The sequence below is a fragment of the Argiope bruennichi genome, chromosome 1 (genome assembly GCF_947563725.1).
Source record: "Argiope bruennichi chromosome 1, qqArgBrue1.1, whole genome shotgun sequence".
NCBI lineage: Eukaryota > Metazoa > Arthropoda > Arachnida > Araneae > Araneidae > Argiope > Argiope bruennichi.
Window position 1 is genome coordinate 12705508 of NC_079151.1, and position 144179 is coordinate 12849686.

General features: G+C 30.8%; 3 protein-coding genes across 4 annotated transcripts; 2 read left to right on the forward strand and 1 right to left on the reverse strand.

Annotated features, from left to right (window-relative positions):
• The first annotated feature begins 27418 nt into the window (after positions 1 to 27418).
• LOC129979788 (proton-coupled folate transporter-like) lies at positions 27419 to 39655 on the forward strand. The gene is made up of 6 exons (XM_056090744.1): positions 27419 to 27534; positions 33841 to 34895; positions 37826 to 38065; positions 38531 to 38614; positions 38704 to 38860; positions 39424 to 39655. The coding sequence occupies exons 2-6, from the start codon at positions 33914 to 33916 to the stop codon at positions 39500 to 39502; spliced, it is 1542 nt and encodes a 513-aa protein (XP_055946719.1). The 5' UTR covers positions 27419 to 27534; positions 33841 to 33913; the 3' UTR covers positions 39503 to 39655.
• A 6808-nt stretch (positions 39656 to 46463) lies between these two features.
• Positions 46464 to 68398, reverse strand: LOC129976193 (glucose-6-phosphate exchanger SLC37A4-like). Of its 2 annotated transcripts, XM_056089644.1 has the most exons (9): positions 68179 to 68397; positions 61025 to 61257; positions 59871 to 60006; positions 58323 to 58433; positions 57008 to 57166; positions 54139 to 54245; positions 49248 to 49352; positions 48025 to 48163; positions 46464 to 46721 (listed from the first exon to the last, which is right to left on the reverse strand). In XM_056089644.1, the coding sequence occupies exons 1-9, from the start codon at positions 68294 to 68296 to the stop codon at positions 46558 to 46560; spliced, it is 1272 nt and encodes a 423-aa protein (XP_055945619.1). In that variant the 5' UTR covers positions 68297 to 68397; the 3' UTR covers positions 46464 to 46557. The 2 variants fall into 2 exon arrangements, 1 of the variants encoding a protein (XP_055945619.1); XR_008785100.1 differs by lacking the exon at positions 46464 to 46721 and having other exon boundaries at positions 48139 to 48163; positions 54134 to 54245; positions 68179 to 68398.
• Positions 68399 to 81038: 12640 nt separating this feature from the next.
• Positions 81039 to 89262, forward strand: LOC129967496 (uncharacterized). The gene is made up of 2 exons (XM_056081889.1): positions 81039 to 82392; positions 87770 to 89262. Exons 1-2 carry the CDS (start codon positions 81958 to 81960, stop codon positions 88124 to 88126), a joined length of 792 nt encoding a protein of 263 aa, XP_055937864.1. The 5' UTR covers positions 81039 to 81957; the 3' UTR covers positions 88127 to 89262.
• Positions 89263 to 144179: the final 54917 nt, after the last annotated feature.

A 144179-nucleotide genomic window follows, 5' to 3' on the forward strand; every position in this document is an offset into this window, starting at 1 on the left:
ATATAATTCTAAGATGCTTGAAAATTAAAATTGAATTGAATTTTCCCTCTTGTTTTGATAAGACGTATTTCATCAAAATGGGTCGACATAATAAAAATACTGAAATAACTGCCAAAGAAAATTGGTATTGATAGGATTCATTTAGTCAAGTCAATCAACTTTGATGAAATTATTTATCACAAAAAAGCTACCCTAATATTTTAAATTATACTTGAATAATAATGACAGAACGTTGCGAGTGATTAGCTGTATTTGAAAAGTGGAGAGATTCATTGGCGATGCACCTGTAGTTCAGAAATTTCGATCTGTAAACTAAAATATTTATACTTTTTTTCATTCCGATTGGATCTTCTGATGAATGATTCTTCGGCATTTTCTTTAATTTCTAGTTTTCGATCATTTCGATTTTAATCAAAGCTTCTCAATTTACATCCATCTTTTGCGTTTTATCTTTCTCCAAATAAATAATGCTGTCTCAGAATTTTCACAAAGCAAGGATGTAAAAAAACAAAATGTGTGATCAGTTGCCAAATAACTATTAACTAATTCGGTCTGATTTTTTTTGTTCGTATAAGCGTTTTATTATACACAGATAAACGTTACATAAAAAAGACGCAGTAATTGAATCACCTTGAATATCTGGAAGTTTAATTGGGCGGGAAATGTGTCACGTAACGTATAATTTGAATCACATTTAGCGCAGTATTTAAACAATGCTATTGATTTCAATCATTTGCATAACAATAAAGACTTTCAGTTCATGGTTTTTCAACTTTAGTTTCAAAGAAGGAAGAAGAAGAACTAAAAGCAATTAGACATTTGCTTGGAACTATGTCGGTCAAATAAAAGGGTTTTAATATTCGTTTAAGTTTGGTGTATTTTCGTTACAAGTTTGGTGAATTTTATAAAAAAAGGGTAAATTTATATAAAAAAAAGTTTTTATATTCATTTAAATTTGGTGTATTTTCGTTACAAGTTTGGTGTATTTTAGTAAAAAATGCCATTAAAATTTTGAACAAAAATAAATAAGTGGGCATATATTACCCAAGACGTAACTACATGCAAAAAGTGGTTACCTTCTGTTTACTATGATATTTTGAAACCTAATCAGATGCCGAGGATAAAACCTAAGTAACATCTCTTCTCCAAATTTCTGAACCACGTCATTCGCAGCACGTCTGGTGCAAGACTTCAAATTTTACGTGCACCAGGAAAGCAGATTTTCGCCCAAGTGGGTCTTGAGCTTGGAGCCCTTCGGTCTTGAAGTCGGTAAATCATTATTAGCTTCCACGGCCCATACATTTATATGCAAGAGAAATTTTATTCCTTTAATTGAAGTTTTTAACCGATTTGGTTCACTTCCAAAGACTTTTAATCCTGATGAAAAAAATCCTATACTATAATTGATAACTTGAGCTCGATGCATTTTTACATTTTCATATACGAAGTATACAAAGAGAAAGTATTGTATTCGTCAAAAATTTAGAAATTGAAATTTTGATCTCCACATTTTAAACGATCCAGTGACTGAAAACACACATTTTTGGATTTATCTCTGTATCTATCTGTGAATACAATGACTCAAAAATGATTTGACGTAGAACGATGATATGTGGTCTTTATATCAAATTTGTAGATTCTTATAAAATTTTGAAAGAAAATCCATTCAGAGGAAATTCATCTTTTTGCCTTTTTAATAATACATGAACACTATAGTTATAAACTGCAAAGAATTAGATAAATACAATTTAGTGCACAGTGTGGGCCTCTAATGTATAGATCCCGTTTCAAATTTTGAACCAAATCTGATAAGAGGTTAGCCACCTGTCGGCTTGCCTTCTTTTTCTCATGCATGAAAACTAGATAATTGAAAGGCGCAATGACTTAAAATAAACAAAAATTTGGTACCTGATTTTGTTTCTGAAATTGTAGTTTTGTGTTAAATTTTAGTTTCATTCTGGTTGGAAAATATATATTTAAATTGTATGTTTGATTTTTTATTCTTTAAGGCAAAGCACATAATTCTGAAAACACAAAGCAGAATGTTCGTAGCATTATGGCTACATAGTTCATGGTTTTATCCTATGTCTAAAATGTTATGTGGGGGGGGGATAACATATTTATTGGAGAGTAGGCGAGAAAGTAATCGGGAGACCACACCGGCTGCTTTAATTACCGTTTAATGTACACGCGAAATAAAAGATAGCAAATAAGAGTGAATGAACTTGAAAAGTTTTAACAGTTTATTCGAAAATTATTTTAATCATATTTCTAGAGATTAAAATAAAAGTCTTAGAATCGTGGGATGCAAAAAATAATAAAAGGTTATAAATACGTAAGGAATATTATTTGAAATCAAAAACTACTGACGATCAAGTATTCGTTATATAAAAATACAGTATAAGTGCGACTTCTCAAAAAGTTTACTGAAAACTTTTTTTTGTATGCAACTCAAGCTTTCGCGACTTCAATTTTGAGTTTTGATTTTTTAAAATTATTCTCTTTTTTAGCATAAAGATAAAAACATTTTTTAAAAACCATTTTATCTGTGTTAAAAAGGATAAATGCTTTTTTTATGAGCGTTTTTACATTTATTACACTGATATCATCTCATTTACATTCTGTCGTTTTCCCTTTGCCATCTTCTGTTAACCATTTTGGTTAAAGAATAGGAGAACATTGAGACAAGCAAAAATTCTGCAAAAAATGGAGTTCTTATTTCGGTATTTGCTTTCTAAATTAAATCCTAATATAAATAATAAACGTATAACACAGAATTGTAGTTTTCTAAATAAGTTATGTACTTAAAAATTCTGAGGAGTCTGAATCTTTAGATTATTTTCATACAAAATGGTTTACTCGTCTTTGAAATCTGCCATACGCCTTAATTTTCATGATTATTGTATATAACTTATAAAGAAAACTTTGGTTATTCATTAAAATAACTTCTTATATCTATGCTTGGATTATGCGCGTTCTAAATTTGAACTTCAGTTTTAGGTGAATTAAATTATAGCTTAGATAAAATCAAAATTTTAGTATGCGTGCATAAAAAATTATATCTTAGGGAGCCAGATTTGTTATAAATGCATTTTATGTCATAACATTTAAAATTAAATAGAAAATATCGAATGATAGAAGAATTAAATTTCTTTTAATACTTTAACTTAATACCTTTCAAAAAATCTATTATGATTACATTTCTATGTATATCTAAAAAATTTCAAAAATTTACAAAAGAAAGTCAATAGAGCACACCACACTATTAAAAGAAAATAAAAGTAACCGTTTTTGGGAAGAACATGTACTTCTTTTTAGTAAATACGAACTTAATTTTTTTAAATAAATTATATTTCAATTTAAACTGCTTACATACAATGAGGAAAAGTAGAACATCACTGCTCAGCAACGTGGAACATTGCCACAATTTGACCAAATTTTCGAATTTCCGATTACAGCAAAAGTTTTTGGACTATACCAGAGAATATCAGCATGGGGGGGGGGATCTAATGGACCATCCCATATGGAAGAGACCACCTTACAGTTGCTCACCTCAATCATTTAAAACATCCCGCTTTAAATAAAAGCATCATCCAAATGATTAGGCAACACAGTAGTTATTAATAGCGCTGTTATTTAGCAGACTTCTATTGATTTCAGTTTTTTGTTATCTGTCCTCTTTAGTGAACGAAAGGCGACCAGCGTCTCTCTTCCACTCTTTGTCTCCAGCCAAAGTAAATCATTTGTATCGAACACCAATGAGTCCGGTTAGTTGGGTTTTGTTTTGGATTTTATTTTTTCTTCAAAGGGCACATTGATCGTCAAATTTGCTTTGATAGTGCATATTCAAATCGTCTCCTTCTGTTCAATTGTTTTAAGCGAACCATTTTTTAACTACTATCTCATTTGGTTGCCAATTATGTCATCGGGCTTTGTAGATTTTCTTTTTAGAAGAAAGAATTGAGTCGTGATTCTATCATTTGTTTCTGTTCTGAAGAATATGCTGTTTTGCTATATAGAAAACTGTTTTTGCACAATTTTGTATTTAAAAAAATAGTAATAATAACTTTTCGGTAATGCCAGTTTTATGTCCATACAATTTTTTTTCTCTAATTTTGATAAAGTTTTCAAAAATTTTTCGAATGCATTTTTAACAATTCTTTTTTGACTATCTTGCTTATTGTGTTTATACACAATATTGTGTCCATTTGTGTTTGCACGTTATCGTTCCCGACTGTTAGAAATATATTTTAAAAACTTATTTAGACTACATTTTATGAATAAGGCAAATCAACACAAGAAACACTGCATAATACGATATTTCGAGTTATGGGTTCGAATATCCTTTAATTTTTTTTCTTTCTTAAAATTCTTGCGAAGTTACCTGGAATTACGTAGAAAATCATTTGAATAATTTTATGTTAATGGCTAATCAGCGAAAAGGCTCTTCCTATATCTGTATGTGTACACAAGACGAAGATTTTTACATCAAGCTTTGCAATACAATGAATACAGTCATATTTGCATTTGAATTCCTTCTATCTGTCAAAAAACGCCCCGAAATTAAGCTAATAATTTATATATTAACCACAGAATGAGTTTCATTCATTCAGTTTGGCGTGTTTTTGAGTTATTGCGATCACGAATCTCTGGAAAATAAGCAGAGAGACTCTTTGACTTACGTTGACATATTTACACTCAGTCAAGCAAACTCACACTCAGGTCGAAAATGTTGCACACATTTATAATGCTACTTAATTTCACTTGTCTAGCTCGTCACGTTTTTTAGTTCTTGTATTCAAATTCACGGGGATGGACATTTAGACATCCTATAGACAATTTTTGTAAGAAATTTAATGGAAGTCAACCGTTTCGGTGCAACTATAATGCATTAGTTTAGTGTTGCTGATACTCGTTGGCTCATTGCATTTTTCAGTTATAATTTTTATAGACAGGAAGATAAGGATATGTCCAAAAATGTGTCTTTCGGACTTGGAATCATTTAAAATGCGTAAATTAATCCAACTCGAGAGACGAAATCTTTGGACTATTATAAAAATATTTGGATAATAATAAAACTTTAATTTTGTACGCAAGAAAATAAAAATATTACATGTCAGTATTAAGAGATTTGAAGAAATTCAATTGATTTAAAGTAATCTTAATTAGTTAGATCTTCGTCTTGACTTTATGGGTTGAATAAAATTTTCATGCAACAACTTTAATAGCTGCACAATAGTTTCATTGCCACACGCATTCTGTTTCTCATTTGTCTAAAATAAGCGTAATCATTAATCTGTAAGTTATTATCTCAGTGTAATAAATATTCTTAGATCGTAAGATCAGTAATTCGATGGCCACCGTGTACAAAGACTATTCAATTCAGAAATGAGAGGCTATTGCAGATTCATGAACTGAAGATCAAAGGTTGATTTCTTCCCTAGAACAGTGGCGACGGCTAGGAATAAACTATGAAGGGGGGGGGGATGTCAAAAGGCTTTTTTTTTTCACGTAGATAAGATTAATTAAATACTTTTATAGTTAAGTATCTTAATTTAAGTCAGTATACTGTTCAGTGTTTAATGTTGGTGTAAATATTACGTCCAAGGCAATAACAAGAAAGCTCTTTGTGTTAGGCCAGGCAATTTAAAACATAGAAAAGGAACATACTTAAATGGATGATGCAAAATATCAGCGAGAACAGTCTTCCTAAAATTTTTTTCCCACATTCTCTAATGAATGTGAATTTGTGTAAGCGTTTTCTTTTCCAACCGATGGAAACTAAAGTTTGAAATTGTAGTTACAAAATCACATACCATATTTGATATATCTAAATCATTGCATTTTTGAATTATCTCGTTTACATGCTTCTGAAGATTCAGACCGACAGACGGTCAACCTCTGGTTGGATTTGGCTGAAAATTTGGTAAGTAATTATAGCATATATGTTAAATCTGTGTACCGAATTTTATCCATTTAGCTGTCTTTGTTTTGTAGTTATTGCGTTAATTGATACCCAAACAGCCAGATATAAAGTCTTTCTCTGAATAGATTTTGACCAAATTTGATAGAAATTTACAAATCTGGTGTAAGCTCCATTTACCAAATTCCATCCGTCTAGCTTTAAATGTTTTTGTCACATAGAGGCTGGCTATTATTTGTATCTATTTTTCGGACTCATTGAGATTTAAAACCTGGAGATTCGTCAAAATCTACCAATGGAATGTGACTTTGCTTAAATACGCTTAGGTCTGCCAGTTTTTGAATAATGCTAGTGAACGTAGACTACTGATAGAATGAACAATCTCTGATTCATATTACTCTCGTTTGCGATATATTAAACCCTTACAGATTTGAAAAGAAATTAAAAATCTTTTTATGTCAGCACTGAATATTTTTTTAAATATCAAAATTGTTCTCACATAAGGATTTTTAGAATATCTGTATAATTATTGCTCGTTCTTTAGAAAATTGTAATTACAAAAAATGAAAAAGAAAAAAAATAACAGCGTCGCATTTTCAAGTTAGTATCTGATATCAGATTAATTTATTAAATCTGATCATTATTCCAATCACTTTTTCTGAAATTTTCCAGATTAAAGTCGTTTTCATCTTTCGTTCACCATTACCAATATTACATCTTCTAAAATTAGCTTTTATGATTTTTAAAGAAAGAATTTAACCACAGAAATAAATTTTGAGTCTAATAAACAACAACTGTTTCTTTTTCGATGGCATAGAAAATCGATTGCGGAATTATAAAAAAAATTGTCATTATATTCGAATAAGACTTCGAATTATAAATAACTCATTGATCAGTAAATTCCACTGTTTCGGATACTTCATGTAAGAACATTGAAAAAGCGTAAAAATTGATGAATTTTTTTAAGAAAATTAACAAATATTTGTTTGAAATTAAAACATCGGCAATTTTTTTTCATATCACATAATTTTGATTCTTGTTGTAATTTTTTTCCAAAAAAATATTTGACTTGTTAAATTAGCGATTAAGTATATAACGAAAATTAATTTGTATGTGCAAAATGTATCTACTTCGCTTCCTATGTTATAATGATGAATTTCAGACTCTTTAGGTCATTAGATCCAAAATTTGGAGCAATTATACTTGTCTGGGGATAAAAACAACATGCCAAATATCAGCCAAGAAATTCTTATATCTATGAGTTAATTTGTTCACAAGTAGACAAATGAACAATTAAGCAAATTTTCTGCAGATGGATTTCCTCCGAAATTTCATAAAAACAACTGCAATTTTGATGTAAGGAAAATTACAATGCGCTTTAGAGTTACGAGTCAGTTAGACAGAAATTCATAAATCTGAGAATGAAAATTCTTCTAAATCACAAGATCAAATTTTAGAATGCATAGAGCAAATATTAAAAAAAAAAAATTTTTTTTTAATACTATTGTATACTTAATATGGTTTGAAAAACTTTTTTATTGATGAATAAGTGTTTTTAATGTAATAGCAAATAGGAAACATCAGCTGTATATCTGTATCTTAGCGAAATTAAATTCGACAAAAAAAAAAGAGTTCTAAAAGCAATGTTAAGTATTTTACGCCCAAGTTGTGACAGAAAACTAGATAAAAGAGATATTAAGAGCCTGCATTCATAAATAGATTAAAAACATTCTCATTTTCTCATTTAAAAAATATTTTTAGTTCATGTTATTATTTAGTGTTCATCTTATAATTCGATATTCAAAATAAAAAAATAGAATTTTGTAATCAGTTTTTTTGTTAATTCACCATCAAATGACGGTAATTTTAAAAGTGTAAAATTAATTAAAACAATCGATTAATTGATGCCTAAGCTCTGACGATGATAAAACAGTATGCTGTCATTTAGAACATGCAAGTATACAACATTTGAAAACTCAAACTCGTCCAAAAGTGAATAAAAATTGATGAATTTACAAACTTGAAATTCATCAAATTAATTAAGCGTGTAAAAATTTGTTACTAAAGTACTAAAAAAATTCCCATGATACAGGATTGCAGGTTTCAAATAAGCCAACCTCTTACGTACAATGATATGATTCTCAGTTGATAGCGCATAGCTACTCTGCTATTGACAGATGAAAGATGGTTTTTCGGAAAAGTCATTTTAATAATTTTATAAAGTGAAGCAAAATATAAAAAAAATGTGTACCCTTAAAAGTAGTGTTTTGGTATCTTAGCTTTATGCCTCATCTCTTCACTTTTGTTTGATTCTTTCTATTGAGTTTAGATACTTATTCATTTTCTATTGTTGAATAAAGTTGATAGGCGTAGATGTGTTTTAAAATGTATTATTATAACTACGATTTCTGAAGTGTAAACAGGATGTCTGGGTAAAGAGGAAAAGAAATAAAGAATTTGTTGACCTGGAAAGGTGCTTTTTTCCTTAGCTATTTCTTTTCTATATTTAAAAAGTCTCTTTCGTTTAAAATATGTCTATGTCTGCCTTTTCTGAAAAAAATGTCGCTTATTTTATCATTGTCATCGTAAAATATCCTTTTTCTTTAAATGACACTGTGAAATAATTAAAGTAATAATATTGAATGTGCCTTTTGGAAATTCAGTTTTAAACTTCTTTATTACAAAAGTTAACATACAGTTCATCCAATAGTTCTCGAATTGTTGCAATATCAGCCTGATCTGCCGATATTAAAAGTGAGCCCAAGAACAAAGCACTTTACATGCGCCCCCCCCCCATCCTCCTCAAAATTGTAGCCTGTCTATAAGATCGGCTCTTGCAAAGGCGTTAGAAAACTACGGAGCACCTAATTTTTCTCAATGTATAAATATAGTTTCTAATATATTTAATTTTGTACTTGGTATTTATCAAGAATCTTATAGCATTCCTTTAAGGATTTTCAATGTTTAATTGAAAGTAGCAACAAATTTCATGCCTATATTTGTAAAGAAAAACTTTCGAATATAACTTATGATGCGCAGACGCAGTAATAAAGCGTGTTCTGTCTGCTCCACAGCTTGTGGAAACAACAAGGCAATACAACAAATCCTTTCCTCTCAGAGACTGTAGAAAAGTTGCTCTTTCTTTAACTTTTAAAGCTTTTTCTTATATCATTATTAATTACATTATTATAGTAGCATTATTAATTACATTTCAGAGTGCCTGAAATTTGAATATATATAATAAATGAAGGATAATATATAAAAATTAAATATCCATTGTTTGTTTGAACCTTACACAATTCCACATTCTTTAGTGGAATCGAACAAAATTTGTTTCCTCTTATTTCTTAACACCTAAAGTATTTCAGTTTTAGAAAATTTTTACATCCCCTAAAGAAAGTAAATTAGGAATAAAGTAATTTCTCATTTTTCGTCATACTTTCATAACATATTGCACAAAAATAATTTTTACATGATCTTACAATTTAAACAAATTATCCTCCCAGTGACGTAAATTTATTTTCTATAGGACTATTTTTCTTTTGTTTAAAGACTAATTAATCACTTTTCCAATATGAATTTAAACGCAATTTATAAAAATTATGTTTTAGTTGAAATATTAAGTTTGCATACATGAATGTAATGAACAGTGAGACAAAAGTGTCGTTTATCCAAAATCTTTAGCATTATTAATTATTATTCTGTTTAGGATTAAGAATTCTAAAACATTAAAAGAAGTTGAATATAAGAATTCGAAATCTCCACAATGTAAATTGTTCTTTATTTTTTGATTACATATACAATAAATAAACGTGCATATAACCGCGGGTGTAGCATTTAGTTATTGATAAGTAAAAATTTGAAAAAAAAATTATTTTTGTAAAAAAGTACGAAAGTGACATCTCTACATGGTATTTATTTCACGCTTATACTTTCAAGATTATTCGTTGTTGTTACTGTAAATGTTCAGCCATAATGGAATAAACCTTTATGAATAAGAATAAAAAACGCAAGAAAAATTAAAATACATTGAAAATTAATAATTACTGAGTTACTATTTTTACTTTCCAATGTACGAAGCATAAAAAAAATTTTAGTAATCATCAAAAAATCTGAACTTAGTTTTACCGAAACTGCAAGTCTTGATCTTCCCTGAGATCGAAAAACACATTTTTGAAAAATGTTTGTCAGTCTGCCCATCTGTGTATCTGTCTGTAATTTCAGAGACATGTAAATGCAATGACTTAAATATATCAAATCTGGTATATGATTTTGTGACTACAATTGTAATACTGTACCAAATTTTGGTTTCAACGAGTTGGGAAAAAAAAAAAAAAACGCATTTAAAACACTATTTTATCAGATATTATGCGAGAAAATTTTAGGGAGACTACCCCCTGCTTGTTTTTGATAATACTTGTCCCCATGGAGTGAAACATCCTGTTGCCAATTTTAATGGCGAATAATTCAAAATTAATTAGAAAGGGCACAATTTAAATTATGCCATAATTTAAAGGCTCCATTTAACCCTTTGCACTTGGATGGTGCCTCTCCGTCACCAATTAAGACGGTGATAATTTTATTTATTTTTCAATTTTGATTGTTAAAAAGGTCTACTGAATGATAAAAAGACGTAGATTCATTTTTTTCAGGGAAATTCAACTTTAAACAAATATGCATATATTTATTTTTTGGAACAATAAACGTGCTCTTGTATTAAGTGAATAATTATTTTTCCGAAGGCAAAGGGTTAAATTATGCCAGGCATCACTGCGCAATGCAAGACAGTTAACAGCATCTCCAAACTGCAATGGACGAACCGTCATAGACTGTACAGACGAAGTTCAGAGTGAAGTTTTGTTGTTTAGCTGAAAGTAAATTCTCTCTCTTCTCTTGCTGACCGATATTTCGGACATCATTCCCCGCCTGCCTGTGTAGACTCTGTTACCCGAATGACTATAAATAAAGCGCAGCGAATGCATTCTCCTTGAGCGGACTTTGTAAAATGAGTGAAAAAAGAAGTGCATTCGTGCTTTCTGTTGCGAAATTCCCGAGTGCAGTAGCAAAACCGGGTCTGCGGTCATATAGACTTCAAAAATTCGGATCAGACTTCTAGGAGGGGACGTTTGCCCTCTTTCTGCGTCTCTTTTCCTCTTTGGAGGTGGAAATGGATCGTCTGCCGCTTGCCGAAGGGGATTCACATCCATTATTTATCGCTTCTTCTTCTTCTTTTTTTTTTTTAATTTAGTAATTGCACAAAAGAACGTTTAACCATTTTTCTGATCACAATCTATTTTTGGTCCTCTTTTAGTGGTTATAATTGGTGAAGAATATCAATAAAACATTTTTTTGATACGTAAGCAATTTTGATCGGAGAAAGTACCAGATCAGAATCATTCCATTGATTCGTGATTTTTGTTTCTATTTTGGATCACAAATAATGACAGATGTGGTACATTTTTTTTTAATTTAAGGAAGATATTTCAGTGCTTTTCCTCATTCGCTGATATTATTGTTCAATAGAATATGACGTTCAAATTCGTAAAAACACAAGAAAATAAAAGGAAATTGAAATACTGATTTTACATTTTCAGATTATTGCATCATTGTTTTCGATGCAATCCTTTTAGATTCCAGGAATTTTAATGAATGGGTCATTCAAAGCTACAATACAAACGCAATGGATTCAAAAATTCTAATTAAATAAAACTATGTCTGCAAAACAGTATGAAAGTAAACTACAATTTACAAAGCAAAAAGGACAATAAAGATTAACTTTTAATATTTAATAGCTTTTATAAAATAACACACGCTATTTATGAAGAAAGTAAATAATTTTAGTAAATATACAGCATACAGTTCTTTGAATATAAAATCTGACTAATGAAAAAAAATGATACAATAAAATTTGTTTACAACCATACTGCAGGTTCCTTAAAAATATTGCTATGAACAGTTATTATATGCATTCGATCATTTGAGCATCCAATATTTATGTGCGTATGCATGCATTTGTATATTAATTTTTATGGTTATTCATTCATTCTACAAATATTAGCTGATGTAAAGTTTTATTTTAAAATATTTAAATACTTTAAATTTTTTTTTTTAAATTTAAATAAAAATTTTCTAGCAATAAGTGTGTGCATAAAGAGGCGCAAAAAATTTGAAAGTTATCCATTCCCCAAAAGAATGTCATTCATTGTTTGCTTTAAAATGGTTGCCAGAAAAGATGAGAGCTTTCTTGCTCTTTCAGAAATCATTATCCACAAAAGCGATTTCATCATGGTGCTATCTTTAGGTAACATTGTTAACAACGTCATTTATGGCTCCTTTAAATATTTTCATCTTCTATCTATATTTTGTTTTACCACGGTGTCTTCAATCGTGTTTCTTTTCTTTCCTTCTATTCTTTTTATTAAGTTACTATCATCATTTGGGGAATCCTATCTTTTTTACTTTCTCGAAGTATAAAAAAGGCAATGCAATTTTCAAAAAATTTGAACTCGTGATTTTTATGAAACTCCACGTTTTAGACTTCCCTAAATTCGAAAAACACATTTTTGATATTATGTTTGTCCGCTTGTATGTGACAAAGATAATTCAAAAATGCTTTCAGCTAGATGGATGATATTTGATGCACCAAATTTTTTTTATTTCTATCAGATTCTAAGAGAAATTCTTTCAGAGGAAGTCTGTCCGGCTGTTCGACAATAAATTAGCACGATAATTAATTACAAAGAAATATTGATGGTAAAATCGGGTATACAAATTTAATTTTATACTATAGTGTAGCGGATTGGTATGAACGAGGATAGAGCCTGGGATCTTACGGTTCGCAGCCGAGTAACAAAACCACAATACAAAAGCAATTGCTCGGGTAGCGTAGCTGTTAACTGGCTTATAAGCTTTCACCACAATAGATACTCCTTAAATTTTGTCTTTGTCTGACTTGATTGCATCAACCATTATGTAACGATTTTTACATCTCTTTTGTAGGGAACGGTTTTTATAAGGAAAAATCATCGCTTCAAATTTCCTTTAAATTCATTTTGGAAAATGAACTAAAATTAAAGAACAAATTGCAAGAAAAAAAATCTGATGAAGAAAAGTTAATTTTCCCCTAATGTTAAGGTGGCATTGATAAAGATCCAAAAGTTATAGAGAAACCGCTTTAACATTAATTTGAATTTTTTGCCTAGCTAAAACAGCTTTTTTTTAAAAATTATCTATGAGCCAGATTAAAATGTCGGGCTAAACAATTCTTAACCATAAAATAACGCTTAGGAACAAATCGTTTGACTTAAGAATTGACAAATGTGTAAAATTTGCCAATTCTAGGTCAAGCGATTTTCTGTTAAGAGTACTTTAAATGATTTCTACTCAATTTTTTTTTTAAATTTTGCTTATTTTTTCTTAAGAAAAATTGTTCTGTCGACTATGATAAAAAGCAACTCACTCATTCAGATGTGACAAAAAAAATTGAACAAACGAAATAAGAATGACATTTCAATCACAAATTGTGTCGAAATGGATTTTAAAAAAGTAGATTTGTACCTATTGTATCATCTGCCTGTCGAACTAAATTAAAATCAGGTACAAGAGTGACATCTTATTCTCTTCGGAAACGCATTGAGGCGTGAACAAAATAAGGCATTTACAATTCATTTCCACGACATCGATCAAAAAGAAAAGAAAAAAAAAAGATACAAGAGCAATTATTTGTTGGTGTTAGTAAATTTAATAGGTCGATCCTCTTGACATACAACAGAAGATCGGAAGCTTCTGGAATCTAATACTGACAATAATTGGACTCTTGAGACTTGGGAGTCCATTGAAAGTGACCAATCAGAGCTGAGCTCCTATTTAGATGAAGACTCATTCAAGGATGCGTGAATAGTGACTTGTGCATATTTCAAGATTTTCGGTTTTGAAAATAAGTTCATTCATTTTGAAAAAAATTAATATGTTTTCTTTACCTTTTTTTTCGATAGAAACATTTAAGATTAATAGATAAAACAATTAATAATAAACAAAATTAATTTATCTGGCAACAATAGTGAAATAACATTTGATAGTAACATAGTAATTATTTGAACAGACAGTTTTTAATATAACATATCTTTTAAATAGATTAAAAAGTATAAAATAATTTCCCGCACAGATTTATAACTCTGTAGATTACTAACCCCATAAAATTTGTCCTTGTTATAAATTTTAACAGTTTTTAAAATTCATAATCACAAATTTAGGGCAATCAATAATGTTATAAATCTGTATGGGGCTAGAAGAAATTATTTTATACATTTTAGTCAGTTTAAAAAAAGTGATATATAATTTTTTTACTTAAATAACTATTTCCTGCTTTTTAGTTTCAGTGTGAGAAACTTTGCCGATGATTTTAAGCTAACTTCCCAATGAGCTACACCCAATGACAAAATGTGTGCCGAACAGGCAAGAAAGTCAGATAATATTGAATTATTATCTAGTTTCAAGCTTCATTTAAAGTTTCAAGTATCTGGTTCATTGTATAGTGAATTTAAAAGCTATTGTAAAATTTGTATTGAGACAAACAGACAGACAGACAAGGAAGCGAATTAAAAAAATGTTTTCAAAAATTGATTTAATAAACATAAACACTACAATGACTTGTCATGGCGCCACCATCAGTAGTGAAAGTGTTGGTTAGTTTAAAATCGATTGCTAATATTTAATTGGCAGACAAAGAAATAGAGATAAAAAAACCGAGGTAATAAAAGGGTGTTAATAAAAACTAATTGGATTTCATTAAGCCAGATATTCTAAATAAGAATATCTGGCCTAATTAATTATATACTTTATTCTGTATAAAATCAAATAAGATCTGCTGCAATAATTAAATGGGTACTTTTGATGAAAATTACTACATTTCAGTAAAAAATAATAAAACACAAACATAATAAAACAGAGATTATTAAGCAAAATCCCTGTTATTTTCCTTATAACAATCTGGCAAAACTTTTCGTTCGATGCTTAATAGCCAATTTAGATGTTCTCAGGAAACTCTACATAAAGTGAGGTCCCTCTTAAAATTACTTTATATTAAATTTATATACTATACTGTCATGCATGTCGATTTATGAAACCTTCGAGTGTCGAAGTATATTAAAAAACAGAGCATCGGCTTCATTCGAATCTTTCGCAAGTCATCCCTAGTGAAGTAAACGCAATTAACCACCTTATTTTTTTAAATCAAACATTGGCTATGAAACAATTGTGCCACTCGCTAATATTAACTGTTCGCTATTTATACCTTCACGCTGTTATTTTATTTTTCGTAATGCAGTAAATAAATGGATTCTTGTACACAGAAATCTACTGCTAACCAAGACATAATTTCAGATGTAAATAAAAATTATTAAAATAGAGTTTTCATGTTGAATTGTGCTTTCTTTTCGATAATCTAAAGGAAATTTCAGCGGTTTTCGATACCAAACTACGGATAATCGGAAATTTGTAATAAGAGATAAGATTTTCTTTCATTTTCTATCACACCATTTTCTCAAAATGTGTATTTGGAAGATGGTTCCCTACTGTGTAACTGCCACAATCGCACGTGAGAATTCTGACTGATTGCATTTGCACTTCGCAATCAATTAGAATGCTACTTAAAAAAGAAGGGAAAAAAGATTCATTCGTAAGACTCGGTGTTTTTTCTGGAATGTAAGGCGGATGCCGTGTAGGGCGGGAGTTAAATATATGCCAATGGACTCCAGAGAAAGCATCGGCGACCTCAGCAGCACCGAGTGATCCAGTTAGGTAGTTTTTGTCCTGTGCATCTCTTAATTCACCTGCATCCTCAGCACGTGCTGGAGGAACAAGTTGGAAGACCTGCTTTTTTTCGTCTCCCGCGCATCCACCTATTTTGTTGCAAGATCCCTTTTGTCTCAACAAATGCGATACAAACTTCGACAAAGACACTGCTGGCTTGTTATCTGTTTTCTTTGTTAAGTTGCGCCATTCGGAGAGGTGTAGCTCTAATTGTTGTCTAAATGAGCCATCCAGACATACAATGGGTTGCGAAGTTTTTGAGAATATCTTTGTTTCTCAAGGGTAATAGTTTCATTGACGCAATACACAATGAATTTTCAAACATATTGTTATGAGTTAAGATAGCTGCAAAAATAATCCAAATATGGTCTAAAATAAATTAAGTAGGAAAAATAACAAAAAATTTTTTTAAAAAAAATTCTAATTATGAGGAATACTTAGTAGAGATTATGGAGAATCCCCCCTCAATTTCCTCGCATCATAGCACAATTATAAAGCAACATAATAATGACATACGCTGGATAAAAACACAAAAATTAAATTTTTAATAGAGAGCAAATATTTTTTTAAAAATTAATTCTAGGGAGAATTTAGGAAAGATTAGGGAGAATTTTCTCCTTCATTTTCTCGCATCGGAACACAATAATAACAAAATATAATGCATAACATAAAGCACAATAATAACATAACACAAGTAAATTGAATATGAATTTTCAACCTCTTTCCTATGACTAACTTCGCTCAAAATTTGAAAAATAACTTCGATCTAAATGTCAAACATCGAACAAAATTTATTGAGTTAGTCGTGTTTTTCAGTTACCACATTCACAGACGGACGAATAGACAAACCGACACTCAGTCCTCTTTCATGCATTTTATCCAAAATTTTATGCCATGATACCAGATTATGCTGTTGTTACTTATATTACTTGCCATAGACAAGAAGTCTGACGAAGGCAGGAATTTAAGCCGAATTTGCGCAGTAGCATCTGAGGGTAAAGATCCCTGAGTACCTGAGAGCAGAAGTCTAACTCTTAGCTTGTATGAAGATAACACTCATCAGGGGGGCTCAACTCCTCACAGGGAGGAGGTGTTCAACTCTATTTTACAGGAGGGCTCTTTTACACACCTCACAGATAGAACACAGGGTAAAGAACAGCCCTGCCCGAACCAGGACGGCGAAGATGCGCTACCCGAAGGCTAGGACTCCGGCATATACCAGATTATAAATATTATGAGCCACATTTAATTCATCTAGCTATTAGTGTTTTTCAGTTATCAATATCATATACAGTCAGATATCGCAGATAAATGCCTCAGGTGGATTCCGTCTAAATTTTAATGAGGATTTACAGTTTTAATTGAAGAAGCAAATGCCAAATTTCGTTTTCCTAGTGTGTTGAGTTTTTGAATGATCGCGATTTTCAGACTGACAGACATAATCCCGTAATTGAACCTCAGGTAGGTGTGAAATTTAAAGGTTAGTAAAAACGTTGAGATTCACGACGTTAATAGGACGACAAGGTATAAGATGGCAAAATTCATGAAATTTCAAAAGCAATTTTAATCGCCAGTTTTTGCCAGTTTTTTTTAGGCGGTTTATCTTATATACAAGATCCGAGTCCTATTATGTAAGTTACTTTTGTTTCTGTATTGTAGACGTAAAGGTGCTTTCATTTCACTATATTCGCTCAGTAATATTTAAATTCTGCTTTCATTAATTACTTTTATACATTTTAATTCTTAGTCAATAAAAATATCATTGTTTACTTAGTGCATGTTAAATGTTGATATTTAGTAAATTCGAAATAAAAAAATAAATTTCAATTCTATTTTTCTCTTCTCATTCTTATTTATAAAAATGGATGCCATTGCGAAAGTATTCAAAAATGTGAAAGCCTAAAATAATATATATAATATTTAGTGATGTTATTACATAAAAAGTCAAAATATGGTTTCAATGTGTTATTATTTGTCATTCATTATCCTACATTTATTTATTTATTTTCCAATTCTACTCTCGAAAATAAAAAAGAAACGCTTAAAAATTTTAAAGCTCTTCATCCAATACCTCCCGAACTACATTTCGTCGGATTGGTTTAAAAGCTACTTAAGACGAAAAATGGAAAATTTCAAAAAAACACTAATAATTGCCTAACATGTACACTGAAAGCACTCATTAAGGATTTTAAATGTCCACTAGAACAACTCATTCGATGAATTTAAGAGGATTTTAAAACAGTACTTCTCGGGGGTTTTTTCTCTTAAAATTCAAGTAAATCGCATTTTTAAAAAAAATTTGGCCTTAGTTTCAAAACCTAATCCACGATTTTCTTTTGTTACGTCCTATCTTCACAAATCGAGAAACATTACAGCGGTTGCATCTTGTTTGCAAATTAATCTTTAGCATTCCACAATCTAGACATTGGGTTGCATGCACATTTTTGGTTCAAAATATATATAGTTAAACCTATTTATTCAGATAATATAGGTAGGCTTTTGCTGGAATCGAAATAACTCATTCTGATTGCTGATCAAAGGAGCTGTGCCGTCTTTTAAGGAATTTAATCTGCGAATGCGACTAGAAAAGCATTATACACATATAATTAGTTTTTAGAATACAAAGGAACTTTAAAGTGTCTCTAATGACATTAATGGTACGTGATTATATTTCCTTTATTCTCATATAACGGGAAATTTGAACTGAAGATTAAATGAGAGGATAGGAATTGTGATTAACGAAATTAATTTCAGTTCTCAGTTAAATTTCGATCCTGAGAAAGAATATATTAATACTGTCTTCGTGTATGAGTTCATCATAGGTCCCATGTTTCAATCCTTCCGATTCTTGTATTTCACAGTATTTTAAATTTGCTGAACACGATTCAATAACTTTGCATAAAAAGCAAAAAAATGAATACATTTCGCTAAAGTGAGGACGCAACAACAAAAATAAATGCGTCAAAGTGATGCACCGTAATAAGTGCCGATAGCTTTAAAGCAGTAAGTACTTTTAGAAGTGTTCTTTAAGAAGTTTTTTTCTTTCGAAATTTTTCGTGACCGTTTAAAGTTTTATGGTGAATTGCATTTGAATACTGATTTATTAAAATATGTGAAAATGGAATAAATAAGTTAATGAATATACATTTTCATTGAAAAATGTCTGAGTGTGGCAGTTCCACAAAGCATATGCGCATTCGCCTCAGTGCATTACTGAGAAGGTCAAAATAATTTATATTCTAAATCTCGGCTTGCCTACGGTGTCCGATCATTTCATTCTTATGAAATTGTTTATGTACAAAAACAACGAGAAAAGAAATATAAGATGTTGTGATTCTGAGTTTTATATTAAGGTAGGAAAAAAACGTTAGTTGAAAAAACAATCAAAAGCATATAAAAAGTATCAAACCATTTAGATGCATTAGATAGTTGAAATTATAAAATTCATTGTAACGACAACAATATACAGCCGATATCTACTCACAGACGACTCCAATCAAAATAAATGTGAAAAGTCGGATTCTTAATCATCTGGTTTTGCAATAAAAGGTAGCCAATTTTTCAGATTCAATTTGATTATGGTTGTATTTTAGTCGGTATTGGAATCGATAACATTCATTCGAATTCGTCAATAGTTCGAGTTTTTACCCTTTTCTTACTCCAATTTGCATAATGTTAACACATTTGTATCATTCGAGTTTATTTATTTTAAAGCCGAAACTAAATATCGTGAAAACTTGTTAAATTTCTGAACTGTAAGCTTACGTCCATTCTTTAAGGTAATAAATGAGAAAAGCTGAGGTTCTTAATTCTCTAGGATTTATACGCAATGTGTTCAATAAAAAATAAAAATTCTTAGTAAAGAAAAAACTTTAAATTCAGTTTTTTTTCTTCTTTTCATCTTCAACCTTGAAATATCCATATTGGTTCTAAAAGGGTCTGAAACTTTGGCACAGTAAGAAGAGATTGTCACTGTAAAGAACCCTTTTTATATTTCAACTGCTGGGATGTATGTTCCGATGTTTAAATCCTATCGTTCTTTAAAGGAAGGAAATCCAAAAGTTGATGTGAATTTCAAACGGAAATTTAAAATTCACATTTATAAGCTTAAGTGATTCAATTGACAGAAATAAAGCAACCAAGGGAAGGAATTTTGTCAGAAAATAAAAAAAATGGGAAGACTTTTAACTTTATGTTCATATTATCAGGAAATGAATTATACCGAAAGATTTGATTTAATGGCGAAAGTACCTTGCAAAGAGAAGAATTTGCATAGCAAATGGTCCAATCTTGGTCAGAAATATCAAAATATTTATCCTTTCTCCTGCTTTTAAATTCATGGCTTTCTATTAAGAAAATAGTTTCTTTTTACCGTAAACCCATATTCCAGTTGCACCAAAGAAAACGATTTCGGAGAGGTGAGTGGGTTTTCCTCGTAGAATTGGATGAGCACAATGAAAAATATTTATGGATGAATAAAATGGGAAAACGCTCAAATAAGTTTGAATGTGTCATTTTTTACGAATACTTAATAGGATTTCTGTTTTACAATGGCTTTATTCTAACATGTTCCCTCCTTCTAACATTTTTTCATAAAGGATTTGTTAAGAATCATTTACGAAAGTTAATACTTTATTTCAGTTGATGTAAAATCACAAAATCCATCTAAATATTAATAGGGTAAATGGGGTTTTTTTTTTTTTAAAACTGAAATAATAGAGAATTTTTCAAGTTAAACCAACGAATAAATACATCAAAGAAAAAAAAAGGGAGTGAATTTCCGCTCACAGTTTATGGGTTTAACTAAGAGGAAATGCAATATTGCGTTTAATTTGCTAAAAACATTCTTCAAAATGATCCTCGGCACTGAAAAAAATATTGACGTATAAAGCACCCGAAGACAATCGAAACAATGAAGTGAAGATAACGGAGATCAAATGTATTTTAATTTAACATCAGTTCACGCACTTGAAACTCAGATGTAAGCACTTCTGTTTTTCATATAATATAATAAAACATGCATTCGCTGAAGAGGCAGGTATTGAGTTCATTGATGATTTATATCCTCTTATTCTTCATAATTTCAATTAAAAAAATTATTTTTAGAATAAAAAGCGAAAGTTTATTTCTTATTTTTTTTCTCTATGTTCATTATGTTTTGTAATTTAATATAAGAGATGGCATTATGTATTATCCCTCCCTCTTTTTTTTAAAGAATTTTTCTTCAGTCTTTCTGTAACTTGATATTTTCCTTGGAAACACTACTTCAAATCAGATTGAATACAGTGCATTCACTTGACATCACAGTCATATGATATCCGCATATTTTTTTTGCCCTGAAAAGCTATGCTGCATCTTTTCTTACATTGCAAAAGGAAGTATAGAGGTAAGTACCAAAGTCAAATCGGCAAGGCACCCTTGATGAACATTACTTGATAATTGATTCACTCTTTCAAAAATCATATTTTTTCTAGTAAAAGCTCCCGGCCTACAAAAGAAATAAGCGAAAGTATTATAATTTCTTAAGCTAAACAAAATACAATTATTTTTTATGACACAAATTTTTTTTTATCAAGAAATGAATATTAAAAATAGTTATATTTTACTGACTTCAAATAATTTGTTTCATCACTGCTGTATCAAAATTTTAAAAAAAGAAAGGAAAATAAAAACCCTTCACAGTTTCATTACATCTTTGATGGTTTAAAAGTTCAAACGTGTCCAAATAAAAATTTTGCCTCGGTAGTCTGTAGATACTTTAAAATGCAATGTATTTCATTATTATTCTGCGAAACGACAGAACAAAATATGAAAAACATCTGTCTGCTGATAAAATTTGTCGATGATAAAGGTTTTATCATAAATTTAGCATCACAAGAAAACTCACTAAAGGGTTTGAATTTTATGAAGTGATTTCTGGTATTTTATTCTCCATTTTATGGCTCTTCAGAACATTCATCGCAGAAAGAAATGCATCAGTGGATAGATGCATGTCTGCATTTTTATGCGTCCCTGCACAAAAAGTTCTTCGTAGCCTTTTTGTATCAGAGGCACTACCACGAAATGATTGTCACATTCGAAAACTCTTCATCGAAAGTGAAATTCGAGGAACAATGGCTGAATGACCTCTGGCGGTGAGCGGTCCTTTCTGTCGGATAACTGTGAAATTGTCCCCAGAAAGATTCCAATGGCACCTGCATCCTTGTAACTGTTTCTCCACATCACAATTCATTTCTATTCGCTAACATTTCAGCGCACGTCCCGATTGTTGGCGCTGATTTATGGAGAAGAAAAAAGGAAGATGTATATTTTTGTTCCCGGAACTTTGTTTATGAGTGAGATAAAGCGCATAACCTATTTTTGACTTTTACTTTAGAAAGATATGTTGAAAAAATGCATTAAGGGATACATAAAAAGCTATATTTTCTCATTATTTCAGATGGGTTCCCTACAGAGCTCGAATATCTCAACTCTTTTGGCGTGCTTAATTTTTTTTTTTTTTTTGTTTTTATAATCAAGTGTGATTTAAAAAGTAGAAGAAAAAAGTGAAAATGGAATGAGAAGAAAAAGATTTATTTCCTTTATTGTACTTTCTTACCTTCAAAATGATTACCTTAAATTAGAAATCTTTTGAATGACAGAAATTTTGAAATAGAATTATTAAGAAATAGGGGGAAATCCTTGCACTCGATAAATTTAACTGTTGTGAAAAAAAAAAAGATTCGCCGAATAAATTACAGATTTATGTTTAAATATATTCTATACCATTTGCATCCGATTCAGCTAGAACAATTTCCTTATATTGGATGAATTTTTAGACTAGCAAGTGGTAAACATTTGAAAACAAAAGTTCATACTTGAATGAATTGATTAAATACATAAATTTTTAAAAAAATATCCGAAGCCAAAAATGTTGAAAACAAATAATTTTATAATTTATTTTTCTATAATAATAAATACTCACGTAATATAGTAACAAATAAAAAGATGTAATTAATAAGAATAACAACAACAATATTTTATCTGAGGACAACAAAATCGATCTTTTTTTTATCAACAATATTCTAAATTTTTCTGTATATGCAAAGCACAAGGCGATATCTTTCTTCCTGATGAATTAATTTTAATAATGAATTTTTTAAATAATAATGCAGCATGGAATCATCAATCAAGGCTTTAAATATGGATAGAATTTTTTTTAACTCGGTAAATAAAAGTGCCCCATATGGCAGTGGCGGTTCGTCAGCCCAGAAAAAAAAATTAAATGTGATTTTTTTAACTGGCAAATATTTGCTTCGAAATAGCCCAAAATTTTCAATTATGATTATCTGAAGTGTAGTATAGAAAATTATTAATGTGTCTTTACTCGATGAGTGATTTCTAACAAAAGAAGACAAATTCTATATTTAAGAAGATGAGTTTTCGCCTGGATAATGTGAGAATTAAATAACACTAATGTAAATGGGCGAAGAAAGAGAAATCGAAAGAGCTAGGCACACTTTGGATATAAAGCGAAAGTAAAACAGATGAAAACATCCCACCCAACACGAATGACCATACGAGTAGAGCAGGTATCACCGAATTCAGCGACAAGAAACTGATTATCCGGTGTGCTAATCTTTTTTTTTTTTTTTTTTTTTTTAGAGTTATTGAATGAGCAGCCCCAACTTGTTATTCCCTTCTAATTCCTTCATATTCTCCCTTTCTTGTTTTATTCCATTTTCGTCATTCATAGAGTTCTCCAATGTAGAGAAATAAGAAAATCGAACTTTAAAAAACTTTGGAAAAAAGAGCTTTTAAAATGATATAAGGTTACACTCAAGTTCTGCATAGAAAACGATCCATCACTGCCTTTAGATAAAGTTAAGAGCTTCATAAAAAATGGATTACAAAGATGTGCAATAATGTCTTTTTATGCTTTCTACTGTAAATAAGTCCTATGCCTTAATTATTTATTACATATTTGTGTCAAATTTGGATCAAATCGTCCAAAGGATTCGCCTATTTATGCGCACTCATAAGCCATAAGCAATGTCGGACCATTTGATAATTGATAAACAACTTTATCTATAAACATTAATAAATTCCTAAACAATACGTCAGGAATTGGCTGTTATCAATTGGTTGATGAATAAATGTTTTCAAGTGCATCGTCCTAGATCAAATTATCAATACCGCGAAATCGATTTTTTCCCCCTTCCAATTAGAGCTTTTTTAACAGAGGTTGAATCGAGCGACATTGAAACGCGTTTAGAATATTGTGGATTTTTTCCCCTTCCTTTATACAAAGTTTCTAAGGATGGTTGAATTATTTATTGAGGTAATGTTGTTATGCAATTATGTTAATTTCGTAGTTTTTATAGCAGTCTTTTTTTCGAAATAAAATTCCTTCCGGTTTACCATAGGCTCTATTTCTAATTCATTGACCACTAGCAGTTTATTCAAGCAACATATTGCAATGAATATTCCAAATGAACTTAAAAAGCATTAATACCGTGCGATATAAGAAGAGCGTACATTTATAGACTTTGTATACTATACATTTTTTTAAAAATAAAGAACAATTTCTGACATCGTTTTTTTATCAGTTCCAAGAAGTTGAATTTTTTAAAATCATTTTTAATAACTGTTGTCGCATTAATTGTTTCATTTCATGTACACCTCCTGCACTTCTTTCCCCAAAAAGTCTATTAAATATGATAAATTGCATGGAATAAATATCCAAGGGGGAAAAAATTTTTTTCTCTACAATAAAGAAAAATTGTTGTCATTGATGTTGCTTATCATATGTCATTGCTTGCTGAAAAATGCTTATCATTGCTACTTTTCAAGTCAATTTTATCTTTAAAAAATTACTATTTTTCACTATTGAATTTTTAATTTCTACTCTACAAAATACACAGAAAGTATTGCAATCGTCGAAAAAATTCGAATTCGAGGTTTTAACGAATCTACACGTTTCTGACTTCCCTGTGCTCGAAAAACACATTTCTGGAAAATACCGATCTGTCTGTGGCAAAAATAACTCAAAAACTCGTTCAGCTAAATGGATGAAATCTGGTCTTTATACCAAATGGGTAGATTTCTATCAAATTGTGAGAAAAATTTATTCATAAAAGTTCTACTCATCCGGCTGTTCAAATGTGAAGTAACACGATAACTTAAAAAGGAAGAGAGCAGGGTGGATGTAATTTGGTGCACAGATTTATCATCTGTACCAGGGATGGCGAACCAATGGCACGCTACACAATATTTTGGGCACGCCACCTATCAAAACGGTTTGCATGTGACTTTATTTGATAAACTGAACTTTTCCCAATTCGATTGGTTGGAAATTGAAGAATCTGAAATGCTATTGATTGATTTCCAGTCTAGTTCAATATAGATTCAAAAATTTATTGAAACAAGGAAAAAGTTGGAATTTATTGAAACAGAAAGATTAACAAGGAAAATAAGTAAAAATGCCAGGAGCGAAATTTTGGAAACATGGAATTCGATTCCAGACATATTTATGTAGTATGAGCCCCTATGCTACTCCCTCTACCTCGCCGGCAGATGGCAGTAGTGTTCCAACTAGAAGTATAGGTGAGGCAAACGGCAGAAGCGAGACACAGGGTGCGAGAGTGTGTGAGCTTCGAAGTTGAAGGATAACAGCCATGCTATGTTCGCCTGAACTGCAACCAACCCTATACTTTTGTTCTTTTGCTTAATGTTCGTGTAGTCCTGTGTTCGTTTATTAAAATATGGAAAAGACAAACGTGCAGTCTTCTTTCGATTGAGGACACGATCCTACATTTAACTGTTTGAAGAAACTGGCTCTTGCTATTTTAACCATATTTGCTTCTACCTGTACCTGCGAGTCATTATTTTTAGAGATAATTAACATTAAAGACTCGCTTAGAAACCGTTTGGCAGATGACTCCCAATTTAGCATGCATTCTGATAAAAGTAACATCTTACTCTCCTAATATAAGTTGTCATCTCATCTGCAACAACAGAAGTCACACTTATGTTACTTTAATTTGAATTACGCGTATAACTAAAACATCTACTACTATATAGTGCAAAATGTGATTTTTCGTAGTAAATAAAAAGTTTTGAGTTGTTAGTATTTAGTTTCATTATCTTTTCAATAATCACAAGTCAAAATTTTTTGATGGCACGTTTATACTTCATAAACAAAAAATGGTACTTTGATCCATAAAGGTTCGCAACCCCTGATCTATATTGTGAGAAAAATCCAACTAGGCCAAATTTATATCGACCAAGCTTAATCCAACAAGGTGTTAAACGTCTGTCGGTCTGTACTTTCAGGGTAAATAAATGCGATAGCTCAAAAATGCAGTAACTTAAAAATATAAATTTTGATATGTGATTTTGTGATTGCAATGTTAGTTCCATGTGAAGTTTCGGTCGGTTGAGGAAAGCGTGTGTGAAACACAAATTCGCCTTTATTAGAGTATGCGAGACAGTTTTGAAAAGACTATTTCGGCAAATTTCATGGCAATCCTTGCTGAAACTCCTTTCACGAATTAATTTGCGAATTTGGTCTTACTCCTAATTCTTTACACATAGCCAAATTCGCCATTAATTAATGTCGTCCAGTTACAACTCAGTTTTGCCTTCATACATAACGAACACACTGACGATATTAATAGAGGTGAAGTGCTGCAACGAATAATAAGTTCGTTTCTTTCAAGCAAGTGACACTGATTGTTTATGAATCTCCGCTCCGTTTTCGCCTCTAGACTACGATAAAAAAATGAGATTGTATTCCTCTTCTGCTTTTATGTCCGTCTGCATACAGAGATAAAAGTATAAATGATAAAGTGGCAACGATAATCGCTGCTTTAATTGCATATGTATCATAAAATACTTTTTTAATGCGCCATTCTGCTTCTAAAACACGCATTTTATTAACCATAACGCATGTAAGAGAATGCGAATTCTTTTAAAAAGAAACGCGAAACTACGTGTCTGTGGGAAGCAAGTAGGCTGAATAAAAATCAGCTATTAGCCTACTTGCCTAATAAATAAATTTGAAAAAAAAAACGACTTTTGTGATTTATAAAATTTTTAATAATACTAATAATTTGTCAAATGTTATTAATCAGCTCATTATTTAATTATTGTCACTTAATCTTTATAATATTTATAGATACCAAGAGCATCAAATATATTTGTGTGCAAACATGGATCACAATCATCAATCATAATAGTGATGCAGTGACTAAAAAGTGCTAAAATGTGCAAGGTCCCTAAAATCTTTATTTTCGACCCCTAATAAAATTTTGTTTTGAAATTATGAGAGAAATATTTCGCCTTTGTCACTGATACTTGAATTCTTAGTATCCCTCTTGTCCATAAAGTTATATCACTGAAAAAGTCTATCTACCGCCGATTCTTGTATCATTTCAACAAAGGTTGTGATTTTCATTTTAAAGTGTTTGCAATTTTTTAAATTTCCCTTACTCCTTAAAACTGTATGATTGTATCTAGTAAATAATACTATAATAGAACATTTAATAAAGTATTATAGATTTACATATAATTACTAATTACTTTAAAAAAGCAAACAAACAAAAAGTAAATAATTTACAATAAGCGAATCCTTAAAAATCCACCTCTAGTAGAAAGCGGAAGCTGTCATTCCTGACCATGTGATTAGTTACCATGGTAACCAACCAGATAGAGCCCGCGAATGAGGTAGAACGGGAATTCCCCGTTTGAAGTAATGGAGGAATTCGTAGACGCAGAAACGAAGATAACAAAAGTGGCGAAGATCAATGTGCATCATTTCAGTATGTACATAGTGCTTTTTCTATTTTCTATTTTAAGATTCCGAAATATATAAGATTAGTTTTTAGAATTTTGAGTGTACCGTAGTGATAGAATCTCCCGTATTTGAAACTCTTAACGTTATAAATTTATATCTACACTTTATGGAATTTAAAAAATTAATAAATCTTTATTATTTATTTAGAGTATGAATCTAGAAGAGCATGAAGTTCATAAAAACCAATGAAGTATTTTTTAAAATTAATTGTTAAAAATTCGTATTTAGATATTAATTACTTTAGAATCAACTGTAATTATCGCTTAAAAGCGTTTTATTTCAAATTGCTTATTTTCAATGGTAATCAAATTAGTTATATATTTTATGTAAGTTTTTACCGCATTTTCACTAAATCAAACAAATCGTGTTTATGTAAACTGATGGCATGCCGGATTATAAAAAAACTGGCCATGGCTGAAAATAAAACGCGGTTTTTATTCTGTAAACTGATTCTTGAATGCAGGAAGATGTATTAAATATTGTTATTGTCGACTGTGGGTCGACAAATACTTTCTCTTTTAAGCGCAGCTTTATACGAAACGTAACGCATATTGTCATATAAAATGGAAATTTTGCGATCAATAAATGCTGCTTTTATGACAAAAAAAGTCTGATACGTCCTTTCTATGTCATTCCACCCATTTTAATAATTTTAAAACAAATCTTATTTTTTATTTATGCCTCTCAATCTCATACTGTAAACTTTCCTCTGTTTGTTTTATTATCGGTTCTATTAAATTATCTTGGAAATCGATTTTTTTTCCAATGCATTATATTCATTGGTCATAATAGCCAGAGAGTTCCTTGATTTGTCGACAATCTGTAATAGGAGTAACTTCAGTTTCGTTAATCGCCTGCATTTTTCGCCATTAGGCATCTGTAAGCATTTAACGCAGTCAGTAGATTCTGAAAATTTGATTGTACCATATTATTGCATATCAGTTTATAAGAATTCATTGCAAGTACTCATTTTTCTTAATTCATTTTAAGAAGTAGTGATCTGAAGAATCTAAAAATTACCATTTCATTACCAAATTCAGATTACAGGAATAATGTTCTTTAAATTTTTGAGCAGCTTCCATAATTTCAAAGTTGATTCTTTTTGGAAAATGAACCGAAAATCTATGTATTGAATTAATTTTACTATACACTTGAAAACGACATAAAAGATCTGGGCATTGCACATCCAACATATGTTGTTGGATACTTAGTTTTTCTTTTCCTTTGAATATAACGCCTTCCGTACTATGAAATGATTTTTCTTTTTCCTTATACATCAACTTTGTCGCTGTATTGGAAATCAGCTGTTTCATTTGTCACCACCTCATAATTGACAATCATTTCTAGTATTCTAAATACATCAACCTCAATTTTTGCTACTTTTCACTAAATCATGGATCTTCCCACTAGAAACAGAAAAGAAATATATTCTTTACCATCATATCGAGCACTTTTAGGCACTGATAAAGATTAAATCATGAAACAAAATAAAGTTAATGCTTTTTCATAAAGATCCATGAGAGGAACAATATAGAAATATTGAAACTAAAAGTATTGCTTTAAAATTTGACTAATCTGCTTACACGGTTATGGAAGGCTCTACAGTTTTCAACTCAAAAAAGATTAAAAATAGAATAGAATGTTTAAAACTGATTACCCTTATAATTACCAGAAGAAAGCTAATAAAAAGCGTCAATTTGTTTTAATTTTAATAATTAAAAATTTATATATATTTATAAATATAGCAAATGGAAAACATTTCAAAAATTCAAATTTAAGACAAGCTAACAATTTGAGCTAACACTTGAACAATTTTAAGTAATATAATAGAAAAGCATAACATTTCATGCCAGTTTAAGGTTGCTATTGACATATTAGGAATCTGTTCTGCTCTAATTATGAAACTGATGACGAACTTTCCTAGAATAATCGTTTTAAATAATTTATTGGAATTTAATTTATTAGAAAGACAAAGAGTTAATGTATATTAAATACGTGATAAATGGATAAATATTTCACAATTTCTTTCAAAATCTCAGTCATTGTTCTAATGACCGTGAGTAAAATCCTGTAACTACTGACAATTAAAATTGTTATAATAAATAAGAAATCATCTCATTTTTTTATATGAAACTGCTTCAAAAACCAACTAACTATCTAAAACTAAGTCTTTATTTATTATTATTAAGTTCATGACATTCAAAAAGAATAAATGCTCTATTTTTATTTCATCATGAGCATTTTTCAATAACATATTTACTAAGCCTTTTTGGAAATAGCTGGAAAAATCAGGTTTTTATATATAAATAAATTATTAAAAAAACCAAACATAAAATCATAATTTATTTTGTGAAAAGTTAATTGCTTTTAGGATTATAAATAAGAATTTTGTTCGTCTCTTTTAAAGCACGTTTAGTTTTAGCTGTACATGTTCCCTCATTTTTCAGCGCCTCTTACTGTTCAGCTTGAAAAAAAAAATCGTCTTATCCCTATCTTCAACAGTTCTTAACAGTAAGGACATTTTTCCAATAGGAGTTAAAGGATAGAATGATATAAAGATAATGTCACAGACATGAATATTTGAGGGATTAGCCTACTTTTAATCCCCTTTTCACAGATGTGGAAGTCTCATGAAATTACCTTTCCAGCTGGATGGTTGGGATAGGATGGGATGTATGTTTCTATTTAAAGATGCAATTTTTATGAAGCATTCGGTTTTCTTTAAAATATTCAATGCTGATCAGAACTAAAAATTTCGAATCCATTAAAAAGAGTTCAAACCTTTTTTCAAAGAGTGAAGTGTTTCTAATAAATTATGTGCTAGTTCTTTAATTTTTCTGAAACAATTTATGATTTGAATTTTTCTAATAAATTATGTGCTGGTATTTCAATTTGCAGAAACAATTAATGATTTGAATACCGTAATTATTAACATGTTTTATTTGTAATTTATGTTTTCATAAACATTATTACACTAAATGCTTTTTGTAATATTTCTTTTGATATTTCCAATATCCTAAGAATAATAAGTCTGGAGATTTCTTGTTTATGCTTTTTTAGAAATTTCATATTGGGAGAATTCAAATAATTATATATTCCTTGTTTACAATGAATTATTTTCGAAAAAAAAATCACATTTTTTCATTTAAAAATATCAAATGAATGAGAAAATGAGTAGATGGCAAACATCAAAGTTAAAATTATCAGTTACTCTTTGAAGTGTTAGTCATTATGTTACGTCAGGTTTTTTTAAAAATTAATATGCATAGAAAATTATCAAATAATTCAAAAATGGAAACATTTTATGAAAAAATGTTTCCATTTTTAAACAAAAAATAAACATTTATGATAACCGAGAAAAATTTCTTTTTTATTTTTTGAAAGTTTTATTTTTTTCGTCTCCACATTTCATTAAATGCCCGAAAACTGACTATAAATATCTACAAAATAATGTCATTTTTCACCCCTTGACTTATGGTCGGGGAGCTGGGGAATTACTGCCACAGATTTCTCTCGTTGAAATTAGGAAAAAGTATGACATAGTCATGTAAAAGAACCTTTTTTAGTCATAAGCGATCATGAGATCGCTAAGGATTGTTGAGTTATGAGTCAGTCAGCGAACAGAAACAAATTGGACTTCGCTGATCTGCAAGCAAATTACATAATAGAATAATTTAATCAATTTGAATCAATTAATTAAATTATTAAATTTAATTGATTTCCCAAAGGATTTGAAATAAAGAAATCTAAAGAAAAATATTCTGAAATTTGAACTAGGGATTGCAATACCAGACCAAAATTTCAATACCGGTATTCGGTATTTTTTAAAACTTAATACTGGGATACCGGTTATAATACCGGTATTAGAAATTTTAGAAAATGAAAGAAAACACAGGTGCTTCTTTATTTTATTTGGCAGTTTTTTTAGAGAGTGTAAATATCACAAAAAATAATTTGTAACTTATAAATTATAACAGTATATAATCACAAAAAAGTAAAGGAACATCTTATTTATTTAAATCACAAAAAAAAAGTGTAAATATCACTATTCAGTATGTGGTACTATTACAAATTTTTGAAATGTGATCTTAAAAAAAACATAATGCATCATTTGTACTGTCATTAAGTCTCAAAAATAATTTTGTATAAAAATTACCAGCTGTCGAAAACGCTCTTTCAGCATCTACGCAAGCTGGTGGTACTGTTAGCAATGGGCGATATATTTTTTTCAAGTATTTACCTCTAAATACCTCATCTTCAAATAAATCGATTTCTCACCGGATGGTTTTGGATATAACTGATTTCTGTATTGTATTTTGGTTTGTTGAAATTTTTTTTTATTCATCGCTAATTCTAATGTTTGTTCAAGAGACAATTCCCTTTCTCTATGGACAGTAGTGACATCATAATCTTCGATAATTGAACCGAATTCTTCTGAATGTGAATAGGTTTGTGGGTAAAAAATTTTAAGAAAATTTACTCTAAATTTTATCAGATTTGAACTGGTTATTTTCTTTTCTTTTTCATTTTTAAAATCATTATAATTATGTAAGTACCATAAGACATTTTCTATTTCGGTATGCCTTTCTTCTGTGCGATTTTTCAGTGTAATATATAATTCTTTAGATAGTGATGTGTGCTGTTCTTTCAGTGACTGCAGCATGAAATTTATTGTTGCATTAGCGGTTAATAAATTAGAATCTCTCCGACATAAGGCCTCAATAGTCAGTTTTCTTGGAAGTAGAGCTGATATAGTTCTGGATATTAAGTCGAATTCACTATCTGAAAAAAATAATTTACAGGTTTAAGTCGATTATTGCTTTTTGTATTGGATTTCTTAGTTTCAAAAATTGTTCCATCATTAGGAGTAAACTGTTCCAACGTGTTTTAGAATCTAATATTAACATATATTCTGTTTTATTTTCGGTTAGTATATATTTTAGTAATATATCCATTTTTATAGGGGAACGTTTAAATAACAATTTTTCGAACTTTATAAATTATAGGAAGCAATTCTTGATATATTAATATTTCATCCTCATTAGCAATATCTTCTTCAACAATTACATTGTCATTATCTTCATTTTCAATATCACTCTTACTCTCTTCAAAGTTGGAATCTGAAGTTTCTATATCCACAGTATTTGGATTCTTCTGTTCTTTATTTTTTTGGTATAATACATCTATTACTCCTAATTGAATTTCATGTGCATAGCGCAACTGCTGATTTGCACCAATCAACTTTCCAACTTTTTTCATAATTCCATCAGTCGTTATGGATACAATATTTTCTTTCAGGAATAATCCATGTTTCGCTAAATTATATTTAAGCAATTAATTAAGCCATTAATTAGCTAATTAATTTTGCCCGTTAGGGAGACATAAAAACAAAAATGTATTCTATTTTGCTATGTTCGCGATCCCTGAACATATAGTGGAGACCATTTTAAAAATTTCTAGTAAATACCGAAAAACCGGTATTGAAACTTGTGAATACCGGTATTGCAATCCCTAATTTGAACGAAAGTTGATTTGAATGTCAGTGCATTAGAGTGCAACCTCCTTGTAAATCAAAATAAATAGATCAAACACAGTTGTCTATTTGATACAGAAAAAAAAGGGATTTGGATCAACGTCTCTATACACCATATCTCCCTTGGTTAATAATAATATTCGAATCATATTGTGATATTATTTATTTAAAAAAAATGGCTTTGATATATTGGTTTTCCCAATATTTTATCTTTTTCTTATATTTAGAAATTTTACGAATCATTACTGCTTTTGAAATGATCCATTGATATTTTGTTAGCATTTTTTATGCTTTTTTCCCTCTCAGTTTCGTTTAACTCTTTTTCATTTTCGTTCAGTTTCTTCATTTCTTCCTTTGGTTCTTTTCTTTTTTTTTTTTTTAGAGTAAGGGGGGAAATTTTGTGAATTAGTCTTTTATGTAAAAAAGAAAACAAGAAATTGACATCAACTCAGAACTGCAATATACATATTTAGCCCACCCCAATATATATATATAAACGTGGTTTTATTATGCCGAACAAAGAATTAGCCATTTATATGAAACATTGGAAAGAAAAATAAAGCAAACCGTGAATTCTTTTGGTTGCCGGTCAAGTTTCAACTTAGTAAAAATAAAGATCCTGTATCTTCATTAAATGGCGTGTTATTGTATTCAAATTTTTAGAAATATCTTGTATATAAATAATAATAATAATACAGAAGGAAAAATTACTTTGAAATTTTAATTATTATTTTGCAGAATCAATGGCAACACCTTCTTTTCTGTTACTGAAGTTCTCTAATTAAAGAACTGATTTCATTCATTGAACAAAATGGGAGAAACTAGCGGGGACAACTTAGAACATACATCTGGCGTATTCTGCAGGCTGAGACATGGTGACTCTTTCAATGAGTATGGAACATCCGGCATGGAAAAGGATGAAAGAATAGTTACTGATGAAAAAGAAGAAGCTGCTCCTTCCTCCAGAATAGCATCATGTTTGAAAATAATCATCTCACTGCGAATCGAACCCGTCATGTTTCTGTTTATGTTTTCGTATATCCTTAACACCACCTGTTTAACGAATATGATCATGAACAAAGGATGTCTTTTCTATTTCAATTACTCTAAAGAAATATGTGATAACGTGACTGCTTATCGGAATGAAAGTGATAATGTAGAAATACTTGCCAATAACTATAATCTCTATATCAATTTGTTAGCTCCCATCGGTGCCTTTGTGGTAATTTTCCTCGCCCCCTGGAGTGACAAGTATGGTCGCAAACCTTTACTTTTGCTGGCGTTGTTTGGATTCTTCATCTATGATCTTGGTATCATCTTGTGCACTGTCTACTATGAATCAGAACTGTATTTCATAATTTTGTCTAGTCTGGTGACCCAGATCACAGGGGGATTCATCTGTGTAATGACCGTTATTTACAGCTATATTTCCGACAGCTCTACGCCTGAATCCAGATCTTTGAGGTATACTTTTCTTCAAATAGCGTTTGGACTTGCAGTTACGCTAGGAGCTTTGGCAGGTGGTCAACTGTACTATTATTGGGGCTACTTGACTGTTTACGAGACCATGACTGCTGGTCATTTACTAGCCATTTTCTGGGTTGTGGTATTCGTTCCTGAGACCAGAGGCTTGGATGTCTCGATCCCATTCTCTAAGAAGCTGAAAGAGATCTTCGCATCCCAAAATTTCACTGATGGATTGAGAACTTGCCTGAAACATCGTGATGATCAAGGAAGGCTGCAGCTCTGGCTGCTGCTGCTTTCTAGTTGCACCATAGCATTGACTTATGAAGGTACTGTAATTCAGCATTATTATTTTTTGTTTACTTTAAAATAATTCATATTTCTATATACATTTTCCATTTTAGTTAGAGATATGTAGATAACATTTTCGTAATAAAACACAAAATTTATTGTTTTCCTTTCTATTTTTTGTAAGGTAATTTCAAACATCACAGAAAATGCTACAAGCCTTTTTCAGAATCATAAATAGTATTAATCAAATATTTATATGATCCACTTTGTTGTTTATACAAGACTACTTTTTATCCATTTAATTACATTTATTGAAAAACTTTTCAATAGCTTATGTACTTTGCATTACATGCTACGGGTAACGTGAGAATATTTTTCACTTCATACAATGGCTGACGTTTTTTAGATTAAGTATGAAATGTTTAGATTTACATATTTATTCAGAATTTTACAGAATGGCAAGGTGTATTATAAAATATACTACTGTAATTTATCATTTTATAAGATATTTGTAAATTCTTTATAAAACTATGTTATGCAATTTCTAGATATTCTATACTATATCTTTACATTTTATAAAATGAAAAAAAAAACCCGTCAAAGAAAAAACGGAAGCAAAAATTGTCTGCTTCTGCTAATTTTTAAGTCAGTAACTGATCTGACATATAATTCTTTCTACTCTACACTCGCTTTCCTTAAAGAATTTTTACACTTTTTTTTCGCGCATGCCTCCCTCTTCCAAATACATAAACTCCCCGAAAAAGGCTGTTTTCACTTTTAGAAAATTTATTAGATTAAGGGCTTGATTATGGAGTGGCAAGGCTGGCAAAACGCCGCTAGCCACAATTTTGTAGGTACCTGTGTCAAATACATATTTCTGTTGTTACGTATTGCGAATAATCAGTTCTTTTGCCTTTTAATTATTTATTACGTCACACATGTTTTATGAATACTGGAAAACACGGATTCAACATAAAAAACTACATTAAAACATATAGGTAATAATTCCATAGCTATTTTAAATTATTATTACCGACCATGTACCGATTTCAAATTCAATCAGACTTGGGTTGTTTCTTTATATCCATATTAACCGAATTTCCCATCGAATAGGAAAGACGTGCTCTAAATTTTCCGTTTTAGGAATTACTGTGACCCAAGGCGGTACAGTATCCTGTGATGCAGTTACTTACGCACGGGCTGGACATAATTTGGTGTGAATGCTGTTTTTCGAAGAAGTGATAGATACTTTAATTGCAATGAAAGCTCGAAATACAGAATTATAAATTAACCGAAAAAATACACTGAATTTACAGAAAAATATAAATAAATTATTTAAAAAGAACATACGAATAAAAATTTAAAATTTTCCAATTGTTTCTAAATTATACAATGCTTTAAAATCAATTAATAATATGATGAAAATTGATTAATAATATTATTAAAAAAAATGAAGCATCTTATAGTTAGTCATAAAGACTAGTTTAATTTTGTAAATGCTCCATTTTTAATATTTAACCTGGAATCTCACATTGTCTAATTATGCCTCTGGTTAAATTCTAAACAGGTCTCAGAAGAACTCTCTATTTCTGTGAATATGATTCAAGATTGTTGTAGGTCAAAGGGGTCAAACTCAAATCTAAAGCGAGGTGAACACAAAGTTCAAGTTCTTGAAGCAATATCAACAACAATTCCTTTACCTTCTATAAAAACGTTGGTGATCTTATTTCTAATACATAGTATGAAAACAGAATATGGACAATAAGAAAATTCATATCCTGACACTTGCCATCCCTTCCATGCTACCGTCTTTCCTATTTCTGTGGAATATCTTTCCTGCAAGGGTTACTTTTGATACTAGTACATTGGAAATATCATTGATCTACAAGACTTATTTCCTTTTTTAAGTGAAAATAACTGTTATAATGATTGGAAAATATTTGTATAATCCAGACTTTTCAACATCAGTCAAATTCGAACAGCTTTGTAATTCGCTATGATGCACTACACTTCTTTTGATCCGCTTCAGTTGTAGATAATGACTTGGATATTAAAATATTTACTATCAGTAACTTAAATATTAGTTGCTATCATTAAGAGAACTGCCATTAGCGAATGCTATTATTCGTTATTGATAATTATGTAAAAGCAATATTTTTAGAAATTAAGCAACGAATTTTTATTATAAATTTTCTTAAATACTTTGCTGAGTTGTTAAAAGATTCGTTGTAGGCCACATGCAGGATGCAAATTCGATGCCCTTATTGTAGTAGATGCATATATGATCGTTGTTCGCTAAAAATTGTAAATAATATTTTTTGATGGGAAACGGCTATCCCATACTCCCAGAATAACGATCTGCATTCTTGATGCGTTATTGAAGCCTAAATTCTTAGTAATGAGTCAGAATCGTGCGTGTGTCACGATACTTTGCGTGCAAGTTAGCAAGAGTCATTCGTGCTGTGTGTGTAATGATTGATTTTATACGTTATTATCTTTCTATATATTTATAAAATAATTTATCTTCTGCCAAGAATGAATAAGCATAACAATAATTTAAAAGATTATAATAGTGATAGTGGCCGTGATGATTTTAGCTTTTTGCGAAGATGTAAAAAACATGCTAAACGTTTGTCTTTAGAAGATTCCGATGACGATATAAGAAATGTAAGTGATACATCAACAGGTGAAAAGAATTCTAATGACTGGAATTGTTTTCCTGCCGAAATGTATCGAAATTAAAGAACGTATTCTTTTATATTTCTAATTTTTCCCCCTATATATTATCTCTCTCTATCTCTACATATTCTTCTAACCAGGTTTCAAGTGTTTTTTGAATACTTTGTCACTACATCGTCATAAAATCATTCAAAACATCTTGATCATAATCTATACAAAATAAATGCTGCGTGAATATATTATATGTTTAGTTTTATATTATGTTTATCCCATTTCTCTTCAATGCCAGTATATACCAACATTGCGTACGTGTATACTCACCATATGTACAAGTGGGACCCGAAAGCCTATTCTGAAATGTGGACTATCTTCAGCTTCTCAGAGATGATGGTAGTCCTGGTCGTGACGCCGTTGCTCGTCAAGGTCTTCAAGCTGAGCGACCCCACCATTGGAATCATCGGCAGTGTGTCCATCATCAGCAAAAACGTCTTTCTCGCCTTTGCTTACGACCATGTGCTCTATTATTTCAGTAAGTGTCTCCCCAGACAATTGACATTGTGGTAATTTTTTTTCCATATTTATCAAAATAAATGTAATAAGGTGATTAGATTTTCTAGACTTTTTTTATAAATAGTTCGTGAAACCGAATAGCTGCCGGATTTCCCCACTTTTTCCGTATGATTGTATAATTACGTGTTTTGTATACTGCTTCGTCTGGTAATGAAGAAAAATGAGAATATTTGTGAACTTGCATCTCATTGGATTCAAAATTTGAATCATGTCTACAGGTTTGGTGGGAAAACCATATATGAAATCCCGTGTCTAAAATCTGCAATTCTGAAAAAGAAGGCGAAATATTTATAGAAGCTTAAATGATGACGATTTTTATATGATTTTGTTATATGATTCTTTTTATATATATATGATTGAAGAAACGACTTTTATATGATTTTGCTACGAACTCGTCAAAACCCATTCTCAAAATTTCTTTTAGGTAACATAACTGGGTTCTTAAATGGTTTGGGTAATCTCGCCGTGAGGTCCTTGATTTCAAAACTTGTTGCTGAAGATGAATTAGGTAAGCCAGCTCTCATAATCTCTCTAATCAGTGAACGAGTGACAATTATTTTTTCTCAATTGTAAAAAGTCTTGTATCACATTTTTTAGGCCGCGTTTTCTCTTTCCTGGCGACTTGTGAAGCCATTGTCCCTTTGTTGGCTGCAGCAATAATCGCCAAGATTTTCAACGCCACTATCAAAGTGTTCCCCGGAGCATGCTACCTCGCTGCAACTGCCTTCCTCATGCTGCCTCTCATGACATTTGTGTAAGCAAAGCAAATTTGATAACTGCAATTTATAAATGCATAATTACTTTATTTCGTTTATGTGATTTCCATTTTCATTTGATTTTCTCATCTTTTAAAACTGTATGGTGAGTAAGATACGCCTCAATATGATAAGATTTCTTCCAATTGTAAATAAGACTGAATAAGGATTAATGTTCTCTAGAGCATGGCATTTATCTTTGTTCTCACCATCCTATTTTATCTTAAAGTTATATTCTTTTATAGTGCTCCCTATGACTTTAGTTTTTGGTCAATAAAGTGTAACCAATCATATATTACCGTCCTGTGGGAAATTTATTCTGATAGGAAATTATAGCAAGAATAGCATGAACAGATTCTTCTGGACAAATTTTTTATGAACTATTGCTGAATTTTATTTATAGGGATTAGCAAAATATCGTAATGTTTTAAACATACTTTTTTTCCGTTTTGCTACAATCTACTCCTCTCTGTACGTTTATTCGTTAATTTTTTTTCTTTAAAATAAAAATAAAAATTTTATTTCATTTGTTTTTAGATGCTGAAAATTTCTTTTTTTGCAGGTGGCAGTTTAGACGTTTTCGACGCCAAAGCCATCAGCTACTTAATCCCAAATTAATCCAAGGATCGCATGATATATGATAGTGTTTTTTCAATATCCTTTTGTAATTCATTGCAAAAGCAATGCTTTTTATTTCTGTTATTTAACGTTCCCATTTTTCATTAATCATTTTTTAAGTGGAAAAGCGTTTAACTCCTTCCTATTTTAAAGAAATAAACCCTTTTCTAAAATTTCTCAACAGTTGTTTGATAGATCCTTTTAATAAAACACTTTTATAATATAATACTTTTATGTATAATCCTTTTAATAAAAATCACAGTTATATAAAACATTACAGCACACAAAATTTTATTCACATGTATTTTATTCATGCAACTTTTATTTTAATGAAAATGAGAAAATGTATTGCATCGAAAAATTAATTAATCTTAACTCTTCGAAAAATAACAGATTATTCTAAGTGATTTTTTAAAATTGAAGATAGTTCATTTTCCCCATAATTTATTATTAATATTTATTGTATGACATAAATATTATTTAATCATTGTGAATAACAATTTATACGTCGTTATAACTTGGAAAATAAAGCATTCGTTTTCAAACGTTGCATTTCATCCTTCATTGATCGTTAAAAAAATAGGCAAGCTTAGAATTATGTTTTAAGTAAGAAGAAATTTCTTTTAAAAAAACACGATCAAGTTAGTAAAAAAAAAAGCATTTCAGATTTCATTTTATATGAATTAATTTTAATTGGATGTGTGCAAATAATGAAAATAACTGATTAAGAATCGTCATATTAAAATTAAAATCTCAGAACATTCGCAGGATATGTAGCCATAAATAAGATTATATGTTAAGATTCGGAAGACATATGATTCGGAAATGTAAAACAAAACACACTTAGAGTAAATATTCGCCGCAATTATCATTTTATGGGTAAGCCCCGCAATTTGTTATGGTCGTTACTCTGTGCACTCGAATGATTGCCCATACAATGCCCACATGTTGACCTTCCTGCGCATTCTTCCATATTTTTCATCCGAAATGGTGGTCGAATGTTTCGGAACAAAACGAGCGCACAATTCGGAAATATCACCCGCATTGTGCCATGGAACCTTCGGGAACATTTTCATGTATCTCTCACTCACATATCGCGTGCGCGCAAGACTGTAAAAAAAATAAATAATAAACCCGCGGTTCATAACAAGATATCCTGAAATCAGACCAAGGTTTTGGGTAAAAATTTGCGCTCTCTGTGCTTGTGTATTGTTGCCGTCTTCCTACCGGCCTTCAAGAGCGCACGATTTAGAGACGTCATTTTTATTATAACTCTATTTCTGAGTTCCGTTTGTTATAGTTCTTTCTCCGTGTTGTTGAACTTGAATAAAAAAGAGAATGAAATAGGGAACTGTGAGAATAACACTAAGATTGCATTGGACTGTAATGGTTCCCATTTCATTGATGTTTGAACTTAACCATCAGTGGTGTTGTAGCCTAACTTATACTACGCCGTTATGCTGACATAAATTAAAATTTGTCCTTTTTAATTACATTTAATAATTAAATGCTTATTCAGAAATAATAAATATGTTTCTAATATGATGTAGATAATATTTAATAAGGAAATGATTATTTTCGGGTATTTTTCAGTTGCGGCTAAACAAACAAACAAAAAAAATGCAAATTGAACTGCAAAATAAAATAAATTCGCATGTGTTGATGTTACATATTTATTTACAAAAAAATTTCACAGCGTAATATTTTAACTGATTTTTATTTATCATTAATTACCCTTCGTTCTTTTTATTTATATTAAAATTTCAGTCCAAAGAAATTTTTTTAAACAGCATGATGTTCTGATTAATTGGTTTAGTTATCAGTGGCATAGCGAAGGTTATTGAAACCTGGGGCACTACATGGTTTTTTTTCGTCTCTAGTCATCATACAGTGGTTTAGTAAATATATAAGACGCCTCGAGCATGGAATTATTTTTCGCCTCTTCTTGATATTTCATTTCAAATATAGTATAAATGCATTAATGTTTGTTTCCAATAATTTGGAAACAAACATAAATTTGGGGCTTTAAGCATCTCTGCCTTCTGATCTCTACACCACTGATTTTATGAAGTTTCATCATAGGATTTCTATCTAAATAAATATCACATAATAGTAGTATAGTAAGAGTACGTGGCGATCGTATCGAAATATAGTTTTCCCCTCCATCTGTAGCTTAGTAATAGTAAATCTCATCCCGAACATTTGCCCTCTCATCTGCTTTTGACTTTAAAAAGTAGCGTAAAAGAATATTTTGTTTTCATACCTCTAGCAGCATCGGCATCTCATAATCCATCCTTCATTACATTTACTTTATTATTATCTTATATATATTCTTTCTGATCAATACAATAATCATGGTTTTTTTTAAACTTTTTTTTTTTTTGCACTTTTATTTTTACTTTCTCGAATACGAATTATAGACGAAATATTACAATCTTCAAAAAATTGGAACTTGAAGTTTTAACGCTTTATTCTTTTTGCAAAATACGTTCTATCTAGAGTTTGTCACTTTCGTTCATCACTTCCATGCAAGATTAACGCGACTTACCCAAGTCCCGAATTTTATGCTGAAGAAGATGGATAAGACTTTTATTTGAGAATATGCTGGTAAATTTCGAGGAGATGAATTTTGCTGGTTTGTTCTAGCATTAGTAACAATCTCACTTTGGGCTTATAATTGAGTGAAATAAATAGCTACTATTCTATTCTTAGAATAATAATTTATCAAATAATTATTCTAAAAATAGAATTTTTTTAATAGAATTATTTAACTAAAAATTAATATGATTTTTATAGACAATTTTTATTTATCGATTTATTTTACTTTACTCCTCAATAAACAAATTATTTTAATGGTTTTTCATTTTAATAAAAAAATTATTCACGAACTTTAAGAGTTAACTTGCATTTTGTTTATTTCTAACACATATGTACTACGGTACGTCAACAAAATACAATTTTTTCATATGACGACTCGTAAATATTGTAATCTAATGAAGTTTTAGTTTCAAACCTAAAAATTGGAAATTGAATGTTTCTCAGTCGAAATTTCGTTTTCCCCCGTTATTTAATTAGATGGTGTACTTTTGGCAATCCATTGAAATCTGTCTAGCGTGTCATGCAATAGAAATATTATTCTTAAATATAACTAAAAATGGAGGTTAATAAATGTCGTCTCTACGTAATTAAAAATAAATTGTACGTATACTTATATTATTATTCAAACACATTTTAAAAATGGGTTAGAAAGTATATAATAATTCCTCCTAACTCTACAAATTGTTCCGAAAATTCTTTGAAGTTTTCAGAAAACAAAGTTAGGAATCTGTATGGACCTAGGATAAATTATTTTACATTTTTTTAGTTCGTTTTAAAAACGTGATATGTATAAATTTTTTTATTTAAATAATTAATTTTTGGTTTTTAGTCTTGTGTGTTTGAAATTTTGTCATCGATTTTAAACTAACTACGCCATGACTTAGCACCATCTGTCGGTGATGAAAGTTCTTAATCGATTGCAAAATTTGTACCGAGGAGACAAATGAACAGATAGATTAGAAAGCGGGTTAATATTGCATTGTCATTCAGTTCTGAACAATATTTCTAATTTAATCTCTAGTTTAAAATCGATTGCAAAATTTGCACCGAACGATCAAACAGACAAAGCAGGAAGCGAATTTACATACCTTCCAAATGAGATGACACATCCTATTTGGGACATTTATTATTATTTTAATTCATATAACAATATAAAGGCATTTAGAATATTGAAGCCCTTTAATTGATTTTTGCATTTTAAATTACTTAAATTTAATTAATTAAATTAATTAAAATTCAGTAATTCAAGTCAGACTCGTCATTGTATCCAAAGGGGTTAATAAAAACATGTTAATGAACAACAGAAGTCTCACTTCGAATATAACGAACGTTTCGTCACTTAATAAGCAACACCACTTATCAGAAATTGGCAAGAAGAAAAATAAATAAGATTTTTCACAAGCAGTAAAGTAATGGCTGATTTTTTTTCTACATCGCTATATATTATTTCATGTTAAACCAAAAGCGTTAAAGAAAAAGCAATGTGCATTATTGGCTGCGAAAAATTCTGGTTTTTTCCTTCTTTTGAAATTTGGAAAACTGGAAGTTTATTAGGGAAGTGATTTAATTTTAAAAACTGTATTTCAGAACATTTTTTTTTCAATAAAAGTATACACTCAATCTAATGAAGCTCTTATTTTAAAGAAAAATATAATAACCTAGACAAAGGTGTGCAGAAAAATTATTTATAAACCTTAAGAGTAGGTCACACATACAGGTCAGGAAACATTTATCTTTTTAGATGCCAAGTTCTTGAACACTTCCTTTAATTAATTACTCCAAAGTTGTTCATTGACACTGCATCCTCCTTGCCGTGTATGATTTGTAATATATATATTTTTTTTTCATGTTAATGGATTTTTCTACTGTTGTGAAATTGTATTTCGTTTTCATTTGTGTTGTACGTTTTATTTGATATTTCCTTTTCTGATACTTAATTCACTGGTAAAACGCTTTCTATATCAACTTTCCTTTTTTTAGCAATAGTTTTTAGTGACTTGTTTCTTCCATACACCTGGCTTATTTTTAAAGTTTTATACTACCTTTCTGGACACTCAGTATATTAACTAATAAATGAGTTAATTTTAAATTTTTCTTCAAAATTAAGAGAAAGAATTGATTAAAAAAAGAAAATAAATATTTCTCTACTATTTTCGGAATCATTAAAAAATCCGAAGAAATTTTCCAAGGCATTTCTTCAATGTAATATCTATTTAACAATTCCCAACGACCCATTAAAATCACAATATTAATGAAAGAGAAATTAGGTAAAATCAAAAATTGAATCTAAATCATTGTATTGAATGACAATAATTTTCGGGGAAGAAATATAAAGGATGTTGTCTTGGATTTCGAAAACATTGAGCTACATATCCTTTTTTTGCGTTCAACACTCTGAATAAATATCATAAAAGCAAGACACGATCAACTGGCATGCTATCCCTTACATATACGCACTCAATATGGCACGTTTTGCGTTTTTTACCTTCGATCGATTGTCTAAAATTTGATGCAGATTTATAATATTGATATAAAACATGCATTCCAGAATTCATTTTTCTAACTTCTGAATTTTAAAGCAAAATTTAAATAAGCATTATGTTCGTCGGTCGATGAATTGTTTATTTTATTAGAATTCCAGCAATAGTTTTTTGAACTATGGGAGATCTGAAACGAGGAGATTCATCACCATTTGGAGGTTGATTTTTTTTGAAAATTACAGAAGTTTCTCTTTGCGTATTTCCACAAAAAAATAAAAATCTTGAGACTTTTCTTGTTTCTTCCCAATACGATCATATGAAATAGGCAATTTTGTGAATACATATGACTTGTTTAAATCAGAACTATCTCAAATCTTAATGCTTCTTTTCAGAGTAATTAACTATAAGCTATATTTTGCATGTAAAATATGTGAAAATTTTTCTGACTCTACTGATGAAAAGCTTTTCTGAATATACTCGATTCTTTTGTATGGCCCTTGTTTAAAACGCATTTAGAATATCTACCCAAATAAACATTTAAGACAAGCGAAATCGAGAACTGAAACTGGTAAACTCAACAAGAGCTACAAGCGGATACCCTTGAAAATTGCTGCAATTTCTTGACTGGCTCGTAGAAACACCACACTAGCGGCATCTCTACACATTCTATAGAACTACATAGAAGGCAAAATGGTTATTTTTACATTTATGACAGTACAAAATATTTCTCATTAATTTTTTATTATATAAGCAACGTTTGACTGTTTTCACTTTGTTATTTAACTCTTTTTAATCTTTAATTCACATTTGCAATTTTTCTCAAATTTAAAAGAAAAATGATCCATTAATAATGTATTACATCCAGGGAATAAATATCTCCAATGGAGAATTTTGGTGAAAAGTTTCCTCCTTCAAAAAGACAACTTCCTTCTTATTTGCAAATCATAAGCAATCCTCGGACTTCTTAGCAATAAATATTATGCATACTACTCGAAAAATATTAAGTTTATTCTACTTTTAGCTACGTCGCGTAGACCTGAACTCCTGCTATTCGTTAGTGCATTGGTACATAAAATAAAAATCAAGAATAAGGCAAAAATAATAATAATAATTCAGTATCCGTTGAATATTGTAGCTTTATAACAGACCATTTTCAGCTGCTGGTTCAGGTCTGGAACCATTGTGATGCAAAACTTGTTCGCGGGGCAAAAGGTGACAAGAAACGATACACTGATTTGCTTGAAAGCTGTCTGAAATGGATGTAAGAGTCGGGCTGCATTCCGTGAAAAATGAGGTTTTTAAATAAATCTGTCTACGACACAAATGCCAGCGGTCTCTGTGAAGTAGGTTCGATTAAAGGTCATTCAAGATTTTTCATTTGATGCTCTGCCTACTCTTCCTGGTTTCAGATTTCCTCTTTTTCTTCCTCTCTGTCACCTTCTTTTTTCTTTTAAACATATTTTTTGCTATTAAAAAGTGATTGTATAAAGTATCGATTTGGAAATTAATGTTAAAACTTTCTCGAATAAGTGCACAATAATATATTTTGAATAATTTACCGCTTTATATAGAATTTGAAGCTGATATTTTTAATATACCTTCACCTTAATCAGGTCCAAAATTCGATAGAATTTTATAGTTTTAATGTCAAGAAAAATGTCAAGACTTTTTTTATCCGCTTTCGTTTATCCGTTTTATACCAAGTCGAGGCCAAATATTAAGACTGCTCTGGTTATATTGAGAGATCTGGTCGCTTTAATTCGGTAATTATATACATTGCTTAGTGTTAAATTTAACTAAAATAATTTAATTTTAATAAAGTTATGCACAAGAATATATTTTCTTTTAAGAACGTGATCAGTGAAATGCGTGAAAAATTTCCTTATAGCAAAAACATTGAAATGTGTTGTACTTAAAAATAGTTTCATATAGCTTTATTATATTAAAGTAAAATATAGAAATATAAATAAAACGATTTAAAAACAGATTCGATGTCTTTTTCAATCTTTCTTCGATTTTATGGACGTCTTTGGATGACGATTCCAGCTAATTGTCATCACACACAGCACCGTACTCATTGCCACTTCCAGGATGAAAAAAACTGTTGTCCAGCCGTGTATCTTGGCCACGTAGCAAAAAGGGAAACCAGAAATCATTGCGCCAACTGAAAGTAAATCTCGAAAATTTATATTTTCTCTGGCTAAAGTCGTTCATTTTTACATATGGCAATTTGAATTTATTTGTAAAAATCGAATATCTATGCCATTACATCATTTCCATGATTTCAGAACTCCATGATCAGTTCATTTAATTAAATTTAATTAAATTTTGATTGCGTGAATTTAAATTTTAAATGATGACAAAAAGGGATCCATTTTGGAACAATGGATAATAAAATTCCATGATGTTTTTATTAATAAATTATAAATTGAAGTCTAAAATACAGAAAATATCTGTAATAAAAAATTCTGCATTTAGTATACTAATAATAATTAGTTTTCGATAGTTGTTTTTATTAAGCTTATATATTTTAAAGCTGATGCAGGTGGATCCAACCGCATATCTTATATTTTAATATTATTATTTACTTTGTGCTGATTTTTTTTTTATTTAGTGAGAAAATTGTTTGAGTGTTATTGTTACAGAATTCGAATGACCAAGAAATTGATTTCTTCATATGCATTTGCACACCTGTCAACCAGCAGTTTCCACCAGCTAAAGAAACAGCTGCGAATAGAGTATTAACATGTACCCCATCTTTTGCTTTTATTAAATGTTAGAGAAAGCTCGGATAGTAAATTAATAAAACAATTTTTTAAATAATTGTGAGGCATGACATCACCTCACATTTACATTCCCTTTTTTAGAACAAATTTGTTGCCTCTTCCCTTAAGGTTAAGCATTTTCCATTATTGCTCTAATCTCTTGAAAGGTGTTATTGAGATTGATACAGTACATTAAAAGCATATTTATATTCGTGTACATAATAGTTGTCGATTTATAACATTTTTCGGGTAATAATTGAATGTTTTATCATTCTCTTTCATCTGCAATTCACTAAGGTTTAATTTTTATAACATTATTGTTAACCTCCCACGCTTTTGCGATTTTAGTTTGAAATTAACATTTTTTTTTCCCATTACATTCATAAAAGAACTGAAACTATTTTAATATTAGAAAAGTTAAATTTTTTATTTTGTAGACTTTATATATTTTATAAATCATTATTATAGACATTATAAAATGTTATGGTCATTTTTTTTTCTCAAATTCCCCACCATTTAATGCCATGCATGTGTACATTCAATTCATGGAATAAATAGTAAATAAATTCTAAATTTCTTAAAATATCAAATAGCTATAGAAAGCACGTAATTGAATAAAACTTTAGAACATCAAAAAATCTATTAAAAAATAAAATGTTGAAAACATGAAAGAAATTAAAATAGAGCATATGATGAACAGACCGTTTCCTGCAAGCGATGCTATTGCATTGGAGCTTCCACTGAGGTGGGAGGGAGCAGATTCTGTGGAAACGATCCCAAAAATCGTGATCGGTCCGTACACGCAGGAGCCCAGCACGAACCCTAACAACAAGATCCAAACCTGCGAAGAAACAATGGCGCTGAATACAAACCACAAATTAGAACAAAAGAAGGCGAACGCTCCTTCTTAAACAGTTAAAGTAAAGAAAAGGAAAAACACTAAAGTAATTATAGAAAAGATGGTTTTCAACTGTTCTCGGACGCCATTTGATATGCAGTTTGTAATTTCTCTGGAGATTAGATGCAACTGATATTCCCATTTCATTCAAATATTGCTCGCTTGCATCTCGTCGAATACAAACAGACGCCAACAGTATTCGATTACTTGAAGATTCACATTTTTGCCACAGCTATTTAAAATTTTCAAATTCCTTCAAACATTAATCTTAAATGCTTACGGAATCAAATTAACTTATTTCTATGTCCGGGCGTACTTTCTTAGGGGCGGATTCTACCATGACCATATGTGGCCATTAAGACTTAAATTTAAATCCCACTTAGTTTAGTTAGTTATATTAACATCTCGTTTTTAAAACAACATTACGGCTATTTTGGGACGGACCTCGTAATTTTGAATCGCTGTCAGATGACGAGGACGACAACTGAGCTGGCACCCCCTCCCCTCTCCAAACTTCCACACCACATCGACGGGAGGACATTTGACCTTGACGAATTAAAATGCACTAGACCCACTTACATGACGGTTCTTCGGTGGAATCGGGTCTCGTTCCTGAAACCCTCCGGTTCCGAAGCCGATATCCTACCACCATTAAACCGCGGCCTCTTATTTAGTCCTCTCCTCCGAGTTGTCCTGACGGCGATACCTACACTCAATATCTAAGCAATGCAGGGTAACTCCGATTTTATTAAAGTAGAGCTGAAGCCAGATTCATTATTTAGAGGTCATTTTGATCGACATAAGCAATTAAAACTCCCCCTTTTCAAGATTCACAGATTTGAGTATTCACGCTGGATCAGAAATATCTGTAATATTGTTTCTGATGATTCACATAAACAATTTCATAGATTTCTAAAATAATTCTGTAAAATACTGCGAAATATAAAGAACAGAAAGATTGACAAAACATTGCAGTACTTGATTAGCATCGATTAGCTTAAAGATAAAATAGTAATTAATCAATCACCAATGAAGAAGACTCCTTTACTGTTGAATGCAAGGCATATAAAGTGGCAATAGATAACAGCATGAAAATCATCGCCACATGCAAACGAGTACGGGATCTTGTCACCTGAAAGACAGAATTAAAATCATTATCATTAGAACCTGTTGTCATAAATTTTAAAGCCTAAAACTCTATTTCATAACTTATTTATTGAATAACAAATTTCAGATATGAAAACTCCTTGTAATAAATTTTCACAACCTTCATATTAGTATTTATATAACTGATTTCTAAATATTTCATTGAATGTGATATATTTATAAGTTGAATGCTGTCTGTATATTGCCATTTGCAATTACTTCATATGCAAATTATTCAAAACTCTCTTCGAGACAGAATGTTGGGTCAAGAACTACAAATTTCTGATGCATAGTTAATTCTCAGATATTTCACTGAAAAGATTTGTAAAAAAGTTATAATTTCTAATATTATCAGATAAAAACAACATCACTTTAAAACTCAAAGCCTTATCTTTTCAATGGTACTATATTTTATTCCTATGCAATTTTTTCTGCATTTTTAATAAATTAGGATTTGATATTTCTTTAATTAAAAATGTGTTCGCATCGTTTTAGTTACTACATTTTTGCACGCTCCTAGCGACGCTAATGTTTTTGTTTTTTGCTATATTTTATTGTTGGTATTTTTAAGAGTAAAATTTTAAGGATAACATAAAGGCAGACTAATCTAGATTTAAATATTATAAAATAATGATTCAAAATTGAGCATTCAAATCTCCTTTGAAAGTGCAAACATTCATCTTTGAAAAAAAGAATATTAGATGCCTTTCAAAAGATATCTTTGCTTTTTCAAAAGCATGAAACTTCTAAAACTGAAGTGCAGTTGTAATCTATTTAAATTAAAGATATTTTTTCTACGTAGTATAAATTTTAGAAAAAAATGAAAACATTAGAATATACTCATAATATAAAGCACGAATTGTTACTTCCGAATTGAAAATGCAGAAGATGCTTTTTCGTGTTTCAGTTTCTGTAATTAGTGAGTCGCCTAAAATTTCCAGTTCTTCAAACTAAAGACAGAGATATTTCACCTTGTTCTCTGATTCCTAACACTGATTTTCTTTGCTTATATGTGAAATTATAAAGTAGTGGGAAAATTAAAATACTCTTCGATTCAGAAATACCCCTACTCTATTCCGTAATAAAATCAACGGGAGAATTCTTTCCAATATTTTCTGGTATCTTTCTAATAAAGATGTCATCCCCTCATTCCTCTGTACAAAAGTGTGGATCTTGGGCACGGCTTGAAGGCCACGAGTGCTCAAATTTTTATTTCCAGAGTTCCATTCATGAGAACTGTGTGTTTAGTAGTATAGTAAAAAAAAAACATTGTACATCATTGCCCGCATTTCAATTATGAACAGTAGTCACGAAAGATCTTTGACACGAATCTAATGTTTTTACTGTATCTAATTAGTGTTTTATGGCGATAAATCGTTTACATTCGTTTAATGCAGAAGTACCTGAAAATCGAATATGAATTTCAACCGCGTTTGTTTTGGACCGATTGGAGCTAAAATTTAACATAGAATTACAATGGCAAGATATACAAATGAAAGATGATATCATAGAATCATATACCAAATTCCATGTATTTAAGTCATTGAAATTTGAGATTATAGCTTTACACGCAATAATTTACTAAGAATCTACACTTTAGATGATAAAACTATGAACCAAGTTTCATTTACTTCGGTTGTTACGTTTTTGAATTATTGCATTTACAAGCATGAAAGGATTTGATTCTGAAATTGTTACGGATATATAATTTAAATACTTAACCAGTGTATAAAATTTTATCTGTCTAGCTCTTTACGTTTTCTAATTATCGTGTTCACTTATACTCTGACAGACACCCTGGGAATACCATATCTGTCATGTTTGATACTCAGAAGCCCTACCTCAGATTAGTTCTCAAAATACAAAAAAATCTTAAATTCAACCGGTACTTGATAATGGTGCCCAAAACACTCATTCTCCCAGCTCCAACTTAAGTACGTCACTGTGATCTTGACAAATTAAATTTAGTAGGTGATATTTTTTTTTTTAACTAAAACGACAGATTTGTGTCAAATATGGCACCAAATTCATTAATGAAAGAGGTATTTTTCCCAAACATGTACTGAGATTTTATCTCTTTTTATAAAGCGATGTAAAAAAAAAAAAAATGCCCATTTTACTGTTTTCTTATTTGTGCATTACAATTAAATTGCAAGTAAGTACAGATTTATTTTTGATTGTTATATTTGTTTACGTCTGTCCTGACATTAAGATACAAGAAATTGCATACAAAAAAAAATTCATCATCACAGTGGGTAATCATTTATGCAGTAATATATGAAAATTTTCTTTGGAAAATAAATTTTATTCCAATAATCATATTTTCACTTTAGAAATTTTAATTCAAAATAACTTTTAACTCTGCAATTGAAATTATCTAACTACGAACGAAAAATTTAAAATGTGCTGCGTCAGACAGAGTAAATGAATATATGAAACGTCCAAAAGAAGAAAAAGGTTTGCCATTACTGCTTTGAAAAATAGATGGCAGCACGAAGTGCGTTTCTTTTGCGGTAATAGTGGCAGTAAGAAAAGGTCTCTTCTCCCCCCACCCCTACGCTCTTTTTATGATTCTCCACCAAAATATTTTTCCTCAAGAACATGTTATTCGGAATAGAAAATTACTTTATTATTTAATAAGTTTATAATGAAGGTGGATAATTAGGATAAAGTAAACAAATTTGTATAATTTTCAGTTTATTTTAAATTAAAATGCATAATGCCAAAGCTAAATGGATAATATTTATAAAAGCCTTATAATTCTATTTCAGCAAATTTTTTCTTGATTTGAAATCTTCGGGAAACAAATTTGCTTTGCATTCTTTGATTTTTCTTTGCGAATATTGAACAGATCTTGTTAATCTTTTTCAAAATGCATTAATCTCGGACAGATGCAATTTCTATCTAAAGGCAAATTTTAAATGTCAGTGCACTTGATGGTAAAGTATGGAAAAATTCGAAAATAGACAAAAGTCTAATATTTTTATATTAGTCTTCCACTTCTGCATCAATGTGAAACCGGTTATAAAAAAGAAAAAAAAATGTTTTATGGCTTTCAGAAAAGAATTCCCTTTGCATTAATATTGGAAGTAATCATCGAGAACAAAGTTTTTCGCGAAAAAGGGAAATATATTGTAGAGATAAGATGTCATGTTCCAAAAAAAGAACTTATTAATTTTTTATTTATTTCCTTTTGTCTTGTACTATATGAAAAAAACTTATTTATTAATTGCCTCAGATAATTTTAGACCTTTTTTTATTTAGCACCCATTAGCTTTTAAATTTGAAATAAATCCATCAAACACGATTTTCAAAAATGTTCGTCAAAAAATATTATTTATTCCTTAGAAAATTGAGCTCATCACTAAAGTTAATCTTGAGGAGATTTTCATTTTCTGAGATGCTTAGCACTCTTTTTTTTATTCTTCTAATTTACACAAAGAATTCTAATTTTATTTTGTGCTGTTCACAAAACAGAAATTATTTTATTAACGCTTTGATTTTATATGAAGCATGCAAAGAGAAAGTACTGCATGTAACGGTGCAATTTCATGTAACTTGACTTAATTGCTGTTCGAGAACAATTTCGGGACTTATTTCTCGAAAGGTCAGCTGCATATGCGAGTCTGATGAATGTTAAATCTGACATCATAGGTCACGTTGATATGACAGACACCTGAAGGGACGACCAAACAAGTTCTGCTCAAACTGCCGTTCTTCGTTTCCACTTTCAGCCGGCTGGAACGTAGAAAGTCATTCCAATGAGTTTCATCAATAATGGCTGGAATGTAGAAAGTCGTTCCAACGAGATTTATCAATGGCGGCTGGAACCTAGAAAACCGTTCTTTATATATTCAAGCATCGCTGTTTTAAGGAGACTTAGGTGCTGTATAATTGTCAGTTAAAGGGTTACGATGACGTGTTCCATCTTTAAATAACTTTCATGTAATTTAAATTGAAACAAAGAAAGTTCAAAATGAATGCATTCAATTCAAAAGTCTGCCTAGCTGTGCAACACAATTAATTGTTGTATTTATTTCAAAAATGCAAACTTCAAGCGATAATAAATTCAAGTTTAGGATGCATACATATCGTTAACATGCGATACTTTTTTACACAATATATATCAAGATTGTAATGCAGCACTTGGCAACCCAAGGACACCAACCTAATCTGTAAAATGTCTCTGGCGATATGGCAACATTAACATTCATGTGGGTTCTTGACTTAGCGATTGTCGTTGGACATGAAGCTGAACAAACTGCAGATAGACTTCATTAACTGATAAAGAACTGTTATTCTTGCCATCACAACACAAATGTGGTATCTTATTGGGTAGAGTTATAGAAGATCACGTATATGTGGTTTGCCAATCATGTGATAGCCAATAAGGTGTCTAGTTTCGACAAACATATGCTACAGAATAATTGGCAAGAATAGCATTGCAAAATGAAAAGGCGCCTAGCTAACATCTTTGATGTTTGCATCCAAAACTTGAATATATTACCTCTTGAAGAAAACATCTTTCAAATACAGCAATTACCCATTAACTAGACATGAAATGTATTTAAATGAAGATATTCTTTTCACTTATCTTGTGTAGTAAAAATTAAACCAAAAGGAAATCAAATAATTATTATTATAATAATCAGTTATTTGACTACATTTTTTTCTTGATTAACATTGCTAATTCCATTATTATTATTCCATCAGACAAAAATACCTAAAATACAATAAGAATATAATTATTAATCTGGTCCAAAGTACCTTACTGGATCTGGCTTCTCTCCCAGCTTTTTGATGAGATAGTCTGTCAAATATCCGGCTGCGATCCGGCCGAATAGGCCTCCACTCTCCACACTGCTGGTAAAAGCACTCCCTGGAAAAACAAGATCAGAACATTTCAAATAAAAGTGTATTCAGTTTGGGAAAAGAGTCTTGAATTGACTAATAAACACAAAATCATCTAATAAGTGTGGGTATTAGGTTATCTGACGAATGGGGAAGAACATAAGGATTATTATAAAATGTTTTAGACAGAATAAAAATAGGTAAATGAACCACAAATAATTAGTTTTGGACATCTAGATAGTCATTCTTTGCATCGAGAGTAAACAATTAGTTTTTAAACGTTTCGAATGCTAACACATAGTTAAATATTCCATCTTCCGAACACAACCTCGACAATACAGAATAACAACCGATGAGATATCCATTTCAGGACTCGAGGCCTTTCTCAGTTAGTCTATTGAATCAAAATTGTTAGAGCAAAATTTATCGTTCTAATTTCAGTTCTTCTTTTCACCGAAAAAAAAAACAATCAAAATTTAAGAAGGAAACCACAAAGAAATTATCCCTTCACTTTTTTGCAGTATGAGGTTATCATATCGATTGTCGTCACGACTTTAACATGGGATCTGAGAGATTGAGTTCTGAAGTACATCTCCATACACGGCCAACCCTTTTCGTGTTCGGAAAAGGAGCAACTCACCCATAGATGGCAATAAACCAGGAAAAGAAAAATCCGTTTATTTGTTCGATGACTTGTCATCCATGAACTCATGATATCCATCGAAGACGACATCATGAGTATGAGGATGGTAGAAAATAACTAAGTAGAAGATAACTAAGAAAGAAAGCAAATAAGACAATTCTGAACGGTCGAGATAATCGGCCTGCCATGGAATGTAGGCATCGCTCATGAAAAATAAAATTGCAAATATAATAAGATGTATGTGGAAAATGTGTGTATGGGCATTTTGATAAAATTAATGTTCTATTGCAATTCTTCATTTCAACCTCTTAGTGTTATCAAAATTTTTCCAAATTAATTTCAATAAAGATATAATTTCCATGATTTAATATTGAAAGCTATTAATTAATTGATTTATATTATTTAAATTAAATTATATTAACTAAGCCAATTCGGATATTTCAGCTTAAGCAATTTTTCGAAATTTCGGCCTTTTTAGAATTTTGCCTGTTTGGATTCTGACTAGTTGGGTTTTACACACGGACACGACTGCTTAACACGTGCATAGAGTAAACTAACATATATCTGATTTGTTTTAAATAACTGACCAGTTTTGAAAAAGTATCCTTAATGAGCATTTCCTCTTACTTATAATCAAATATTCAGGCGGGGAAAACTAAACCAGGGGGGTTCTAAAAAGGAGTAATTACATATACAAGTAAAAAAATAATTACTTTTTAATTCTTAATTGAAATACGATAACTAAGTAAATTTTGATGCTTTCGAATTATCTCTTTAAAAAATTCATTTTGAACTATATGGCATACATTTAACAATATTAATGATTCACGATGAGTCATCATTAGCCTCTTAGAAATGGAATCGATTCAAAATTAATGGTAAGTTCCTTTGAAGCTTTTACATTCATCGTCAGAAATCCTCTTCAGAATGAATACACATTAATCATAAACATATACAACATTTACTAGATGTGAAAATATTGGTTATCTTAAGAAGACACAACCAATATAAGCGCTTTGATCCGCATACGTCTGGTTGTTGAAGACATCTCGAAAATGCAAGCTTTCTTGCATCAACAATTATTGTAAAATATTTGATATAGCAAAATAGTGAATGTAAGCTGCATCTTTCATATAAACTTCATTTAACACAATGTTATTTGCTTTTGCTCTGTCACTTGAAAATGGTACTCACGCCAGATCAACCTTGATTTGAATGAGATTTTTAAAAAGATATTAGAAGATGAGTTCCAGCAATTGCTTCAGATAAATTAGAAAATGTGTGCCAAATACATAAAATTCCGTAACTACGTCAAAAGCGACCATATCCAGTTGAATTTTGTCTAAGGTATTTGGTCACTCAAGATTCGTGATTTGGTTTTAGTTGCCCTCACAGATTTAGATTTCTATTTTCTCTTAAATTATAATTATTAACTGTATTTTTGAAGCATTCCCCTTGTATCGTTTTGCCGTGCACGATCACTTTGTTATAGCTCTCTATTAGGGAATAATGACAGCTTATACATTAAATCTCCTTCAGATATCAGCAATATTCATTTCACTTGTTGTTATCGTTAGCTTTGAGATAAAATTAACCAGATGCGCCGAAAGTAGGTGACATTCCTACTTTTTTATTTTCACTCCTCGAGCTCTGCCCATTATCGAAATCATTTCTAATTGAGGATCTGCTTTAAAATCAAAATAATATATTTCCCAGATTATATTCTAAAAGAGAGATACACATAGTGTACATTAAAATCTCACACGATAACGATCTTTCAGTATTTACTAGAACTCGGAATTTATCTCTGATATGCTTTCATGTCAGTCCAGGTAGAATCCTGTACAGATATACGTTTAGGCTCGATGCTAGGACTAAAATTTGAAAACTCAACTTTCATCTGGGTTCGAAATAAATAAGTGTTACGCCAAGCCTTGGTTTCCCCAATTGCACAATTTCAACAATGGTCTTTAAGAAATGCTAACGTTGTTGGCTATTACTTTCTATACATTTAAACTTTTTTGAAAAATTTGATAATAATTGTAGAAACAATTCAGAAAAAAATGATATCCTTCCCTATTGCGAGTGAAGTTGTTCAGATTAGCAGATCGAATAACTGATGAAGAATTAATCACAAAGTTTCTTACCTTCTCTTTGCGTTAATCGGCGTTCTTCTATGAGGAACAGCTGCCCCCAGTCCACCAAAGTGGTCTTGGTGCAAAAGACAACCAGGAATCCAGCCGATATTAACCATAAGAAAGGATCTCTTAACAAGTCTGCAAAGTTTTTTGAACCAACCGAATTACCTAAAAAAGATATAAAGATCAACATTTACAATTTGTAACTTTATAATTGAGGGATATCTAACTTTAATAAGTAATTATGAATATCAAATCAAAGAATTTTCATCAGAGCTTGCCAAAAGGGCAATGGAAAGTTATGAGGCTATGGTGGGGCCTTCTCTTTAGAAATGAGTCACTTGGCAGACTTAAAAACATTATTCTGGTTTTTCTTTACCAGCTGAAACAGAAGGAGTTTTAGTTTAGTTATATTAACATCCCGTTGTAAAGTAACACTAGCCAATACAGAGCCAAGCTATGCAGATGTTTATTCAGTTTACATGAATGCAGCCACGAAGCAGCCAGCACAATATAGGATATAACAGTACCCCGTAGGTAATCAAAAAGATCCTATTAAAGAAAACCAATCAACTAATTCCTTCAGTTTAAGGCCTTTTTTAATCATCACATAATAGATCTATAATCCCTTTAGAAAGATCTAGGACCTATCCAATCGCCAACAGTTTTCAACTCCATTGAAAATAACATTGTAATAAAAATTCATCATAAATTGTAGGTAAATAATCTTTTTTCAGTTGAATTGATGAAACATTACTTATCAAGTTCCAAGGAGATATGTTCAAAAATAATTTCGATTAAATTCTTTAATTGAAAATATAATAAATTCACAGTATATTCATAACTAGTGCTCGATAATGCAGGTAACGAGAGAGATTCTTTGGAGAAAGGGGTTACAAGGCCTTGTGGTGTACTCAAGTAGATATTGAAGTACCTAGTGTCTCAACTAAATGGATGAGCTACAAAACGAAATGGCGGAAATGCTCTTGAAAAAAAGTTTTATATGGTCTTTAAAAGTATATTATAAATTGAAGACTACAGACTGTAGGCAGAGGATGCTTGATAATTAAATAGATTATCATATAGCTTTAGCAAGGAAGTCCATCGCTACTGTCCTTATAGTAATGGAGTTTTAGCCAGAATGGAACGTGGAGTCACCTTGGTTCCATGTTTGCTTTTTAATCTTAAATAAATTGATTGAATGAGTGCTCTTACCTGTAAATACCAAACAACAAAAGTTATGTCCTTCTATTACTTCATTCGTTTCCATAGAATTTTAATTGCCTGATTGTTACACACATTTAGTCATAATTTAATAGATTACCTGAAAGTTTTTGATCGTGTTTCTTATTTTCATTCGAGAGTTTTTGCTTTGATTGCTCAGCGTCGTCAAGAGCCACAAGACTGAAAGATCCCAAAATGAGAGACGTGACACCTATGGTAGAAGCAAAAAAAAAAAAAAAAACGTTTAATTTTAAAAAAGAATTTAATAACGTATTTTATACAAAGTAATATTACTCATTATACTTGTTATTTATATCCAGTATTCAGTTTTTTATGTGTTTGGGGGACTTGCATTTACAGACAATGGAGAATATGTATGAGATTGGGATCTTGCCGAATAATTTTTAGATAGCACTGCTATTCAGAAATAATCAAGCATGATTAGCATTTTCAAGGCATGTTAGCAACATTCACATGTCTATTATTAAAATCACTATCGGCAAATTTCACTTCCTTCCATACACATTCCTCGTTCAATTGTAAAAGCCGATTCCACTAACACCTTCTGACAAAAAGAAATTGAGTCATTGTGCGGCGAACGTACCACTCAATACCGCATTGCCTCTAATTAGTACCGGGTGTCCTAAAAATGATTTGTGAATTTTGAAAATTGACACAGAAAGGCGGATTTGGATAAAAATTTATCCATTATGGCCTTACATTTAGGAAATCTGGGAATTTTACCCCACCAAATTCCAAATTTAGTTAACATTGCCACTAAAAGGTGGTGCTGCACTGCATATGAGATAACTTGAATTGACTTATTTGTGCGGATGTCTGGAAATTTTTGCCTTGATTGCGCCATGGTCTTGCTGCAAATGGGGATAACATTGAAGCATTGTTGTTTAATTTTTTTTTTTTTTTTTGCAACAATTGTTGCAACATTTTTGTATAGGTTTTTATTTTTTCTATCTTACAGCGCCACTTGTTGGTAGCAATGTTAATTAAATTTGATGAGATGAAATTCGCTGATTTCCCAAGCGTAATACTGCAGATGATACATTTCTATCGCATTTCATCGTGTTTTTAATTGACTTTCAAAATCCATTAGTCATTTTTAGGAAATCCGATATATTTAGCATGGCTTTGATAAATTAGCGGTTTAACCTTCGACCTAAGATTGGCGAGTGCATTCACTGAAGGGAAAAACGGGCCAACAGAGATATAATAAGGATGTAGTAAGAACTATTATGTTGAGCCTATATTTCTTAACTCCTTCCGTTGCTTTTTCTTATAAATCTACATATCTTACTTATAAATCTTTTCTTATTTGACTTAATTGTATATTTAAAACTTTGACTGGCTTCCTTCTCTTAACTTGCCAAAATAAATTCGTCTGTTATCTCTCAGTTTTTATGGCACGCTCGACAACTCATTAGTGACACGCTATATCATTTTCTGATATTATGTTGTTCTATTAACAACTTCTGCCAATCGCTCAACGTGTAATAACGACACAAAAATTACAATTAATCTTTCATTAGAAGATGCCTCAATAATATTATTAATTTTTGTCCAGCTAATTAACTAAATGTCTCCCTAAAAAGTTCTGGTGGTTAAATTTTTCCAGATATGAAAGACTTGTTACCTGCAGCGCTGACGCTTGTCCTCCAGCCGTAATGAGTAACCAGGTAAGCGGAGAGGATAGGTGAGAGGCAGCCGGACAGATTGTTGCCAGAAGACAGGAGACTCCAGAGCCTCCCCAACTGAGAAGGGGAAGCTCGCTACCATTGAAAATATATTCTTAATATCGATTGAATAAAGTTTAAAATAATAGTTTCACATTGTTTTATTTAACATGATTTATTCCATACCTATAAAGAAGAGATTTAGTAATCTCACTTTCTAAAGTAGTAGAGCTTTGAAAATTTTTACACTTGTGTGTTATCATCGATGTTATATTCTATAGTCAGACAGTGCTTAACGAGCACCTTTCATAATGAGTGATTCATATAATGAGCAAAATAAAATGTAAAAAAGTGACTCGCTTAACGAACTATGTTTCGGAGAATGAGTGGCAAAGAGACTCCCTGACGTCACATGCAGGATTGTTCTGTATCAATCTGTGTTGAGCGCCTATTTGAAGAAAATCCTCATATTTATATGGAAGAAGTTTAGATCCAATAATGCTGTCGAATGCAATTTCCACAATTTCCAGGAGTTTGAGTAAGTGCCTATCAAGCCTGAATTGATGAGATTTTAGAGCTATAGATTGTAGTGGTTAGAAATGAAATCGATTATTTGATGAAAGAACATAGCTAAAACTATCGAAAAACTTGTGAAACTGTATTCTGTGTCACAGCAAAGGAGATTTGGTCAAGAGAGGAAGAAATACTCGATTCAACAGAGCAGCAATCATCCAGTGAAATAAGAGAGATGCTGAAAGCATAGGAAGTTCATGCATTGAGAAATATCAGCTTAATAAGACAATTGCTATGTGAACTATAAATTCATATAATGATAATGTTGTGTCTAATTTTCACCAAATTTGAAATTTAGCAAAAAAATGTATTTCCCAGGTAGCACAGCCTGTAACATAATATTGTACGATATTGTATAATATTATTCAATATTAAAAAACATTATACAACATTACGAATATTATTTTATATCATAAAATAGTGCACAATGTATGTGTGCTACTAGGGTTAAACAATTTTCTTATAAAAAATGCATGCATTATAAATAATAAATAGCATTATGTTTTCGGAATGTACTGAAGCTATACAATATGTGACCCACTTGTCGAATGAATTTCACACAAGAGGGCCATCCACATCCCTGGGCCAAACCATTTGCAAACCAAAGTGCACAGAAGACGCCCACGGAGGAGCTCGACGAGAACAGCAGAGTGGTGAATCCGCTCAGAAGGAGACCCGACGTGAACAGGAGACGAGGGTTGGTGCGATCTGACAACACTCCGGCTAGGAATTTGCTGATCGCAAAAGCTGCATTCTGGCAGCTGATGATCAATCCTAGAATGAAGAGGCAAATTTTAATCCAGAAATGGGCAAGAGTAGCGGTGTGAAGTTCAGTAATTTATGAAGTAAACAAATATTATAAAAAACCTTTTTTAAATACTTTTATAAGCATGTTAAAAAAAGAATTTTTTCACTTTATTTATTTTTAAATTTGCAAATTTAAATTTATAATTCATTACTTTAAATATGAGTACGTGGCATGAAATTCACTCGAAATGAAATCGAAATTTAATTAAATTAATCGATCAACGCTGATTAAGTTAAAAAACATAAAAATTTCCATCCAGTATACGCAAATGAAAAAAAAATTAACTGTCACATCTGGAAACTAAAAAGTAATTTGATTACATAATTTCAAATTTATAATCGTGTGAAAAACTCGAATTACATGATAGTACGTAGAAATGTCAACATTTGTCGAAAATAAATAACTTTTTGAAAGAAAACTGCTATAAATAGCAGAATAAATCAAAGAAATTCAATGTTGTTTTGTAATTTTTTTTACATGAATTTGAATTGGTGTTCTCTGCCAATGTTACTTCTTTCCTTTTTATATTTTTAGAAATTTTTATTGATAGGAACATAAATTAATTATTTATTATTATCATTTTGTTCCTTACTTGCTCCTTCTAAACGTAGTCACACAATTAAAAAAAAGATTCAAAGAAAAATTTTCCAACTTTTAAATTCAACATAACGAGCATAACTGTTTGTAATATAAGGCATATCAGAATGAAAGTATAATTGTGATTCTGTTGGCATTATTTGGCATAGCAGATTTCTTTGGTAGATGACTTCGCATGTCAGGAGAAATCTGATTTAAAGTGCTTTGTGTCCATTTCAAATCGTTGGTTTGTCGTTGAAAGAAACCGAAACGGCAAAACAAGTACGTAGATTTCTATACGTATATAGTCAAATCATAGATTTCTTTAAACAGGTTCAGCTCAAAGATTCTATGGCCAAAAAAATGTTTGAGAAACATTTATAGATAAGTAAACAACGTGTTTGAGTTTTTATTCATATGGTAAAATATTTCAATGGCGCCAGGATTTTAATCATGAGAATAGCTAACAGGCCATCAAAAGGCCTATCATTATTAATGATTTGTGTAAAAAATCACTGTATTTCGAAATATGTATTATGACCCATACAAACCTTCATTTGACAGTAAATGTCGATTCTAATAAAGATTTCTATGGACAATTATTGGAATAGAATCCTTGTCGTCGCATTATCTATTTTGTTCTATTCTTTAGCACATCATAAATTTGAAATCTATAAGCAAATAAGCATAGAAAATCAAATGGTCTTAGCTTATAAAAACTATTATAATGTAATAGGTAAACTTGAAACTTTTTTAATTAAAATTTTATGAAAAGTTATTTAATCAATCTTTTACCATCACTCAGAAATTCGAGTATCAGATACATTATGAACCTACTTGGGATTATTCAATTGCGTGAAATGAACCATAACGTTGTTTTCGATCTACTGAACTATCTTTAATTGTAATATCTCAGCAAAACAGTTGCCAAGGAAACACTCTGAGTTTATTTTCCAAGATAACCTATTGTGTTGTGGGTCTCACATTTTTGTTATCATTTGTTGATCCATTGGATAATAATAAACACTTATGGTTCTATCAGTGAGAAATTTCTTAAATTTCATAATCCTTTTTAAAACTTATGCAATGCAACTGTTATACATAGAGTTTGGTTTTTATCAAAAATCTTGGAAAACAAATTTTTTTCAGTCAATTTTAAGTGACGAATGCTTTATTAAAATCAATGCAATTTATTTTACAATGTATTTATTTTATCCTTTTTTTGTTTATGTCATTTGAAATACTTAAAATACGAAAATCAAAAATTACTTGTACTTTAAAAAATTAAAGGAATTTAATATATAAAAATAAGCATGGTATTCAGAATGTGTGATATTATTATTTTTAATTACAGTAAACATGTTATGATTAAGTTGTTTTACTTGATCGCAAAATGTAAAAGTTTCTTAAAAGTTTTATTATATTAAAATAATATGTTTAAAATTTCGCATTGTATAAATAAATGTAAAAGTTCGTCTCTTGCTAAATTCTTAAATTTTTACACGTTTTCTTTTATTTTGGGGAGCTTCATGTTTGTAAAGATGAAATTTATTTTCTAATCGATTCTTCACGCATTTCTTCACGGTTTTGAGGTCAAATTCATATATTTCATTTCAATTCATTCATTTGTTTCATCATATTTGTATAGTTATTGATGAGAAATTGCATGAAAAAATACAGACTGACAGATGGTCCCTTCTTTGTTGCGTATGGCTCAAAATTTTATAAAAATCTACATTTTAGATGCTAAATCAATGTATCAACTTTTATCAGGCTAATTCTAATTAATTTGTAGTTATCAAGTTATAGTGTGCTCAAACAATTTGACAAACGGATTTGCTGTTAATAGATTCGGTAAAAATTAGATAGAAGTTCATAAATTTGATGTAAATTCCATATACCAGATTTCATCAGTCTAGCTCAAAACGTTGTTGAATTATTATGTTCACAGTCAGAAAGAACAAAATTCCAAAAACATGTTTTTCGAACTCGGGGAAATCTGAGATATGGGAATGCGTCAAAATTTCGATTTCATATTTTTTTAACGATTTCAACCTTTCCTCTTCGGATATGAAAAAGTAAAAATGACGGTAAATATTTAAGAAAGAAAATACTAATCATTCATTGAAAATTAAATTGTATTATAAATGCCACTAAAATTCCAGTCTGTTTGCATTTTTCCCTTGCTCAAGTTTTGGTTTGGCCACAAGCTCATAAAATCTTTTTGTAAAGTATATATTTTCAATAAAAAAAATCATTTCTATTTTACTGTACAATAATAAAAGCAATCCAAGATTATTTTATTGCTATTGATATTTGCGTTTATGTGTGTGCGAAGAATCGCATTCAAGCAGACATAACTCAATAAAATGACTCAGCAATCTGTATGATCAGAAATGCAAAGGTGCCATCTCACGAGTAATTAGTGATTCAATGTCAATGCGAATCAGCGTCATAATCGAAATCAATTCTGAATGCTGCAGCAACGTCATGAAATATGTTGTCTTAGCAAATAATAAAAAGGCCGTGTTAAGAGAAAAATCTTCTATAGTTGGAAGGATTAGGTAGAAGCATTGGTCATTTATTAATACACTCACTCTTCGTTTCGGCTATAGCTGTTAAGCCGTTAACTTTGCGACACTCTACGGAGACAAAATACAACGATTCTATTTCCAATAGACACTCCTGAATACACGTATGCAGGATCGTTGCGAAGAAGGAAAGCCACCTTTTTCAGGCTATTCAACATATTGATGGCGATATTCTTGTAAAATCAGAGGCGAAGGATTATCGCATACTTTTTCGTATGTGGAATAACCATTGATGCTGTATAATATTGTTCTTTTTTAGGACAAACTGCGACAAATCCGATCAAAGACGGCAGAGATACTGGCAACGGGCATCAAAATATCGCATGAGTGAGGGCTGCAAATCTGGGGCTAAATGGTCCCGGGGAAAAGTACTAGCATACCGGCTTCCCATTTTTCCCAACACTATTTCAATAAACCCTTACCCAAAACCTGAAGATTTAAATACCTTTCCCCATTTTGGCGGACCTGTGACAGTATGACAGTTTAGGAGATTGCCCAACTGTATTGGATACTGGGTATTGTAAATGCATTGGGTAATGCAAATCCATTGCCCAACTGCATAAGATATTGAATTTTGTATCGTATTTTCAAAACTGACATGGAGTCATTGGATTTCTGCCTGTTTCGAAGACTTATGATTTATTTACCTGGAAAGCAATTTCGAAAAGACATCGATCTCGCAAATTGTTGGTGTAAGGACGAACCTCAAAAACTTCGCGAAAGCGCATTTTTAATTTGGAAACGAAGATAGTTGTAAAATAATGGAGTAGATGAATTATACATTTAATAACATTTCCGAAGAGCCAAAGAATCTTTGTTTCCACCTACAAAATTTAATTTCTCTATTGCCTACTATTATTGAGCATCAGTAAAGTGCACATTACTTCCGTTCCGACTAGAAAATATACTAGTTCCTCAAACATAATTGATATTTTGAGGGGAAAGACTTTTGGTAGTGATATTGCGATTTTTGGTCTCGATTCAATAAAAGATATGCTGTAAATTCAGATTGGTGCTTTAATTAAACGATAATTTAAAGTGGAATGGAAGAGGTAGTCTGAAAAAAAAATACCGTGTGAAAGCATAACCAATTCAGGGCACCATCATTTGATACCTCCGTTTTGTCGTCTGTACAGTTTCCATCTAGTATCCTGATAACATATCCCCGCTATGAATACGGCAGATTCGACTCTGCAGAAAGAATAAACCTGAATTTAATAAAAGTTAAATTGGTAGCGAGTCATTCGCCCTCACGTTTCTGAGGGAATGGTAGCTTATACGTCGTCCTCATATACTGTGTATATGCAGCTTATAGATCGTATGGCACCAAAATACTAGTAGTGTTACTCTAGAATTTAGTGTGAACTTTTATCTAACAAACTAATTAGAAATAATTCCCATTCATCAAGAATTCTGGTGAACAAGAACGTTGAAATTCTACATCGCATTGAAATTTCAAAAAAAAAAAAAAAAAAAAATTCTCTTAATATGAAGTTTCTGACCAAAAGAGGTGGCCTGGTGGTAAGGTCTTGGCTCGTGAGTTGTAGGGTTTCCTTTTCGAGACCCGATTCATCCGAAGAACCGTCGTGTAAGGGGGTCTGTTGCACCGTCAGGGCCAAAAGTCCTCCCGCTGGTGTGGTGTGAGGTGGAGAGGAGGGTGCCAGTTCAGGTGTCGTCCTCTTCATCTGACCGTGGTTCAAAATGACTAGGTCCGTCCCAAAATAGCCCTAGTGTTGCTTTACTACGGGATGTTAATATAACTAAACTGACCAAAAGAGACTTATTGAAAAGAGAGAGCTTATTGAATGAAGGCGCCTCATGGTTGAGGAATTTCATACAGACGGTGTTGAATTATATATACAGAATTGACTCTTATCCAGTGTTATTCAAGAACAAATAGACTAATGTTTTCTTCAACATCGATCATGCAAAATGCTAAATATTTCCTTGATTTCTTTTCGAGTCTAAATATAATCATCAAGGCAACTTTTTTTTTTTTTTTTTTTTTACATTCTCTAGCAAGTCAAGTCACTGTCAGACTTATAAGTCAAAACACAACTGTAGACCGAGTATGTCAAAGAGACTTCTAAGAAGGCGAGCTACCCTCCTGTGTTGGAACTAAAATAAGGTATTTATTTCAAGTAGTGCCTACAAGGCTCCTGGTAGTTCCCCTTTATTATGAAATTTTGGTTAGTTGCCCTAGAGAAGAAGGAATTTGCCGCCGTGACACGAAGAGAGACGAGTCTTCCGAATAATAAATACAAATTTGTGCCAGTTTATTGATAAGTAGTCAGATATTATGATCTGTCATCCTTTCTCAATTGAAAAATGAATCCTAAGGGGCTTTGAGCACATTTCTGAAAATATCGTATTTTTTTCAATGGCACATTAAACGACAGATAGAAAAAGGATTGGTGGAACCCGCAGTTAATACCTAACAATTAGAAAGAAAGAAAAATAAAGGTGATTTTAAACTCGTAGTAGAACATCGCAGCATAATAATATTTTTGTCTTGTTATATCTGCCTTCATATGGTTTTTAAAACTGTACTCATAATTACAGCAAAGATAATTGATACACAAAAAAAATGTTTAAAAAATTCCGGAAACAAAATTGCTATCATTGAAACATTTAAGTGATGGACATATAAATTATGTCGAATTAAAAAAAATTAAATTTTACAAACTTTTCTTAACGAATAAGAAAAGTTGTGTGCAAATTGAATAGTTCTACGTCTAACAGTTAGCTCTATAAAATGTTTTTGAATTATTTTATACATGATGAACAGTTTCGAAGGTGTATATTATTTGGGTGAATATTTTCACATTCTTACATTTCATTTGACTTATTTCATGTTTGTAAACATGCAGTTATCCATACAATACTCCATTCACTTTCTGATGTACTAGAGTTCTGAATATCTTTACAGTTAAATATTATAAATAACCATAATCATTTTTAGTATTTTCAGAACTTGGTTATCCTTTAATCCATTCATTTAATTACATATAATTTTTAAAAAATTATAAATTTCAGAAAAAAGTAATTTTTGGATTCTATAATATTTATGATGATGAATGAATTAAAGATTTAAGAAGAAAATAATGAAAATAAAAAATGGTTTATTAGGGATGAGCCTCATTATTTTGAATCGTGGTATGCCGCTAAAAAAAACTCTAAGTTGAAAACCTCCTCTGCAAATTTCTGCACCACTTCAATGTCAAAAATTTTAACTTTTGCAGATTTAAGATGCACCAGGCTCTGAAATTCTATCTTGAACACACCGGCTTCCAATCCTAAATCCTAAATAAGAATAGAAGGAAAGGATTTATGGGCACCTTTCGTGCACCGATTTTGGAATGAGCATAGCTGAATTTCCATCTCGTACTCACTGGTTTCTAATCCTGAAGCCTAAAAGAAGTGTTGTAGAGAAGAGTTTATAGATGCCAATCTTAAGTGATACATTGAATATATAATCCAGTGTGCTCATTTATTTATTTCCATCAAAGATTGCATCTGGGGGCAAAATAGTCAATTTTGCCATTTAGCCATAGCTGTCTTAAGATTACCATCTTAGTGTAAGTTAGCATTATTACACTCATAATGTTCATTTGTATATTTTGCCTTAGAAATGCAATGACACAAGAGCTCCAAATCATTTGTTATGAATTTATAAATCAAACCGAAAGATCAAGTTATAGAATGAGACAACATTCTTACCGGCATGGCTCGCATCCAAGCCTTCTTCAATGAGACTTGGCGTCACGAAGCTTACGCTCTTCCTGTTATACGTGTAGCTGGCATAGCACACGAATAACGTCACGTACACGCCCTCCATCTTTAAACCATCCTTTCAAGAATTTAAGCAGTCGGTGCCCAATGCGATACGTTGAGCGTTCGAAGAATCGCGTTTATCTGCTGTTTCCACGTGAAAAGAATCCGAATCCGACCGACGACTGATAAAATGATTTATCAGGCTCTAACAGGAAAAAGAGTGTCGCACACAGCCTATTGTTCCGTTTCCGAATAAAGTGCTTTACCTTGAGATGAAAAGAGAAGTTTTAATGAGGAACTAGAAATAGAATTCTCTGCGTTTATCTCTGATTTATGTTCAAAATGAATAAAACCAATGAAAGTATTTTTCCTTTCGACTTTTTCTTATGTACGTTTATTGTATTTCGCAGTATCATTCAGAAAACCGAGAAAGTCTCGTGGACCTTCATTTGCCCACTTGGTATAAAATCTTTTACAAATCTACAGATTTTGTGGCAAGATCATACATTGAATTTCATTTATCAAACGTGTTGTTTTTCAGTTCGCACTCACAATCGCGATTATGCAGAGAGATAGAGCATCTATTTTTCACGGATTTGGTAGAGGTCTGCAATTTAGTTGATTAAATTATACTAGCCGCTTTTGGTGACCAGTTTGTCCGGGCACATTTTAGGCTGTTAAATAAAAAGAATTAATATGGAATGAATTTTAAAAAAATCCTTTCACCTTGTTATTTCCTATGATTGAAAATGATTCATTTAATCAGTTTACTGGAAATTAAAAAGTGTATATATTACGAAGTAAAAGCAGGACTGAAACTCCTTCTAAGGAATGATTGTCAGATAAACAAGCAACTAAACACTTTGATGAATGAGTCTGAAATTATCGCGCATGTAATCTTATTAATCGTAATTCTTATTAAAGTAAATAGTTTCAATGCTCAACTTGCGAAATTCGGGTACAAAATATGTACGGTCGAAAGCAGTCTAACATTTGCTTACTTTATCTGTAATTCTGATGCATATTGTCTTTTAAGCTGATAAGTTAAAAGATTTCATCCTTATTTTACTTTAAATCATTTGATAGCATCTATTATCATTATACCAAATAATAATTATTATGAAATAGTTTGTGCATTTTAATTAATAAAATAATGGGTAAGTGAAATAATATTAAGCTTTATTACAATCTGCCCCGTATCTGCTACAACTTGCCCCATATTTACAAAATGTTGTAAGAACCAGTAAGTTTTGAAAATATATTTCTGTTGTTAAAATCAACAGAATTTTTGAATCTGCTATTGATACATATTGAGAAAGAATAACTTAACTATAAGATATAATTATAATCAAAGAATCGCAAATACATTAAAAATATAAAGTTTTTTCCTGAATTTATTGCAACTTACTCATTTGTTAGAAAATTTGCAATTTAGAAGAAGAAAAAAAGCTATATAATAAATGAAGTTTTCATGCAAATCGAAACGAAGCATTACATATTAAACTAAGAATGTAATATAAAATTAATACGGTATCTATCTGGAAAACTAAGTGCCTATTTTTTTTTTTTTTTAATCTTTTTGACATCCATTCGACGAGTCTCCAAAAAACTTAATTAATTCGTCTAATGACACAATATTTTTCTAGTGAAAGATTTCTTCAAATAGAAAAACCAAATTTTTTTATTTCTCGCTTTCCTTGTCACAACCCCAATGGAGAACAGGATTAATATACATTTCGCATCAATCCGTTATTTTCAAAATTTATAATCGTTTATCAAATGAGCCGAAATTTTCTGGCAAGATTACAGTTGTTTCTTTTTCTGGTGGATCAGAATCCGAATTATTGCTTTCTATCCTTGTAACATATTGTATCTCTATGAGCTCATCAGATGCCCGCAATTAGCCATACATGTCCAACAAATTATTGAAATTAGCACCGCAAAATTGCTGATAACTTCTATCGCATGAGCGATTTGAACAATTTCTGCTCTTCTTTGGGACTAGTTTTTCTTTTAGAAGCATTTGCAATTTTTTCTAAAGTCTGAATTTTTGTATTTCTATCATATTCTAAAAAGAGAGACATTTTAATACTAGAAGAAGTGAAGTGCTCGTCTGTGTGGTTTGTTATTCTTTTAATAATATGTCAGATCTGATTGTCACAGATTATCTAACGAAAATCTCGTTGACATTGCTTTATATTTTCACTATATGATACGTTTTATGTTTAACTTCGCTGTATATTAGGAGGAATCGAGTATATATTTTTGTGCTAAAAATTGAATTAGCACGAAAAGAATTATGAAATTATTTGATATGAATTATTATTTTGTGCTAAAAATTGAATAAACGCAAATCTGAATTTAGCACCCCAAAAAAATTCGGGGCTAAATATTGATCTACAATTTTGGAACCAAGATCACGTGCTGAATTTCATTGTTTATGTTTCAAATTTTCTTGTCATCATATATTTGGATAAAAAAATAACAAGACAACAGATGTCTTGGCGAATTTAATGTGGATTTGGACACAAATCTCTAATTTTGTTAAAGAGATATGATAAAATTCGCATATCTAGCTTGTTGTGGTTTTAAGATATATCGTACACTTACATGAAAGAAAAAATTATAAGACGTTTGAGCTCCTTATAATATTTCCCATATATTTAAGTTAAGAAATAAAATTAGCATATGGTAATAAAATCGCATGCCAATTTTATCTATTTAATTTATTGCTCCGTTGAGGCGTGATATTCTCTTACTGTTTTCCATTGTGATTTGACTAATTATTTGAAATAAAAATGATCATATTATAATCATATGACATCTTTGTTATCTTTCCTCATAATCCAACTTTCATCGTTATTTTGTATTTTACTATTACACTTTCACAAAAGAATTAACAAAACGATTACAATAAAAATACTTACAGATAATTTCATTTTTTGTATATATATTAAATAAAAGTCAAAGTAATGTCACTATGATGAAAGAAAAACCAGGACTGAAAAAAAAAATGCATTTTCCCCGTAGTTTCTTATTTTCATGGAGAAAGGTATTCCTTGAATAATAAAAGAAAATCTTAGAAAAGGGAAGAATGTCATTATACTTATTTAGATATTCCAAGGAAAATTAAATAAATTTGCAATGAAATTTATTCGTCACAGAAATCGAGGGTGTATAGTTCTGCTGTACCTATAAATAAGCTTCTCCTGTAAGTCAGCAGTTTTGTCATTTAACTATGCCAAGATGGTTACGTGATTGCCAAGTAAGGATGAGATCGCCAGCAAGCTACTACTAGGGCGGAGAAGCAGTCGTAAGAGGTCGCCGCGACGATTGCATTGGACACATAGACAAATGGAAAACCAGTGAGCTGCCCAGGCACACAATCCACTCGTATCGATGAAGTGAAAATGATACAATAATCTCTCGCTTATTCGATTTATGGATTGTCTGTAATTGTTAACCTCAATGTTGCATTAGGAAAACCTTCGTTCAAAGCAAAAAAGGAGGTGTTCTTCCTTTTATTGTGACACATTCAAGAGAAATCATTTCTTCCAAAACATTTGTCTCATAAAAATGGTCTTTCTACCGTCTCAAGGTTCAAAAATCTATCTTTTTTAATGATATCCATTTAATTTAACAATTTTTTTCCTTACATTTAATAATATTTTAACTTAATTTGATACACAGTATGAACAAAGGTAAAATTTCAAAAAAATGCATTCATGTTAATTATTTAACAGCCTGTTGTTGCGTATCGACTTATGGTACTTTACAAGCCCGCTGACAGTTATCTGTCAGCGATTTAAGCCGAGGGAACATTTTTTCAGAAGCGCCAACTAAGGCCAAGAGTACGACTTAGTTACTTCATGCGTCACATTCGCTTGCACAACCCCTTTATACGTGGGGGGGGGGGTACATTTACACACCTCACAGACAGAACACGGAAGAGGAACAAGCATACTCGAACCGGGACTCGAATCTCGGACGCTCAGATCATGGGGAAGAGGCGTTACCCCTATGCCAAGACGTTGGCATTTAGCAGCTTAAAAACTCAATAATCTGGGTGTACCAGCTGATTGCTAAAGGTGGCTACTTTATCATAAGCTGCATATTTTTAAAAATAGCTAGCATATTATATATGTTAATAAATTTGTATCTAACTGTAAAAAGATAGTGTTAAGCAATATTTTTGGTATTATATAGGTTTAGTGTATTATATCTCTTAGTTTGTAGTGCTGTTTTTATAGCCTAAAATATATAAACAATTTTTCTATTTGTTTGTCTGTGTGATTTATCAAAACACAAAATATTTAGACACGAAAAAAATTTTATATATAATTTCTATACCAATAATACTTAATTTCAAATATCATTGGCATTACAACATATTGAACTGACTCCAAATATTTCTATAGTACTATAAGCATCCCCATTTAATATTGAGGAGAGAACTATATTGAGATATTTGAACGACAAAACCGATTAGGATTGGTGTAGCCTTGTCTAGGTCAGACGATCGGGCCTTTATGGGCAAAACACACATAGACCCACACACAATCATCTTTATTATTAGTAAAATGAAAATCACTCGCTATAATGTCAGAAATCAACATTATAGTGAGTCTCAGTTTAAATGTCAAAAAAAAACTGAACAAAAATAAAATTCTTTCCAAGTCACCAGTTCAAATTTTTAAAAATATGTTCAACATTTTTCAGAAAAAAAAAGTGAAAAAGATGATTTTTTTTTTTTTTTTGTATAGGGTATTGTTTTCTGTAGCTGCACCTTTGGTTCTGACACAAATTTTCTATGAAAGAACCGTAATGAATTTATAGCGAAAAAAGAGAGAGAGAGAGAGAGATTTTGTTTAGATCTCTGTTTATTAAACGTAATAGATGGCAGCACTAACGAAACACTTAAACATTTAAAAAAGTATTGCGAAATCCAGAAGTAATAGATCGATCTGATCAGAATGGGTAGAATGTATTATTGACATTTCGTTCTATCGACGAAAAAAGGAAATCAATCAAGGTTATATATATTGTCATACAGTTTTCGAGTTAAGCAACTCCGAAATAAAATTTCAACAACGAAAAAAACTAAAAAATAATAATAATTAAAATTTTAAAAATTCTGAAACACACTGTCTGGGGATACCGGAAAATACATTTTTCAATTTTAAGGCGAACCTTTTTCAAGTCACGGAAAATTCGTAATTTTAATCGCAAATATGTCCGCCAATTATACAGATAACCCATGAAATTTTTCCAGAATTTTTATTTTGAGCGTGTGTGTGGGATTTCTTTGATGCGTGCTGATTCAGGAAAGAGTATCTAGAATATTTTTGGAAGGAATACCGTGAGCTGTAAGGACTTTTATGCCTGCGCTGGCATCGTAAAAACTGTATAGTCATCTATGTTTTTGAAATATTTATTAGAATTAATTAAATAAAAAAGTGGGATAAAGATCAGTAAATAAGAGAGCATTTTAGAATAAAGTAGTATGGCCTAATTTTAAGATATATATCTATCATTTTTCAAGTACATTTTTGCCTTGAATTACCTTCTCTTTAACCAATATGATAATCAAATTTCTAAGATATTTTAACCATTTTTATATGTATAAATTCCTTCAGTTTTATTCATTGAACTTGCTTAAATATCCGTGCTTTTTTACTATTTTTCTAGTATTATTATAAATTGTACTTGGAAACTGGGACGAATCTATCTTATTTTAAGACTTCTTCCATTTCCTTTTGTCCTGACACTCGAAATGATAATGACTGGATACCATATATTGAAGTGCAACTCTTTTTATTGAAGATATTAGTGTTTTAAGAATATTTTGTTAAATTTGATTCGCAGGGCAGAGGATGTATGTAAAAATTTTAAATCCGTATTAATCAGCATTTATTGATTCAATTTACATGAAATGTAATTATTTGTTTCATTTAGACCATTTGTTAGCAGATGTATTTCCATTTATAAAGATTTACAAATTAGTTGTTGGGTTTTAATTAAGGAAGTTTTTTTTTTTTTTACATATTTGTCTTAAATTAAACTGTTTTATCGAATAAGCAATATAGGTATTGTAAAAGATAATGGAAAACGTGTCCTTGCATTTACTTTTCAAAAATATATTATTTCATATTTATTTCATTTTATGTGCTGAAAATTACACTTTTATATATTTAATTTGCAATTATAGCTAACTTATTTTTTAATTTGAGCTTTTGTCAATATGATGGTAAAGAGTAAAAAAAAAGATAAAAGTTAATTTTTTCCCATTAACGTGCAACGTGCTTGTGCAGCTTAAATTTTATTTTTATTTTGTGCGAAATAAATTTTTGAAAAATATAATTAAATTATTTTTTTAAAAAATTCATTAAAATATAAATTTAATTTGGTGGTTAAAATTTTAGTGTCATTAAAATGATTATCTTTTTAACTTCATTGCGATGTATAATTCAGTTTTATGCTGTAATATTTTCGGAAATTATAGGGAAAAAACGCTGAAATTTCGCTTAATTTTCAATTTATTAAAAATTCCAAAAAAAATCCCTCTAATGTACACATTTCCAACCTCCAAAGTATAAACAGGTCAAATTTGGTAACTGTAGGTCTGACGGTCTGGCCTGTAGAGCACCAAGCACATACACACATTGAGTTTTATTATAAGTATAGATACAGATAGATTATACATAATCTATACTTATAATAAAGCTCAATGTGTGTGTGTGTGTGTGTGTGTGTGTGTGTGTGTTGGCGCTCTACAAGCCAGGTCATTTGACATACAGCTATCAAATTTGGTACATGTATACCTTAGAGTTCGGGAATGTGCACCTGGGGTCCCTTTTTTTGAAATTTTAATTATTAATTAAAAACTAACTTTCCCGCCAAAAAAATTTTCCATTTTCCCCACCGCCAACTTTTCAGCCAAAAAAATCTTCCATATTCCCCACCGCCAAATGAGTAAGGCTTTAGTTCTTTTTTTCTCCCAGCAGTAATAAGGCTAGGGTTAACATTTTTTGGCGGATTATTTCAAACGATTCTGTTTATTTTCTTAATGTCTTATGCATTTAAAATTAAACATTGTTAATTAATCCATGTTTCAGATTCATTCTGAAGTACTTTTGAATTAAAATAACACAGAATAAAGGAAATTAAAAATGTATAATCTGCATAGCGTTACCCCAACTGGCGTAGAAAAATTCACGCATTTGCATTAACGTAACTGGCGAAGAAAATTCACGCATGCGCACTCTGCTCTGATTGTTGGCATGACAACCGACGGATGATTTAAATTATTTTTAGTTTAGTTGCATGCTTTTGTAAGTAAATTGTATTTATGTTAGTTATATATTTTTTGTATATGCTTATAGTTTTAAGTACATCGTTTTTTAAGTAGTTTTTTTGTAACCTGTTTTCAATGATTTAAATTATTTTTAGGCTAATTGCATGCTTTTGTAATTAAATTGTATTTATGTTAGTTACATATATTTTTTGTATATGCTTATAGTTTTAAGTACATCGTTTTTTAAGTAGTTTTTTTGTAACCTGTTTTCAATGATTTAAATTATTTTTAGGCTAATTGCATGCTTTTGTAATTAAATTGTATTTATGTTAGTTACATATATTTTTTGTATATGCTTATAGTTTTAAGTACATCGTTTTTTTTAAGTAGTTTTTTTAAACCTGTTTTCGACCGATTATTTTAAACGATTCATTTTATTTTCTTAGTGTTTGATGCATTTAAAATGAAACATTGTTAATGAATCGATCTGTTCATGATGAATCTGAGAAATTTTTGTTGACAAATTCTTGAGATATTACATAAATTAAGAAAGATATTCTTTAGTGCCCATAAAGTTTAAACGCTCAGTGACTCTATTATCAGTAATCATATTATTTTAAAAAATGCTTTGTTTCAGTAAAAAATATTATATTAATTGCAGATTAATCATTTACACTTTAATTTAAAGCATAATTTCTACGAGGGGTAACAGAAAATTAGAGAGATACATATCACGCTATGACTGAAGGCCTTTATAATATTATGAGTGATTTATATGACTATCAAAATTTGAAGTTTTAAAATATTTTGCTGAATAATCTATTAAAGTTGGAATTGCTTAAAATATTTAATGGTACGACCGGAGTCTAAACCCCTGCTTGGCAAAATTTTTAAAAATCGCCAACAACGGCCTTGCTAAATGTTCAAAAGCAAAGGAGCAGATGTTCAATTATAGTGCATAATAAAGTTTGCCAACTTTGGCGCTTTATCGTAAACTTGGCGAAGAAGGGGGTTATACTCCGGTTAAACCTATTTAATTATTAAAATTTAAACGAACATTAAGATTGACGAACCGGCTGGTCGCCAAAGGCGGCTAGTATAAAATAAAACGAATTATTTTGAAGTGTCCTGGAAAAAATGCAGTTTTCATAAACAGCAATGAATCAGTTTATTTCAAAATTTAAATTTATTGGATAAAAGATGAATTTAAATGCATTCTTAAAATATTATTGTTTGCGAATTCGAGCGATTACCAATGCAGAAAACCGCAACGAAGCTTCGCAGATAAGAATTTCAAAAAAGAAAGAAATCGAAATTGGTTATCTTTTAACTGCTCAGAAAAAGTATTTACAGATCAGAAATGAACTAAAATTTTTGAAGTGCTCATTCAGCTGCTTAAGATAATTAAAGTTACAGTATTAGATCTCGCAAAGCTTGAAAATGAGATTCAATACAGAAATTAAAGCTTATTGTTCTTATTTTTTATTATTATTTTGGGTGAAATTCAGTGGGTCGAAAATAATAATTTTTTGAAAACAATTAAAATGTAATTTTTTACGTATTTGCATAAATTTTTCAACAAAGGCTTATTTGGGTTTTAAGGACCGTAATCGAGGTGGATCTGAAAGACCCCACACACACACACACACGTTGCGTCACAAGAACCACTGCCTTTAAGGAATGTATTATGGTGTCCCATAAGTTTATTTCTTATTTCTAGTATGAAATGAATACACAATATTTACTGTTTAAGCTATTATTTATTTTGTTATATAAGAACCCTTTTGCTCTATTACTTTCTTCCATCTCTCAGGAAGCCTCATTATGCATCCTTTCCAAAATTGTTGTGTTTTGGACAAGAAATAATCCTCGAGGTGCGCTTTTATTTCGCTGATGGATTTAAAGCGCTTATCGCAAAGAGGACAGAAAAAAATAATAATAATAAGATGGGGCGAGATCTGGAGAGTATACAGGATGCGGTAAAACATCCAATCAAACTGTAAGAGCTTCTCTCTTACGACTAATGCAATATGTGGTCTCTCGTTGTCATGATGAAAAACAACGCCTCGTCAGTTCCTTGATTCTGGCCGTTTTTTTGGTTTTTTGTTTTTTTCCTATGGCAGCTTTTAATTGATTCAGTTGAAGACAGTATTGCATAGAATTTATTGTTTCACCTTGAGGAAGGAGCTCATAAAAAATTACGCCTTTTCGATGGACACCAAAGGGACAAAAGAATTTTTTTTTTGGGGGGGGGGGGGTGGCACAAACGAAACGTGCTCTAAAAGAGCTCTAGTACGACTGAAACCGATGACATTCACGGCTAATAAATTAATTCTTCATGTTTGCATAAGCAGAGCCAGATAAGGCCATTCATAGCGCGACGGGAAAGAAACTTTTGGGGCACCTGTAATACATTAAAATTAAAAACAAATCTTCTAGTAGGATTTCATTTTTGCATTAATTTAATCTTATTTTTCTGATTTGATAATTTTCAGAACCTACGAAAGGATATTTCAATTTGATTTTATTTGGTGCATTGTGTTTTTAATTTCCTGTATGCTTTCAGGTGCTTCAATGAATTTTTTTTCAGTGTGGATTTATCTTAAATGCATTTATTTATATCAACTGCTTTTTACCATCTTTCATTCATACTTCATCAAAATTTTCCCAGTCTATCCTATCATTATTTGATTCTTTACATTTAAAGCAATGCAAGTATTCTTTCAAAATGCAGACACATTAAAACAATTCTTTTCAAAAGTTTTATTTAAAATTTCTAGATAAAAAACATGATTTTTTATTTAAATATTTTTATATGTGTGTTTTTTTTTTCTGGGAAGGTGAGATGAGACTATTATCTGAATAGTTATAATTCCTACATTTATATAAAACAAACAAGCAAAATTATTGCGCAAATATCATCTGAAAATTCTTACACTCAATAAATTTAATAAAAAAAGATTTTAAAAGGACACTTCTAACAACTTTTAAAAGATAGATTTTTATTTTAATTATTTTCCACATTTTAGATTTTAATTTATTTTTCAGAATTGGGAATATTGCGAGACTCAGAAATTTGTTCTCAGAATAAAAATTGGGTGAATTGGATTAAATGAATGAATTATCTTATAATTTAAGTACTAAAAATTTAAAATTTTATCTTAACAAACATAAAATAAGTCAAATTGATTAAAAACCCGTAAAAGAAAAGTTTTACTTCATTCCAGATACTGTTCTCTTCATCATCAAACTGAAAAAAATTAAAATTTTTAGTTGCATTAATTTAGTGCATTGCTAAGGGTTTTGTTTATATAAGGTTTCACCTCTTTCAAGTATTTAAGTATGAAATAACATATTGTGTCAAAAGGAAAGGTTAAGAGAAGAATGATTCTATCAAGAAATACGAAAAATTAAGATTCTACTTCTGAAATAGAATATTTTCAATGAGGTTGTTGTTCCTTTTTGTTTTTCTAAATCTGAATATTTCCATATAAATTGCTCCAAATAAATGCATTTAAGTTTCCGACTTTTTGTCGAAGAATTGCTTAAATTTTGTATATTTTTACTTGTCCGTATGCAAAGTTTACAAAGAAAAATTACTGTAATTGTTACAAAATTCCGACCTGCAATTTTGAATGACTCATTATGCTTAAAAAAATTCCTGATTAAAAAAAAATATTGAATTATATCAGTCGTTGAAATGGATAATTCAAAATGACAAATTTCGGGCGGAATTCGTTAATAGAAAATCTGCCAGTCCGTTGATGTACAAGAGAACAAGATAAAGCAAGTACGCAACGAGCTATACGAATGAAATTTGATATATAACTTGCGACGAGAATTTTAAATATATGTCAAAATTTTGATATGTCAGAACAAAGTATTGCTCATTTGTCTGCCTGTACATGAATATGATAAATCAAAAACTCTATAAACTACTTGAATAAAATTCGACATGTCAGAAACTATAGATCAGTAAACGTCAGAAATGTAGATCTGAGAATGCTTAGTCGATTCTTTACTCCAAACAACAAAGTTTTCTATAATGAACAAGTAGGCGAAAAAGTGCAAAGGGGAACTCTCGCGCTACTTCATTCCTTCATTTATAGTGAAAGAAATCACGTGGCGCAGATTTTTAGAGCATCGTTTTAGATTGTACTTCTTAATCAAAATTAATTTAAAATTTGAATGACTTGCAATAAATCTTATTGCATTTTATGGAAACTTCGGTTAAATATTCTAAATTTGGGAAAATATGCATATTTCCAAGATATAATTTCGACACAACATATTTGAAAAGTATAATATGTTTAAATCAACGGTTTGAAAAATAAGAGCAAGCATCAAGATAACGAAATACTTTCTCCCCCCCAATTTTTATTATTATTATTATTATTATCATACAAACGGTCATTATTAGGTGTGGGAAAAATGGAATAAAAAAAATTTACTACATAAAGTAAAGAATCTCATATAAAAATTGTGCTATGAATAAATAAATAAATAAGAAAAGTAAGTATATATATATTATTTTTCACCGAGTTGTTCATTCTCTTCTTCAAACTGCCAATCTATTCTCGATACTGAATCTGTTATATTGTTTTTGAATTTAAATATTATCAGTCTTTTATTACATTTAAAAATGTAAAAAAATTCTTCGTATTTGTAATAAAAATGCATATCCTATAATTTGCAATATAATTATTGTATTTTTATTAAATGAAAGTATTGTATCAATTATACACTCAGTAAAGCTTGAATTTGTAATCGTTTCAAATGTACAGTTAATGGGGGGGGGGAAGAATGAAATAGTGGCGTCTCTGAGGTAATTGGCACTCGAATCCTTTTATTAATATTCCTCTCTATCTATAAAAATAACTCAGAATTATATGCAAAAAAAAAAAAAATCCCAAATATTGTGTTCGCGATGCCTTCAAGACTGTCATCCGGGACATCTATCCTCCTTCGCCACTCTTCTGAAAGGAATAAAGAATTTTATCCTTCCTCGGAATTATCTCCCTCTCCGCTTGACAAATCGATCCCGACTCTGAGCAGCCGACATCATTTGCCGAAGCAGTCAAGTCATAAAAGGATAACCGAGAGAGGGAGGGAGAGAGAGAAATTCCTTCTCCTTAAAAATTTGCTTCACATAGCAGATATCGAGAGAGGATTCTTCCCAAAACAAAAATAAAATCGAACGCACTTTTTCTCTTCCCTGTTCATTTTTGCTCCTCAATCCAGACGATATTTGGTCAATTTTCGATCGCAAACTCGTGGGTAGGTGGGTGGGGGTTATCGAGCCGGAATTGCTTCACTGTGTGTGTATGCTCGCTCTGGAGAATTCCTCTCGTTTTGTCGTGAGCGCGCGCCGTTACGGCTTATTGACGAAGCAGAGAAAAACGCTTCGCTTGTCAGACTTGTCAGTGCACTTGAGAAGAGAAAGCGAAATGTAAAGGTGCGTGACAAAGGCGCATGCGCGAATATTTCGGACGATGCCACTCTGCTTCTGGTAGGAAGGGGTGTTTGAAGGTCTTCGATCTGGGTCAACTTGTCATTGAAGGCTTGACAAGCGCATTGACAAGTGTTGATTATGTACTTTTACGAGTAGGCAGATTTTCGAGAAATATTAATAATCTGAGAGTGAGCATGATTGCTGTGATGTTTTCAGTTTCTCTTGTGGGAGAAGATTCTTTTGTGTGAAGTTTTCAGCCGTCATGCTCGAAGTCTCAATAAAAATGGCGTGATGTAGAATTTCGTTCGTTTGGTTTTCACCTCCCCGTTTCGATTCTTATGACAGGACATTTCTGTGCTGAAATCTTTTCGAATTTTTGTAAAAGCAGAAAATTGTGCTTGTATGTTTTTTGGTAAAATTTTTTATGGGATTTCGTTTTCTAATAATTTGGAAATTAAATGGTGAAAATCTGAGAGCATTTTGAAAGTAATAGAAAATGTTGTTTTCAATTGCAAGCGAAAATTAATGTTATAAAATTGATATGATTGAAAGTGTTAGTTTAATTTGTTTGTAAAATGTGTTGCTTGATTCGTGCAGTCGCTTAGCATTTGTATATTAGTTTATTAATTACTCGAATATAACAGCATTTCTGAGCTCCATCCCATATGTTTCTTGTAAAAACGGATTCTGTTAGGAAATATTGCTCACTAAACCGTACTATTATGAGAAGATCTATATGCCATTGATAAATTATCTTCAAAGACAATTTTCAGATGATTCTTTTTTTTTTCTACGAATCATCTTTTATATCATTTGATTTCCAAGATCAAGGTTCCTCAACGTTGCTTTGTTTGTTTTGATTAGAATTCCAGGTGTGAATATAAGACAAGTCGTGGCTAATTTCGCTAGGATTTAGACGAGCATTGATTCGTGGCACATTTGCACAGTGACCAGGATTATTCTTAGAATCCTCCTGACCATGGAACGCCGGGTTATCCAGGAATTCATCGAGATCTACCGCAGCGAGCCGTCCTTGTGGAAGGTGCGCTCTTCCCACTACAACAACAAGGCCATAAAGAACGTGGCTTACAGAAGGATGGTGGCCAAGCTGCGGGAGATCTACCCGAATGCGGACGTGGAGATGGTGAAGCGAAAGATCAATGCTCTACGGACTAACTACAGGAAGGAACTGCGAAAAGTGGAAAAGTCCAAGGAAATGAATAGAAGGACAGGCGAACCTGTGTACGTCCCTTCTCTTTGGTACTTTGAACTGTTCCATTTCATCGCTGACCAAGAGTCCGAACCGCCCATCATCGATGTCACCGGGGATGGAGTTGATGTGCAAGGCATGCTGGGGGTGGACTTTGATGAGAACTATGAGAGAGAAGAAATGAGCGATGAGTTCGACGAAGAGGTGAGTTGCAGTTTTATTTATTTGGTGTTGTTTCAGGTAAAAGATCACTGTCATCTCTAGCCTATGGAAGTATTCTCCCTTCGAATTTTTCTACGCACACAATTTGAATATGACCTGTAAGAACTTTACAAAAACATGCTCAACATCAAATTTCCCCTATTGTGGTGATATTCATCTTTTTCCTTTCGGTGCATTGGATCTGTCACTAATGGTCAAATAACTTTACTTCGGTGTAGTGTGGAAGTTTGGAGAATGTCATGCCACCCCAAATAAGTTTTTCTAATTGTCTATGCACACAATTTGAATTTGAGACAAGGACTTTAAAAGAGGATGCTAAGCATCAAATTTCTCCTATTGTGGTAACACTCATCTTTTTCCTTTCGGTGCCTTGTATCTGTCATTGTTGGTCAAATATTCTTACTTCGATTTAATGTGGTAATTTGGAAAATATGGTATCACCCAAATATGTTTTTCCGATTTTTCTACTCGCGCAATTCGACACCTTTTATGTCAAGCTTCATGGAAGATGAAAAAATTATCTCTTATGCATTTGGACATCTTTTTACTTTCTGATTGTGTCCAAAATTTTGAACAATTTTACAGTTTTATCAAGGTCACTTTTTTTGACATCGATATAAGTTGGAAAATTTCATTTATCTAGCTTATTGCGTTTTTGACTTGTTTTCGTTCGGAACCGAAAGATAATCAAATTTAGACGTAGAGGAATAGAGAAAGAGAGGAGGGGAAGGATTAAAGAATTTAAAAGGTCGAAAGAATTTTTCTTAAATATAAAATTATATATATATATATATATATATATATATATATATATATATATATATATAGAGAGAGAGAGAGAGAGAGAGAGAGAAAGATGATAGATAAGAATTATCATATTTATATATATATATATATATATATATATATATATGTAATTTTAAATTTAAGAACAAATCCTTAAATCCTTTCAACTTTTTAAATTCTTTAATCCTTCTCCTCCTCTCTTTCTTCGATGAAATTTAGCATATAGTTTTATCATATATATATATATATGCTCAATTTCATCTAACTTGTTGTTTGTGTTGTATCCCATGTACTCTGACAAAAACGTCGATCAGAATTTGATAACAATCTATAATTTTGGTATAAAGACAACGTGAGAAACATTTCTCTTCTAATTCATGGCACTTTTTAATAATCGCGTTCCCTGAGAAACAAATTAATTTTGAAACATTGTCTTTTCAAATTCAAAGAAATATGAAACGTCGAGATTTCTTAAAATCGGTGATGAAATTGACGATTACAATAATTCTTCTTCTAATAAGAGAAAATAGAAAAACGTGGTCAACAAATAAATAGTCCAATGTTTAAAAACTAGTAAGGCATTGAAATGCCTGCTTAGAGGACAATTTGTAGAAAGTAGTGGATCCATTTTTATTTTTAGAGAGTTTATAAATAGCATCGTTATGTTCATTATATTTAATATATATATATATATATATATATATATATATATATATATATATATATATATATATATATATATATATATATATATATATATCATTATATTTAATATATATATATATATTTCCTTTCGATACATTGGATCTGTCGTCATTGGTCAATTATCCACTCTTCCCTGCTGTGTGGATGTGATGTCATCCCAAATATGTTTTGCCGGTCTATTTTCGTACGAATTACGAAGTCCGTTTTCTTGTGACTTCTGGATCATTGGTGGATTTATTTTAATATTTTATGATTCGTAGAATTTTAATTTTTACAGATTTATTTATTAGACAGCTAGACTACTGACATTTTTTTTTTCAATTTGATCTTTCTACTGACATATCTTCACCCAATGTTTTAGCAGCATCCTGGTCTGCTTAGTCAGAGATTCACCATTTTTCCAAGGGAGATATTATTGATATAAAGTAAATCAAATTCAGCAAATTCCAATCTAAAATTAAGAAGGCATTCCCTGTGTGTTTCAATACTTTTTTTTTCCTCCCCGCTGAAATTATGTTATTTCTGAACTTCACAATAAACATTATAATTTCTATATAATAGCAAGCCTGATTATTCTAAATACGAATTGAATGAAAATAGGTTTTAAAAATACAAAAAAATAGTAATAAGCAAAATCATAAAAGCTAATTTATAACAAACACATTGATAAAAAAATAATTCATGATAGATTTTAAATTTTATAAAAGCCAGAATTCGAATTCACGCTAAAAAATTGATTGGATTCAATTTTGTTATCAAGATTTAATAAAAGTGAAGCTTAGCTTTTCAAGGTAAGCAAAAGTTTAGCTTGTTGAAAAGTATATATGTATATTTTAATTTTAATTGCTATTTATAATTTAATCTTCCATTCATTATTATAGATATTATGGATTATTAAAATCAATTTGTTCTCGAATTCTTTGCCAAATAGCGGCTTTAAATGGAATAAAAATTTTATTAATAATTGATATCCAAGATTGAAAATTTTAGAATAATGTATTGTCATTGAGAACACACAAGCGTACAAAATTTGAAATTCTGGAACATCAAATCGACTGTAAACTTGCGTCTTTACAAACATGAAACTAATAATATTGTAAAGTATATGATAGTATTCCTGCTTCAAGGGTTTAAGAGTTTTAACTTTAAAATCACATTCAGTCACTTTTAGACATTTTATTATGATGAAAGCATATTTTAAACCTTTTCCACGTGTGTCTGTCCCATTATTCCAGAAGTAAATACACCATTTGGAGTAAAATAGCTAGAAACTGGAGATTGAAATGAATTGAATTTGAAAAATTATGGAAATAAATTAAATGGCGTTCCGTAATAGTATTAAATGAAAGCCATAATGAATATCAGCATCGCTATGTTTGTCAAAATTTGCCGAAACTTGCTAAGAACTTTTAGACTTTTTTACTACAAAGATTGTTTTTATTGTAAATTTCGAAGAATTCTTGTTACCCTTTTTACTCTGTTTTTCTTGACTTGTTTCAGGCGTGTTAATAAATAATCTTGTAATAGAAATTATGACCACTTTCATGTTTTTGATTACGTTACACTCATTTGATATTTCTGGAACTTATATTAGGAATTATGAATTAACTTATTTCTTTTAGGTAAATTTCTATTTCAGACATTGAGCCATTTGGTAATTTATGTTAAAAAAATATTATTGCAAAATCAACAATATTTGCGTGATGATGAATTGTATAGCGTAAAAATAAACTATTATTTTAAGACTAAAAAGTAGAAAAATATTCCAATGAAAATATATAAGATTTTTAAAAATGTTTTTTTAACTTATATTCTATTATTATTCTTTCTGTTGTTTCTTAAATGAGAGAGCATATATTTTCATTCGGCGTCAGTGGCGAAGCTTATTTTTATAAAATATTAGAGCCGGCGTCCTGGCATAGGGGTAGCGCGTCTTCCCCGTGATCTGGGCGTCCCGGGTTCGAGTCCCAGTTTGGGCATGGTTGTTCTTCTGTTGTTCTATCTGTGAAATGTGTGAATGTGCCCTCCTATAAAAAGGGGTTGTGCAAGCGAATGAGTGATGCGTGAGTAGCAAAGTCGTACTCTTGGCCCTAGTTGGCGCTGCTATAAAAAATAAGAGACGTTCCCCCTCAGGCTTAAATCGCTGTCTTCGTAACAGCGGGCTTGTCGGTGGCAAGTGCCATAAGAAACAAACAAACAATAAAATGTTAGCCATCATAATTTTATGCCAAGTTTCATAGAAAAGCAAAGCAAATAAAGTGAGCGTTTCAGAAATGTCCCTTTTCCCTTAGATTTCGTCCCAAATACAATGCAAATGTAGAATTTTGATTTAAGGTTTATACGTTAAGTCCCATCTATCGAAACCTTTGAATTTTCGAGTTCGCAAGCCTGAACATAGACATAATTCTTTCAGTTTCAGAACAGAAACTATTTAAATCATAGACACTAGAGTGTGTAAAATTTGCTGTTTATTTCTTACTGTTCTGATGTTCCATGGTTATAACTTAGCAAGCGAATCAACTTTAGAGCATCTTGAAATTTCAAAAATTATTCGTTCATTGCTGCATTCTGAAAGTAATTATTGGTTAACCGATTCATTTAATTATATTTCAATGCCAAATCAGTAGAATGATCTTGTATTGAATTTAAGAAAAAAATTATTATACGTTTATATAATATTTATGTTAATAATCCATGAATCGATTAACTAGTGGAAAATGGTCTCTAAAAATTTTTCGAGCATATTCTCTTATAAAAGTGTTATTTCAGAGAGTGCCTTGTATAGCATTGGTGTATAATAGCCACGAAATTTTAACCTTAGGCGTCAATTTAGCATTTTTACTGAGTGTATCGCGTCATCCTTGGCGATTTTTTGGGCAATTAATCCCTGACATGCGGTTAGTAATATATAAAAATCGAATTTGTCTAAAAAGGGAAATCTTAGACCATTTTTCCAAACTGATTGAAACAAAATTTCGACTCTAAACTAGAATTCCGGTCATAAAATTGCATACCAAATTGGATATATTTAAATCATTGCATTTTTGAATTGTCGCATTTATATGTTTCTGTGAATACAGACTGACACCTCCTTGTTGGATTTGGCTGAAAAATTGGCAGATGCTCACTCTATAGATTAATATCTATGCACCGAATTTTATCATTCTAGCTGTCTTCGTTTTCTAATTATCGTGTTAACTTACATACGAACAGAATTTTCTCAAAAGTGGATAGAAATCAGCAAATTTGTTGTAAAGATCGTATACCAGATCTATCTCAAAGCATTTTTTAGTTATCTTCGTCACTGTCAAAGAGACATATTTTCAAAAATTGGTTTTCCGAACCCAGGGAAGCCTGAAACGTGAGATTCGTCAAAATCTCACGTTTCAGACCGAAACTTGAAACGTGAATTCGAAATTGTTGACCATTACAATACTTCATCTATACATCATATATAAGAAAGTAAAAAGAAAAATAATAATTCAAATAAAACGATTTTTAATTTATATTTCACAAATACAAATAAATGTTTTTGAAAACTGTTCTTATTAGATTTATTTCACTGATATTTGAATTCAGCTTATTTTAAACTTATTTTAGTTTTAATTTGTTTATCTTATCTTCGTATAAAGACTGACATTGTTAATATTTTTGTACTTTTCAAAGCAAAAGCTAGAATTTTACTACACGATTTCGAACTTGGCTGGCATTGAAAATATTTTTGTATTTATCAATTCAAAAGCTAGAATTTTACTTCATGATTTCGGATTTGACTGGCATTGATAATGTTTTTTGTACTTATCAAAGCAAATGTTAGAATTTTATTTCATTATTTCCGACAAACAGAATCAATAACTGTATTTTTTAGTTCCAGGTATCTAGTCCCGAGAGCCAAAAGACCTCCCCTCAGAACATGCACCAGATGACATCCTTCAGTCAAAACAACCACCAGCCTTCCTTCAAGAGGCATCGGAACCTCTCCTACAAGTCTTCTGAGGATCAATGGTACCCGAAGCCGGAACCACCTTCTCCACCCCCTGATGGACAGGAGGTTTTCGGACGCTACGTTGCCTCCAAGTTGAGAGAGATGGACAAGGCCAGTCAGATGTTGTCTGAGAGGCTCATAGCAGAGGTGCTTTTCAGGGGACAGATGGGACTGCTTAGCAGAAATACTTGCCTCAGCGACGAAGAGGAACAGCGCCCTATCGTAAAAGTGGAAGAGTAATACTGGATTTATCATAAGCTAAGCTGCGGTTGCACTAGGGCAATCACTTGGAGTAATAAAGAGCCTCGTAATCAACAGATAGTTTGACTTCAAAAATACTCGCTTGTACTTAAGGGAGGAGTAAGCAGCAGTACTCTTCCTTTTTTGCATCTTCGTATACTGAAACAATGTGGCGCTTTTGGTGATTTACATCACAACGACGATAATCGATTATGCATTTTCATTGTCTTTCTCCTACTTCGAATTGAATCAAAATTTTCTATAGATCTGTGATTTTGATTTTTATGTTTTAGAAATATCTATTTAACAGAAAAACGCATGCTTAATTTCATCTCTTTAAATCTTTGCCCTTTTGAATTAGTTCAAGTGCGCATAAATACCTAGACCGAAAGACTGACAGTTCGTTGAGGAATTGAGCCGTGAATTTGATACAAATCTATTATTCCAATTATGAAACTACTTATTAAATCTCATCTTTCTATATTTTTGTGTTTTAGAAATATCTATTTAAAAGCAGATTGGGAGATTTTCTGTTGAAGAAGCTCGTCCAAAATTTGATAATTTCACGTACTATTTATACAAAAATTGCTTACCAATTTTTATTTCTCCAGATCTTTGAATTTTTGAATTATTGTGTTTATAAAAAAACAGGCGTATTTATAAAAAAATTTGTAACTCGAAAATTTCAAAAATATTTATATTTCATTAAATATTTTAGATTGGATCCGGTAAAGATTCCCATATTTTTTTCATATATTTATTTTAGCATGAGAGAAAGTAAAATGGAGACAGTTGTAATTTCTTGATCTATCAACATTTCTACTTTCCTATTGTTCGAAAGGTCACGTGTTTCAAGTTTAGTCATTCTGCTTTGTATCGCGGACAGCGATTGTTCCGGTATAACGCAGATTTAAATGGTAAATCTGTTGCTAACCTGACGCAGCTGGAGCTGGAGTCTTCTAAACATAAACTGACAGTTCCTGTAAATATTCTTCCCAAAAGATATGTTAAGACAAAGTTATTCATCCTGCCTATTTACCTCTTCTCATTTTTGAACTTTTCTTGGGGCGACAAGAAACTCTATTGAACACTACATTATTAATTGATAGTGTCTTCAGATATGTATATAAATTTTGGTGGCGAAATAAAACAATGTATATCAAAGAATGTATTAAAATATTACTGCTTCTTTGTGTGAAAAAGATATTTTGTATCTTTTCTTCTAAATTACAGAGCTAAATTACTGCCTTTCATCTAAATTACAGAGTTATTCTAAACAACAGCACAAATGACTTGAACTTCGTTGTAATCAAAGGGAGGAAGAAACGATTTACATTAAAAAAAATATCTGCCCCAATTTAAGATATATGTTTATAACTAAATTAACTAACTAGAATAAATTTACATATGGAATAATTTTTTATGGTAATTATATATTTTTTACATAATTTGAAATATAAAGTATTTTCATTTCAAGAGGGTTTGTGTTGATTTTGTCAGAACATAATTAAATTGGCCAATTAATTATCACTCACGATGAAGTTGAGACTTACTGATATGAGAAATCTTATGGGAATTTCTGCTAAATGCTTCGATTTATTACATTTTACTACATTACAATACTGCTTACATGAAAAATCAGCCATTTTCTAAATGAAGTGTAATTTTATACTAAATAAAAAAAAAATTTGTTAACTAACATTCTTCTGGTTCCTGGCTAACCATCTTTTGTATAAGAAAATAGTTTTTTTACAGATTGTTTTAAACTACATAAAAAAATGTATAAAAATTTAATTTAAAAAAAAATCGAAAAAAAAAATAATAATAAATTAACGGAAAGACACAAAATTCTAGAAATGGTGGCTGAAATTGAATTATTTAACTTGAATTTTTGAACAAATTGCAAGGACATATCTCACAAACGTATCAGTTGAGAAAATTAAATGAATTTATTTTATCTGAAGATTTAGGGCAGCTTAAGAAAGAGAGACGTTTTGTAGTGGAATAGAGATGTATATGCTTTTCAGTATTAAAAGTAAGAATTATTGTTTGGCGATTGAACTATTGGAAAGTTTTACGATGCTAATGAAAGGTTTTTTTGACAGATTCTTCACTTGATTAAAATTTTCTTTACGAATTCTGCATAATTTCTTTTTCCGTGATGAAAATTATGGTTTCAATGAATATTTATTCAGTTGTTTCAAACAGGAAATACCTTGTAACATAATACAGAATTTGAGAATACTGTCGAATGACCTGTTGAAATGAAAGCCATACGCTGTGCCAGATGTTTAAACCTTTCTAATTTTGTACAAACATAAATGAAAATAAAAACGCAACAAAACTAGAAACATCAAGAGATAATTTTCTCTTTAAGAATTATACATCTGAAATGGGTGATTTTAATCAAAGAATAAACAATTTAAATTTATAATATAAAAATTTTATTTGTAAGTAAAATTTTTGTTTTATTAAATAATATAATTATATTATTAAATATTAATAAATAAAAGATTGATTATAAAAGAAAAAATTGAAAAGATTTATTAGTAAATAAAAGATGTACATCTGGATTATTTATATATTGTAATAACATTTTTTGATAGCATCTAATACCAAATATTAAAATTTTTTAATAATAATTAATGCGCGAACTTAATTGATTTTACTATGACCAATTCCGAAATCTCTGACTTTATTTCTTCAATCGCAAATAAAATTCAAGTTAAATCCATGTCCACTTTTAAATAATGGCATACCTGAAAATCCAGTTTTACAGAAATAGGATTTTGTTAAAAGACGTTAAAATTTTATTGCTTTGTCAAAAATATAATCATATTTCTTTTCCGCCAAAATTGTTACGAGTTAACTCTTTTGAACTCATCCATTAATATTTTCTAGCAAAATATGTAAAAACTGATAAGTTTTTTGAACGGAAATATTGTCTAGACCAGGGGTGGCGAACCTGTATGGATCAACGTGCCATTTTTTCTAAAGAAATGTTTCATGAGGAATAGACGTGCTGACAAATAATTTTGAATTGTGATATTCTGAAAATAATAAAACTAAATGCTAACAATTCAAAATTCTTTATATATTACAAAAAAATGCATTTTGCACTGCATGATAGTAAATATTTTAGTTATATGTGTAACTGAAATTAAAGTAACATTAGTTTGACTTCTGTTGTTGCAGATTAGATAACAACTTATAATAGGATAGTAAGATGTTACTTTTAGCAGAATGCATACTGAATTGGAGCCATCTACCAAATGTTTTCTCAGTGACTCTTTAATGTTATTCATCTCTGAAAATATAGACTCGCAGGCATAGGTAGATGAAAATAGGGTTAAAATAGCATGAGCCCACTTCTTCAAGCATTTAAATGTGTCTGGAAGCAAGTTCCCTGTTTCTAAAATTTCGATATTTTTTTTACTTATATTGCTTCTTAATCTTTCTGTTTTAATCAATCAGTTGCATTTCAAATTCTTCAATTTGCAACTAATCGAATTTGGACAAGTTCAGTTTATCAAGTGAAGTCACATCAGGCAGGGTACATAATAAGCTTGAACCTTTCCGATAAATCTTTGCACTGAGAAAATCTGCCCGAAAATTCCTTGATTGACGAATCAATTACGGAAATAAATTCTTCACTAACTTTTTCTTCGTCTGGTTTCTCATCTACATCTAAATTTTATATATATATATATATATATATATATATATATATATTTCAAATTTAAGAAGTACTTGTTTTTTTAATAATATCGTTCCTAAAACATGCAATCCAGCATCAAAAGAGCAAATGCAATTCATCGTGACGATAATTGTTTTATTTGTGCCTTGAAGCTTTACGTTCAATTCATTGAAATGTTGGCATATACCTGTAAAAAACATCAATTTTGAGAGGAACATAGCATCAAACAATATTGGATATTGTTCCTACACATTTTGCAGAAACAGACTGATTTCTTCCAAGCAGTCAACTGAAATACGTCACTGCGGCTCAACAAGCAAACATTATTATACATTAGTAAGCCATTATACACCGAGTTGACTTCATCCAACAAAGTCTCAAACTTTCGCTTATTTAAAGCCTGCGACGTTGTGAGGTTGACTATTTTTGTGACTAACGCCATTACATTACCAAGAGATGTTAAACCACTTTTAGAACACAAGCTTGTTGGTGAATAATGTACTGGAGTTCAAGAATCAAATGTCTTACGTCTGTTTGAAATTAACTAATAAAACTATTTTTTTCCATTATATTGGAGCACCATCAATTACTGAAACAATTCTTTTCAAATCAATTCCTTTCTCAGCAAGCGAATTTTTAACAGCTGTACAAATATCTGTACCCCTTTTTAAATGGAATGGGAACACTCGCGTTTGTTAGTAATACTTCACAGTGAACTTTGTTATTTTAAACTAAAATGCAAACCCTTTTGATCGGCGGCGTACCCAACATATTGTGTCCCGTGCCATCAATGGCATGCGTGTCACTGGTTCGCCATCCCTGGTCTAGACAGTACCGTAGTATCGGCTTCAATTTAAAAAAAGAGGGAGGTGCATAAAAAAAAATCTATTTAAATATAAAAGTTTTCGTTAATAAGCTAAATTTAAGATGTTCTATTCGTTAATTATATAAACTTCGTTCTTCATGCAGTGATTTCTTATCGGAAAATACTTTCATGATTGTGCATGTATTATTTATTATATTTATTATCTGTGATACAGAAGTTGAAAAATTTGAGACCCCTTTTACTACGCTTTTCCATTAAATCCCTCATTAGTTCCACTTGCCCGGAATAAAGAGGGGCATTACAAGATATTTTAAAAAGTTAATGAAATTTAAAATAAAATATTCGATACGTTGATGGTAAGATACATAGCTGTTCCTAAAAGAATATTTATATTAAAAACGTTATTGTTTACGTATTTTGCTTGTTGGCTCATTGAAAATTTAATTATTATCTTCAATTTTCATTAGACAAAAAGCTCAGACATTAGAAAAAATGTGGAAAAGCAAGTTATAGTATTCTAACTAATTAATTATTATACTCTACTAATCCTAAGTAAAAATTTAGATTGTTTACCAAAAAAACTGTACAAAAATATTTGGCTTTTCAATCTAATTATTACTTAAAAATTATTCTCAAAATATACAGAAGAAATAGATATGTACAAATGCTAAATAAGTTATAGTTTTGCTTTACAAAAATAAAAAAGCAAAATTTAAAAGCTTATACAATGAAGGTTTATTATTATTAAATGTGTCTCACTGGAAAAAAGGAACCTCAGCTATGCATTTAATTTATAGTGCAAGGGAGCTATAGTAATAATATTATGTAGTCTGAGATAATCATTTTAGTTTTTCAATAATTTTTATCTAAAACTTCTTATTTGTATTTAAACTTCTTGATTTTTAATGTTAAAAAAATTAAGTAAAAGAATTTTTTAAAAAAATTCAAGTAGGGAAAATTTGAAATTTAATTTCAGAACGATTTTTTTAACCATCTTCTTTTCCCAACATTTTTTAAAATTATTTTCACATAATATAATGAATCTCTTCAAAATTAAATTTATTGAAATTCCATTCGAATTTAATTAGGGGAAAAGTAATATTTCGGCAGAAGATAATTTTCCAGGCATTTATCCCATACTTAAAGAAAAATTAACATACAAGGACTTAATCGTGTGCTGCCATCTATGCAGGGAACAAGGAAGCCAAATTTATATAAATATTTAATTTTTTAAATGATGTTTATTATTACATTTTAAATACTTATTATTGCTAAATTATTATTGTTGTATATTGATTTAATGCAAAAAATTGTTATTATTTTATATTCTTTTCATGCTTCTAAAACTTTTACCCTTGAAACATTTTTGTGGATAACAAAAACGTCTTTGCTGTAACATCTCCCATAGAATAAAAGTATCAAATTGTAAAATGTCTCTCTTACGTTCATCTATAGACACATGAGCTTTTACATTTTCATATATAAAATTTTCTGAGATAATTCCATTATAAAATACAGAGGGGCTTAACACAAATTTAGATGGAAATATTTATTATATTTAAATTTCATCATAAATATTCATTCTATTTAAATGTGAGAAAATGAACATTGAAGATATCTCAGAAAATCAGCGCAATGCGGAAAGGCGCAGAATAATAGATTGAAATTTTTTGTTTGCAATTCTATGCACGATATTCGGTATCCAAAAGAATGGCATATTAGTAAGCAAGTAGAAACTCGGCTTATTTTGGTCAAATTCAAATTTATTTTTAAAAAAATACACCAGTTATTATTCGAAACATTAGCCGTTACTATCTATGGGCTTTTGCTATTTATCGGGTAAAAGGTGAATACCTTCTCGATAGAAACTTAGTGGTTTCGATGCAAAATTGTCATTGAGACATTTCTCACAGTTTCAACCTTTGTTTTTTCAATTATGACGACATCGGTTTGAAAATTTAGAAATCAGTAAAAGCCTAGTCTGGTCAACGAGCCTAAGGAGAAGATGAGTTCTGGGATTCGTTTTGTCACATATAGACGAGCGTTGCCATGCAACAATATCACTTTCCACCTTTCTTGTCCTGTGAATGGTGTTTTTCCACCAAAACATCGTTTAATTTTATGTTTGACTTGGTAAGGTTCGGCTGTAACAATCTGATCGAGTTCCAGAAGCTCAGAGGAAATATCTCTTCTTGAATCCCATCAGATATAGAATATTTCTTGGCATGCACATTCATTTTTGCAACTCATGTTGCTGGCTGATCTGGATCAACCTATGCTTTTTCGATTTTAGGTTTGTCGTACAAAATCCCCCTTTTATCACCTATAATGATTTTGAGCAAAAAAAAAAAAAATCTTCCTTTTATACAAGAGAAAGAAAATTTAAACAGATGTCAACTCATTGTTTTTTATTTCTAATGAGGAATATATTTTTCTTCTTTCTGTATATTTTCTGTATATTTAAATGAGTAACTTCTTACTGTTCTGCAAGCTCTAAAGCTCTTCTTCAGTTTGACGTGGATTTTCGTCCTGTAACACTTAAAATTCTTCAACTTCAAAATTCTTTTCTGTTCAGTTGTCTTCCAGATACAAATTTCTATCAAGAAATATGACAACTCAATTTTTTACTGTTGGATGATTTCCAAAATGTTCATCCAATACCATAGCTTGAGGATCATTTTTTTTTCATTCTATGTCTAAGTTGATTTACATATACTCAAAATGACTGGTGAATTGAATGCTTTAAAGCATGTTTTTAATGAAATAAACTTCAGAGTCGAATTTCTATCAGCACACTTATTATATCAATAAAAGGAAAGTTTTTGAAACATTGATTTATATTTTCCGTCATCGTGGTTCCGGAAGAATATAGATCTCATTCCACAAGTTTCCAGTATCTTTCTAGAAAATGCATTTACAGAAATATTGAAAGATTGCAAATTACTAGATTCTTATTTTTCCGATGAGAAATGGATAATTTTCTTGCGATGCAGAAATTGACATTCGTTTTATTTATTTTTCAAGTTAACTTCGTTTTACTGTACGAACATTCAATTGAAAACTCATTATTCCAGAAACGCCAAAATGGCACAGCAGAAAATACTTCAATATTAATTACTGGAATACAGTATATACTAAATACTGGACAGAGATTATCAGATCAAGATTAGCAACTAAAGTTTTACAATTAGACCAAATTTCACGTGGAATTAAATTTTTCTTCCCTCAGAAATGTAATACGGGCAGATGAAAGTCGCTTTAACTGATATGGAAGCATCAATCGCCAATATGTCATTTTTAAGGGTGAAAAAATCAATCATTCGTGCCATCATTAGCAACCCTTTTTTTTACAGGATGATCGGTAAAGTCCTTTCCAGTCCTTTGAAGGCGATATCTCTTTACTATATAGCCAGGAAAGCATTGTGCATTGATAGTAAAGATACTATACTGGATATATTGAGACAGATTACAGTGCCCGTACTGGTGAAGTAAGGAAGTTACAAAAATAACTTAAAAATTAGAATATTGTAAGCAATACTATAATAAAAACATAGTAAAAAGTTACACGGAGTTCCGTGACTTGAAAAAGGGTTCGTCTAAAATTGAAAAATATCTAATCCGGAATTATCATACAGTTTTTCTGAGATGAAACAACAGCGAAGTGTGAAGTGATATTTAAGCAACGAAGAAAGTAGGCAAACATTATAATTAAAAAAATCTGAAATATGCATCCGGAAGTCGGAAGGGAAATATTGGAGAAAAAAAATTTCACTTTTAAGCATTCTTTTTCACATGTATATAAATTTCATTACGCTTTTTGTAACAGGTTGTAAAGATCATAGCAATGATAGGTTCGAGATCGAATGATCTCAGTTGAAGAATCCAATTATATCGGAGATTCGGGTACTCATTAAATTTACCGTTGGGATCCTCTCAATGGAGTAGCGTGGAAGGCTTGAGAATTTGGAAAGAGGCTCAGTTGTCGTCTTCGTCATCACACATCCAAATTAAAAAATGCGACACTAAACAGCTTTCATGTAGTTTTATTATAAACGAACAAAAGAAACTACTTTGTGTATACATTTATAAATGTACTGCGAAATGCTATAGTTGAATGTGATGGTGAAAGATTGAAATCGATGTGATATATTTAATTATACAATTATATAAAGGAATTTTACAAATGGGTCACAGATGGTGATTGGATAATGGCCAAAAACATGTTACCAAGTCTCTTTTTACTTTCCTTAGAAATTTCAGGGTTTAAATATCTGCTTTTGGTAAAATGCCTTTACTTTGGTATTTAATTCAGTTACATCAGCATTCTGTTGGAACAACATGCAAGCCAAGTAACAAGTTCTGTTGGGAAAGAATTAATTTCATATCTTTATACAAAAAATGACATATAATATTTTTATTTTTTTCATAACCACGAATTAATTTTTTTTATCATTCTTGTAAATACATTTATCCTATTCCGTCAAAAATTTACTCTTCAAGACTATGTTATGTTTCAAAATTTTACAATGCGCGCAACCTTAGCAATACTTTCATGATTTAGCCAGAATATTACTGAAATGAATTACATTACATAGAATGATAACATAACTAAGATTTCTTATACTTTTCCATCTAATTGAAAAAAACGCATGCCACAAACTTGTATTTCATCAACTTACAAATAAAGACGTAATAAATTTAAACTTATTTTTCAGTAATTAGTATTTTTTATTATTATGAAAATTTATACATATATATTTAAAACATCAGTGCTTTTTTACCCAACATTGTTGTTTCATTTTCATTCGGTTTTGAGAAATTTGTTTCATACCGGTATTTGTTCTGAATTAATAATATAGTTTGTTTTTATTTAAACTACTAATTAATTATCCTAACATATCCTTCATATTTGCCAATAAAGAGAGAATAAAAAACAAACTACTTATTTTTGTTTGTAAATTTTCATATTAATGCTTTTAATCGGTCTTTATTGTGTCCAGCTTTTATTACTACAAATAAACAAAATTTATGTGATTTTTCAGAATATTTAATTTTAATTTAGGAAAAATAATTAAAATAAAGCTGATTAAAATTCCTTGAGATTCCATAGCTGAAACTTCCTTTTCTGCTTTGGTGTTAATATGATAATTCAAGCACAAATAAATTGAAAAATAAACTGTGAAATGAATTGAAAATGAGTTGTGAATTTCAAGAACCGTATTTGTTATGCAGCGACATTGAGGTAGTTGATCCCTCGAGTCCCAGCTTTAAAAGAAATCATAGGGACAATAAATTAATAATATGATCTCAATTGGTTAGATTCCTTATAGTAATACTTTCTATCGCAATCATTACTCATGATATGATTTTATATATTGGCTGAGTTTTTAATTAACCTATTCAGCTCAAAGGGAACGAATACTGAAACTTTAATTTCCCTATAATGCTCTTACTATTGAAGATAGATGAATAACTTAACATATGCTCACGACATCTCTTTGGAAATTTCTTGTCATTTCTAAATAGATACCACCACTTTTGACCATCATATTTCAATATCTTAAAAATATTATATAGAAGGAAAGTGTGAAGGGGAGATAAAATTTCGTTTCTTTATATCTTAAGATTAAAAGAAATCTTTTTTTTTCCATGAATCAAGGTCGAATGACATAAACGGCACTTTAACTTCCATACAACCTTCTTCGAATTTCTGCACCGTTTCTGTCTATAATCCTGCGGTTGTACTGCGATTAACTTTCAACAGATTTAATCTGCACCAAGATCCCTTATGCTGCAGTTCCTTAGTGGAATCGAATTTCATGCTTGTAACGAACTGATCCCAAAGCCAAGAATAATTTTGGACCACGCAGTGCCAAAGGACTGGGTAGCAAAAAATATGTAATCCTTCGTGAAAGTATGAGCACAGCTCTATCTAAAATGCATTGTTGAACAATCTTGATATATAGGCTGAAGTAAATAATCTCTTTAATCTGAAATCATTGAAATTCGTTCCATTTCTATGATAAATGACATTGAGGGATTAGTATGACACTTATTCATCAGTCCTACTTTTTATGCGATAAATATCACTTTAAAGAAAAGTTCTTATAAAAAATAAGTTGCTATTAGTATTCCCAACAAGTAAAAATTAGTTTATTGTTTCTACTATCATTGAGCCCCATTTTTCTGAGGCAATAAATGCAATGCATTTACAAATCACATCCCATTGTCACATTTTGATTTGAAATTTGAAATGTCATATTTAGACTATTTACACAATCGGGAATCAAAAACAAAGCTGAGAATCTGGATTTTTTACTGTTAATTATATGTATATCTACATCCTTTCGCACAAGCAAGTATTTAACTAACTTTGAAACAGCGAACAATTTGAATTTTTTTTCCCTGTTTGGTTTGGGAAAACATTACAGAAGTGCGTATTTCGGATTTGTTTTCTGACTGCACAATTGCGTACAAATTTATCATGATGGTAGTTATTAAAAACAACCATTAGTGCCACTAAATAAGTTGTTGCCCATTCAGTTGCATTTGTCGAGATAACTATGTATGTGATACCAAAGTTGTCTGAGATCTTTGAAAGAGAATAGCTTTAAGAGGGATAATAACTTGTCTTGCTTATCTCCTGCTATTCATCCATTCAACATTAGTATTAGAAGTGCCATAAAAGTAAAGATTTCTTATTTTCCTCTAAAGCCTCTTCATTTTTCGTATACTCTTATTCATGGACATAAAAAAAATCTAACAAAATAACTGGTAGCAAATATAGAGACTTGAAATGGGCCTTTGCATTTAAAAAGTAATAAATACAAAGTGGGCCTTTGTATTTTTATTTAATTCTAATCAGTTGTTTTGTGATTTTTCTGAAATACAGGAATAGCTTAGGAAAAATAAGCCTAAGATTTTAAAAAAAATGTAGTAACTACAACAAGAACTGTCAAATCACTAGACAGTCTCTTCTGAAAAGATATTTTCACCTAATTGTTAGTCATACATTCTAAGATTATTCTTTATTCACTCATGTCAATGCAAGAAATCTAGAAATTCTGAAAAAATTAGTTTTTCCATTCTTATTTGATATGTCAAAGCATGCATATAAAAAGAAAAATGACAAAAAAAAAAGATTTTTTTTTTTTCAATTTGTGTATTCTATTTCCCTTTAGAAAGGCATGAATGAGTTCGTCTTTTTTCCCTTCTTTTTTAGACAAAAGATGCAACTCCAATTACCGAGACTTATTAATTCGTCCGCTGTCGTCCCCTCGCGCCACATCCTGGTGGCGATCACAACCGCTCAACCGAGATAAATTTCACTTGTTTTCTGTCTTCAGTTACATAAAAAGAGCCTCGCTTCTGCATTTCTTGTAATGATTGATTCCAATGAAGCGTGCATTACTTTCCTTTTCTTGTGGACGCGGATTAAAGTCAAAAATACACATTCCCAAGCTTGTTTTCTCAGAAGTTTTCGTACCTGCCAGTGGATTGATCAATTTCTCACGTTTTTGCTTTTCTCTTTTTTTCTAATGAGGAATAACTAGAAGAAAAAGTGCGAAAAAAACCTTCTGGATGAGATAGATTCTAAAGGTGGATTCAAAAGAAAATCTATATATACAGTATACTCCCGAGTATCTGCCCTAATGTGGCGAGAGGGCTTGCCATACAATAAAAAAGAAGGATAGGTTGAATTTTTATGAATCCATTTCTTGGCCCACTAATACCAGAAGACAAAGTTTTCGTCCAAACCTTACTGTTATAACACGTATTTTCTCACTTTTTAATGAGTACTTAGCCCTCCATTTATCTCAAGCCATGTTGAATGTGAATATAGCGCTGCCCGGTGAATCATAGAAGCAGATGCCGGTAACGTGTCGAGTTGAAATAGAAGGCTTTGTACTGATAGTTTATATATGTTTATATAATACACTGCATGTTTCAAAAATTTATTAGAGAAAAATTGTTAAAGGATATAAACTGTTCACATTTTAACATAAATTTTGTAATCTTCACTGTGATACACTTAAAATAATATTAAGCATACCCCAAGAACAATATACAAATAATTGTACGTACTGGGCAGTTATAATCAGGAACAGCTGCAACAATTGAGGTCCAATGCACACTAACGAAGCAATGAACAACGAGCAGAACGCTGCTTTTTTTCCTGTCACAAATTGTATTTTGCACACAGCTCGTAGGAGGATCGTAGAGCCGCCCGAGTCCAATGATTTGGCAATGGTGCTAATGCAATGCCTCGCCTTCCTTATTTAATTATGAAAAGGAAAACTAGGCCGGATAGTCACGAACCGGATACTCGGGAGTGCATTGTATATAACGCTAACATACGTGGAACAGAAATCACACTGATTACTTATTAATGAACCTTATTAACCACTGATAACTTATAATGATTTGCGTATATTGAAATATAAGCAAATCATTATATGAACGTTTCAAACTGCTTCATAAAATGTTTTTGCAATTGCGCTTGGTTAGAGTTTCGCTAATGAATGGAGCTGCAAAATAATATCGGAAACACTTTGAGGAGAGCTAACATTCCAGTAAGTCGAAGGAAACGGGATGTAAAAGAAATAGACATCAAACCGAAAGTTTAACAAATGTTAAAATAAGCTTAACCGTCGCCAGATGGTTCTATATGGTTAATATTCGAAGTATTCTAATCACCTGATGGTTAATATTCTATATTAATCGTTTAAAAAGTAAAGAATCTGGATGAACGTGCGGGTTGCCAAAGGCATCTAATGAATGGAAATGAACTGAACAGCTTGGTCGAGAACCAGCAGCAATGGTCCCCCCGTTTCTGCTATAACTTATGCAACCATGAGCTATGGGTAAATAACAGTTACTATTATTCACCAATAGCTTACGGCCATTGGAATGCGGTTTTTGATGATTCATCATCGCACAAGTACTAGTAAAACCGAATGTATATTTTGGCAGCCTTTTCTGCAAACTATTGAAATCAAAATTTGATTAACAACTGCAATTATAGTTAGAAAACCATATATCAAATATCATGCTTTCGTTTACATGCTTGTGAAAGTTTACAGATTGACCGACGGACAATCCCTTGATGACTTTGAATCCAAATTTGATGCAGGTTTGGGTTTTATTTCTATTAATAGCATCCAAAAATGAAATTTGTGTTTGACATGCATTTTTCAAACCGCTAGAAACCAAAAATTGACACAGAACTACAAATTCAGTCACAAAATCCCATACCAAATTTCGCGATTGTCAGTCAGTCGCCATTTGAGTCCTTGCGTTTTGGAGTTACAGCGTTTACATGTTTCTGAAAGAACCAATCGGAAGCCGGTCAACCCTTTATTGTACTTGTCACAAAATTTAATAAGTGTCTAAAGTATAGATGTTCAATCTGTGTATCGAATTTTATTCCCTCGTTTTGTTGTTATCGTGTTAACTCATAGTCAGATAAGTAGATTTCTTATAATTAGATAAGCGTCTGATTGGACTTCGTTCAATGTTGGACAGAAATCCATAGACTAAGTTTCATCCGTCTATCTACAAGAGCTTTCGAGTTGCCATGTTCACAAACAGACTAAAACACATTTTTTTTTTTTTTTTTTTTTTTTTTTTTTTTGATTTGGGAAAATCTGAAATTTGAAGGTTTATTAAAATATCGAGTTTCAATTCTTGGACGATTATATTACTTTGTTTAATTCATATAAGAATAAGTAAAAAATCTAACAGAATGACCAAATTCTAGTTTTATATTCTTGTCACAGCCTATCAGTTGAATACTGTATTTCTACACATTTATAGATACATTCATACACATCTTTATATAAATTTATAATTATAAATTTTTATACAATTTAATTATTTTTTGTTTAAAACAATGGAATTTTGTACTCGATTTTAAATATACTTCCTGATGCGGTAAGGCTTTAAAATATTAGACACTTGCCTTTTCTCCTTCACTTGGCCATAGCTTTTAAATATTTTTGGAATTTTTTATACTTTTAATCATTTGTATTTAATTAATTTTGGTTACAAACGAGTGGCACCAGTTGCTACTGAATTTCAGAAAAATAATATTTCTCTTTGATTCTTATAATAATCTATACTTATATATAAAGCTCAATGTGTGTGTGTGTGTGTGTGTGTGTGTGTGTGTGTGTGTGTGTGTTGGCGCTCTACAGAAAAGACCATTTGACCTACAGCTACCAAATTTGGTACGTGTATACCTTGGAGGTCGGAAATGTGCACCTGCGGTTCCTTTTTTTGAAATTTTAATTACAATTTTAATTATTAATTAAAAACTAACGTTCCTGCTAAAAAATCCTTTCATTTTCCCCACCGCCAAATGAGTAAGGCTTCAGTTTTGTTTTTTCCAACAGCAATGAGGCTAGGGCTAACATTTTTCGGCCGATTATTTCAAACGATTCTGTTTATTTTCTTAATGCTTTATGCATTTAAAATTAAACATTGTTATTAATCGATCTTTCAGATTCATTCTGAAGTACTTTTGAATTAAAATAAAACAGATTAAAGGCTATTAAAAATTTCTAATCTACATAGCGTTACCCCAACTGGAGCAGAAAAATTCTCGCATTTGCGTTACCGTAACTGGCGTTGAAAATTCACGCATGCGCATTGTATTCTGATTGTTTACATTTCAACGGAAGCAGACTCGATTTAAATTATTTTTAGGTTAGTTGTATGTTTTGGTAATTAAATTGTATTTATGTTAGTTTAAGTACGTCGTTTTTTTAAGTAATTTTTTAACCTGTTTTCGACCGATTATTTTAAACGATTCTGTTTATTTTCTTAGCGTTTGATGCATTTAAAATTAAACATTGTTAATTAATATACCTGCTCAAGATGAATCTGAAAAAAAATTTGTGGACAAATTCTTCAGATATCACATAAATTAAGAAAGATATTCTTTAGTGCCCATAAGGTTTAAATGCTCAGTGACTCTGTTTTCAGTAATCATATTACAAAAAAATGCTTTGTTTCAGTAAAAAATATTATTATATTCATTGCAGATTAATCATTTCCACTTTAATTTAAAGCATAAATTCTACGGGAGCTAACAGAAAATAAAAGAGATACAGATTACGTTATGACTGAAGGCTTTTATAATATTCCGAGTAAATTAAAAGTTGAAGTTTTAAAATATTTTAATGAAGAAGCTATTAAAGTAGGAATTACATAAAATAGTTAATTATTAAAATTTTAACGAGCATTAAGATTGGAGAACCGGCTGGTCGCCAAAGGCGGCTAGTGAATAATAAAATTAAGACTAAAGAATAAAAATAATTTTCTATAATAAGAAAATAGTAGCTTTAAAATGTTTGTTTTTGAAACAATAATAAAAATGTGTTTTTAAATACTATTTTTATGTCTCCATTTCCGACGGCACATTAATCCCAAATAAAATAAAAGTGATTGGAAATTTATTATATCGCCAGATAGCCAAAATAGAATATCAAATAAAATATCAAAATTCCAGTTTCATATGGGTGTCAAAAGAACAGCTCAGTTGAGCAAACATTCTTTCCTCTTTTAAAACTGGCTTTCTGAAACTTTTTTTCTCTTCTGACACCTTTTAACCAGACATTTTAGTGACACCAATTTAAAGGAATAAAATGAACAAAAAAAGAATCAATTGATCAAAAATGAAAAGATGTCAACTCTTATTGAATTGCTTTGTAACTTTTAATCAAGTGTTTATTAGAAAAGAGTTATCTTAAGGTGTTTCACTCACGTGGAGAAGTCTGACTAGTATTGCTCGAATCCAAAGGACAAAAATTGGCATGAGACTTTGGTTATTTTATAGAATAATTCAAAATAGCTGTTCTGATTACGAAAGGCTCTGGAAGTTTTATAAAAAAAGGCAGAAAGAGCATATCTGAACACAGTATAGACAGAAGTTTGAAGTTCTGTTTGTGCATGTTGCTCCGAGTGATTATCATTGATTATCGGTTAACATCCTTGCGACAGATCATTCCCCGCTCGCTGTCATTGATATTTGTGCATTCTCTGTTATATCTTGAGTAAATTCTTCTTTTATAATACTGGGGAACCAATCCTGATGTTTTATTTACTTTAGAAAGGAAATATGCAAATTGCTATTAATTTTAACGGGCTTAATTATTAGATCAGCTTTATCAAATATATTAATAGACATTAAATGAAGTTATTCAGGCTACCTGCAACACAAGAACTATTAAGATGGTTTTATAACTATGCAAAACATACAATAACACAATGTAATCTGTTCATTAATTGCATATATATATGTATATATATATATATATATATATATATATATATATATATTCCAGCAGTTATCTGTCAACATAGACAAGCTCAATTTTTTATCCATTTTCTTTCCGTCTCTTTTCCTATCATTGATGTTCTCATGCAAGCATTTTACATGCTCATCTCTTATAGACCCACAGTGTAAAATTTGCAAAATTCATTGAGAGAATATATATATTACACTTTGAAAAATAAAATGAAATGAAGCACTTAGTTCATTTCAGTAATTGGCAAATAGTTTTTGCAAAATAATTACAATATATGAGTTGGCTTCATGCTTTTCCTCATCAGTAAGTTCTGATGAACATATGGTTTGAGTGATGAGAGAACTGAAATTCCTCCCACATAGTCATAGAATTTCCTCCTTGGTGGATTTCCTTTTATAAAAGAGCCTTATTTTTATAGTTTTTGAGGTGCCGAGATCGATATATTCAGAACAATCAATAAAAGAGAATGCGGCAATTATTAAAGGATACGCTAATGACGTTTGCAGTTCCATTCATCGGAGTTTTCATAACTACGGCACCATACCGCATACCATAAGGATCACTCGTTGGAAATTTAATTACGTCCGAAGAAAGATCCGCAGTGAATGAGAAGATAACAAATGTTGCATCCGTCAGAATGAAATGTCTTTCCATGTGTATGTTGATTGTGTTGATTGAAAATGCTATCCCCGACTGACAAAGACTAATTTTTTCAGTTTTTAAAAAATTATTATTATTTTTTATTTAATTTTATTTGTGTGTGTATGTGTGTGCGTACAGGGATTATAGTTGCAAGAAATATTTGTACATTTCTGCGCAAGTTCTTAAATTACTTTTCTAACGACGCTTTTTTTTTTGCTGCCTTTGCTATGTTTGGAATCTAAATTAGTTGTTCATTCCCTTTACGTTAGCTTTGTACTTTCACTTTGTATTTTTGCCAATGGATTGTATTTTGATTGTAATATGAGTATATTTTAGTTATTTATAAGTTTTTGTTTGATATTTCTGTACAATACACTATATCTTTGGTCCTTTGGGCGTTGTGATTTTATCTTTATGTTGATACGTTTTTACTGCTTCCTTTATGTAGATTTGAATTAAAATATCTTAACTTCAGATGTGACTTTATTATTTAATTTAAATATTTTATCTTAGCAAAATGAACTATAATGTATAGTCTTAATTGCCTCCCATATTCTAGCGATGATTGTAAGCATTTCAATAAATGGATAATGGTTCTTTCCGAGGTGACTTTCAAATCTTACATCCTTTCTGGTAGGCGCATCGTCGTGAGGCAAACCCTGACCAAATGCTGAGAATTAAAACATTTATCCTAAAGTGGTCAACATATATCGTTAAAAAAGCAAGTTAATCTGAGAAAACTAAATTTATTTCAAAGCAAGCGAAAGCTAATAAGATTCCATTAACTATAAAAACTATAACTTTCATTAACTTAATCTTAAAAATCTGTTTAACAACATATTTTTTGAATCCAGAGGAACAGAAAAGAATCAAAATACTTTTAATTAACTTTCAAGTCTTAGATTGGGTCTGATACGTAAAACAGAAGGCCAGAGCTTACTGTTCTGTAATTCAAACGAGAAGGTTATAGGTCAGAGAAACCATAGTAATCTTTGTACGTCTTGATGCTGCTTCAAGGTGAATCAATTCATTAGACGAGTGCATTCGGAGGCTCAAAGAGGATGCGTGCATTCATTCCAAATGAGTTTCAGCTTCAATGTCGTGAGAACCCACCACCTCAGAATCTCAGGTCCGAAAAAGCATTTCAAGGCGAGTGGGTATTCGAGCGAGAATCGAAAACCACACGGATTCCTGTTCCGTGAATTAAGTTCTTTTACATTTTTATTCGAATAATCTCCATCGATCCCATCAGCGTTCCAATGTACTGACTTGCTGAAACATCTGTGCCAAGGACGGTCAGCCTTTCATCCGGTCGTTCGAAATTTCGATTCCTTTCGGGTTTTCCGATGGTCTGCCCTCCCTGTTCAGCCCTGAAGAGACGCGGATTTCAAAATAAAGAATATTCATTACTAAGTCATTTAATCTGTTTTGTTTTTCCCTTTCCTATCGAAGCTTTGTTTCCTTTGCGATTGGGCTATCTAGAACCGTGGGATTAACCTCGACAATTAAATCCTTGGCTGTTGGAGTGATTCGATTGCGGTTGAAGTTCTTTATTTTCAGTGAATGAAATATGCTGTTATGTAAGCAAGTGGAATGATCAGCAGATGAAACCATTTGGAATATTTCCTTTCTCTTGTGAAATGGGTGTTTCGAGGTTACATTGTTGATAAGAACCAATCTAAGAAGTATTCGGAAATGTATAGAACACATTTCACTAGTATGAGAAGCTTTAAGAAATCTTTTCCGGATTATGTTTCTGTTGTTTTATTTTTCGCTCTAAGAATAGCAAATATGATACTGAAGTATTGAATGCCATCGAGTCTTAAATATTATTAATTAATTCATATACAAAGCCCTGTTTGGGTTGAAAATACTTGCCATGTCCTTTATTAAAAAAAATTAACTATTTATTTGTTTTAAGCCTACGCAATAATACAGCAGTTTCAAGTATATTAAATAAAATGATTTAAAATACGAGGAATAATTTCATTCAATAGGTGTGACAATATCGGAAATAAAATATTCTTGAATGCATTTAATAAAGAAAAAAGATATAGATAAATGAAAAACAATAAGCATAATTAATAAAACCATAAAAATTATTAATAAAAAATAAAATATAAATAATTAATAAAAATTCAGTAACTAATATATTTTTTTCTAATCTACAATAAAACTTTCTTAAAAAGATTCTGAGTATTGGTTATTTTTCCAATGTGTGTATATGTGTTTTCTACATTTCTCTGGGGCTCAAAATAAAATGATTTATAAAAATAGAAATAAATTTTACAAACATTTAATAAAATATTTTTAAAAAAATCATTTAAAATAATTATCAAATATTTCTACAAAATGAAATTGCTTTGATTCTTGAATTATTTCATTGCAGATGTTTTTTTCTCTTTTTTTGGTCTGAAAACAAGTCCCAATTGGAAAGAGTTCCATTATTTGAGCCGACTCATTTTTTATTTGTTCGAAATTCTATCTTCTTGATTCTTGAGAAATTAAATATTAAATAGCAGAACAATGCTTGACATGCACTAGCTACGGACATTATTTTATTTTTCTCATTTACATCCCCTTTTTACTTCTTTTTTTTTTTTTTTTTTGCTGAGATACAAATACTGTTTGTTTGTTTCTTATGGCACTTGCCATGGACAAGCCCGCTGTTATCAGCGATTTTAAGCCGGTGGGGGAGCGCCTCTTGTTTTTATAGTGGCGCCAACTAGGGCCAAGAGTACGACTTTGCTACTCACGCATCACTCATTCGCTTGCACAACCCCTTTTTAAAGGAGGACACATTCACACATCTCACAGATAGAACAACGGAAGAACAACCATGCCCAAACCGGGACTCGAACCCAGGACGTCCGGATCACGGGGAAGATGCCCTACCCCTATGCCAGGACGCCGGCATACAAATACTTTGTTCTTTTTTTATTATTTACATCTGGCCTGTATTTTATTCCATTTCGTGATTTTTTTTTATCACCACCACACATAAGTGAGTCTATTAAAGATTTGCTGTAGGTTTGAGACCCCCTTTAGCAGTTTGGTAGATTGAAGTTGATCTTGCGATTGGTTATGCACCAATTTAAGGGCATTTTGGAAAATCTTATTGTAAAGAGCCAGCTATCGATCTGGGATTTGCTATGTAATTGCCAGAATTTTCTTTAAGGGTTTCTAATCGCATAAGTTACTGAGCAGTAGTCCGTCTTTCTCCGTTTGATTTTGTTGGGCTTTGGTTTTTTTATAACTGATCCCTCATCTTTCATATGTTTAAAAGCATATTTTTGACGAAGAATCGGAAACAATGTTTCAAACACTTCCCTGACATCACAACAACATTAAGAGAAAGTCATTAATTCTAATCTTCCTGAACATTAATCAACTCCTTATCCTTTGCAAGCAAATCCACCTGTTGCCAACTTAGAGTCTGCATCCGTTATTCTCAGCCGTGACCCAGTGTCAGAGACACTCGAACGTTCTTTCCGGTTTGCTGGAAGAATAGCGGGAAGTTTTTTCTTTGGAAGCGAAAAGGCTTTCAGAAATTTGACCCGAACCGAGAAGTGAGGGCATCTGATTACGCATGTATGTAAATACTTAGCTCTTTTGTTAAACATGTGAGCAAGAAACATGGGGGGAGGGGGGATGCTAAAAGGAAGAAACGCCTCTTCTAATCTTCGTAATCACCTGTGTATCATGAGCATTTATGAGATACAAGCGGGTTGTTCTTACATTCAACAGATGTTTAGGTGAGGAGTCTTATAAGTTTCCTTGTTTCTGTTCGACACTGCTGATTATCACCTATTGTTGTTCCAATTAATCAATAATGCTGCCCTTTGCTTGTGCCTTCCTTTCCATTTGGCTCGCATTCTCCATCGATCCCGATGTTTAGATTCATCTTACACACAAGATGTCTACCGTGTTTCAAGGAAATTCGTTAAAATATTTCGATAAGGGAAATTAAAAAGCATTTATTAATTTATAAATAAAATGTGATTTTTTTATGTTTTATATCGTATTTTACGATTGGAGATTTTCAGTTTCTGTACAGAAAATTTAACATCAGGCATCAGTGACTGACGCTGCATTTAGCGTGTTAATATACAAAGTTACAACCTTTATACCATTTCGAAGTTTTACCCAGGATCATTATTTTATTAGAGCCAGCGCCGAATTTATTTTTGCCAGCGATATTTTGCAACTTTCATCTATGTTTGTACACAATGTTATTAAAGAACATGCTCGGTTTTATATATAGTCTAATATCTAAGTAAGCGTAATGAAACATTTTGGAATCTGACAAATTATACTTCATAGAATGATAATATCATATTTTATCATTCATTTTAATATTTTATTATTCATAGAATTTGTATAATTTGTAATTTATTTATTTGATAACTTGGAAATTGCATTTTAATCGACCTTCTAGCGACACCTATTCTGCCCAGCGGATTTAGACAGCTGTCTAATGTGCCTAATCGGGAATCCGCCATTAATTAACTATAAGTTAACACAATTTAATTAGAGGACAAATCTGAAAATGTACTATAGTATCAGAAGTACTATGTACTTCTGAATTCGGCAGCAAAAATAAGCCTTAATATTAAAAGAATAGATGATAATTAATTTAATAATCTGCATAAAAATATTACTGCAGAAATATATTTTTTGACTATAATTGTAGAATTTTAAACGAATTTAATTTTTAAATATTCCAAAAATTTCACTTTCGTTTTAATTCTTTATACCATATTATCTGATAGATCCATATTCTCTTATTTCGATGAAGATACATTTCACATGAAAAGTATGATGAAGTTCAACTTTGTCCAAAAGAATAAAATTTTTCACAAGAAAAGCAAATTTAATGACTCTACATGATAGAATTTTAAAATTGTATCTTGGCATCATTTTTTGGGAACACTTCAGAAGACACGAACAAGCGAAAGCAGGATATCAAAAAATCGCTCGCAACAGCAACAATAAATTCAGAACGCGTAAGATGAGCACGAATTTTATCCATTGATTAACCACTTTTTTTTTTATTTTATCAAGCAAATTTCAGTGACAAAAAAATGAGTTTTAGTGAAGGTAAACTATATTTTTATATATAAAATCCAAAATTAAAATGTCTATTAGGTTTTTACCTTGGAATTTTTTAAAAAATATACAATAAAAAATAATATACTTTTTTATCTAAATATGAAAGGCGCAAAAAGGTGGTCCAATTGCAAATACGATAATAAATTAGAATTATCAACTTTCACCCGAACCTGAAGTGAAATTTTAATATTGATAACATTATCTTTTCTGAAACAAAGGAATCCATGAATGTTTCTAATTGCTTTTCTATAATTTTTTAACAAAAAGTACAATTTTTATGAGCATACAAACATTGCAGGTAAAGAAAAGTGCTTAATATAATAAAACTTTTACAGAAAACATATTTATAAACAGACTTTGATTGATGCAGAAAAGAGAAATTATTTTCATTTCCATTGTTTCCTGCTCTTAAATTTCATTATTACAAATAACATGGGGTCATATAATTTCTTTTTTTATTTACTATCAAAATTTATACTCAAAAAGCACCAACTTCAATTGATTAACTGGTCATTCATTTTGGAAAAATTCAAAATCCTGTATTGTCACTAAAGATAATAATGTAACACAAAGTTGGAAAATTTAAAACCATAAAGAACGAAGCGATCCATTTTATAGGCGTGTAAATATTAAAGTATATAATGAACTGCACGTAATTAGTATATAATTTTAAAAATAGAATTGAATTTGTGGATCAATCAAATAAATTCTTATAAAATTAATCAAAAATGAACCAAACTGATCAAATTCAAAAAATAAAAATTTGCTGGTTAATCTATAATTACTTAACAAATAATTCAAATAGCGAATATTATTTTTGTTGATTATCCACCCACCGTATTGGAGGCATAAATAAATCTAATTTTTTAAATATTTATACAATAGCACTTAATGAAAGAAATCAAACCAGTTTCTATTCAATGAAGAATATCTTTGAATAATAATAAGCTTATTCTTCTATTCTTTCTTGGCACGATCTACTTCTAGTTCTTCCTTGCTCATCTAGCATCTGTCTTTCTTTTTTTTTCACTCCACTTATTTGAGATTTATGATCCAGTGAGCGACTTATCAAACCCTGACATTCTAAAACAAATAAAATAATGTAACACTTGTCTATCCTTCATATTTATTCAAATTCTTCAGTCTCTTTTCTTCAGAAACAGAAGCAAAAATAATCACCCGTTTCTTTCAATCGCGTTTTAATAAGAAGCAATTTTTTTTTTTAATGCATCGCCGGTAGCCGTTTTGTTGGTCAAACCTGTTGGTCCCGTTGGAAGAGAAATTGTTTTCGTATCTATTAAATTTATTATTTTGCTCAGCCATTCAAAGTAATTTTTATCTATCGCTTCCTGGATGTAAATAATGTAATGAATGTTAACATCATATTTTAATTTTTCTTTCATTTTATTTCATAATAATTTGCTTTCAGCTTTAGAAGTTAGAAAAAACATTTTTTTTTTTTTTGATGAAATGAAATTATTTAAATGAAGCTGCATTTTGCCCTTTATTGAAGATGTTTGAACAGGGAAGTAAAATAAACAAAAAATAAGATACAATTTATCTAAATGAAAATCTAAATTTCCAAAATCTAGTTTTACAAAAATAATAGGACACAAGGCTATCCACACTTATCTGGAAACGAAGTTATTGTGAGCCCTTTTTATTTGCTTCTTTACTCTGATTTACTTATGGTTTATTTTTTCATCATATATATATATATATATATATATATATATATAAGTTATTAGTTATTGCAAACAATCAAATTTTGTAACTGCAAAATGCGTATATGCATAAAATTCCGGGCATATATAATCATAAATTTGTGCAAAACATAAGCAATTAGCTAATATCTTAAATGAGGAATTATTTCCTTCTCCACTTCTTTAATCGTGAACGGATTTAACCCACGTGAGACTCAACCAGGATGATGCATCGTGAAAATGTAACCCATCCTGAATTGATCATCCAGTCAAGGTGCCATTCCCTTGTATAAAGTGTCCGACTCCACTACCCTCAAATAGAAAATTATTTTTTTACTTAGATAATCAAACTGATTATCAAAGGTGAAAAAAAGATGACTAAGTAAATAAATATATTTTATATCTGTTAGAGTGACTCCACGGAAATTCTAACTATACAATTGCCTTACGAAATATAGAAGAATTCACAGAATTGAAAAGTCAGAAGGTCCATTGCAATCACTGCGTATTTATAATCACCATTCACAAAAGGTTTAATTTAAAAAAGGCAAAAAGTTAATCGTCTTAATTTTTAAGATTATCTAAGCAAGATGATGAAAAATGATCAAATCTAGTTCAAATCGTTAAAAAAAATTTGTCTCGCTATGGTTTTGATGAGACGACTTTAGAAAACCTTTCGCAAATCTTCATTAGTTCTGCCATCACCCATTTTGTCTATATGATGTGAGACCACAATTAGAGTAATTTTGACTAAATTTCGAAAATGACCAGGGTTACGTTGCAGCCATTGTGAAGTAGTCGAGTTCCCAGAAAGAGCCACATAGCTCTAATAAGAGGAGAAGAGTAATAGTGTTGAAATTCCTATTTCAACATAACTCAGAATTTTTCCTTGGCTGTTAACTTAATATTTATTTCTAATTTTGGTTAAGTTCATTTGTGTTTTAGTTCTAGCAGCATTAGCGCTCTCTAAATACAATGTATATTTTATTATATAGATTCAGAAAAATTATATAGGTGTTTTTTGTACATTGTTTATTTACGGATTGATAGTTTCTTGTTAAAACATTCTTATTAACTTTTTTTTTCCGCCCCTTTACATCATCATACCTTCAACCCTTTTGGTGACGGGGGGGGGGAGGGCACCTCGTAATTGAGGCTAAGAAGCTTCCGGTGTGGTGGTTGATTCTCATTGGTTCTCGTTGGGTACACAAAAAGATGGGGGTTTGGCTCTTCCCATCGATGACAGGATGTACTTCCTTAGGGGAGTGTTGTACCGTGGTGGGTAATGGACCATAGAACTCAACTAGAGTACTCGCCAGTTTTGCCTCTTGCGGCAACATTCAACGTCATTCAGATTTTTCCATGTGCCTTCCGAGGGTTGGAGTAGCCAATTTGTGGTTACCTTTATGATATTGAAAGAGACAGCGGTAGAAGTGTTAAAACTGACTATTTTATTCGAGGGCAAACGGAATGTAGTTTCGCCTTCCAACCGGAATGTTTTCTTTTTTTTATATATATGCTTTAAATTTTGAAATCTTTAGATAGATTGATACCTATGAGTTATTGGATTTAAATAATTTTATAATGTTATGGTGGTATTTGATATTAAGCTCGACAAAGTAGTCGTTCAAATATTTCATTAAATTAGATACGGTTTGATACATTATTACTTGACATCAATTTCAACAAGTTTTAGTATAGAAAATAGTATTTATAAAATGTGGGATTAAAACGATAAATTTACTCAATTCGAATAGATTTTCATACTAGAAAACAACCCTCGGTAGATTATTAGAATATGAGACTACTGCTCTTGACACAAAATCATCAATGGTTTGCTGATTGGATGTATACAACTGCGAAGTTTCACTCAAGAAACAAGTTCGTTTTGAGCGTATGATTGAGCGTGTTTGTGTGTGTGTTTTAATATTCCAAAATATTGTGAGCTAATTGAATACATAATAATTTTAAATAGATGAAAATAACAGAAATAGATGAATATAAAATAGATAGAAAATAGTGAGTATCTTAAGATCACTTTAACTCCTGAAAGATTCAATCAATTGGATTCTAGAACAATAGTTACAAGTTCTAGAAGTAACTATGCCCTTAAATAATCAATTGGAATCGTCACTCCCCACCCCCTCTATTATCTTCTATACTATCCAATATGGCGAGCTTTGTGCTTAGTAGCTTATTGAATAAAAGTGGTGTAGTCTTTAAAACAGATTACTTCTTTCATTTAAGAGAACGAGTATAAACTTGATGTAAATCTGCATAAATGAAAAAAAAAATCAGAAAATCAATTATTTTATGAACTGGGTTGAAAATGTAATACGCTTCTGACGCATTTCTATTAAATATATTATTTTAACTTAACTTTTTATGGATAAAGGAGATAATATCTGTAAATTGCAAAATGCATTATGCAAGCTAGATTTCTAGATTTAAAAAAAAATAATAAAACTTTACAAAAAATATTGATATAAGTGTTTTTAGTTAATTGGTGAATAATTATAGATTGAAATTATAAAAGTTTAATATGATAGTATTTATATTTCTAAATTACGATAGGCAGTTGCATGATACAATTGTAGCAATCGCTTAAAATGCTCTACAAGTGGAACTTTTGGTTCTAGAACTATCAAATTTTGCACATAGTTACTTCTAAATTATGCTCTGTAAGAAGGGGCTCTCTAAATTTCTTAGATATTAATTTAAAATTTATCAAAAATTTAACGTTTTTACACAATAACCGTGAAGCGTATTGTAGCATAAAAAAATCTTTTGCTTTATCACTTTATCACACTAATCACTTTAAAATTTAAAAAAAGGAGTTTTCATTGTTATCAGTTTTTTTTTCTGTAAAACTTTTCCCCCTTTTTTAACTTTAAATATATTTACATATATTTACAAATATATTACAACAATGCTTTTATATTACAATGATGCAAATATTATTATATTACAATGATGCAAATATTATTATATTACAATGTACATTACAATTTATATTACAACGATGCAATGATGCAACAACGCTTTTGGAGTCTGTCTTTCTGTGTTTAAAAGCACGACATTTTACATTTGCGAAGATATTTACAATTTTGTGTGCACTCTACTGTTGCCATAACGAGGAGCAACATAATAACAACAAATTAATTTTAAAATAATAACAGATAAGGACAGTAGAACCATGTCTACAACATTGCCATATTGTGATTTCTCTGATTACAGATTCGAATCTTCTTTTAAAAAATTCTCATTTCAATTTTCCTAAATTCTTCGTAGCAAAGAGACTAGACAACTTCATTAAGACAGTTTCGTTTGATTCATGATAACTTGTAAAGAAAAAAAAGGAAGGAAGTGAATACAGGTAAAAAGTGAAGAATAAATGAATTTATACTTCTGAACAAAAAGAAATTCCTTGCTGTTCAGTAAAATATGCCCCCTTTTTATAGTAACTAAGATTCGAATTTTAAAAAAATAAGTTTTTTTTCTACTATTAATAGTCAAGATATAAAAATGTTTTCTCGAATTCTGAATATATTCCTTTTAAAGTATGGTTATAGTAAATTTTTGATTATTACAGATAAGTTTTAATTTCAGAAGTAATCAATGAAAATATTTCACAATATGTATAATGTCTAAACACTACTGTCCCTTTCTTCCAATCTATTGGTTGGAAAAAAATATTTATCGGTCTTTAAATTTCACATTTTGCATTTTTAATATATGCACTTAATATATTATGGTAATCACTAAACAAAATTTCTGCTCTCACTTAACGAAACTTATGAAATCATTTTGGTATCACACAAAAAATTCAAATGCTGAATAATTTACCTTATTCTTGTTCTATGTAATTATCATTTACCTAAACTAACATTAACCTGAAATCAGTTATTCATTAACTTGAATGAAATATTTCTGAATATTATAATAATAAAAGTAAATATGAAAATCATAAAATAAAGCGGTAACTTGATATTGCGTTTAACAAAATTAATAGAATTAATTTATGTCATATCACGTTGCAGGTGTTCTTTGTATATAACCGCATGCAGCGTTTCATTTTCTTACGCACTATAGATTCCAAAATCATTTGGAACGATTCATTTTATGAATACTAAGTGAACACTAATTACCTCAACTAAAACCCTGTAATTATGAGGATGTTTTTGTTGCAGCTAATAATTTTGCATTTTGTCACCTCTTTTACCATATATTCACATTTTTAATTTCTCATTTATGATGAAATCAAAGAATATTATAGTTGTCAAAAACATGATCTTGAAATTTGGTGAATCTCCCATGTTTTATATCTTAATGAGACCGAAAAATATATTTTTGAAATAATATCTATCTGTTTTTACACAGGGTAATTCATGAGGAGAACGAGCTAAATGGATGAAATTTGGTATATATCAATTTATTTAGGTTCGTATCTGATTATCGACAAAATATCATTATGGTAAATGTGTCTGTGTGTCCGTCCTTGTCCTCGAGGCAGCGATAATTGAAAAAAGACATAAGAAAGATGGATTAAATTTGAGAAGTGGTTTTATCCCCACTTTATAAATAGTTTTTTGTTATTCTTGTTTTTCTAGAGACTCAGATTTTGGACACAATCGGTCAAACAGTTGACTATCTGTCGATTTGTCTAATCATGTGTATGTGAATGTTATAATTTAAAAATACAACTACTGAGATAAAAAAAAGGAGGGGGGAGTTGCAACCTTGCTTCTAAAAATTTTGATTGATATGAAATGTTTTACTCAATTGCTCACAGTAACCCCTCCCCCCCCCCAGAATTCACAATGGCTTTTTTTATGACTCTACGAGTTACCGATTACTTCATATTGCAACTTCATACAAGAGAGTCGACAGCAGAATACTGCCATTGTTTTTATAGTTTATCGCCATTTTTTTCAGTGAGTCATCTTATTCATTTCATAATCCACTCTCATTTCATCTCCATTTTCTTTATAAAGTTTTCCTGTTAAAAACGGGAATCGAGCAGGCTATAACATAAACTGTTCATAGCTGTTCTCATGCACCAAGTGAAGTATATAGGAACAAAAGATCGAAAAGAAACCAGACCTCCTAGATAAAATCTTCCGCAACGGAATAAAAGAAGGGAGAGAATTATTTTGTCTCAAAACTGCATTATCTCATTTGATCTCCGACCTATCGTGATGGTATCGAAATCACGGTGATTCTCTTTGTCCCAAAAGCCGCGCACCTGACGAATGAATCGATTCGAAACTTTTTCCTAGTTGTTTATAATAAAAGTGCGTTCTCTCTCTCTAGTGGCAGCGTGAGAAATACGTTCGTCACGATGTTCTTGACCCGTCACCGGGTTTTGTGGACCGGAGCAGACGATATATGGCAGAGATCGCGCAATCAGATCGTGGAAGACAGACCCAGGAATTCTACCCATTGTTGAAGGTACGAGAGAATAAAAAGGAACAACCAAACGACTTTTCCTTTCAAATTGACGTTTCAAAATGACAGTTCCAGAAAGTCACTTCAAACTTGCTGATTATCTCAGTGTTTGGCATAATCTATTGGGAATCTGTACCTTGAAGTGTCTGGTTGATTGTTAGATTGATGGAATTTAATGGCGCACGAACTCTATTTTGGTCACGGTGTTAGAATACTTCCCATTGAAAACTCAAGTTTCTTTCAGCAGCGGAGTTATTCTTCTCTCGACTTTTGGTATACTGATAAAAAAATTGTGCATTTTGTATTTTCATACCATAACGAAGAAAACAGAGTAAGACTTTTTGCTCCTTTACTTCTTGATCAACTGTGTCCAGAATATGATATTCATTTACAATGTTATTACCAAGATCATTCCATTAGCTTATTGCGATTTTGAGCTATCGCATTAAAATACATATACATACCCATTGGTGTATTTGTTCCGAAATTGTGCACAGTTGTTTCAAAAGTCTAGAGATGAAATCACATTTCCATTTAACTCACAACTTTTTTAATTTATCACTTCCACAATGCACATGTACAAAGAAATTTCATTCAAATCATGAGAGAAATCTGTAATTTTAGGGAAAAAACTATATATGAAATTTTGGCGTGTTTTTTAGTTTTGTTCTCAAACAGACAAACCTATAGATAATCCCCCTTTTTTTTAAGCCGAGACGAGATTTTTCAGAAAAATAAAATAAGTTTTCAAATGGTCTCCTGGACAATTATCATTAAACTTATGTTTTATAATTTTTGAATTAAAATTATCTGTAATCATTAGAAGTCACTTTTATGTGATTCTTGAATGCAAAATTTAATTTATTGTAGATTTCGTCTAATCTGATGAAAATCAAATGAAACTTACATTCGAATCAGTCACGTAATACTTATTTATAAAAAACGCAGCTAGGTCAGTTAAAGAGTCTACAAATCTATTAAAGAGTTATTAAAGAGGTCTATTAAAGAGGTCTACTAAATTTTACAAATCTCTTCAATAGTGTTCCAAAAGATTCACAATTTGGGATTTTTTTTTAAAAGATAAATTGTTAAATATCGTATTAAAATAACTCGAATCAAGTTTTCTATAAAAGAATTTCTTGGCATCGAAGTCAAAAAAATTTTTTTTAATCATATATGATTATTTTCTTTTTATATATTACAATATAAGAAATATATTTAAGCCACATCAAAAGACTTCTTTTTCGAAAAGGCATGAAAGATCTAACGTTTTTATTTAAAAAAAAATGCTGGCATAACTTTTCAGCTTTTTGTGGGTACAACGCGTTTTTTTTTTTTTTAATTCAACCCCAAATTGTTTTTGCCCTACAATTTAAAAATATTCAGAATAAATCAGACACTCTTTTTTTTTGGGGGGGGGGCAGGAGGGGTTCTATTATACCTACACAAGTGCTGTTTATATTAGAAATGTATTTGTTGAATTTCTTTTTTTTTTTTTGAGTATTTCTAGTATAACAGAGTTTTTTCACTTCTTTTTTTTTCTCAAAAACGGACTATCCGTGGAAGAATCTCGATTTTGCAATTCCAATCTGCAGTTTTCTATTTGAAAATACAAAATTAGAGATTTTATTACATCAAATGTCTCATATCTATTAATCAAAAATCTTAAAATTTGTCGCTATGAAGCAGATATCCTTCCATTGGTTTAGTCAGAAAGTTCGAAATCGAGGTGCCTTTCAGATGTCGTCCCCATAGTCTGACTACAGCTGAAGAATACGAAATTCCTAAAACAGCTAACTCTTGTAGCTTTCAGAAATGGGACATTAATTATGCTATTGAAATACAATTTACAAGCTGTAATTTCAAACTATGTTAGTACTCTAGTCAGGGAGACCTCGAGTACGAGGATGGAAAGATGATATTGCAGTATCAAGATTGGCAAATTCTCAGTTCTCTAAATAAAGTAATATTCATGATGTTGATGTTTCCATCGATGATGAAGAAACATATCCTTGAGAGTGCTTCGCATTTATGCCCTCTATTGTCGATGACTGATAATGTCCGCATTATTTACTACAATAGTTCTCTCATTCAGCTTTACCGGATGATCTTATGAGTTAAACTATGTTGTTTTTTATATTTTTATATCAAATATAATTGATTTATTATTCAATCTAATGCATAAGAGGCATTGTTGATTTTTTGTCACGATACAATCAGCGAATCTGTTCAAGATAAGTCAATAGGAAAGAGATATCGATATAACTGAAGTAACTCTTGGATTTGAAAAGTGAATTCCAAGATTTCTAAGCTTGCTTGTAAGCTCTTTTCTTTGGAGGGAGGTTCGTGGTTGAGGAAGTAGGTCGCGTATTTCCACTTTCTTTTCCGCAGCCAGGTGAGAGTGAAAGAAACCTGTTCGTCGTTTCCTCCTTCCTCGCGGAGACAGATCCACCCACGCTTGCCACAAAATCGAAAGAACCTGTAAAGCAAGAAAATCCCTTCAGATGAAAATGTGTGTGATGTCCATTAATTGTCCCTGCATTGAAACTTTCATTAAGAAAGAACGATGAAATACTATTAATTATTTATCAAATATTTCCATTTTTATAAAGGGCTTGAAGTAGTCAGCTTCATTATAACACCAACGACAGTGTTCTGTCATCTGCATTTCGCAGATTTTGTGTTTAAATTCGTCATAAATGGAATAAAATATAATTTTAGTAGCAACGCCACCTTCTTTTCGCAGTTTGGGTCCCAAATTTGACGTTAGATCAAAAAATTTGAAGCCAAAAACTTGCACCAAATTTTATTCATCGTGTCATTGCGGTTTTGAATTATCATTACATTAGTATTTGTCTCCAAAGTTGAAACAGGTCTAGAATTATACTTCAAAAATTGTCTACAGGAATTTATTAAAATTAGATTCATTTATTTATGACTTTTTTTTTTTTGCCAAGTAAAAGTCTGACGTCAAATTTATAGACAATATAAAATCTTTGGTTATATTTATTTTGGAATATTTTTGCAGATATTCGATATAATTTTAGTTATAATAATGTAATGCTTAAAAGTAACATGAGGAATATTTGAATAGGTAGCCCCCTATAATAATATAATATTTCGATAGTTGGTATCATATTTAACAAGTTCGGAAATGCAAGGTACTGTCGTATTTGTCCTCTTGTCATCTGATCACATTCAAAATTAAATGTCCTGTTCCGAAATAACCGTAGTGTTATTTCAAAACGGATTGCTGATTTAATTTTTAACCCAATACAAATGGTCTCCCCCTAATCTTTCCGCTAATATCGTCTTCCTTCCTTTAAATTGTGGTCTTCAAGCAAGCTTGTAAATACCTTGCATGGCATTAACGAATAATCGTTACAAAATATGGAACTGCGTCATAAATATAGAATTTTTACTGAATATAACAAATCCTTAGCTAGCATAGAAGAAATGAAAATGGAATATGTATTTGGAAACCGACCGATTAAAACCAAAATCTGACATGAAACTACAATTGCAGTCACAAAATCACATATCAAATTTCGCTCATTTAAGTCGATGCGGTTTTGAGTTATTGCGTTTGCACGCATACGAAAATAAAGACCGACAGACTGTCAACTCGGATACGGATCTATATTTGCATGCTAAATCTGTGAATCAAATTTTGTTTATCCATTTCTTTTCGGCTTGCACTCATCGTGTTAACCTTTGTTTATAGAGTTAGAAAGACAAATTTCCTCTGAACGGATTTCGTTGAAAGTTTAGTATAAATTCTACAAATTTGGTGTCAAGCCCGTAAACCAAATTTCATCCACCTAGCTCAAAGTGTTTTTGAGTCATCGCATTCAAAGGCAGACAAAATGCCAAAAAATATGTTTTTCAGATTTACTTAACTCTCAGATGCGAAGATGCGTTAAAGTCTCGAGTTCGGATGCTCTGATGATTACAATACTTTCTTTTTGTATAAAAGAAAATAAAAGTTTTAAGGATTTATGTTGGAAAACGGTGCCGTGGTGGCCTGATGGTTAAGTTTTGTTTTGGGGTTGGTTGGTTTTAAGGGCAAAAGAGCCAAATTTGGCTATACTGCATCAAACATATGGTTGATATGCAAAAATAGGGTTGTGAATAAAATTCTAAAAACATTTCGAATTAATGCTAGAAAGGATAAAATCTTAAGAAAACATTGAAAACGAGTAATTATTCTCTTCAAAATATCCTGAAATTTAATTTTAAAAAAAGGCAAGTTTGTTCAGGGAAAACATCTGACGATGCGAAAAAAAAAAAAAAATTGGAGCAAGATTTTTTAATTATTTTGATAAAAGATGAAGGAAAAGTTTTAGACTCGATCGTAGTCTTTAGACTCGGTGAATATCTAAGTATTTTTCATTTACATATTTGCATGTACTTTCTGTCAGAAGGTCAAATGTTTTAAAATGAACTCGACGAAATAGGTTATACTTTAAATTTGTTTTATAGTAGCCTTATAAATGGAAGCTTTGTTTGTGTAATTTGTTGTTCCTGAGCAACAAGAGTACTTTCTCTTATGGTTTCATTCGGATCGTAATTTATAACTTCTTCGATTGCAGATGAATTTATTTCATTGTTAATTTTATTGCTAGGTTGTCGCTTATTGGCATAGCTTCAAAGTCTGAAATTACATGTGGTAATTTGGTTTTAACATTATTGTTTGGGATCTTCAGTTAGCCCTTTAGAATGAGACGCTTTCTCAACCTGCATATTACCAGCGAGAGACTCAGCCTCGAAACTCGATTACACTATCAGATTTACCTTATATGTGAGCCCTGTGCTCATTAAATAAATGTGGAGGGGTAATTGCCTTACGACTAGTATGGTGTAAATTTGTGAAAAGGATAAAATGTTTCAGATGTCATTGAGACAAAATTCAGACGTCTTCAGACAAAATTCAAAATTACTACATCTATCTCAAGCTAGCCATCCTATTATTTCAAAAAGAGAATTTAATATATCTTAGATATAAATTAAAATGAAGCTTCAAGGCAAATTACTGAACGCTCTGAAGCAGAAACATTGATAGTTTTTTTTTCCGACATTTTTTTTCTCATTGAATAATGAATATTTTAGATCTTAGAGATTAAATAATGTCTTACCTTAAGGATTAAATAATGGCTTTAAATTTCATGCGTTACATCTTATCTTATTCAGCTAAAATGAAAAGAATGTAATTTTTCCTGGTTGGGAAAATTCGAGAGTATTTTGTTGGTTTTAAGTTACTTTTTATTTTTAATCTTTTCAATTTACTTTCGGAATATCCGACTTAAGACAATTACTTCCTGAAATCTTCTTAATTTCTTTCCAGACAAAAACAAGAACAGCACTTTATGACCTTGACATTAATACTGCCGCGTGCATTACAAACAGCAGACAACGGCTGGTCTTTTTCTTAATCTGTTACAACCCATGAGTGTCTACTATACATTTCTGTCTAATAACTTGAACTATCAAACATTCGAAAGAAAAGATTGCAAGTAGCGTGATTTTCAGACCACCTCTTTTCAATCGCACCTGATATTATCTCGACAGAGAGAGTACTAAACTGTTATTCTTTAGTGCATTTCTTACTGAAATTAAATTGAAAATAAGGATAAAATCATTGCAGTTGTATTTAGAGAATTTTCAGATATTATTTACATAATATTGAATCTAGCTGCTTAAAAATTCTAATGTAGCTTCGAAATATAAATGCCGGTATTGGCATTGCTTTTGGAAAGTTCTCATTAAATGAAATGCATTGCTTTCAAGAGAAAGACGTTTAGGCTTGAAAATAATCTAAGCTCAACTGCACTGTCTGTTCTCAAAAATTCAGAGAATGATTCGTCTTCTCGAAGACAATCAAGATCTATTCAGATTTTAAGAACATTCTTTCCAAGATTAGTAATATATGCATATATATTTTTATTCCATTATTTTTGTATTTGTACATCGCACGTATTTGTATTTGCATTTTCATTTTTGTATTCGTTCTGCTCTTTTTTTTATATCTATCCTCATTTCTAGCTGCCTTATTTTGTTAATAATTTTATTATTATTATTAGTTTCTTAATTTTTTATCACAATCAAACTGTATGTCTGTTTTCTTTTGATAGTTTGTTTCCAAAGCCATTGAACTTTCTCATTTGGATTTTAACCAATTCATTGTTCTCTACTTTGTTTATCTAATGTTAAAATTCCCTTACAAAATTTTAATCAATAAATGTCAAATGTCGGACATTTTGTGTATAGTCACAGCGATGGATAGTACGGGAGCGTTTTCTGATGTCTGTCCCCCTTTATCCTCATTATACTGTTTAACCCTTTAGGTACATTTGATGTATCAGAACGTAATGCCTTTTTTAAATTTGTTTCATTTTTTTGTAATATTAAATACTCTAATTTATCTCAATATCGTGAATAATATGAAATAAATTAATTTTTGAATAAAATCTACTGTTTTTAAATGTCTAAAAAATTGTGCTCTAAATGCAAAAAGAAAAAAGAAAAATGTGTACACAAAGAGTTAAATAACCAGTATATTATAGTTGCAGAGGCATGAAGCGGTGTTTTGTGTTGTGTGTCTGTTCTCACAGCCAAGCACAGGCGTGCAATTTGTGGTCTCAGCATCTTCTTTTCTACATTGAAACAAATGTTTACTTTTATTTTCTGAAGAACTAAATCATTGTTACCAAATTGAGGTTTCTCTTAAAATAGAAAAAGACTTATTGTTAGTATAAATTGAACCCGCATTCGTTACGCTCGAGCTTAGAACTATAAGTTTTAAACAAATCCTTTGTCAAACAAATGAGATTATTTTGATTTTATTCCGAAAATATTTAAAGACTAATCTTTAAATTATTACAACAGTCCTTTAAATTATACTATAGACACTTCCTCTATGTATTAGTACTGTGCGTAAAATGCACTTAATTTTTTCGTTTGATGTTATTCTCTGCTGGTCACAAAAAAATGGAATCATCATACTTTTTCGAACTTCAGGTGGCTTCAAACAGCAGTCATTTATTTTAGAAGAATAGATCGTTGAATAGTATAAAACTAAATCCTTCATAATATGGAGTAAGTATTACTCTGATCTGCAAATAGGCAATCCAAACCTTCACGAAAGTGAATCAAAACGATTGCAGTTTTTTTTATTACAATAATAATACTTTAAAATGTCATATATGTGAAAGGAAAAAAGCAGGGGGATTTGATCTGCAGTCGACTTTCAGTGTAACATGATTAATATCCTTCCAATAGGCTCCTCAAATTCGGGCATGAGAAGGTCCTTGAATTTGTAGAAGGATAAATTTATATTCTCATAAACGGAAATATAAATAGACGAGTTCCTGTCTTTTTTTTATGATGAGTACAATAACGGTAATGCTGAGTCAAAGGGCACACCACCAATGACGAGTCGTCCTTTTATAATTATGTTAGTATTACAGAAAATACAAATTCAAACAAATTCTGTTTAGCATTACACATTAGGCACACATTTCGAATTTACTTTTTATAATGATCGAGTGTTTCAAGTGCCCAGAATTACGGCCGGACAGGAGAATATTCTTTGAGGTCAAACAATGAAACATCGCTTAACAAGCAAATTTCGTTCGCGAATCTTACTCGTAATACAAATCTTTATAAACAAAATACAATTTTTCATAGGAATCCATGTAAAATAGAGCAATATTTGACATTTCGAGAAAAAAAAATGTTCAAACAAATTTATAATAAAGTAATTTATTATTTATAATTCATGCTGTCTTTGCTGGAAAATGGTATAAAGACATTGTCTTTGGGTTCTATTGCTTCAAAAGTTGACAAAAAGAGGCACAATATTATTGCTAAACTAATTCGTCGCGCATATCTATTGACTGATTAGACTTCACAACATACGATGAAATGATTTCCCATGCCTTCAGTATTTTTCTTATTTCAATGGAAGGTAGTGGTTGGTTATTATTTTCTGCTGACTAAATCTCATCCACAACTTTCTGCTGTGACACAGAATGTAGTGCCATTAGCTCTTCGGTAGTTCTGACTACGTTCTTCTATCAGCTCGACGGTGTTGCTATCCATTTCCAGCCTCGTGTTCTTAGCCAGAAAACAATCGAGTCAATTAAGGCTTCACAGGAACTTGTTGAAAGTCCTCCAAATCGAGTTCGATAAAGCTATTCTGTCAAAATTCCTACCATGCAGAAATAAGGATTTTCTTCAAACATGCTCTCAGATGACTAGTACTCATGATGAGGTAACCTCCATTCCTGAATGTGACATCGCTATACAGCTTGTCACTCTTCTGCAAAGCATCATTTATTAAAAAGGTAGAATTCTTTTTTAAAAAAATCATTTTGGTTTGATCGCTATGCAAAGTATGATTGCACATGCAATATCTTTTTTTAAGCTCCGAAGAACATAGTGGAAAAAGTAGTGTCGATTGGAATCTCTTAGGTTTGACTGATTACATCCAAAATTCGATAGCGATTTCATGATTGTTGAATCCAAATATCAAGTTTCATGCATATTTGTTGCATTTTTAACAAATTACGCCATCTGAACCTCGAATAGATAACTGGAAAACAGTTAGACTTTCACTGGCATTGATCCAAAATGTGAGACATATCTAGACATAGATTCTAGTGATACCGTCATATTCTAAATTTCATTCATCTTGTTTATTACGGTTTTGAATTATTTTGCTTACATGCAGGTAAAGAGATCAATTAACGAATTTTGACTAAAATTTGTACGCATGTACAATTATAGTGAAAAAAAGTACGCATTAAATACTGTTCTTATGGTATGTATGTGTGATCACATACATGCAAAAGGACAGACAGACAAACTTCCCGATGATCCGAAATTTGATATAAATTCATAATTCTGATGAAAAACTTAAGTTTCTATATAAAATCCTCCTAGTTCAATGTGTTTTTGAGCAATCATTTTCATAGGCACATAATACCTCCCCCCCCCCTGAAAAAAAAGATAAGGGTGTTTTTTTTTTTTTTTTTTTTTTTTGCGGGCTCTGAAAAGTCTATGCATCGTAGATTCGCAGATTCGAGGTCGCATTTTTTAAGAACATAATAATTTCTCAATCCGCGTATAAAGTTAAAAAAAAAAAAACACGCTTACAGTAATTTTATACAATACAAGTTTACAGTATTGTTACAAGTTAGTAAAATCTTAAGATTATTAAGCTTGCAATTTATATAGGCACAAAACTAATAGTATTATACCATTCATCAAGATTTTTGCATCATTTTAAGACTAATCTCATTACCGGGATTTAATTTTTGCCTTCCGTATGCATTAAATACATGTTTTTAAAAATGGAAATTTCTCTTCTTTAGTTTGTTATTGAATTGCAAATGAAGCATTTCCCTTTCATCCACTAATCATTACTAAAACGAAAAGAAAGGTTCTTCCGTTCTTCCTAGTTAATAACCGCTTTGAGTGACCCACATCGAACGTGGATCAAGCTCTTCCCCATTCCAGAAAGTTATTTATGAATTTGGAAATTACCGTTGCCACCCACTTGAAAATAAATTGAAAATAGGAAAAATATCGGCACCGGATAGTAGGTTAATGAGGATCAAAGATAAGACAAATCACCAAAAGAATTTTTTTTTTAAATTTTTCTATAAATACTTGGAGAAATTAATAATAGTAATAATTTCGTAAATTTAAAATATGCTGCAATAAAATTGAATATTTTTGCAAATTTCATGAAATAAATTTTAAAAAAACAAATTTGGCAAATTTAAAACCAAATTTTTATTTTTTCGTCAATGAAAAGAAAATCCGAATACTTTGATCGGCCCAATGAGTCTTAATGGCTCTCACCAGCCAGAGAACAACTCCTCTCATAGAGACATGTCCCATCATCGGTAGCGGATAATCATCCCCACACCATTTCTGATCCATCAGCAATAAAATGGTGTTTTGTTCTCGAGCAAGAACCAAACACTGTTCCAGAAATTTCTCATCCCCATTTTGAAGTGCGCCCTGGGAGGGGGGGGGGAGGATATTGAGCCTCAATATGTTATTATATCTCCATGCTATTTATCCTGATTTAAAAAAAAAAAAATCATTTTTTAATTTTTTTTTTTCTCTCTCTGTGAAAACTGTAGTCCTGCACCATAATACGCTAGATGAAATTTGGTAACTTCCCATGAATTTTTTATTTCTTTAAAGAGACCCCCAGAATGTATATACGACTTTCTTCACTATGCCTGATGCAAGAACCAAATTTGGCGCATAGTTACTGCATTCTTTATTTCAAGCATGCGTATCCGCTTTCCTGAATCATTGACAAATAATAGAAGATCGCTAGTTTTGATTCGGCTGCCTGTTAAGTGCTTATAATATCAAAAAAAAAAAAAAAAGTCGAATATCCCACCACATGCGAAATATGCATCTCATCTGTTTTATTAATACTAGAAACAGAAAACCAATCGAAATTTACAGACAGATTTGTGAAGTTTGGGAACAAATCGCGATAAGTGACTCGATAATTAGATGGTATATAAGTTTCGATAAATGTGCGTGAAAATGATCACGATGAAGGAAGAAGTAGGCGACCGTCTCAGACCGATGTTGATTTGGTACAGAAGATTAAGATTTAGGTGAACCAAAGATTCGCCATTATGGTATTGCTAAAGCCTTTTCCCTAAATTTCCCATTCACTTCATTTAAGCAGGTAGCATCTTTCTATGACAAGGTCATATAATTGCTCGTATTGCACTAAAATAAATGTGTCAATAGTAGTGGCAATCATATTGAAAAATAATTTAATTATTGTAATTTATTATGCACAATTTCTTTTTTCAATAATCATTTCCATTTTTTTTTTATTGTTTAAAGGAACTTAATTTCTTTATATCCCTGGTATATATTCAGAACATGTTTTAAACTCATTACCGATTATATCCAGGAGTTATGCAAGATTTGGGCTGCAATGGACCTTAGTAAATCCTTTGCATAATCACATATTATTTAAATTTTACTTTGTTGAATTATTTAAATTGGCTGAAGGTTATGTAAGAAATTTCCTTCTCATACATACTCAAAAATACTCTGTGGCAGATTTTTTTCATGGTAAGAAGATCACAGAACTGATAAAAGTTAACAAAAAATGGTAATGAAAGGAATAGGCCATTCTTCCAAAAGAGCAGGCTACTTTCGATACCGTTGTCCATAGGATTATTTTAAATTTATTTGAATAATGGATGCGTAATTGTAATCATATTTCGGCGTTAAAATATACATAGTTCAAAATATTTATTTTTTATACAAAAGGTTCGGCAAAAAGAAAAGAAACCAGTTTATGTGCATAAATAACGGTTTGAAACTCAGTTTAAATATTAATTTTTTCTCGGTTTTAAGCTAGTCTATGTTAAGAATCATCAGCTGGTCGAAAATTATTGATCTTCAACAGTGTGAAGCATTCAAACCCTTCTAATGCTTTTATAAGCTATCCAGGTCAATTTAGACACATTTCTTCACTTTCAATAGGAGAAAATGTTCTCTGCGTAATTTGAAAGTAACTCATTGCATTATATTAGTCAAGAAGTATAAAAGTATTAGAATATGTATATAAATATTAGATGACGAAAGAGCCCTTTCTGCCCCCAGGGCTCATTTCCCTGGTTGACCCAGTCCTCCCTGGGTGTAGTCTTTGTCACGCAGATGACCCACGCGAAAGCTTCCTTGTAGCGAGCGCCCCACCCAGCACTCACCTGCGGGCACTGGTCATTGGACTCGCCGGCAAATCCACTATATCCAGCGTTCCTAATGGATTCGGAAGTACAGTCATTCACTGGATGCTATTCACGAATCACGGAAATGGTGTCACGTGCAGGACTTGCTCATGTATTAATGAGCAGGAACGCAGCGTCGCGTCGGATTAATCATTCAATTACCAGTCTTGCCCCTGAAGCGTTCGTGCATCGAGAAGAAATCATTGCTTCGAATGCAAATAGTGAGGAAGGCTAATAAGCAAGCCGCAAGGAAGAACTGGACTGAATAGGATGCCGCACCTAAAACCTAGTGGCCCTTTATCGCCTGGGAAAGTGGACTCGGACTTTCATTACATGAATATTTCCAAAATTGTGGCTTGACTGCCACTTGCACAGGCCATTACTTTTCGATTACGTTTCGTATGCACGCAAAATATCTATCTACATTTGGTGGTGTGAATTATTTATAAGTATCATCAGTCTGTATAAAATGTTGATAAAATCAAAAAAGTTAGGAATGTTATATTAATAATGTCTTGCTTCAAAATTAATGTGTTTTCATTCAGAAAAAATATTGAAGGCTCATTAACGGTAGTACTTTATAAGTTTTTAAAGTTAAATTATTAATAATTCTTCAAAATCTAGATTTTTTTTCAGTTTAAATGATTAGTACACCACTTCCTTAATTTTAATATTTTCAAGTGAAAAAACCAATTGTTATAGATTTCTTTTCATTAGGGTTTATAATCTTTTAATGAAGAAAAAAAAAGAATTTTCAGAGACATAAATTTTGTTATAAAATCACACTTCCTTAACACATTCAGCAATATCTAGAGTAAATAAATAAATTTTTAAAGCACTTTTTAATTTCGATATTTGTTTTTTATACACTTCTTTTTTTTTTCCAAAGATCTAAAATAAAATATCATTTGCGTTGAAAATTCAAAGAAAAAAATGTCGACATTGTAAAGTTTTGGATGATTTACAGAGGCGAGTATAGCATAACCATTGTGCCAAAATTATAAAAATATGCGCATGCATTTGGAATGTAAAAATTTGCATGTAGACTTAATAGATTATGAATGCATATAAGCTTGTAAATAAAGATGATTAGATACACTTATGTTGTTGACAGTCGAAAATTTTTAATCATGAATCCAAAATTATCCTGGCATTTTTCATCAAATTCTTTGAAACCTTCAAATATTTAGGGAGATATGAAGTAATATTAAATTACATTACTGCCTCTTTTTCTATATCCTTTTCTTCTTTTTATATCATATTAAAGAACCAAAAACATCTAATTTTTTTTGCGTTCAAATAAAGTGAAACATTTTTATAAAAACTATTGTTTCACCTTCTTTATCTATCGTTTTAATTGCATTATTAAATCTGTTTACAAAATATTTCACTCAAATTCTATTTTTTGAAAAGAAAATATGAAAATTTCAATACAATTTATCTTTACATTACTTTTGACAGAATTTAAGCATCAGAGTTAAAAAATTCATTTTTTTATTATGAATGGCAGAAAGAAATGAAAATATTCCAAATAAAATGTTTCAGATTGCTTGACTGACATATTTCTCATTGGATCCAAGACAAATTAGAATATAAACTGAAACTGATGGTACCCTGGATGGTAATCAAGTCAATTTTTTATATCAACAGAGCAACTTTAATAGTGGGATTAATAATTTGCACCGATATTTTTAAAACTATTTTTATTCATTTCCTAATCAGCATAATCTTGTCTAGAGAAAGTTAAAGTATCCATTGCAGGATACTTTTTCTCTTTTTACACATGTTTTTTTTATATATATTTTATTCAAATGTCTCAAATTTATGTCTGCATGTTATTAATTATACGCTCAACCCATATTGAAATAAATTCTTAAAAATTAATTTCAACTATTTTTTTCAAAAAATTAGTCCATATTTTTTAAAAAAATTATTTCTTTTACTATTATTAAACATAATTTATATTATTACTAATACTTATAAGGCTTATATTTTATAAATAGCTGTCTTTTGATTTGTAAATTTCAGGCTATCGTGAAGAGCAGAATGGATAGACGTAAGCTGTTTTTATTGATACTTTTTTGTTTGATGTCTGAGTCGAATTCTCTCAGTGTGTTTTTTCTGAAATCGTATTTCCTATCAAATGTCAAAAGCCAGTCACATTTTATTCAAATTACTTGATTTTTTTTCTCTCCATTTTCATGTATACAAGCTTCACTTTTTCAGAGACGTTCGTTTACTTTCCAAATCTTAACCAAACTTCAATATCAGAGTATAAGCCCATTCGTTATTTCGAAAACATAATACGATATATCTTCTAGATAAAGTACTAAACCCATCAGTTCAGAGATTCGTTTATTTGTTTTAATCTTTAGTAATATGCAGGATCTAATTTGGATAGTGCATTGCACGGTCTATCACTGTCATGCGTTTCTGTCTCTTTCTAATATTCAACAAAGTAATAATGACGATTCTTTTAGTAAAGACTGAATCATATGTACTGCACCCGTATAGCGTGTTCCTTCCTGTCTGTATAAACATTCAATACTCTACAGTGCAAAAGGCGACTTTTTTTCACAAGAACGCAATTACAAATGTTTATTAGTAAGATATTTTCTTACAGAGAAATGCCTGTAACTTTCACAATGAATTTCGGTTGTTGACTTTCCGAATAAAACTTTAAATCATACAAAATGTTTCTTGTGACATTTTCTACAATTCTAAAATCTCCTGAACGTAAAAATAGTTTGAATGAAATTTTATATACAAAATTATTTGATTTTGATAAAATGCGTATTTTTTATTATTTACGACAGTTAAAATAATCACTGGATTTATTACTTTGTAGCAGGCATGTATAAAATTAAGTAGTTTTATGTTTTACGGAGAAGGTAGTTTCGACGAAAAATTGTTCTCCAACCTGTCTTATTAGATTGAGATATTTTCTTTTAGGACAGAAGTCAGAGTTCACATTCTTCGTATTAGAGGTCAAAGTTTACAAGGAGTTCGTGATTTTTCTTGAATCATTACTTTAAAAAGTTCTCTCTTGGGAATTGGAAAATAAAAATACATTTGAGATGCGTATGTCTCTAGTAACGTCTTTTTCATTTTCAAAAATATTGAAAAAATAAATACAATATATACATATAGTATTTAACCAGTTAAATATTTGCATGAGTCATATATTTACATTAAATTAACGATTATACTTAAGTGTTTCGGCTATAAAAATATTAAATTTGATAATGAATCCGAAGCTTATCCTTTTCGAAGATACTAGGGAAAATGAGCTTCAAATATAATAAACTTTAAAATTTACTATCAAATTAAGCGAGCACTCAAGCTTTTTGCTTCTTCATGTTATCACAGGAAAAAAAACCGAATGAAAAATTAATTCCGCAATGCTTACTCTTAATCATTTATGTAAAACTTTACAAAATGAGAAAGAAATTAAGCACAAAATTTTAATGACTCTTCTTGATTAATTTCTCAGTTTACACTCACCCATTTTTTCTTTTGCTCCAAAGAAATTCAAATTTGGAAAAAAATATTAGCAGAAATATGTGCTTAATCGGATACTAAATAAAAAAAGACCTTTACTTCTTTAAAAAAAACATTTTTTTTTTTAATTTGTCATGTAATTTTATTTATGTCTAATTATAATCCAATATTATTGTGTGTAGCTCCTTTAAATTTGATTAAAGTATATTGGGTTCATTTTACACTGATACATTTTTTTTTTCAAATTTAAAATATTTTGTTTTGTAAATTTTGTTATGTAAGGCATCTAAACGAAAAAGAGAATATGGTTGTGCCAAAAGAATCTTGTTTCTCCTGTAATGATACCTACACTTAAGAGGCACTAAATGTACAAATCAAAGACAGCCTTCCTCCACATTCGAAATGATTGGAGGGTTTCAATTGTTGTTATTGTTATTACTTATGGCACTTTACAAGCCCGCTGACAGATCTGTCAGCAATTTAAACCGAGTGAGCATCTCTTGTTTTTTCAGTAGCGCCAACTAGAGCCAAAAGTATAACTTAGCTACTTCATGCGCCACATTCGTTTGCACAAACCCTTTTTACAGGGGGTCACATTCACACATCTCACAGATAGAACACAGAAGAAGAACAATTATGCCCGAACAGAGACTAAAACCCAGAATACTCAGATCACGGGGAAGAAACTGCTTAGCGACTAACAATTTTTTTTTCCCATAGTGTCCTTCATTTTCTTCTAGCAGTTGATAAGCTAACATTAAGACCTTTTTTTAAGAAGCCGGACATACGGGACTTACACAAGCACAATGTTGGAAGAATTCAGTCTTGTTTCCCAAGAGGCCTGAAATTCTTCTTGATTACCTCTATTCCTTTCGAGAGGTTCTCTTCACCTAACTTTAATGGCTTATGTAAGCCCTAGAGTTGTGTTGAATCACCGTTAAGCGTTAAACTTTCAAATCCTTCTTTGGATTGAGCCCTTCGAAAAAGAAATTAAGGATCATAGCATTGTTATCTTTCCTTTACATGTGGGTATATTTTAAAGGTTATAATGGAATACATATTTGCCATAAAATGAAAATACTTTGCTTGTTACATAACTTCGGTAATTTGGTAGATCATTCGTATTTTATAATTGTTTGGAATTTGTCGTCTTTCTCATTCCTTACATAAAAAAATAAAACATACATTAATATTTTTTTTAATCTTCATTCCCAGAACTAGAATTCCTTTTGAAGCATCTTCGATACTTTCTAATATTTTCAATTTTCTTTTTTTTAGTTTTATTCTTAAAGATCAATGGCTGCGAACCATAATAATTTATAAGCTGTGAGTTGATAATGAATGCGAAATTCGAAAGATCGTAGGGAATATTTCTGCTTATTTTGAATTTTGAATTTTCAGAATTTTTTTTTTACTAGTTAGTTTCTTTATGTACATTGTAATGTCTTTATTTAAACTTTGACACCATTGCTTTGCTTTTTGCTGGTCTCCTTTATCCTAGTATTGCATATACGCCAGTTACAGAATTGACCATGAGGCCCTTAACAGATTTAATAAAACAGAATTTCAGCTTTTGCATACATAAGCCGGAAGTGCTGCAATGGTAGCGTATAATGTTTTTTTTTTATCTAAAAACAAGTTCTTTACATTTCAGCAATAATGTTTGGGGCTCTTCCGGTAAGTTATTTCAAAAGGAGAGCAGCCACTTATCTTCATCGAATCGAGCTCCCATTCTGAGCTGCAACCAACAGATAGCAACATGAAAAGGAATAAAGAGCCTGTATGGATAAGAGGGCGAAAAAGAAAACGTTCCAAGCACCGAGATAAAAGACAAGTTTTTGAGCGATCGCCGCGTATCTTGGAGGGTCGAAAGAGCAGAGCAGCGTGACATAATAAGGCCAGAGAAAAAGATCTGTGATCAATATAAATGACTTCTTCAGATTAACAATATATTTGTGCGGCAAATGTTGTAACACTTCACTCATTTCAATTGACATTTTTTTCTTCTCTTAGTTATATGGCGTTGCTATTTCTTAAATTATCGGGAATAGTTTCCCCAATATTTTTTTTCTCGTACTTTCTAATAAAGGTGAATTTGTAATTTAGGAGGGATTTTTTCCCCAATCGGTTAAAACCAAAATTTAAGAATTGCTATTTACAAAAATCAACCATCAAATTTGATGTATTTAAGTCATCACGTTTTTCAATTATTGCGTTTACATTTTCTGAAAATACAGACGGACAGATGTTCAATTCCTTCTTGGATTTGGCTCAAATTCTGACAGGTGCCCACAAAGCCAGTGAACCGACTTTTATCCATGTAATCTAAATTTGATATAAATATCATATGCCAAATTTTATCCGTCTAGCTCAAAGCGTTTTGGAGTTATCTTTGTCACAAACAGACAGACATTTCCCAAAAATGTGTTTTTCGAACTCAGGAAGGTATAAACCTGGAGATTCTCAAAATCCAGAGTTCGAATTTTTTGAAGATTGCGATGCTTTTTCTATACCAGAAAATAAGAACAGGACAAAGGGCCGCGGTTGCCTGGTGGTGAGATCTCGACTTCGTAACCGGAGGGTGTCATATTCGAGACCCGTTTCCACAGAAGACCGGTCTTATAAGCGGATGTTGATATTGTGCACTCCCAAGAACTCTTCTGTGCACTCCGCACAGAAGAGCGGATATTGTGCACTCCCAATCCGTCAGAGCCAAACGTCCTCCCGCTGGTTGCATGTGGAAGCTTGGAGAGGGGGCAACAGCCCAGGTGTCGTCCTTGTTTATCTGACCGCGGTTCAGAATCACGTAGTCAGTCCCAAAATAGCCTTAGAGTTGTTTTAAAACGGGACGTTAACATAACTAAACTAAGAACAGGGCTAATTTGTCTTTCATGACATTGCTGACATTAAAATATATTGTTTGCTTGGAAGAAAAATCCTGTAGATATTAAACCCGTGTACGAAAATGATAACTTTTGCCTTCAAGTAAGAATTTCCTTTCTTTAGAATTTTCTTCCTTTGGGATTACGAAAATAAATTTGTGAATATAAATAAAATGGTTGCTTAAAAACTTGCTAATTTTTATATAATTACTAACTTGGCATGAATTTGTTTTCTAGAGGATGATTTCTTCAGAGGAAAAATCTTTTTCCATCAACGCTGCTGTCTAAGATTTTACATTATTCACAGATCCGTTCAAATATTTAAAGTATTAAAATCAAATGCAGCACAATTTTTTTAAAAAAAGAGTAAAATTTTAATAACTGAAGAACAACTAAATTCAGTGAAACTCGAATATAAATTATTCTGGTAAATAAATTTTAAATTTGATGATAACTCCATTTCAAATTTTAAAAATTTCTCCTCTACTTAATGAATATTTATTTCAAATGCACAAGTTTTCATTCACTACAATTATTGTATTAGTATTTCAGTTATGACCAATCAGATTGAATGTGTTTGTATCTTGAAATATTATTCTAATATGCAATGATAATTTTAATCGTACTTGATCAAGCGTACTTCTGGTCAAGTTAAATCGGGAGTCTTTTTTCTCTTTGACACATATGCGTCCGACCATGAATGTCGTATATATGGTAAAAACTCCACCATGTGGAGGCAAGGTGCTTTCTTTCTTTTTTTTTTTTTTTTTTTTTTTTTGGAGGAAACTGGATAAGATAATTTGGATCACATTCATATTTCACGCAGAGGAAAATTCCCAACAGATCGAACCTAAGAACAGAACAAACCGCAGCGAGCCATTTCATTGCTAAAACACATATCCCTTCTCCGGCACATTTAAAGGGCAGAATTCAATCATCTTCCAATTACTCAGTCATACCATTCTTAAATTAACAGGTCGTTGATTGTTCCTTTAATGAAACAGAACGTTTCTGAGTAATTCCATTCAGATTGACTCATGATGTCTATTTCACTTCCTTAATTTTCGGATTTCAATCCCTGTCATCAATAAACTTAAGGCAATCTAGTAAATTATATTTAATCCATTCTAGCAATAACTAGGAAAACTGCATATTCCTTTCATATTGTAAAAATTCAAGTCATTTGGCAATGAGTTACTACATCTTTTTCAACTTTTAGCTGTTAAAATTATAAGACAAGAAAATATAGGAGAATCATATTAAAAAGGAGGGAGGGGAAGAAACTTCAAAAGTATTTGAATCTCAAGCACCATCCACAATAAATTACTTTATGTAATTTCTTTTTTCCTTCCTTAATTTTGTATCCTTTACGCGCCTTTTCTTAAGTTAACTGGAAAAAAGAAACGATTCTTCAAATGCTTTATTTCCAGCTTGACATTTTAATCGGAAGAATGATGTCAGGTCGAACGGCTTTAGAAAGAGTAAGTAATTTTTAACCACGAGTAATGACTTATCTAGAAAGTGCTTGGTTGCGCAATTTAAAGCATCCAACAAGGGTCCTCACCCACCAGGCCAAAAGGTTATGTTTTACCTTGCAACAATCCTTTCTCTCTCAATGCTGCATTCATCCCTCATCCATTGCCAGTTGTCCACATAACTATCACGTGACTGACCTTTAACACCAAACTCATTCCAATGATGGTTTTCAACTTTCTTCTATTCCGTAATCTCACTGTCCCGTAATTATGAAAGGCCGCAAGAGTGGGGCTCGTTTAGTACTGTAGCACGATGGAGATTGCAAAGTGGGTCAATTCTTTGCTCTTAAACAATCCCCCATAAAGTGTATCTTCTAGAAACAAGCCATTGCGCAACTTTCATAATAAAGTGAAGCACCAAATGATTGTTTTGGACCAATTGCTGATAAAGAGACATAAAATAATGAATTAATAATTAACGTTTGAAATACAATTGCAGTGTAAGGATTCACTTTTACTGAAGGTTGTTTTTCATTTTCATGATTTTTCTTTCAAACTTTCATTAAAATACTAAGACAAAATAATGAATTAATAATTAACTTTTGAAATACGCCTGCAATGTAAGGATTCACTTTTACAAGCAGATTGTTTTTCATTTTCCTGATTGTTCTTCCAAACTTTAATTAGATTAAATTGACTGATGCAATTAAGAATATTTCAATAAAATAACAGGTGTCTTGAGATGAAATATGCCTGCTTCAGCATTTTTTTTCCACCAAGTGTATGATAAATTTGCTTTTGAACTAAAAGTTTTCGTTGAATGTAATTTTTATGCCAAAACATCGTGAATTTTTTTTATCTCAATATTAAGCACCTCCAATCTTATTTGTCAGGTAATAGTACTTTTTATGTAAAAAAGCAATTTTCTTTTTAAAAAATATGAATTGGTAATATAGCATTAATAAAAGTTAAAGGAAGGACAAAGAATATTTCTCAAAAAATCCACCATTTCGTAAATCTCTTGCACAGTCCATTCATTAAATGAGGCAATTAAATTTTAAACAAAACTTATCTTTGAAGTAAATGTCACGAAATTATATATTTAATGATCATCTTACTTTGCAATTTACTTCTCCTATTGAAATTACGATTTTCTAAAGTAAAGTTTCTAAGTCTATGAATATGAATGAATGACTACCTTTGTTAAAACCAAAGTAATGCATTTTTAAATCATATTTCAAACAGCAGAAATACTTGATGCATTTCTTTCTAAATTGATTATTTACAGGATTATTACAGGATTATTTACAAAAATATGTACTTTAAAATGATCACATTCAATTCTTTTATCATCAACATTGAATCCTGTTAACATTACTCAAGTCTGTCATTTTTTATTTGCTAATTAAATCTTTAATAATAAACTAAATGCATCTATTATTCCTAACAATGAGAGAGAAACATGAAGGGAAATAATGAAGAAAAATATTCGCGTTTATCTACTCCTTGCCAATGACGAGACATATCACCTATGGGAGGGGTTGTACCGTGGCTGGTAATGTCTTTAAGACTCAACTTTTGTTCTCGTCTATGCTATCGTGACGTTTCGATCATTCAAATTACCCAATGCCTATGGGAGAGTCGGAGTTGCCGTTATGTGGCTATCTTGTAAACGAGAATGTGAGAAAATACCTCATTGCATTTCTGCTTTAAATAAATCAAATAATTTTTTGAAATTGGCATGAGAATATATATAAAGGCGAAAATCTCCTTAACTGTTTGGGCCAGATACCTGAAATTTGGCAGTTGTTTGTTTCTCGGATAGTAAATTGCTTCTTTAAATATGATTAAATATTAGCAGAAAGATTTAATATTTTGCAATTCAAAGAAAATGCAGTAAAACTTAAGGATTGGTATCTGGTTTCTCGCCAAGCATGATAAAATCTTGCCTATCCTTCAAAAACTCCGTCGAAATTCCACCGTCTTGGAGGATTACAAAGGTAACGGCTTTTAGGGTTACAAAGAAAAATTGTCAATATTTTATTTGGTGAAAAATCTGCCCGAAAAAATTCAAATGTGGCAAACGAATTTTTAGCCAGGCGAAAAATGCACAAATGCACATGTTTTGCACAAAAAAAGAAATTTTGTTATTTTAATGCGTTTTTTAAATGAACTTTGATTCAGAGTTGTTAATCTAGTGGTCCTTAGTCTGATGACTGTCTCATTTCTGAGATTAAATAGTATTAAAAAAAACACAACAGTTATATAGCCTTAAAAGAAGTATGCTAATAAAAAACTGATATATTCCCTTTTGTTGTAATGAATAACTATATTTGAACTATTCAAAAGTGCAACAAGTGATATTTTAATTCAAATATTAATTAAGAAAAGCAGACGATGTCCCCCTAACAAAATTGAAAATTCAAACTATAAATCCTTCATTTGTATCATGAAACATTATTATCTGCATTTAATTAAAAGAAGAATAATTGTAAACAATAATTAATTTCTTCAAATCTGTTTAAAAGGCAGAAGATAATATTTTTGTTCTTTCTAGTTCTTACAATCCTCTAATATTTGCATAAAATATACGATTATTTCCAATTATATGAATTCGGTATTTTATTTTTACAATATTATTTTAATGTTGTTTTGCACTAAAGGCATGAATTATGCATAGTAAATAAAGTCATCATCTATAATTGCTTCAGTAGGTAAAATTTCATTGTCTCTGCCTAATGATTGAGAGGAATTTGAAAACAATAATTTAGATGATAAGGAATCTACCTTTGCCTTTCACCTTGTGGGGAGGAATTTTGTTTATTCCTTGAAATGTTGAGTAAGTAACTTTCATCTTTTTTACTTATAATAACAATGAATGTATGTATTGTATGTTTCTGTCTTTGTATCGGTTCCCTACAGATTACTATTCGAGTTAGAGCTAATAATTGGCACATATAAACTCTGGAAAATCGAAATGCGATTTAAAAAAATTAATTAATTTAAAGGCAAACGCCATTTTGGAGATTTTGCCGCGATAACTTCCAAGATTATTACAGTACAAAAATAATTTTCGCTTCATATTAAAATTTAATTATTTTTCAATGATACATTTTTTGGCCATATAAACTTTTTTTTATTTCTAATAATTTTTTTAAATGTGTTAAGAGTTGTTTCAACAATATATTTCATATAAATTAAATTTAAAAAATTAAATTGCACGAGCAGTTACGTTTGTAGAAACGGTAGAAAAAGTAGCTTTTATCAACATGTTACCATTATGTTGGCGAAAGGTTAACTTTAAAAAATTTGTTTCATTCTCACTGCAAACTAAATATAGAAAAAATGCAATTTTCAGTACGCGGCTATACGAAATAAAGTAAATATTAAATGTAATATTTTCTAGAAAATTAAATGCAAAAAAAAGATTTCAGAGAATTTTAAAATATTTATATTAGTGATTCAATAATTCTGAGTTTTATTTGACACAAACATGGTTTAATATTATGTAGAATATCCACTCTAATCCGGTCAAAGCACTTAATTTCTAAACTGTTGGTATTAAACATATAAATCCATTAGGAAAAATGGTCTAAATGAAGTAAAGAATAATATTTTATGTAGTTTGAGTCAACTAGTGTTCTGATGAATAACAGATTTTTAAATTTTTATATAGACCTCGGTCCTATAAATCATATTTAGTGAAAAATTCTTCAGACATTAAAATTCTAAATAAAAAAATTTCATTATCTTTCGACTAAAATGCATTTACTGACGGGAGTAAAATAAAACATTATTATTTACATCATTTAAATACTTTTGAAAGCAAAACTAAAAGCTGAATTATATAATGAACCAGAGAAAGTTTTATTGAATGATCCTTTGAGATATTGCAAAAATTATAAAAAATATTCTGTAATACTAATAAGACTTTACTGCTGAGCTATTCTATTTTCTTTTAAAAAGCATATTTGGTTTCAGAAAATTTTTTTAATTAGTTTGAGTTGAATCATTTCCGTCTCGAATCAAAATTGAAATTTTAGAGGAGTTGAAAAAAATAAGGCAAATGCTTAGAAAAATGAATATAATAGCGCAAGATCTCAAGAGATAAAAATAAAATTGCTTTCTTTGGCTTTAAGAGAATAATTAGCTACTACATCCAAAACTCCCATCTCACCTCAGACCAACTCCCAAGCACCTCAGACATAGGGATGAGTAGCTTCTGATATGTTGGTTGGTTCTCGCCACCTTAATGGGTATAGAAATGATGCGGGTTCAGCTACCCCCTACCGATGACAGAATATGTCTCCTAGGGAAAAGGTAATTTGGTCGTAGGCTTTCAGGCTGTCTATCAGGCTGATCGCGATAGCTGTCTATGGTTATCATATCCTAATGATGTTTCTGTTTATCCTGATGTTTCTGTCAATAAGCGAGGTGGTATTTAATTCGATGAAACTGGAGCACACTGGGTCCGCTACGCTGCACATCAATATGAATCGAATTCAAAATCAGGACTTTCTGACTCGAAATTGAGATTATTACATCAGGCCCCCCATAACAACATTTGTGCAAAAATTTCATGACTAATGCTTGTATTTTCTATAAGTATATAAACAGAAAATATTGTAATAACCGAAGAATTCAATCTCGCCTTTGACGAATCTAGATGTCTCAGACCTTTCAGAGTGCGTAGAATTAAGTCTGTCTGTCAGTCTGTAAACGCATTAACTCAAAAACACAGCAGGCTATAGGAATGAAATCTGATATGTGGTCTTTTCACAAAATTTACTGATGGTTTTTTTTAATTTGGGAAGAAATCTGTAAATATAAAATCTGTCTCTTCCTCCATTCGTGGTCCTGTGAATGCGATAACTAAAAGATAAATAAATAAAATTAACATCAGAATTTTAGATCTGCAATAAAGCTTGATCTCAAACCATTTAAGAGTTGCCTGTCTTTCAGTCTGTGTATTTCCAATCATGTGAAATTGATAACTCAAAAATGCAACAACTCTGACGATTGAAACTCTGTGAGTCATCTTGCCAGTAACCCCATAAATTATAATTTGACCCAACCGAATAGAGGATAAATCTTCACAAAATCCATTCGCATTTTTCTTCTCTGCATTTTGAAGCTCAAATTGCATCAAATCCGATTAATTTACGAGAAATTCCAGGAGAAAATCATCCTGCCGTTTGTTACTTCATATTTAGTACAATAATCAATATTGTTTTTGTTTTGTTTTTTCCTTCAAAGCTAGGCGAAAATCATCGGGAACTGTTCTTTACATTTTCAACCGTTGTTATGTAACGAGAATCTCTATCATTCATATTAAGACACACTGAAGCTATATGAGAGCACTGTTCTTAATAATGCATCTAACCTTTACCCAGATCTATCCTGGGAATGCAGCTAGATTCAACTCGTGACTGAATAGCAATGACTATTGCTATTGCTCATAAAAACTCGATTTTCTTTCTTTGGGGGAAAGGTCGCACTCTTCAGTCAATTAAAAGGTAAAAACATAATTTGAATCAAAAAATATTAATTTTTACTCATTTAAATGCAAAACACAGTGGACTTTCATACAATGTAGTCAGTACGTTGAAATAGCATTATACGGAATATGAATCATTGATTGAAGCATGTTGACATGCCCTAATCGATGTCAGAACAGACTTCTAATTTGTAAATGCATTGCTAATTAGATGTCACTGTTTTTCAAAGTTAAGATATAAATAACAAGTAACTGTATGCTTTTAGTTTTCTGAACTAAAAAATGTCAAAAATTGCGAAAAACATGTTGCAAATAAGACGAGGCTGTTTCAATTTATGCATGTTTTAAAGTACATAATTTGAAAATTTTATGTTCTCTCATTATTAAATTATATTGGAAGTGTTTATGGCTACAAAATAATATTTACAGTGAGAAGAATTTAAGAGAACATTTATATTGTGCAAAAGAGAAAAAAACTGTAATTAACAAAAAATTCGAACTCGAAATTTTAACGAGTTACCGCGAATCAGACCTCTCTAAGTTCGAAAAACTCCTTTTTGGGAAATGTCTCTTTGTCTGTCGAAGAGATAGCTTATCAACACTTTGAACTGAACGGATGAAATTGGTATATGTCATTGCATCAAATTAGTAGATTTCTATCAAATTTTGAGCAAACTCTATTCAGAGGAATTCTGTCTGTCCAGCTGCTGGAATATAAGTTAATACGATAATTATTAAGTAAGGAGCACTACAAGCATGAGTTCAGAGATTGAACATCTATATTGTAGGCACTTATCAAACTTTAAGCCAAATCTAATAAGGGGGTCGACATCTCTCTGTCTGTACTTTCTGGAATTTCATGATTGGTGATCAAAAATGCAGTGATTTAAATATATCAAATTTGATATGTGATATTGTGACTACATGCGTATTTCTATGTAAAATTTTGGTTTCAATCGGTTGGGAAAAACGCATCTAAAATACAAATTCGGTTTCCAGATATTATGTACCGCATGCCAGAAATTGATCGCCAAAAAAATTCGCCAAGAATCACAGGATAGATCCAGTAAAAATGCTGAATTCACCTCAAAGGTTTATATTTCATAAATACTGTACACCAGCGTCAAGCAAGACGTTTTCTGACAACACTTTTATGCCAGTATATGCAATAAAATT

Bases quoted from the DNA above. Each gene is read 5' to 3' on its own strand.
- LOC129979788 (XM_056090744.1), top strand. From the start codon at position 33,914: ATGGGAGAAACTAGCGGGGACAACTTAGAACATACATCTGGCGTATTC. The intron at 38,615-38,703 runs GTAAGCCAGCTC...CACATTTTTTAG, and splicing joins TGTTGCTGAAGATGAATTAG to GCCGCGTTTTCTCTTTCCTG. The intron at 38,861-39,423 runs GTAAGCAAAGCA...CTTTTTTTGCAG, and splicing joins CTGCCTCTCATGACATTTGT to GTGGCAGTTTAGACGTTTTC.
- LOC129976193 (XM_056089644.1), bottom strand. From the start codon at position 68,296: ATGGAGGGCGTGTACGTGACGTTATTCGTGTGCTATGCCAGCTACACG. The intron at 61,258-68,178 runs GTAAGAATGTTG...TCTTCATTCTAG, and splicing joins CTTGGATGCGAGCCATGCCG to GATTGATCATCAGCTGCCAG. The intron at 57,167-58,322 runs GTAATCTATTAA...TATCTTTTTTAG, and splicing joins ACACGATCAAAAACTTTCAG to GTAATTCGGTTGGTTCAAAA.
- LOC129967496 (XM_056081889.1), top strand. From the start codon at position 81,958: ATGGAACGCCGGGTTATCCAGGAATTCATCGAGATCTACCGCAGCGAG. The intron at 82,393-87,769 runs GTGAGTTGCAGT...TGTATTTTTTAG, and splicing joins GCGATGAGTTCGACGAAGAG to TTCCAGGTATCTAGTCCCGA.